The sequence below is a fragment of the Gossypium hirsutum genome, chromosome A08 (genome assembly GCF_007990345.1).
Source record: "Gossypium hirsutum isolate 1008001.06 chromosome A08, Gossypium_hirsutum_v2.1, whole genome shotgun sequence".
In the NCBI taxonomy this organism is placed as follows: Eukaryota; Viridiplantae; Streptophyta; class Magnoliopsida; order Malvales; family Malvaceae; genus Gossypium; species Gossypium hirsutum.
In genome coordinates this window covers 112,431,032-112,575,210 of record NC_053431.1, presented here as the reverse complement: position 1 = coordinate 112,575,210, position 144,179 = coordinate 112,431,032, and the positions used below count along the sequence as shown (strand labels likewise).

The 144,179-nt window shown below is 31.9% G+C and overlaps 10 protein-coding genes and 4 non-coding genes across 19 annotated transcripts; 8 read left to right on the top strand and 6 right to left on the bottom strand.

Annotated features, from left to right (window-relative positions):
- Window positions 1-2,727: 2,727 nt before the first annotated feature.
- Window positions 2,728-5,702, top strand: LOC121204615 (beta-amyrin 11-oxidase). Its single transcript, XM_041074813.1, has 8 exons — window positions 2,728-2,989; window positions 3,164-3,641; window positions 3,736-3,993; window positions 4,109-4,198; window positions 4,280-4,358; window positions 4,440-4,546; window positions 4,658-4,779; window positions 5,235-5,702. The coding sequence occupies exons 1-8, from the start codon at window positions 2,757-2,759 to the stop codon at window positions 5,326-5,328; spliced, it is 1,461 nt and encodes a 486-aa protein (XP_040930747.1). The 5' UTR covers window positions 2,728-2,756; the 3' UTR covers window positions 5,329-5,702.
- A 25,330-nt stretch (window positions 5,703-31,032) lies between these two features.
- On the top strand, window positions 31,033-35,834 carry LOC107919125 (beta-amyrin 11-oxidase). The gene is made up of 8 exons (XM_016848652.2): window positions 31,033-31,274; window positions 31,386-31,866; window positions 31,963-32,217; window positions 32,342-32,431; window positions 32,619-32,701; window positions 32,785-32,890; window positions 35,246-35,367; window positions 35,545-35,834. The coding sequence occupies exons 1-8, from the start codon at window positions 31,033-31,035 to the stop codon at window positions 35,636-35,638; spliced, it is 1,473 nt and encodes a 490-aa protein (XP_016704141.1). The 3' UTR covers window positions 35,639-35,834.
- An 8,465-nt stretch (window positions 35,835-44,299) lies between these two features.
- LOC121205470 (U6atac minor spliceosomal RNA) lies at window positions 44,300-44,426 on the bottom strand. Its single transcript, XR_005900547.1, has one exon. It is a non-coding gene; the product is annotated as a U6atac minor spliceosomal RNA (small nuclear RNA).
- LOC107920300 (protein ABCI7, chloroplastic) lies at window positions 44,302-48,912 on the bottom strand. Of its 2 annotated transcripts, none has more exons than XM_016849935.2 (3): window positions 47,852-48,912; window positions 46,222-46,481; window positions 44,302-45,136 (listed from the first exon to the last, which is right to left on the bottom strand). In XM_016849935.2, exons 1-3 carry the CDS (start codon window positions 48,740-48,742, stop codon window positions 44,818-44,820), a joined length of 1,470 nt encoding a protein of 489 aa, XP_016705424.1. In that variant the 5' UTR covers window positions 48,743-48,912; the 3' UTR covers window positions 44,302-44,817. The 2 variants fall into 2 exon arrangements, with proteins under 2 accessions (XP_016705424.1, XP_016705425.1); XM_016849936.2 differs by having other exon boundaries at window positions 46,230-46,481; window positions 47,852-48,878.
- A 10,496-nt stretch (window positions 48,913-59,408) lies between these two features.
- LOC107918504 (NAC domain-containing protein 71) lies at window positions 59,409-61,970 on the top strand. Of its 2 annotated transcripts, XM_016848077.2 has the most exons (5): window positions 59,409-60,226; window positions 60,519-60,790; window positions 60,871-61,194; window positions 61,283-61,502; window positions 61,594-61,970. In XM_016848077.2, the coding sequence occupies exons 1-5, from the start codon at window positions 60,070-60,072 to the stop codon at window positions 61,626-61,628; spliced, it is 1,008 nt and encodes a 335-aa protein (XP_016703566.1). In that variant the 5' UTR covers window positions 59,409-60,069; the 3' UTR covers window positions 61,629-61,970. The 2 variants fall into 2 exon arrangements, with proteins under 2 accessions (XP_016703566.1, XP_016703565.1); XM_016848076.2 differs by having other exon boundaries at window positions 59,420-60,226; window positions 61,283-61,970.
- Window positions 61,971-63,105: 1,135 nt separating this feature from the next.
- On the bottom strand, window positions 63,106-64,108 carry LOC107918976 (uncharacterized). Its single transcript, XR_005899782.1, has 2 exons — window positions 63,837-64,108; window positions 63,106-63,708 (listed from the first exon to the last, which is right to left on the bottom strand). It is a non-coding gene; the product is annotated as an uncharacterized protein (transcript).
- Window positions 64,109-64,716: 608 nt separating this feature from the next.
- Window positions 64,717-64,788, top strand: TRNAC-GCA (transfer RNA cysteine (anticodon GCA)). The gene has a single exon. It is a non-coding gene; the product is annotated as a tRNA-Cys (tRNA).
- Window positions 64,789-80,152: 15,364 nt separating this feature from the next.
- Window positions 80,153-83,224, bottom strand: LOC107918584 (aluminum-activated malate transporter 12). The gene is made up of 7 exons (XM_041074812.1): window positions 82,827-83,224; window positions 82,068-82,391; window positions 81,812-81,952; window positions 81,458-81,730; window positions 81,255-81,376; window positions 81,015-81,158; window positions 80,153-80,806 (listed from the first exon to the last, which is right to left on the bottom strand). Exons 2-7 carry the CDS (start codon window positions 82,387-82,389, stop codon window positions 80,177-80,179), a joined length of 1,632 nt encoding a protein of 543 aa, XP_040930746.1. The 5' UTR covers window positions 82,390-82,391; window positions 82,827-83,224; the 3' UTR covers window positions 80,153-80,176.
- Window positions 83,225-94,111: 10,887 nt separating this feature from the next.
- Window positions 94,112-96,795, top strand: LOC107920345 (plant intracellular Ras-group-related LRR protein 5). The gene is made up of 3 exons (XM_016850010.2): window positions 94,112-94,873; window positions 95,382-96,298; window positions 96,393-96,795. Exons 1-3 carry the CDS (start codon window positions 94,345-94,347, stop codon window positions 96,531-96,533), a joined length of 1,587 nt encoding a protein of 528 aa, XP_016705499.1. The 5' UTR covers window positions 94,112-94,344; the 3' UTR covers window positions 96,534-96,795.
- Window positions 96,796-104,876: 8,081 nt separating this feature from the next.
- Window positions 104,877-107,088, top strand: LOC107918760 (protein LOL1). Of its 4 annotated transcripts, none has more exons than XM_016848344.2 (6): window positions 104,877-105,329; window positions 105,630-105,779; window positions 106,172-106,285; window positions 106,391-106,504; window positions 106,588-106,697; window positions 106,787-107,088. In XM_016848344.2, the coding sequence occupies exons 2-6, from the start codon at window positions 105,719-105,721 to the stop codon at window positions 106,829-106,831; spliced, it is 444 nt and encodes a 147-aa protein (XP_016703833.1). In that variant the 5' UTR covers window positions 104,877-105,329; window positions 105,630-105,718; the 3' UTR covers window positions 106,832-107,088. The 4 variants fall into 4 exon arrangements, with proteins under 4 accessions (XP_016703833.1, XP_016703834.1, XP_016703831.1 ...); XM_016848345.2 differs by having other exon boundaries at window positions 105,035-105,329; window positions 105,588-105,779; XM_016848346.2 differs by lacking the exon at window positions 104,877-105,329 and adding an exon at window positions 105,345-105,435.
- A 2,561-nt stretch (window positions 107,089-109,649) lies between these two features.
- On the top strand, window positions 109,650-110,322 carry LOC107920446 (late embryogenesis abundant protein 6). The gene is made up of 2 exons (XM_016850175.2): window positions 109,650-109,825; window positions 109,918-110,322. The coding sequence occupies exons 1-2, from the start codon at window positions 109,736-109,738 to the stop codon at window positions 110,173-110,175; spliced, it is 348 nt and encodes a 115-aa protein (XP_016705664.1). The 5' UTR covers window positions 109,650-109,735; the 3' UTR covers window positions 110,176-110,322.
- Window positions 110,323-110,352: 30 nt separating this feature from the next.
- On the bottom strand, window positions 110,353-113,453 carry LOC107920443 (uncharacterized). The gene is made up of 2 exons (XM_016850173.2): window positions 112,925-113,453; window positions 110,353-110,844 (listed from the first exon to the last, which is right to left on the bottom strand). The coding sequence occupies exons 1-2, from the start codon at window positions 113,159-113,161 to the stop codon at window positions 110,605-110,607; spliced, it is 477 nt and encodes a 158-aa protein (XP_016705662.2). The 5' UTR covers window positions 113,162-113,453; the 3' UTR covers window positions 110,353-110,604.
- Window positions 113,454-135,152: 21,699 nt separating this feature from the next.
- On the top strand, window positions 135,153-138,571 carry LOC121204614 (photosystem I assembly protein Ycf3). Its single transcript, XM_041074811.1, has 3 exons — window positions 135,153-136,567; window positions 137,344-137,573; window positions 138,362-138,571. The coding sequence occupies exons 1-3, from the start codon at window positions 136,444-136,446 to the stop codon at window positions 138,512-138,514; spliced, it is 507 nt and encodes a 168-aa protein (XP_040930745.1). The 5' UTR covers window positions 135,153-136,443; the 3' UTR covers window positions 138,515-138,571.
- TRNAS-GGA (transfer RNA serine (anticodon GGA)) lies at window positions 136,071-136,157 on the bottom strand. The gene has a single exon. It is a non-coding gene; the product is annotated as a tRNA-Ser (tRNA).
- Window positions 138,572-144,179: the final 5,608 nt, after the last annotated feature.

Sequence of the window (144,179 nt, the reverse complement as noted above, 5' to 3'; positions counted from 1 at the left end):
AGTGTGAGAGAGTCCCATAAATATACTACCAACTCTATAAAGCATGATCCGATCACATCCCATCATAACTGAGTAAAGCTCTTCTTCACTTTACTACCAACCTTAAGCGATAGAACTACACCAAGTTCCTCTGTCCGAGTAAAGCTCGCAAGCTTTTTATATATTATATTAAGAAATAAAAAAATTTAAAATTAATCTTATTATAGGTTCCTATCATATATGCTCTTTGTTGATACAATGCCTAGTACTGCCCATAACCACCCCCCAATTAGGAGTGAACATTCAACCGAATCGAATGAAAAAATTTTGAGTTAATCGAGTTGATGACAAACACTATTTTATCATCTTAATTCTATTTGAAATTTTCTTGAATTGAGAGTGAGATGTAATTCGAATCAAATATAATTGTTCGAGTTAAATTAAAAAAATGACTTTGGTGTTGTTTCAAAATCAATTAGGGATGGAACATCTTAAAAGTCTTCAATTAATTTTTTTACGCACAATTCCAAAAATTATTCAAAACAGGATCCAAATCCAAAGTTGTTATTCCAACTTAAATAATATGCAAAAAGTAGGGACATTGATACTTATCAACAAACTGCAATAGCAAAAAAATTATATGGCTACCTTTCATTCTGAAAGTTGAATAAGACATCCACAAGACCAAGATTTCCTCGATTCAATGGTGGTCCTCGGATTTACATAAATTGACTGGCAAAAACAATAGACCGAACTAGTAAATTAAAAAATTACTAAACTTCTAGTCTTGATTCCCATAATAAAATATAAGAAAAAGGGGAAAAAAACACAAAATTATTGAAATGACCAAAGAAGTCAATCATTGCTCTTCGTCTTTGGGCTGAGCAAATTTATGGTTTGTTAGTTCGTGAGTGAAAGAGGTAATCAACAGAACCTATAACAATCCCACAAATCTTAAAAAAAAAGTGAAATGTTTCATAGGGTAAAGGAGATGTAGAAAAGTCGAGGTGAAGAGTGAAGACTGAAGAAAATGGAACGACCAAAAGGAACATCAATCTCGAAGATCCAAGGGCAATTTGTTTTCCAGAAGCAGCATCAACAACCTTTGCCACAACAATAGCTTTTACAGCAACAATACCAACAACACCTAGTACGCACAGCTGCGTTGAAGGACGGGAGATTGGAGACAAGTGAGGGACGACTGAGGGATTTGCCTAACCTCTGAAACTGATGAAGAAGAACCGAAGAAGGATGCTGAGTTTGATCTGTGGATAGGAAATAGGAATGAAAATTTGATTTAGGGGAAAATGGTAGGGCAGACGGGGGAAGTAAAAGGGTTTTGGTGGGAATGTAAAATTATTATTAATTAGATTAAATAATATATTTTTAAAATAATATAGTTTGGTATTTGGTTTGTTAAAATTATTGAAATTTAAAAATTTAACTTAACTCGAACTCAAAATTCATAAAAAATTGAATTGATTTGAACTTTGCTCACCCCTATCTTCAACCCATAAATAGGAGGATGATGCATTTCAACACATTTAAACCTATATCTTTATGCATTGACAACAATGCAGATACCAATCAAACTAAAACACATTCCACAAAAAATATATTTTTTTAAACATATATAATACAATAAGCTATCATATGGTAACTTAGAATACCCTTTTAACACAATTATTTTTACTATATAATCATTATAATATATAGTTTTTTTGAGGTTGTGCCAGGGAAGAATATGAAAGAGCTTTGGTGTGGAAAAGTTAATCGGGGCCAACTTTGGTCATTATACATGATTATTGTAATGGACTTGAGGTTTGAATGAAGTTACGCGTTTTGAGTATCATTATTTTATAATATATCTCTTTTACTCAAATCTCAAAAAAAAAGAAAAGAAAGTATAACATATAAAGATTTTTCAAACTCGTATAATCCCAAATTATTGTTATTTATTATTTAAATATAAAATAAGATATTATTTAAATATAAAATAATCTACTTATACCTGTGTAAAATTTAAATAATTTTATAATTTTTGTATGATTAATATTTTAAAAATTAAATTGCCATATTTCATGCTCCATTCACATAGATTATGGATGTCAAATTTGATATAAATTAAAATTTTATAACTATTTATTTTATGTAAAAAAACTTGCAACCGTTAAATATATATTAATACAGACAATATTTTAGATCGATATGATAGAAATATCTGATTGATTCAAAAATTTACATGCATAACGATTACAAATATCTTGATAAATTTAATGGTTAAATTATTAAAATATTAACCACGTAAAAAGTTATGAAAAAGATGTAAAATCACTTAAACTTTACACGGATGAAATTGAATCTCTCCCTTTTAATTTTTATCTAAAATTTTATAAATATAATAATTCTTTTATTCAATAATACAAAAAAATTCCAAGAAAAGTTACGATTTAATGACACAACATTAAAATTTATATAATACAGGTTTTTTTTATTTAAAAATATAAAACATATAAAAAATTTACATATAAATGAAAAAGCATAATAAGAGAATTACATGAATATGATCCTGAATTTTCAGAAATATTATTTTAATGTGATTTGCGTTGTTGAAGAAATTACTTCTATATTTCTTTATTTATTTTTTATTCAATTTTCCAAATTATCTGTGACGTTGACTTTGTCTAGAAAGCATTTGCTATGGCAATTTGCGTCTATAAAGCAAAGCGTATTGAGAGCCGAAAATGTGTACCGAGAGACCAACGAAAAGAAACAAAATGGTGTTAGAATCGTTATATTCAATTGTGGCAGTTGTGGCTGCAACATATGTAGTTCTATTTGGTTTCTTAAAGAAAATCAATGAATGGTATTATGTTACTAGGTTGGGGAAGAAACAAAACACCTTGCCTCCTGGTGATATGGGATGGCCTTTCATCGGAAACTTGTGGTCTTTCTTCAAAGCTTTCAATTCCCAGGACCCTGATACCTTCGTAGATAACTTGATTAAAAGGTTACTTGCTTTCTTAATCATCTTTTTCTTTTCTTCACTGTTAATATCATATTTGTTACCATATGCATGTGTTTGTCAAGACTTTAGCTCGAACATGTAGCTTTTGACCATGACACTTGAACTTGGCTTCATAAAGTCTCATATGTAATATGGCATTGGAATTGGTGGCTGCAGGTATGGGAAAACTGGCATTTACAGAACCCATTTGTTTGGGGGTCCAGGCATCATAGTTTGCAGTCCGGAGCTGTGCAGGAAGGCTTTGGCTGATGAACACGTTTTGTTTGGCTACCCATCATCGGCGAAACAAATAGCAGGGAAGAAATCATTGTATGGAATTTCGACTTCAGAGCACAGACGTTTGCGTAAGATAGCAACCAATCCCATCCATGGTGACGAAGCACTAACTTCGCACATCGAGGATATTGAACACATTGTGACCACTTCATTAGAGGAGCTTGCTACCATGAACCGACCGGTCAATTTCTTCTACGAGATGAAGAAGATTACTTTCAAGGTTATTGCAAAAATTGTATTGGGTTCCACTCAAGATTCGGTAATTTCGACAATGGTGAAATGTTACTCAGACTTGTTCCCTGGCATTGTTTCCGTACCCATTAATTTCCCTGGTTTTGTATTCTATCGAGCACTCAAGGTAAAGCTTGTTTATGTCATCAAATTGCTTATTTATGTTATCAGATTAACGCCAACTCTGACTATTTTAAAACATCGAATTATATATACTTTAGGCCAGGAAAACGCTGTTAAAGATATTTAAAGAGAAAGTAAAAGAAAGAAGAGCAAAAACTATGGAAGCACACAGGAAGAAAGAAATGATAGATTTTCTCATGGAAGCTGAATACGACAATGGTGAAAAATTGGACGATGAACATCTCTTTGATTTATTGCTGATATTCTTGTTTGCGGGACATGAAACCGCAGCACACACTGCAATGTGGGCGACCATCTACCTCCATCACCATCCAGAAATGCTGCAAAAAGCCAAGGTCAGATTATAATATTGGTTGCCGTTGGTTACCCGATTGAGTGTCCAGCAATAGTATCTAGGGAAATGTATTTTTCATGTAATTCGCCGACTGAATTTGGATTTCAACCTTTCAGGAAGAACAACAGGCGGTCTTAAAGAGAAGGCCATCTTCCCAAAAAGGCTTGACCCTTGCTGAAATCAAGCAAATGGAATATCTACCAAAGGTTTGTTATTTTATTCAACTTAGATTATCAAAAATATGTAGTAATATCTAACAAACCCTGTTGTTTTTGATTTATTTGAAGGTGATTGATGAGTCAATGCGAAGAGCCAATTTTGCTTTCACACTTTTTCGAAGGGTGGAAACTGATGTTAACCTTAACGGTTAGTTTCTAGACTTTGGTTCTTCATTTTACTCGAAAAAAAAAACAATTTTTCTTAAAAACTAAAGTTTTTATTTTTCAGGTTATACCATACCAAAAGGATGGAATGTTTTAGTTTGGAGTAGAGCTGTTCATATGGATCCAGATATTTATACAAACCCAAAAGAGTTCAGTCCTTCAAGATGGGAGGTCAGTAGAATCAACAATAATAATAATTTAAAAAAAAATACTAAACTGATAAAGGAATGAAAGGCACACAAATTATGTTAATTAAGTACTGTCGGTTTGACCTGAATGCAGAACCCTGGATTGAAAGGAAAGAATTTCATTCCCTTTGGAGGAGGAAGTAGAATCTGCCCTGGATCTGACCTAGGCAAACTTGAGGTCTCCATTTTCCTGCACCATTTTCTCCTCAATTATAAGTGAGTTTCTAATCTCTTTTCCTTTGATACCGATTGCAAGTTAATGGGCCACTACCATACATTTCAACCGCTCAATAGTCAAAACTTATAATTAATTTCTAAAAAGAAATTGTCAAACTTTTCCTACAATAAATGTTGAAAATGAAAAAAAAATTGTTACATGCATGCTGGGGCTAACGTAGGGGTGCTGCACCTAAAATGTAAAATTTTCTATTTTGATCTTTAATTTTTTTTAAATTTTAATTTAGTAAAGATAAAATTACACTATAATCTCCTTAAAATACTAAAATTTTGATTTAATCCTTTAAAAATTACATTTTTACTATAAAAAAATTACAATTTAATTTTAATTTTTTTTTAAAAAAATTCTAGTTTCTCCCCTGCACACATACATAGTTAACATCATCCCGGCGACCTTTGGGATTCTAACTTTAATTCCTTTACTTCTTCTGCAGGCTTGAAGAGCTGAATCCAAAGGCTCCAACCATTACCTTACCTTTGACACGCCCAGCAGACAACTGTCTAGCAAGAATCATTAAGCTCCCATGATCATATCACCACTTTCCCTGCTTCACCTTAGTTCTACCTAGAAACACACGGTTGTGTTGTGTTATAAAGATGCTCTCTCAGTGAAGAAGATTAATAAAAGAGAAAAAATGGAATATATGTAATATATGAGAGGCTTTCAATTAAGGTCTAATGTTGGTTCTTAGCCTTGGTTTAGTCGTTCCCTTTCAAAGCAGTCGGTAGGTTTTTCTATCGTGCTTAATTTATTGCATGGAGAAGAACTTGGATTAATATTTAGTGATATTGAATTATTGATAAAGAAGAGATATATGTTGTGTGGATGATCATGTATATCCATGTTATGTCAAACAATAAATTGTATCATCATACAGAATCCGATAGAAGATTTGTTTTCTTGATTTTTTTTTAATAATTAGATAACTTGGCCAATGAAACAAACTAGTAATGAAGTCAATTAAGTCACTGATATAATAATAAAAAATAAGCGTTGATTTCAGATTTTAATCTTAAACGGTTTCTTCCTCCACTCCTCGTTACAAATGGCAGAAGAAAAATAACACGGATGATGCAATTAAAAGATCAATCCATAGATTGGTTAATTTTAAATACAGAAAAGTGAAAACTCGTGATTATTTTATTTTATTTTATTCCAATGTCTGGGTTTCAACTCCTTTCACCTTCACTTCTTGCAATGTATTTTTAAATATTTTTGTATTAAAAGTAATTAATTACCTAAAACATCATGTTGCACCAAATCCAAAACACAATGAGCCACCTTCTGCTCCCCAGCTGTCAACAAGTTCGTTGTCTATTGCTTTCAGAGTAAGTTTTTGAAAACAAAACTACACAGATTTCTAACTTTCAAATAATTACGAATTTTAAATATAAATTATAAAATGCACATAAGAAAATATTAAAATATATTTTTAAAAACTCAAACGCAAACCAAATAATTTGTAACTTATTTTTATTTCACAAAAGGGGTGAAGTCAGAATATTTTTTTAAGAAGTCGAATGAAATTTTAATTTTTTATAGTCTATATTTTTATAATTTTTAAAGAATCAAATTGAATTTTTATAATTTTAGGGAGATCAAAATACAATTTTATCTTTACTACTTTAAAATTTTTTAAAAAAAATTAGAGAGTTTAAATGATAATTTTTTATTTTAGGGGGGCCGAGGCCTATGCCAACCCCCCATAATCGCCTCTGTTTGACAATACACTTTTAGAATGCACCTAATTAGATAGAAAAATAGAGGGGTGAGAGAAAAGACTGATACCTCCCAACTGCGAACCTTTAAATTGTTAATAAGTTTGTTGACTATTGGTTTTAAGCAATGTTAAATAAATAATATTTTGAAAATAAAATCACCTATGTTTGGATTTTAAAAATGATATTATTGGAAGGAATAAATACGAATTTTAAATATAGATCATAAAATAGACATGAAAAATATTAAAAATTATATATATATTTTTTAAACTCAAACGAAAAAGAAATAAGTTGTAACTTTTTTTTATTTGACAAAGCATTTTTAAAGTGTGCTTAGTTGGATGGAAAAATAAAAGGATGAGAGAAGAAAGTGAAAAAGTAGAAAAAAAATAAACATGCAGGAAGAAAAGTGAGAGAAAATAAAATAGAAGAGATTATCATTTTCTATCTTAATGCATAAAAATTAATTCTTCCAAATTGTAATGATTAGAATAGAGAAAATGTGAGAGGGATATATACAAGTTTAAAACTAGTTTACATCTCTACACGATGCACAGATCAATTGTACACTTAATTGTTTCTTACGAGTCTTTTTAATTTTTATAAATTACTAATAATTTGATTACAAAATTAAAACATAAATACATATAAGTTTAATTTTAAAATTAAAATCAAAAGCAAAATCATTTTTTAGAAAAATTATATTTATAAATAAAATAAACTTAAACTAATAAATAAAATTCACCCAAACTTACTTAAAACCTTAGTTATAGAGACTTACAAAAACAATTAACAGTTAATGGAATTTTTATCATGAAAAACATAAAACGATTTAATGCGAAAAATATATCTAAAAAAAAAGGTGGATCTAGTAAAAAAAATAAACAATTTTAAATATAGGGAGTATATAAACATTCTTTTTCTCTAGGGCTTAATTATGTCTTACTCTTTAAACCACCTATGACATTAAAGACAAAAAAAAAACCTCTAAATTCTCTCCGCTTCATTCCCCCAAAAAATGCCTAAACACTAACTTTTCCTACTCACTTTTCCAACAGACTTCGACAGTCACAATTTGCATGGTTATTAGTTGGCATGCATATTATATTAATGATCCATCTGATACCTTTAAAAATATATTTTTTTAATTTGTGAACTTAATTTTCTTGAGTGAACTAGGGGAAATGCATAATTGTATTTATGAATTTATTTTTTTATTGGAAAAAAAATTATTAAAACACTGATAAGTTATTAATCTAATCGAGTTAGCAATTATTAGTGCTAATTAAATATAAAAATATAATAAGGTTAAATTTTAAATTAACAAATGAAAATATCAAAGTAACTTTCTTTTTCTTTTTACTGGAAACAATGCGAGTGGATTGAGATGATGGCAGAATGATTCATGAATTACTAAGTTAATAAACTTATGATGACTATATTGTTTGTTACTTTTAGCTAGGAGTCTCCTCTCAGTCTCATCCTAGGCTGAAAGATACCACCCAAGTTGTCCTCTCGATCTCACATAGGCATATAGATCTCCTCTCAGTTTTACTATTCACAAATGTATCAAAGTCTTACACGATGAAGTCTCCTGTTGGTCTTGTCTATCTAGATCTTCCACTAGAGGCATCAATTTTAATGTAATATGCAATTTAATACACTTGAACAAACAACTAATCAAAGCATAGATAATAACTTAGTTAAGTAACCTACTCATCAATAAACCAATAAAACAATTCAACACATGATTAAACTTAAATTTCACACAAGCATTTTAACAAACATATTGTAGGCATAAAATATTAAAGATAAGGGTTGAGAAAATGCTCATTAATAGATAAAAATACGACGAAGTGTGAGAGTTTAATCCATCCCCATCCACAAGGTTCCAACAAAAATGAAGAAACAAAAATGCTACACCAAAAAGAAAAGAAAAGAAAAAGAAAGAGAAGAGAAAAATGAAAACCTATACTAAGAAAAGAAGAGTAAATATTATCTAATATCTAACTTAATTTTCTACGCTAGCCTAGCCACCCAAATAGTTTATATAAGGTAGTATTTATAGTAAAAAAAACATTCAACCTAACATTGACAATTATTCCCTTAAATCAAAAGTGACATAAGCTTGTTTGGACACAAAATTGCCGCTGCAATTTTTTCACCTATCAAGTTCGAAATCGCGACACCCAAGGTCAATTGGTTTTAAGGGTTGTTTGGGAGCTTCAATGTCGTTATCATGATCTTTTGGTGTTGCGACTTCGCATTCAAGCAACCTAGCTTCCTTACTTTGGTGTTTAGGCTCGAGATTGTGAATTTAGTGACTTAACATTGCAACCATGGAAGCAAGTGTTGCGACATCACTCCCTTGATGTCATGACTTCGAAGACAGGCTACTAGAATTGCACTTTCCTGAAATCAATCTCCTTGAGTGGTGATGGAGGGATTGATGTCTCGACCTTGGCCATAGTGAAGTTTTTTTTTTTTACATTTTCGCCTCAACCACATTCCTACACAAGCTAAATTCAACCATTAAACGTCTAATGGCATAAATTTGTCATTTTGCTTCTAAAAAGATGTAAAATATAAGAAAAACTATCGTTAACACTAAAACGTAAGAATCAGTAAAAAGCATTAAAAAGACTCGTAAAATACTTGGGGATATGCTCATTAAGTGTTGGAAAAAATCTTCAAAATGATTACTTGCAGAGTAGAAATATAAAAAATTTTTAAAACTAAGCCGGTTTGTTATATTTATATTATAAACTTTTTCTTGAAATAGTACTTGTATTTTGGGCTAGATGGATCCTAGATGTTCCCGGCTTTCAATAGAATGACCGGATTTGCTATTCTTATACCACGAACTGGTTTGAGTGTGGACTCAAACAATTTCAAGTCAAACACAAAACATAGAATAATTTTCTTACTTTTAGTTGGAAAGTAAATCACTCTCTCTTATAGAAATCGACAGAATTGTCATTCCCAAAAAATAAAATTTATACTTAAAAATAAATTCTCACTATTTCTAGGTAGAATAACAAATCTCAAAAGTTGTGTAACTTAGTAACACCCTTAACCCATCTTCATCACCAGATTAGGGCTAAAACATTTAATATTAAACAGGAACAATTATTCAAATATAATTGCAGCAATCAAAAACACATTTTATTTATAATAAAAATGCACTTACGAGCCTTGAACTGAGCCTACGGGATTATAAAAGTAGTTTGGAAACGTTCTAGGATTAGAAAACAAAATATCAAATTTTGGAAAATTTGAAAAAAAATGCAAATAAGGGTCTCAAGATTGTGTAGCCAGGCCGTGTGTCACAGGGACATTGCCGTGTGGTTAACTGTGTGACAAATCATGAAACTTTCGAAATATTCACACACGACCGTGTCACAGGCTGTGTGCCAAACTGTGGAAGACCTGCACTTAAAAACAATAAGACACACGACTGTGTGGATAAGTGATAAACCATAAAAATAACATTTTTTTAATCCCATTCTTGATGCGTTTTTGGATGATTTATGATGTTTAGTGAATTTGATGCTCCTAATCCTTTAAATTTGTGTTTCTGAGCATAGAAGTGAAAGGAGCTGCACTTTCCATTGTTCGTTATTCTTTTCAAGAAACTTAGCTTGAAGTTCACAATTTTGCAATGCAGCCTCAAGCTCTCCTATCTTTCTTTTCAACTCTTCGATCTTGCTTAAGCTTGCTCTCAACTCGATTGTGGAGTTGCGACTTCGATATTGATGAAGCGACTTTTCTAATTCTGCTACCAGAGCTCTTAATCCCACCTTCTCATTTCGGCTTTCTAACAAACTTCTTTCCAGAGCATCTTCTCGAGTTCGAGCATCTTAGAACTTCTTTTCCCAATGGTCGACTTTAATCTTTTCTTCTTTGATTTCTTGTCGCCATTGCTCCTATAACACCCCTAACTCGTATCCGTTGCCAAAACAGGGTTTCGGGGCATTAATAGGATTTACATATTATTTAACAAAAATTTCAATTAAATACTTATCGATTCAATGCATCATATAAATAAATATATTACCATTCAATCAATAGCTTGGCACTTATCTAAGTATCAAACAACAACATTGGTAATATACTTGTACATATTTCATATAATTTCAACATTGATATACCTATTTTCTTGACATATCACACTTGAGTTTAATAATAGTCTCAACTTACATAATTTCCTTGTATCAACATATCAAAGATAATCATATATGTACATGTCACGAAACATATTATTCTCTCACCATTTCTTCATAAGCATATATCATTCATTTCGTTATATCAATATTTCATGCACCATCATTTCCTCATTTCTTATGTATATTTATTTCAGTAATAATTCATATTAAATTCCATGTACCCATACTTATTTCATTTATCTATCTTCTTAATTATTTCATACAACTATTTTGTACATATATTTCCATATGACCAATTCCTGTAAACATTTCACACAACCATTTTGTATAACCAATTCATATAACCATTTGTCATCTGGTATATATTACCTGAATATTAGTTGTTCAACAGATGTCTTGGCGTCTCTCATCCACGGTCTTATTTATCTTCGACATGATGTCATAGTGTCTTTCAACTATGGTCTTACTCATTTTCTATCATGTTGCCATGGTATCTTTCAACCATGGTCTTACTCATTTCATGTCACGTTGCCATGGTATCTTTCAACCATGGTCTTACATATTTCATATCATGTTGCCATTGTATCTTTCAACCATGGTCTTACACATTTCATATCATGTTGCCATGGGATCTTTCAACCATGGTCTTATACATTTCATTTCAGAAAGCACACTCCCGCGAACCTCATCCTTATAGCGGGATTACCAGTCCAGGCTAAATCCCTTGTAATATAAACTCATAGAATATTGTCGGGATTACCAGTCCATCCTAAATCCCCTGCAATGACAATTACTCTAATGAGCTTGGATCTGAATTACCAGTCTAGGCTAAATTCAGACCTTAATTCGGATTACCCGGCCGGGCTAAATTCATTTTCCACATATTCTTTGGAAGGGCTATATCAGAATAGGATCACCCGTCCGGGATAGATCCTTTTTACTGTCAATTTCTTTTCAGAGATCCATCGAATTTTCCTTTCATTCAACCGGGATTTCTTCCCCTTTTTATCAAATATATCAATGTTTCATCAATTTTCATACAATGAACATTCAAATCGTATTCACATCAATAACATACATTTCAAGTATCTAAGAATATAATTCAAGTTACAAGAACTTACCTGGCGAAATTTTAAAAATATCAAGATTTAGGGGCATTTTGGTAAATTTTTCATTTTCCCCGATTTTCATCCAATCTTGATCCAAATTAATAATTTCATTCAATACATTAATTTAATCAATAAAACAACTCATTTCCTTCATTTTGGTTATTTTTGGCATTTTTACTAAATTGCCCATATAGTTCTTCTTTTATTCAATTTAGTCCCTGAGTCTTAAACATACAAATTATCCATTTTAAATGTAACCTATTAAGGGTGACAACAAACAGCAGTATGTATGTTACCCGGATGAAATACTTCTCTCAATTTTTCATCTTTTTTGCTTCTGTTCGTTTGGTTGCAACTTCCAAGTCCTTGAATCTCAAATTTACTTTATACTTCATCCAGAATTATTACTTTGTTGTTCTAGCTTCAACAAGAGCTTCATATTTCATCCGGAATTATTACTTTGTTGCTCTAGCTTCAACAAGAGCTTCATATTTCATCCGGATAACTTGGTTCTGTTTTTCTTCCTGTGTGAAAAACCCAACAAAACCCTTGCTAGCTGAAAATTCATATATTTATTTCCCTCATCCTCCTCTCCATTCTACATCCTTAATTTATATAACATGCTACAAGTAACATTATCAATAATTTTACTATTTACTTATATGTATATTCAAAACTGTCCATTTGCATCATAGTCACTAAATTATTTATATCTTGAGCTACAGAACTCAAAATTAAGATCCGCTAATTTTTCATGAAACTAGACTCACATATCTTCTTACCATAAAATTTTCAGAATTTTTTATTTATCCAATAAGTACAATTTATTCTTTAAAATTACCCCATATTCTATTGTCTAACAGTTCTGACCCTTCTTCATTAAAAGTTAATTATCTACTCATACAGAATTCAAATGATGTTCTCGTTTATTTCTCTTGAAAATAGACTCATTAAGAATTCTAATTATATAAATTTAAGCCCATAATTATTTTATCCAATTTTTTATGATTTTACAAAGTCAGAACAGGGGAACCCGAAATCATTCTGACCTTATCTAACTAAATTTGTTATATCTCACCATTTACAATTTCATTGCTTACACCGTTTCTTTTATGAAAACCTAGACTCAATAAAAGTTAATTTATATTTTATTCAACTTCTAATTCAATTTTCAAAATTTTTGGTGATTTTTCAAAGATAGACCACTGCTGCTGTCCAAAACTATTTTAGTGCAAGATATTAATTACCATGTTTGTAACACCCTTATTTTCTTTCTCTACACTATTTCTCATCACTTTTTCTTATTTTCTCTTCACTAGCATATCAAGAACATAGGACCATATGTAAGGAAACTCTACATTAACATCAATCCCATGCTTTTTCAATAATATCAAACTTAAAAATATATTGAAATCATGATGTTCTTACCTTGTTCTATTGATTTCAATCTTCATCTTGATTTTCTCTCTCCTTCAGCTTCCATTCAACTTGATATTCTAACTTCTCATAGTCTTCTTAACATTTTTCTGTCTTGGTAGCTATGGAAATTCTTTTGATTTTTGGGTGAAAATGGTGAATTTTTGGTAGAAGGACCAAAAATATTTACACTATTGTCTTTCAACTTTTTCACATTTACATTTTAACCCCTCAAATTTTGAGCATTTGCTCTCGTGCAACAAAATTTTTCTCACTTTTACAATTTAGTTCTTTCTTGAATTAATATATCATAATATACTCCCCAATATTGACATAACTCAAAATTTCCCTTTTTGTCACTTTATTTCCTTATTTTACTATATCAAGGATAGTATCTTACTGTAAAAATTTTTGGGGTATTACAGCTCCGATGTTTTACCCAAGCTGGCAGTTTTCATCGACAAGTGCAACCTCTTATAATCCATTTTTAGACTGTCCAAATCTTCTTTGGCCTTGTTCTTTCCCTTCCTCAATTTCTTGGCATCTAGCTTCTGGATGTCGACGTCTAATCCTAGGTGCATCTTTTCCTCCTCTAACTACTCTATCTTCTTTCCCAATTCCGAACTCCTTTTTTCAAAATCTTACTTGATGATCTTTAACTCAAATGGGATTACTTGTAGATGCTCTTCTATTGGTTGGATGTTTTCTTGACTTGGTATAGAGATGTTGTCGTTGACCCTTTTGCCCCACCACCAACTATATTCGGGGGTTGTCATCAAATTTGCGGCAAATATTTTCATTCTGCGGGTTTGGTTCCAAGCGTTCGATATTTCACGAACCTTCTTCTTGTAATTATCTCCCTTGTATGAAAACTCACACTGAGCCAACCCTTGCGTCGTTGGTATGAACTGCTTCGATCTGTACTATCTCGATACGAGCAAATGAGCATATCCAACGGCTCCCTGAATCCCAAGTAGAGGAACTCAGTCAAAGTCTCCACACCAGTACAGAATCTCATCAGTGATCATCTAAGGGGCTCTCCATTCGACGTCCTTGTCTTAGAGACTCTGGAGAATCGCCATCCACTTTTCTTCTCAAATATCGTATTGCCTCGGTGTAACCACTAATTCTTTCAAATGAGAGTAGTTCTTGGAGAATACCCGATAAGAACCTCTTTTTTATCTTCTAAAAATGTCTATGAAATCATGCTAACAAGAGTTGCGCATACCCAATGAACCTTCATTCACCCGCTCTTCGGCATGCACTCAAAGATCTAAGGTTTGGGCCAAGATTGCTGGGACGGGCATGACCCTTTTGTCAAGCCGATCGAATAAGTCTGAAACTGCCTCATCTATATGTCCTAGCGCTTTGGGGAAGACGACCAAACTGTAAATGCTTAAAGCAAAAATATCAACCCTTTCTTCATATCCGAATGTGTCAATATCAAATATTGCAAATTCCTCCAAGGTATGCATTTACTATCTCCTTTTTGCTTGATTCAGGTCGCGACCCATTGCTCACTTATCCCCGTGATACTCATTAGCTTCTTCAAGAACGTCGGGACATTAGCAACCTTCGAATAGGCTTTCTTGGCTTGAATCTCCGGGCAACGAAGTAAGGTTGTGTATTCTTCCACGGTGGGTACCAAATCAACTTTCCCAAAGGGGAAGCAGTAACACCCCTTACCCGTATTCATCGCCGAAATAGGGTACGAGGCATTACCGGAGTTTACCGAATTAATTTTTTTTTGTTCATACAAGTTAAATACTATTCATTTACTAAAACATGTCATGACGTCCTTTAGATGGGCCTCCAAAGCCCAAAACATACTTCAAGACCAAATCAGAATTAAATCGAAACCATAAGGAATTTTTCGCAAAATCCCAAAGTATTTTTTATTTTTTATTTATTTTTTGTTCAATATAACCCCTATATAAATATCTAACCTTCCCTGCAAATTTTAAAACCGAGACCAACCCAACCAACCAATTTATTTCAATCAATTTGATACCAAATTATACTTCTATTATAATCATACTATTTAACATATTCATCATTCTTTACTTTAATGTATATTCATTAAACAAGTCTTAGCATTTATATAATCATCAAACCTTATACATGCCATATAAATCAAAAAGGAAATTTACAAAAGCTACCGGAGATAATCTGGATACTGTGATCCTCTGTGTTGATCTGATCCTCCGTATACTTCCACGTCAATCTACAAGAGACATTGAATACACTCAAGTAAGCTTATAGAAGCTTAGTAAGTTCATAGGCATAAAACATAAATCTTACCAAATATTTATATACTTATACAATATACACAATTATTAAGTTCACCTGTCAACCACAGTCATTGGTGAGTTCCCTTGTATAAACTTACTACCACTTATCCATTTCCTTTAATTCTTTTGGGCCCATTTGTCACATATCATTCTTTAACCAAATTAGGGAACGGTTACGGAAAATTGAGTACTTCACTTTCACTTTGCCATAGTATAACTATGGTCTTGCGTATGATCACTTATCACTTTTTGAAGTCATAGTCCTGTCACGGTCTTACACTGATCACATTTATCACTTGTCACTGATCAGATAAGTGTAGCTAAAACTATCACTTATCACTTATCACTTGCCATTGATCAGATAAGTGTAGCTAAAGCTACCACTTATCATTTATCACTTGTCACTGATCAGATAAGTGTAGCTAAAACTACCACTTATCACTTATCACTTGTCATTGATCAGATAAGTGTAGCTAAAGCTACCACTTATCACCTGTCACTGATCAGAAGTACTCAAATCCGACGTTCCACTCAATTTGATCATTTATTCGATTTTCGGGTTGTTATTTTATTCTCTATTCATCAATAAATATATTTCATCGTACATTATATAATTCATAAAATTAACATATAATCATTAAACTTCAACCATATGAACTTACCTGGGTCGATTTGCAAAATTTGTGAAAGTTCAGGGACTAATCAGCTACTTTTTCTTTTCCTCGACTTGCTTCAGGTTCTCGATCTATCATTGTAAAATCATTCACTTATCAATATTGACTTCATCTTCAACCTGCTTATAAGTAATATTATCTATAATTTCATTATTTACTTATGTATATTCCAATGTTGTCCATCCGTGTCATAGTCACTAAATTATTTTTATATTTTGCTACAGAACTCAAAATTAAGATCCGCTAATTTTTCATGAAACTAGACTCACATATCTTCTTACCATAAAAATTTCATGATTTTTGGTTAGGCCAATTAATACAGTTTATTCATTAAAGTCTCCCCTGTTCTGCTATCTGACAGTTCCGACCCTTCTTCACTAAAAATTAATTATCTCCTTGTACATGATTCAAATGATTTTCTTGTTTGTTTCTCTTGAAAATATACTCATTCAGGATTCTAAACATATAAATTTAACCCCTAATTATTTTTATTCAATTTTTTATGATTTTTCAAAGTCAGAACAGGGGAACCCGAATTCATTCTAACATTGTCTTACAAAATATATTATATCTCATGATTTACAATTCCATTACTTACATCGTATCTTCTATAATAAACTAGATTTGATAAGCTTTAATTTCATATTTTATTCATTCTATAATTAGATTTATAAAATTTTTGGTGATTTTTAAAAGTTAGACTACTGCTGCTGTCCAAAACTGTTTTAGTGCAAATGTTGATTTCAATTTTTGCCCCAAATTTCACAGTTCATACAATTCAGTCCTTGATCAATTAACCCCTCAATGAAGCTAATTTTTCCCAATTAAGCTTTACCTAGACATTATAAGTTATTTCAAAATTATTTAAATTCAGAATTTCCACATAAAACCCTAACTTCAAACTTTTTCACCATTAAGTCCCAAACATTCACTTTCTATTCAATTCTTTCAATAAAATCAGCATATAAACAATTTAAAGCTCTAATTCCATGCTAAATCATCATACACTTCCAGCACATATTCATAGAAACTTCCAATTTCTTTCATAAAATCAAAAACTAATGAATTCAACAAGTGGACCTAGTTGTAAAAGTCATAAAAACACAAAAATTTCAAGAAATAATCAAGAATTGAACTTACTTGCAATAAAAATATGAAAAAACAGCTTAATAAAACCCTTCTATATTGTTTTTGCTGATGAGAATGCAGAAAAATAATGAGAAATCTAGATAATTCCACTTTAGTCCTAGCTTTATTAAGTAAATTTTGCAATATTCCAATTTTGCCCTTAATTCATCAATTTTCCTGCTGATTTCATGCCCTTGCCGTCCAGCCCAAATAGACCTTGGGTTTATTTGCCTTTTAAACCCTCTTTCTTTTATCATTTAAGCTATTTAATCATTTCCTATAATTTTACATTTGTTACAATTTAGTCCTTTTATTCAATTAACTATCGAAACTTTAAAATTTCTTAACGAAACTTTAATACTAACTTATTAACACTCCATAAATATTTATAAAAATATTTATGGCTTGTTTTAAAATTTTCAAGCTCTCGATATCTCGTTTCCGATTCTAATTTTTTTTAAATATTTATTTCTAGTACATTATTCGCTATTTCAAAAATTTTCCTAACTTCACATTTAACTTATATTCCCTAAATTATTAATATTTTCTACTCATTTGTCAGATTTAGTGATCTCGAATCACTGTTCCGACACCACTGAAAATTTAGCCTATTACAGAAGCAGTTGTATACAGGATTCCAATATTGGGCTAAAGCTCAAAAAAAGTGTAACCATTCTGACATCGAGTAGATAAGACAAATCACCATAGCTGCTTGGTTTCGTCATCCCATTGGTCCCGTACATCTTTCAACTCTTGGAGGTTATTCTGAGTCACCTATGCGAGTGAAATCCCATAATTCTGACACGTACTGCTCTGTCAGACTAATCACCCTTCTCTCGTTGCGGCTTCTCAGACTATATTCGGACAACCGCATTGTCTTCCACTTTATCAAAAAATCTCTTTTCCATGACAAGCTCTCTATTTAGCAACTAAACGTGAATTAACACCTCTTTTATATGATGAAAATGCAATGCAATCATAACCAAAACAAAGCAAAACATGTCAGTAAAAAAATAAATAACAAAATAGAGCACCTATTTAGATGACCACTAGGGGTTTGGTATGGTTCTACCTAGGGTAGGCTCTTAAGGCACATTATATGCAGTTTGGTTCTAAAGTAAGGGTACCTGAACCGACAGATTCCTTGATCCTCCCCCATTATATGCTCATATGGACTGAGTTCAGTTCAGGAGAATACATTTCCCTATGGCTACGCGGAGATGAAAATCTCACGAAGAAAAAGGTATGGATGTATCCCGAAAGTTATCCACTATCCTACACGGAGGTAAAGACCTCACGAAGGAATAGTTTCTCACTCTCACTTGAAAAGGTATAATCAAGCGGTCATGTAATGCAATATGTGAAAATATATCCAAGAGCTCGAACCAATAAAGCAAACATACCAAAATGATGGAAACCACAAAAAAAGAAATGCAGCCAAAAGGATCGTAGATTTAAACCAAATTATCAATTTTTGAAAAAAGGACAAAAAGTAATCAATTTGTAGCTTGACTTTCTTTTTTTAGTCCCCAGCGGAGTCGCCAAGCTGTCGAAACCAATTTTTTTTAAAAGATCGACTTTTTACTTAAAAACGAAAATGGGAGTCGCCACCAATCTTTTTTATTAGGTGTGATCGGATCACCTTGTAACTTAATCATTTTAATAAAAGTATAAATTTACTAAAACAATAATTTTTTGTCTATGAAATTAGGGAAACGGGTTTGGGAGTCAGTTATGTACGAGGAAGGATTAGCACCCTCGTAACGCCCAAAATTGGCACCTAGTTTATTAATTAATGTCTTAGTGTCGAAAGTTGAAAACTTAAAAAAAGTTTAAAATACGATCCCTCTTTGTGGTGATGTTATTTTACTTAAAAATCGTTTGAATAAATCGAAATGTTTGTTAAAGACCCTCTAATCTCGAGGTAACAAAATGTCACATCCAGTAAGTTAGGACACAACACCTCGAATCCTTGAGAATAGGCTTGCCTTTTATTTTTTATTTAAAACTTATGTATTTTAATTTTAAAAGGATATTCGGTTATTTAGGTTCAACGAGAAAAATTGAAACCCAGTGAGTTAGGGCACGACTTCTCGAATTTTCAAATACGAAATATTGCCTTTATTTTTAAAATTTTATTTTTATTATTTTTAAAATTTTATTTTTACTAATTTGGGTAAAAATTAATGAAATATTAAAAATGATATATGTGTAGTTTATTTGATTATGTTCAAAAAAATCGTTTAAAACATAAAAAGGGTCACACTTGGCGAAAAATGATAATGCAAGATACATTTGGAGTAACAATGACATAATATGCATAATAAAATATAACATATATAGCATTGATATTAATGAATCATAATGTTAATATGCATAAACAATAATAATAATGATGAAAATGATAATAATAATAATAATAATGGTGATAATAATAATAATAATAATAATAATAATAATAATAATGAATAATCTAAATTTTTGGAAGTACATAAAAAGTAATAAATAAATAAATAAATAATGGAAAAAAATAACAATAATAAGGATAAAAATAAAAAAAAAGCCAATTAAAAAAAGAAATAGTAAGTAAGTAAATAAATAAAAACTAATAAAAGCTTGATTAAAAATAAATAAAGAAACAAATAAAATATTAAATAAAACAGTTTTTTAAAAAAATAAAAATAAATAAATTAAACATACTAAGGACGAAATTGAAATCAAAATTAAATTCGGGGTACAAATTGTAAATAATAAAAATAGGTTAATAAGGATCAAAATAAAACGCGCTAAAACTAGCGAGGACTAAATGAGAAAATAACTCAATCCCTTGGACACGCGTCCCTTCTTTAGGAAATCAGCGAGCTAGGGACTGAATTGAAACGCGCAAAAAAAAGTGGTCAAATTTTAAAAATAAAAAATGAAAATAGGACTAAATTAAAACAGCCCAAAAATGAGGAAGGACCATGTAATAGCCCGATTTTAGGCTTAGTCGGAACAGTGGTTTCGGGACCACAAATCCGACGAAAAAAAAATGTAATGGCTTGAATTTTCAAAGGTGTCGGAACGGTGATTCGAGATCACTAAATTCGACAAATGGGTAGAAAATATTATTAATTTAGTAAGTATAAGTTAAATATGAAGTTAGGAAAATTTTTGAAATAGTGAATAGTGCACTAGAAATAAATATTAAAATAATTAGAATCGAAATGAGGTATCAAGACCTCGGGGATTTTAAATTGAGCCATAAATATTTTTATAAATATTTATGGAGTGTTAAAAAGTTAGTATTAAAGTTTCGTTAAGAAATTTTAAAGTTCCGATAATTAATTGAACAAAAAGGACTAAATTGTAACAAATGCAAAATTTTGGGAAATGATTAAATAGCTTAAATGATAAAAGGAAGAGGGCTTAAAAGGCAAATAGACCCAAGGTCTATTTGGGCTGGACGGCAGAGGCATGAAATCAGCAAGAAAGTAAGGAGAATTAAGGGCAAAATTGCAAAATTGCAAAATTTGCTTAATAAAGTTAGGACCCAAGTGGAATTATCTAGATTTCTCTTCATTTTTCTGAATTCTCATCAGCTAAAACACCATGGAAGGGCTTCTTCAAGCTGGTTCTTCATATTTTTATTACAAGTAAGTTCAATTCTTGACTATTTCTTGAAATTTTTGTATTTTTATGACTTTTACAACTAGGCCCACTTGTTAAATCCATTAGTTTTTGATTTTATGAAAGAAGTTGAAAGTTGATATGAATATGTGCTGGAAGTATATGATGATTTAGCATGAAATTAGAGCTTTAAATTGTTCATATGCTGATTTTATTGAAAGAATTGAATAGAAAGTGAATGTTTGGGACTTAATAGTAAAAGAGTTTGAAGATAGAGTTATATGTGGAAATTCTGAATTTCAATAGTTGTGTAACAACTTATAATGTCTAGTAAAGTACTAATTGAGAAAATTAGATTAATTGAGGGGTTAATTGAGAAAGGACCGAATTGTATAAACTGTGAAATTTGGGGCAAAATGGAAATCAACATTTTGCACTAAAGCAGTTTTGGACAGCAGCAGTAGTGTAACTTTGAAAAATCACCAAAAATTGTAGAGATTGAATTAGAGGATGAATAAAATATGAAACTAAAGCTTATTGAGTCTAGTTTCTTATAAAAGAAATGATGTAAGCAATGGAATTGTAAATCATGAGATATAATAGATTTTGTGAGACAAGGTCAGAATGAATTCGGGTTCCCCTGTTCTGACTTTGGAAAATCAATAAAAATTGCACAAAAATTATTATGAGTTATAGTTTATATGGTTAGAATCCTTAATGAGTCTATTTTTAGAAGAAACAAGCTAAAACATCATCCGAATTCTGTACAATGAGATAATTAATTTTTAGTGAAGAGTGGTCGGAACTGTCAGACAGCAAAACAGGGGAAACTTTAAAGAATAAACTGTACTATTTGGCTGAACCAAAAATTATGAAAATTTTATGGTATGAAGATATGTGAGTCTAGTTTCAGGGAAAATTAACAGATCTTAATTTGGAGCTCTTTAGCTCCGGATAAAAATAATTTAGTGACTCTGACTCGGATAAACAGCTTTGAATATACATGTTAGTGAATATTGAAATTATGGTTAATGTTGTTTAAGTGTGTTATACACATTAAGGATGTGGAATGGAGAGGAGGAGGAGGAAAATTGGGAAATATATGAATGATTCGTGTATAAATGGTCATATGTTTGATTATAACTCATAAACGATGAAATATGAATGATGCTTATTTTTGTGCATTATTGGTCATGGTTTAAGCTCATGTGTGAAAATAAAGTTTCATAGTATGTGTGTATGGTATATTCAATATATGATTTGGCATGAAATAATACCATGAATGGTTTATGAATTAACACATGTTGGTAAGCCTGATATATGAATAAATGATCAAATTGAGCGGAACGCCGGATTTGAGTACTTCTGATCAAGTGACAAAGTGATAAGTGGTAGCTTTAGCTACACTTATCTGATCAAGTGACAAGTGGAAAGTGATAAGTAATAGCTTCGGCTATACTTATCTGATCAAGTGACAAAGTGATAAGTGATAGCTTCGGCTACACTTATCTGATCAAGTGACAAGTGAAAAGTGATAAGTGATAGCTTCGGCTATACTTATCTGATCAAGAGACAAAGTGATAAGTGATAGCTTTAGCTACACTTATCTGATCAAGAGACAAAGTGATAAGTGGCTACACTTATCTGATCAAGAAACAAAGTGATAGATGGCTACACTTATCTGATCAGGGACAAGTGATAAGTGATCATACGTAAGACCATAGTTATACTATGGCAAAGTGAAAGTGAAGTACTCAATTTTCCGTGACCGTTCCGTAATTTGATTAAGGATGGTAAGTGACAAATGGGCCCAAAAGAATTAAAGTAAATGGATAAGTGGTAGTGTATTTATATCAGGACGATGTTGTTATTCAAACTAAAGTGATATTTTCATTGCTAAATTGAGAATTTCATAAATGTGTTATTGAATGGTATAATCAATAAACATTGAGTTAAATGGTAAATACGTATTAGTTTTGAATTTGATGTCATTGAATTGTACGTGAATTAAATAGAAATTGCTAGTGATATGATTTAAATTATGAGCATGAGAAATTGCGAATTGAATGAAATGGAAATGAAGCATTAAATTGCATGAGTATGTATCGGGTCTCGCAGGCCCTAATTATTATGATTATAATATTTTGAGGATATATTGTGAAAAGTTATAGAAACATGTTAATTATTTTGAAAGTTTTAATTTTGATGAAATTTTATAACTCGGTTAAATACGTTTACAAGTGTATGTGTTTTGGTAATGCCTCGTACCCTATTCCGGTGTTGGATACGGGTAAGGGGTGTTACATTTAGTGGTATCAGAGCTACGGTTTAGTCGATTCTCGGACCAAACGTAGCATATGTGAGCCTAGCTATACATGCCACGTTATTACTCTTGATGATGTGATATCTCCGGGCTCTAACGAAATTGCTTTGTTAAGACAGAGATGATTTTCAATCGAGCTATTTTCGATAATGCTAAAAATGATATTGAGATAAATGAAATATGCTCACGTTATGTTGGAATTTGGAAAGGTAAGTATAAAAATTTGTGATATGGATGTGTTCATGTATGAAAAGAGATGACTATAAGTTAAAAAAAAAGTTTATGTTGTGACAAGCTCATCCAAGTATGTTGGTGATTATATAATGCTATGTGCTCAACATATTTGATTAAGTGAATATGATAAGCAAATTTACTTAAATAGATGGAATGTGTGTATGTACATCTGCTTGAATAAGTGAAATTAGTATGTTCATATGATAGAATCTTATGTTTAATTGTTAAATTAAAGATAATAAGATATTTTGTTTTATGTCTAAACCATGAATATTATAATAGTATGAAAAATTGAATTCGAAGTCAAATTGAGTAGAACGCAGGAATGAGTACTTTCGTTCAGTGATATGTGATGAATTGACGGAAAAGACCATGGTTTGACCATGGCAACATGTGAACATGTGATTATGTGATTCCGTGTAAGACCATAGCTGGGCTATGGCATCGGTAAGTGATATGTGATTTCGTGTAAGACCATAGTTGGGCTATGGCATCGGTATGTGATTTGTGATTACGTGTAAGACCATAGTTGGACTATGGCATCGAGAAAACGAAGTACTCAATTCCGTAAGACATTCTCTAATTTGGCAAATGTCGGTAAGTAAAATAGAAGCCAAGTATTGGAATTTAATTAGATATTAACGTTGAGCTTGAGTAAGTAAATTCGTTGTGTGAAATTGTGAGTGACAGAAAACATTTGTAATAAATAGATGTGTTAATTTGCTTGGAATGAATTACGTGGTTATGATGGTATTACATTGATGATGAATACAAAATCATATATATATATATGTATCTATGAGAGCAAGTTGAAAGATTTATGACTTCACCATCACCCCCTTATCAGTATTGTTCTATGACGAAAATTATCTTGATGAGACAGATATGTTTTTCAACTGAGTTAATTCTAATAGTATAGAAATAAATACTAAAATGTTTGAGTGAAAATGTATTGATTATGAGTTGAAACTCATAAAGGTATGGATCAAAGAATAAAACATTTTTTTTATTGATGAATGTTATAATTATACAAGCATATGAGTTATGATATTTGGATTATGATGCTATATAGAAATTTTGATTGTGAATTAGTGATTTGAGTTAGAATTTTGTGTTGAGAACAAAAGTGATTAAAAGCAAATGTTTATTAAATGCTTTGAGAATGTGAACTTAGTAATGAATTGGCTATTTGTGATGGTATGTGTTATGCGCATTTATGTGTAAGATAAATTTGAGGCTTTACTACACTCACCCCCATATTAGTAAAATGTTACAATGAAATTTGTGAGATTTTGGTTGAATAAGCTTACGAGTGTAGTGTTACAGAAGTTCGTGTACGGGAGAATAATAATGTGGTCGGAAAAGTGAATGAATTAGAAAATGAGGACAATATAAAAAGAGAGAAATATTTGATAGTTCTGAAAACTACTCAGGTTATCAAAATGGATATCATTCTATATGGATTGTAATTTTTCGATACTTTGTGTAGCTTCAGATGCTGAAATATCGCTATCCTGATTTTCTTATGAATCTATGTGATTATCTGTAAAAGATATGAAAATCCAAAATCATGTGTGAATTTGAAATATACTGTGGAAGTAAATCATTAACCTACCATCTGGTAAGATTTTCGGGGACGAAAATCCCTAAAGGGGGGGAGAGTTGTAATAGCCCGATTTTAGGCTTAGTCGGAACAGTGGTTTCGGGACCACAAATCCGACGAAAAAAAAAATGTAATGGCTTGAATTTTCAAAGGTGTCGGAACGGTGATTCGAGATCACTAAATTCGACAAATGGGTAGAAAATATTATTAATTTAGTAAGTATAAGTTAAATATGAAGTTAGGAAAATTTTTGAAATAGTGAATAGTGCACTAGAAATAAATATTAAAATAATTAGAATCGAAATGAGGTATCAAGACCTCGGGGATTTTAAATTGAGCCATAAATATTTTTATAAATATTTATGGAGTGTTAAAAAGTTAGTATTAAAGTTTCGTTAAGAAATTTTAAAGTTCCGATAATTAATTGAACAAAAAGGACTAAATTGTAACAAATGCAAAATTTTGGGAAATGATTAAATAGCTTAAATGATAAAAGGAAGAGGGCTTAAAAGGCAAATAGACCCAAGGTCTATTTGGGCCGGACGGCAGAGGCATGAAATCAGCAAGAAAGTAAGGAGAATTAAGGGCAAAATTGCAAAATTGCAAAATTTGCTTAATAAAGTTAGGACCCAAGTGGAATTATCTAGATTTCTCTTCATTTTTCTGAATTCTCATCAGCTAAAACACCATGGAAGGGCTTCTTCAAGCTGGTTCTTCATATTTTTATTACAAGTAAGTTCAATTCTTGACTATTTCTTGAAATTTTTGTATTTTTATGACTTTTACAACTAGGCCCACTTGTTAAATCCATTAGTTTTTGATTTTATGAAAGAAGTTGAAAGTTGATATGAATATGTGCTGGAAGTATATGATGATTTAGCATGAAATTAGAGCTTTAAATTGTTCATATGCTGATTTTATTGAAAGAATTGAATAGAAAGTGAATGTTTGGGACTTAATAGTAAAAGAGTTTGAAGATAGAGTTATATGTGGAAATTCTGAATTTCAATAGTTGTGTAACAACTTATAATGTCTAGTAAAGTACTAATTGAGAAAATTAGATTAATTGAGGGGTTAATTGAGAAAGGACCGAATTGTATAAACTGTGAAATTTGGGGCAAAATGGAAATCAACATTTTGCACTAAAGCAGTTTTGGACAGCAGCAGTAGTGTAACTTTGAAAAATCACCAAAAATTGTAGAGATTGAATTAGAGGATGAATAAAATATGAAACTAAAGCTTATTGAGTCTAGTTTCTTATAAAAGAAATGATGTAAGCAATGGAATTGTAAATCATGAGATATAATAGATTTTGTGAGACAAGGTCAGAATGAATTCGGGTTCCCCTGTTCTGACTTTGGAAAATCAATAAAATTGCACAAAAATTATTATGAGTTATAGTTTATATGGTTAGAATCCTTAATGAGTCTATTTTTAGAAGAAACAAGCTAAAACATCATCCGAATTCTGTACAATGAGATAATTAATTTTTAGTGAAGATTGGTCGGAACTGTCAGACAGCGAAACAGGGGAAACTTTAAAGAATAAACTGTACTATTTGGCTGAACCAAAAATTATGAAAATTTTATGGTATGAAGATATGTGAGTCTAGTTTCAGGGAAAATTAACAGATCTTAATTTGGAGCTCTTTAGCTCCGGATAAAAATAATTTAGTGACTCTGACTCGGATAAACAGCTTTGAATATACATGTTAGTGAATATTGAAATTATGGTTAATGTTGTTTAAGTGTGTTATACACATTAAGGATGTGGAATGGAGAGGAGGAGGAGGAAAATTGGGAAATATATGAATGATTCGTGTATAAATGGTCATATGTTTGATTATAACTCATAAACGATGAAATATGAATGATGCTTATTTTTGTGCATTATTGGTCATGGTTTAAGCTCATGTGTGAAAATAAAGTTTCATAGTATGTGTGTATGGTATATTCAATATATGATTTGGCATGAAATAATACCATGAATGGTTTATGAATTAACACATGTTGGTAAGCCTGATATATGAATAAATGATCAAATTGAGCGGAACGCCGGATTTGAGTACTTCTGATCAAGTGACAAAGTGATAAGTGGTAGCTTTAGCTACACTTATCTGATCAAGTGACAAGTGGAAAGTGATAAGTAATAGCTTCGGCTATACTTATCTGATCAAGTGACAAAGTGATAAGTGATAGCTTCGGCTACACTTATCTGATCAAGTGACAAGTGAAAAGTGATAAGTGATAGCTTCGGCTATACTTATCTGATCAAGAGACAAAGTGATAAGTGATAGCTTTAGCTACACTTATCTGATCAAGAGACAAAGTGATAAGTGGCTACACTTATCTGATCAAGAAACAAAGTGATAGATGGCTACACTTATCTGATCAGGGACAAGTGATAAGTGATCATACGTAAGACCATAGTTATACTATGGCAAAGTGAAAGTGAAGTACTCAATTTTCCGTGACCGTTCCGTAATTTGATTAAGGATGGTAAGTGACAAATGGGCCCAAAAGAATTAAAGTAAATGGATAAGTGGTAGTGTATTTATATCAGGACGATGTTGTTATTCAAACTAAAGTGATATTTTCATTGCTAAATTGAGAATTTCATAAATGTGTTATTGAATGGTATAATCAATAAACATTGAGTTAAATGGTAAATACGTATTAGTTTTGAATTTGATGTCATTGAATTGTACGTGAATTAAATGGAAATTGCTAGTGATATGATTTAAATTATGAGCATGAGAAATTGCGAATTGAATGAAATGGAAATGAAGCATTAAATTGCATGAGTATGTATCGGGTCTCGCAGGCCCTAATTATTATGATTATAATATTTTGAGGATATATTGTGAAAAGTTATAGAAACATGTTAATTATTTTGAAAGTTTTAATTTTGATGAAATTTTATAACTCGGTTAAATACGTTTACAAGTGTATGTGTTTTGGTAATGCCTCGTACCCTATTCCGGTGTTGGATACGGGTAAGGGGTGTTACAGACCAGGGGCGTAAATAGCCCAAAAGATGAAAACACGCGGATCCCCCAGGAGCAAGTCGGGTCGTGCAAGGGTTGGCCTTAAACGGCGTCGTTTTGGCATCTGTGTCCCTAGCTCAAAACGGCGTCGTTTGTATCTTCATTTAAATCAATTTTTTTTTAAAACTCATTTTTACTCTTCTTTCTCAGAGAAAAAAAAACTCTCTCAACTCCTACTCCCTCCTTTCGATCTCCGGGCATTGTCCAACCATTAGGCCACCGTGGTGGCAGCCGGTCGCAGGTGACAATGTCGCCGTTCACAGTGATCGAAAAATTCAAAAAATAGCCATTTTTTGGCTTTTTGAATATCGATCCTGAAAATGTACCACCTTTCCTCGGAGATGGCAACCTCGGCCACCCATTGTGGCGCAACGCAAGAAAAGGTGAGCTTTTGGCACCTTTTTTTTTTCTCTTTATTTATCTCTTTTAATATGATAGCAAAAATAATGTGAAAAGAAAAAAAATAAAGATAAGAAGGCAACCTTTTTTCGTTCTTGAACTGATTCTGTTTCTTTTTTTTTTTTTTGGTTTCATAAAAGAGGAAAAAGAAGACATTGATGTTGTTGTGGCTCTTTTATAGCCGAAATTACAACTTTCAGTTTCTATTTTTTTTGTTTTTTTTCTATTTGTTTCTTCTGCTTTGTAGGTGGCGGTGGCAGGCGTGTCAGATCACACTGGAGAGGTGCTGACATTGGAGGAGCGGCGGCAACTCTAGCCCTACGTTTTTTTGTTTTGTTTTTCTATTTTGTTTAAAGTGTTGGGCCAATCGGGCTTTAGGGTTTTTTGTATTATTGGGCCATTTGTAATTTGTTATTTTTGGGCTTGTTATTTGGTTTTGTAATTTGGACTATACTGTTATTGGACTTCTATTTGTTTTATTGTGTTTGGGCCCAGGCAAATTTGAGCCTGTACATACACCACTTGTGTTGGAAAAAATTCGGTTCAAAAACAGTTTTCTTTCACAGTGAAAAATTAAAAATTTGAAAATTGAGTCGATTTGTAATATTTATAGCAATAAACCCTTTACTGAAATCTCACTTGTGTTTTCAGCTAAATAGAGCATTGTCATTTTCAACCTTTCAACTGAATGACCTTTTTTATTATTCTCATACCACAAACTGCTTCAAGTGTGGAACCATGTGTATAAAATGAAATTAGCTCTAACCAGTTGTCATTTGACTAATTAAATCATCCTACCAAAATAATAAATAATTTTATTAAACTACGAACTTAACATAAATGCCTAAACATTTGGGGTGACATATACTCCACAGGAGAGTCCGCCAAACCACCGAGCTCGCCAAAACACAAAATTCGCCAGTTGGCGCATTCATAGAATCTTATACTTAGCCAAAACTAATACTTTACTCACTCAAAATTTACTTTAAATATCATATCTCATAAATAGTAATCGGATACTAGGATTTCACCGGGCAGGCTGTTACAAACAGTGTCTCTAGATCTTTAGAGCAAACGCCACAACAACTAACTCTAAATCATGTGTCGGGTATTTACGTTCATGCGACTTCAACTGTCTGGACATATACGAAAATATTTTACCATCTTGCATCAGTACGCAGCCCAATCCACTCAGTAAAACATCACTGAATACTTAAAAATTTCTTAAAATTTATTTAGATCCAATTAAACTTAATTATAATTTCTCATCTCCAACCCTTAACAACAACACTAAAATCTTTTGATTTAGGCTTCTAAAGGAATTCAATTTAATTGGAAATGGTACACCATCTAATTTTTGTCATCTATGTCTCATAAACTCTTTCGGAAAGGGTAAAGGTTTCAGCTTTCCACCAACACCACCAAGCTTAGGAACATATGTCGGTGTTTCAGTAGTTTTAGCCAAATTAGTTTACTTTTTGTTAATGATAGTTTACCTTAATTTGATCCCTTTTGTTGTTTGTACATCAGCTCAAGATTTTTAAAACCCTTAAATCAAAAAGTTTTAGTCTCATTATTAAGAGGTGAAGTTAATAAATTATAATTAATTTTAAATAAATTTGTAAATATTTATTAGAAAGTCCATCAACTTTTCTTTTATATATTTTGTTCATTAATGATGTTACAATTTGTGGTACATTGATGGTGCATAGGACAATGACAATACATCAAATATAAACATTGTTTTATTGAATACTAATTTTGATAATTTTGAAATAATTTAACAAGAAAATATTCTATCAAAGATTTTTATTCAACAATAAGTTAATTTCTTAAATGTTAGTATTTGATACACTCGCAGTATATTTTTTTTATTTCACAAGTAACCTTGCAAAATTGGCACATCTCTTTTTTTAAAATATTTATTTATTTTAATATTTTACTATACCTTTATGGCATTTGTCAACCCCTAATCCTTCTTATAGAGTCTAAAAACTCTACTAGTAATGTACCAAACAAGTTCCTTTTATTAAATATTAATAAATTAACTTAAATTTTTTGTTTAGTGAAAAATACTTGAAATATTAAAAGTATCCATAAAAAGAAAAAAATAGTTTATTTCTTCATAAAATAACTGTTATTATTATTTTTAATATTGAACTAGATCATTTAGTATTAGTATTGTCAACTATTAAAATAAGAGAAAGGATTGTACGAAACAGTGACGCCACGTCATCGCCTTTTCAATAGTTTTATGCCACATCAGTATTCTTATTCTAAATTTCAAGATTTTATCCTGAATTCTAGTATTTTAATTTAGTATTTTCATTATATATTTGTCTCAAATTCTTTTAATAAAATTAAAATTTCATAGCAAAATTCAATAAAAACAAAACTTTAGTTCAGTCAGCGATTTAAGCTTTTGTTTTTGTTGGCTTAAAGAGCAATTTGCAGCTATAAAAAGGATCCCATTGAAAGGCAAAAATGTGTAAACATAGACCAAAAACAGAGAATGGGAATAGAATTGTTATGGTCATTTGTGGCAATTGTGGCAATTGTGGCTGCAACATACGTTATTCTATTTGGTTTCTTAAAGAAAATAAACGAGTGGTACTATGTTACTATGTCGGAGAAGAAGCAAAACCCTTTGCCACCCGGTCATATGGGATGGCCATTCATCGGAAACATGTGGTCCTTCTTCAAGGCGTCCAATTCACAAGATCCCGATTCCTTCATCGACAACTTGGTTAAAAGGTTACTTAGTTTCTTAAATTCTCTTTTTTTTTTTTTAATATACTTTTGTTCTCACTATTAAAATGCCGTGTCTCACATTTGTTACTATTCCAATGGAACTGGTGTTAACAGGTATGGGAGAGCAAGCATTTACAGAACCCATTTGTTTGGGAGTCCAAGCGTCATAGTTTGCAGTCAGGAACTTTGCAGGAAGGTGTTGACAGATGATGAACACTTTTCGTATGGCTACCCTTCATCAGCAATACAATTAGGAGGGAAAAAATCGCTGTATGGAATTTCAAATTCAGAGCACAGGCGTTTGCGTAGGCTAATAGCGGATCCCATCAATGGCCATCAAGCACTAGCTTTGTACATAGGGCATATTGAAGACATTGTGATCACTTCATTGGAAGAGCTTGCTACCATGAACCGACCAATCAAGTTTTTCAATGAAATGAAGACGATTGCCTTAAAGGGTATTGCAAAAGTTTCCCTGGGTTCCACTCAGGATTCCAGTCTTTGGTCGATGGTGAAATATTTCACAGAATTGTCTCCGGATATTCTTTCCATGCCCATTAATATCCCTGGTTTTGCATTCCATCGAGCACTCAAGGTAAATTTTGCTTAAGCATTTTAAACCAGTCGTCATTCGGTAAACGCGAACTCTAATTATGGAAAACTCGAAAATTGAAATAAATATATAAAATAGGCCAAAAAACAGCTGGTAAAATTGACTAAAGATGAACTAGATGAAAGAAGACGGAAAACAGTAGCAGAGAGGAAGAAAGGAATGATGGATTTACTTATGGAAGTAGAAAACGAGAACGGAGAAAAGTTGGAGGATGAGCATATCATTGACTTATTGCTGCTGATATTGTTCTCGGGTCGTGAAACCGTAGCGCACAATGCAATGTGGGTGACCATCTACCTCCATCACCATCCAGAAATATTGCAAAAGGCCAAGGTCAGATTAGAATTGGTTTTGGAGTACACAAGGATAAACGTATAGAGAATGTATTTATTTCCAATCATTTTCGGACCGTAGAGTGTCGATTTCAGCTGAACTTGGATTTCCATTTGCCTTTCAGGAAGAGCAACAGGCGATCATAAAGAGAAGACCATCCTCCCAGAAAAGTCTCACCCTCACTGAAATCAAAGAAATGGAATATCTACCCAAGGTTTGTTATCTTAACAATCATTTTTCCAGATGATTATATTAAGTCAAATCAAATCAAATGAACTTTTCAACGTGCAAAGAGAGGGTCTAATATATATATATTTGATTTCTATTTCACCTAAAAACACTCGGCTTGACCTGAACAACATGTAGCATCTAACAGGCTTTATTATCTTGATTACTTCAAGGTGATTGATGAGTCTTTGCGAAGAAACTATTTTGCATTCGCAATATTCCGGAAGGTGGTAGCTGATGTTAACATTAATGGTTAGTTTATGGACTTGTGTTCTTCTTTTTACTTGGAAAACATTCCTCTGTTCCTTTTTGTTTTTCTCAAAAAAGATTGTTTTCAAGTTATACCATACCAAAAGGATGGAAAGTTTTGGTGTGGTCCAGGGCTATTTACATGGATCCTAACATTTATTCTAACCCAAAAGAGTTCCTTCCTTCCAGATGGGAGGTCAGTAGAATCAATAATAAATTTTTCTGGTTTTATTATAAATTGATTCTTACACATGATCCTACAAGGCAAGCGTGAACTCTAAAAGCATTAGTAAGTATCTTTCTAAAATATTTTAGCATAATGGATTTAATCTTTATATTTTAATTTTATTAATTTTGTTTTTATAATTTTTAAATTTTAGTCTTAATCCAAACAATAATAGTTAAATCTGTTTGATTAAATTCAATTACTAATCATGTACTATGCATATAATTATAGATTTATTTAATATTCCCCAATTGGACCATTTTAAGTCATTATACTTTTTAAAATTTGAAATTTTAATCTTGACTTAAATGACAATCATTAATCCATTAATTGGATTTTTAGTGAGTAGTATATGAAAATACCAAACTGACATGGCATTACACATACGATAATATGTTTTGTTGCATCAGATTTTGAAAATAGCAAAACCTAATTTAATAAGTTTAACAGTTATCATTTGATGAGGACTAAAATTTTAAAATTAGAAAAGTTTAGGGACTAAAAATGACCAAATCAAAGTGAAATGAATAAATTCACAACTTTCATAAAGTACAAGGACTAATGGCTGAATTTAACCTATATGATATATAGGGAAGGGATTCACTTACATAGGTGTAAAACTTAAGTGATTTTACAATCTATTCATAACTTTTTTATATTATTAATATTTTAACAATCTAATCATTAAATTTATCAATATATTTATACTTGTTATGCATGTAATATCTATATTAATAAATAATTAATGGTTGAAAGGTTTTTATATTGAATAGTTAGAAAATTTTAATTTATACTAAACTTAACATGTATGACGAGCATGAAATACGACAATTGAATTGTTAAAATATTAATAGTATAAATTATTATAGATAAGTGTAAAGCCACTTAAGTTTTACATTGCAAGTGTACCAAATATTTTCCATATATATATATATACATAAAAAATATTATTTAAACCCTTGATTAAGCACAAGTCAACCTGACACCAACGCAATTGGAAAATTATTAAACTACCATTACATATTCAAAATAAGTTATATTCTTATAATGGTATATTTTTCTTTTTACATTCTAAAGATAAATAAAACCAATAAAAATTACATATAATAAAATTTGAATCCATGCCAATAACATGCATAAAACCTTACAACCAATGCTAAATTTTATTTTATTTTTTGTATATTTTAATATTATTATACAAAAGTTTTCACCCACATTGTTATTTAAATATCTGAATGAGTTGTTATTACGAGTCAATTATACACCAATTTGATTAAAAAAAATACTAAACTACCTTTACATATTTGAAATAAGTTATAATATTTTTGTCTTTTTTTACATTTTGAAGATAAATAAAACCAATAAAAAAGTACAAATAATGAGATTTGAACTCATACTATCTACATGTATAGAACTTCTACTTTACTACTACAACTAAAACTTATTTTTTTATTTATTATTTATTGGATGTTATTTTTAAATCAAATATATGTTTTAAATACATGATTTCTATGCGCATATATGTATTCGTGTGCTCAAATTACTAGCATATGTAAATTGTTTTAAAATATCCTTATAAAATATGTAATTATAATTATTTTTGCTTTTGTATTTTTTTAATTTTTAAAAGAATTCATTTTTCTCTATATCACAATATTCTAATTGTTACGATTTAACATTTTTTCCTTCTTCGTCTTATTAAAAATTAAATCCAAATAACTTTTGGTTTAACATGTAAATTATTTTGATTAGACTAAAAAGTATTGAATAATTACATACTTTGACCATCAAAAATATTTTAATTTCCGGATAAAATTATGTGTGAAATTATATGAGCGATGAAAATATGTATACCTTTTTGTTAAATATCATCAATTTTATACTATTTTTTTTTAAACATAAATTATTTTGTACACTGATAGTGTTGGAAAATTTTTATTCAACAGACAAGATTGAAAGCTAATTGAAAATACATATATTAATTAATAAATTTTTATTATAAAATATTATAATATTTATATTTTAAACCATTTATGTGCAAATGTATATAAATTAATTAAAATAAAAAGATAATATATTTATTTTTTTATTGATTTTAAGACTTCAATATTTTTTTTGTTATATTTATACCTATTTTGAATTTAAATTTATATTCTTATATTAATATAATATTACGAACATTATTTTAATTATATTTTTATGAAAATTATGAAATTAATTTACCATACTATAATTTGATAATATCAACATGTATATAAAGAATATTTTTCTTCAATATTCCTAAGAAGATGTTGACTTGCTACTCTCTGTTTCACCTAAATGCAGAAGCAAAGATTCAAAGGAGGATCATTCTTTCCCTTTGGATCAGGAAGTAAAACCTGCCCTGGAGCTGATTTAGCCAAACTTGAAATCTCAATTTTCCTTCACTATTTTCTTCTCAACTACAAGTGAGTTTTTAATCTCTTTTTGCTTCACTATTTATTTATTTCGAAAACAAGTTGCAAAAATTTTCCTCTAATAATTGTTGATAGAAAATGTATGGTTAACATTACCCTGAAAAATGGCTAATATAATATGCTCCAAAGACCTCGACATTCTGACATTAGTTTCTTCTTCTTTTGCAGGCTTAAAGAGCTAAATCCAAAAGCTCCAATCAAGCACCTACACTTGCCACGCCCAGCAGACGACTGTCTTGCAAGAATCATTAAGCTCCCATAATCATCTCATTTGGGATCGAATTCCTTTCTCTGCTTAACCTTAGTTCTACCAAGAAACATAGAGTTTAATAAGATGTTTTCTCATGTGAATCATCGAGTGGAATATGTAAGATGCTTTGTGTTAAGAATAAATGTTAGTTCTTGGTAGGTTTAGCCCTCTCTTGCTTAATAATTTAGCTAATCATAATTAATTAGTGTTTTAATTATAAGTATATAAGAAATTATAATCATTTAATTATAAGTATATAAGAAATTATAATCATACTTGGACCCGAGCCTTCAAAGTTCTAGAGGTCTCTCTCTTGCCATTAAGCGAAGCAAAATTGTACGAGATCTTGTTGAAAATTTGATTCCTTGATTTGAATTTATACAACTTGGCATAGGAAACAAAGCTCCTCGTAATTAAAGGTGTAAGTGTTGAAATTACAGAGTTAGTTGTTTCATTAAGTTGAGACTTACTATAATAATTTAAAACTGAAAAAAAAAAGTAAAAAAAAAATGAATATGAGAAATTGTTTATGCAATTCAAACTTAATTGTATGTCTGTACAACCTCAATCAATGACTAAATTACTATAATCTTTATAGTATAAAAGATGATTTAAGCTTAATCTCACTCGCAATTATAATTATAACTAAAAAATCTTCCAACTAAAACTTTCCCCACATAGTACAAACTGCTAAAATAGTTTAATTACAAACACATTGCACTCACAAACGTTCCTCTTAATGTGCAGATTCATGCTGTCTTAACTCCACACTTAAGTAAAACATGTCTTCAATATATAGGCATTGTAGTCCAAATAAATCCAGGTAGTGTTGTCAAATTGAATTACTAGAGTTTTGTCTCATCTAGACCACTTATTATATTAGAGATATTTATCTATAACTTCCTTTGATAACATATCTTTTATATATGGGAAGATCACCACACCATCATATTCGAGTTTGATTCTTATTTGTTGAGGTAAATGTTTAAAGTGGTTGTCTAAATATCAACTGTAGTGGCCATTATTGCTAACACTGCAACATACTTGTAACTTGCTATATTTGAAGCTGTCAAATTTTGAAACTTTTTTTTTTTGGAGTTTTAAATGATGTTGATATTGTGGAAGTAAGCAAGCCCTGTTGGAATCGTTCTGGGTCGTGGGTTATTCCAACTTTTGCTGCCCTCAACCCCATGGTGTATGTAGATAGTGGGATGGTGGTTTTTGATGGGGAACCACCATTATAAATATCCCAAGCTTAAGGTCTCTGTAACACTCATAACCCGATTCTATCATTGGATTTAAGGTTATAGCGTATTATTGTACTTTACAAAACAATCGAAAACAAATAGCATCAAGTTGTCAAATTAATTAACAGAATTTTATCATAATTCAAATTGGAGTAATACATACATTTACCAGCATTAAATCAAGCCTATGGGACCTTAAAATTAATTTAGAAACAATCAGGGACTAGTTTGAAACAAATTAAAAAGTTTGGGGAAAATTGAAATTTTTCAAAACAGGGGTCACATGTTCGTGTGACACAGCCCAGGCTATGTGGTGCAGGAACATGGCCATGTGGCCAACCGTGTGACAAACCGTGTACCTTTTGAAATAAATCCACATGGTCATGTCGGAAGTTGTGTGCTAGCCTGTGTAGTATTCGAAATACCCTCACACGACCGTGTCACAAACTGTGTGTCAACTCGTGTGAAAACTGCACCTAACACGTTCAGGGCACACGCCTGTGTAGTTTACCTGTGTGAAATACACGACCATGTGTACCCAAAAATAACCTAAAACATACTTAATTCACATCTAAATGCTTAGGTACCTAAACCAATTCTTAACACATAATTATAAGACTTTAAATGTATTTCAATGACACCCAAAACATGCCAAAACAATCATCCTATGGTCTAACCAATGTATCATCAATGACATCACATTTCAAGTACTTACTCAATTCATTTTCTTAACTCGGTATAAAAGCTACAAGTACATTCAAATAACTTATTCTCCATCCCAATTTGCTATACCAAAATTCAAGCCAAACTTACCATCTCATGTCCAACCTCTTATGCTTTACCATAGAATCAAATATGCACATCTCACTTAATTACTTATATCACATCATCATATGCACATTAACAACAACACCAACAAATACTTATAAACATTTACAAATATAATCAATTTCTCCTATTACATGCCATACAAGCCAAATAAAATTTAAAATCTAGCAAAAGACTATCGGATAGTGTGATTTTTCAAGTTGATCTGACCGCTCGATTATCCATAAGACTTATCTACAAGCAAGCAAGACAAAACAAGAGCCATGTTATGGTAGCAGTCTTTACATTTGGTTGTTTGACTTTCTCATTTGGTGTTTCACCCCCAAGTAGTAAACATTGCACCAAGATCCGAAATCTGGAGAATGTGTTCGAGAAAAACCAATGTGCTTGGGGGTTTACTTTGAAGATAGATGAGTTGGTAGAAATAGAAAATATTTCAAGAAGAAATGATTAATGTTAGATAAAATGGAAGAGCTCAAAGGTTTTCTTTATAATTACTGTAAGTGTCGTAAACCTGCATAACTGTTGGGTTTTTCACACACACAAAAAAAATAGAACTAATTTACCCGAATAAAATATGAAGCTCTTGATAAGGCTAGAGCAACAAAGCAATAATTCCGGGTAAAATATGTGTTAAGTTTCAACCAAATGATCAATGAAAACAAAGCAAACAAATTTTGTGTTTGAAAGCTCAAAAACAGAAGCAGAACTCAGAGGTTGAAGGAGAAAAAACTTAAGTTAACTTCTTCTCATTCATCAAATGTTTTAAGATAAAATGTACATATATTAAACTATTACATTGAAAGAGCAATAAATTTTCTGAAAAGTAACTTGCACAAAAAAAGTTCAATAGTAACCTGCTGATAGTCTAAAGCTGCTTAGTCATTGACTCACTTTAAACAGACAAAACAAAAAAAGTTGTCAGAACAAATGTAGGTCAACTGGTACAAAAATATATTTCATCCGGATAACATATGTTGTTTTGCATGTTGCTGTACTTCATCCACGTAACTTACATATGTTGTTTGTTGCCACCTTTTAACACTCCTCCTTAGCTACAAAACAACAAACTCCAATTTCCTTCCTTAAACACTCAAACCTTGTAGCAACCAATGGCTTGGTCAAAATATCAACAAGCTGATCCCTCGAACAACAATGGACCAAGCTGATTTCCTTAGTCAATTCTGCTTCCCTCACAAAGTAATATCTGATCTTGAAATGCTTCGTTTTGCCATGGAACACTGGGTTCTTAGTTATTGCAACAGCTGACTGATTGCCTACCATAATCTCTGTTGCTTCTACTTGACTAACATTCAAATCATCCAACAGCTTTCCAAGCCAAATTGCTTGATTAACAGCAGTAGCAGCTGCAATATACTCAACTTCTACAGTGGATTGAGCTACTGTCTGTTGTTTCTTTGAACTCCAGCTAAAAACTCCTGAACCTAGAGTGAAGAAGTATCCTGATGTACTTTTCATATCATCAACTGAGCCAGCCCAATCACTGTCTGAATAACCAACCAGCTTCAATTCTTCAACTCTCTCAAGCATCACACCATAGCCTAAGGTTCCTTTGACATACCTTAAGACTCTTTTAGCAGCCTTGTAGTGAGCTGTGTTGCAGCAATGCATGAACCTCGAGAGAAGGCTAATAGCATACATAATATCTGGCCTTGTTGCTGTTAAGTAGAGTAGGCAACCAACCAAACTCCTGTACCCCTTTTCATCCACTCGATCATGCTCACTGGTGCTTGACAGTTTCTCTCCTAGTACAACTAGAGTGCTAGCAGACTTGCACTTTGACATGCTGAATTTGCTTAGAACTTTCAGTACAAATGCTTGCTGGCTTATGAAAATACCATCCTCATTCTGATTCACTTCCATACCAAGGAAGTAGGTCATCAAACCAAGATCAGAACACATCTTGCATCTGCTTCTTAAAATCCTCAATTAACTCACTTCTGCAGTCAGTAACTAATAAGTCATCCACATAAAGTGAGACTATCAACAAAGTTTCTTTCTCAGCCTTCTTCATATAAAGTGTAGGCTCACTGATGCTCTTCTCGAATCCCAGCCTTGGTAGGTATGCATCAATCCTGTCATACCAGGCCCTTGGAGCCTACTTTAGGCCATACAAAGCTTTCTTGAGCTTGTATACTTTATGTTCTTCACCAGCAACCTTAAATCCATCAGATTGTTCTATGAAGATTTCTTCCTTGAGAAATCCATTCAGAAATGCTGATTTGACATCTAATTGATGGACTTTCCATTTCTTCTGAGCAGCCAAGGCAAATAATAGCCTTATAGTATCTAACCTTGCAACAGGTGCAAAGGTTTCAAAGAAATCAACCCCTTGTTGCTGACTGTAGCCCTTCACAACTAGTCTGGCCTTGTGCTTGTTCAGTGACCCATCTACATTGTTTTTGGTCCTGAACACTCATTTGACACCAATAACTTTTCTATTTGCTGGCCTATCAACCAACTCCTAAGTATCATTCTTATGGATCATCTTCAGTTCAGCTTCCATAGCTTCTTGCCAGTAGCTCTCCCTTGCTGCTTCATCATAGCAAGAAGGCTCAACCATGGTTACAGTACACCTTTAATAGATGTCTGCTAGTGTCCTAGTCTCTCTGACAGGTACATCATCATAATCACCTTCAACTTCAGCTTCAATCTCAGCATGCTGCAAGTCAAGATCATTTTGGTCCTTCTCAAGCAAACTTGCATTAGTTCCATCCCATTTCCAGTAGCTTACTTCATTAAACTTCACATCCCTGCTCACTACAATCTTTTTGGTTAATGGATCAAAGATCCTATAACCCTTCTTCACACTGCTGTAGCCTACAAACACCCCTGGCATGGACCTTTTTTCAAGCTTAGTCCTTTTTTCTATTGGAACCAGTGCATAGCACAAACAACCAATACCTTCAAGTGTGACACTGTTGGTTTTTGTCCAAACCAGGCTTCAAAGGGTGTTTTACCCCTCACTGCATTAGTTGGCAGTTTGTTCAGCAAGTAAACAAATGTGTTTACTGCCTTAGCCCAAAAATTGTTAGGCATTTTAGCCTCAAACAAAAGGCACCTGGCCATATCAAGAATTGTCCTGTTCTTCCTCTTACAAACATCATTTTGTTGTGGTGTGTAGATGGTTGTTAGTTGGTGTTAAATTCCAGCATCATCACATATTTTTTGGAACCTTTGAGACACATACTCAGTTCCATTATCTAACCTTAAGCTTTTCAGCTTACAACTGGCTTGGTTCTCAACCAGTGCTTTGAACTTGCAAAAGAAGTCAACAACATCTGACTTTTGCTTTAGAAAGCCTACCAAACAGAATCTGGTGCAACCATCAATGAATAGTGTAAAATACCTGTTGCCATTCAGGGAGGTGGTTTTCATAGGTCTACAGATGTCTGTATGGACCAGTTGGAGCCTCTCTTGAGCTCTCCATGCTTTGTTGACTGGAAAGGGCAGTCTGGTCTACTTGCCAAGTTGACACACTTCACACACATCCTTCTTTGGTTCAATACATGATATGTCTTTTACCAGACTCATTTTATGCAACAGGCCAAGTGGCTTGTAGTTCACATGGCCTAGCCTTCTATGCCACAAACTTGATTCATCAGCCTAAGCTACACATATCTTTGGTTCTAGCTGATTCACATCTAAAGTGAAGCTTCGATCATTCATGGCTACTATTACTAACACCTGGTCAGCAGCATCTTTAATCACACAAACCTTGCCTTCAAAAATGAGAGAATACCCCTTCTCTAATAGTTGACCAACACTCAGCAAATTTTGGTCAATGTCAGGTATATAAAGAACCTCAGAGATGGTTTTGTTACCTGACTTTGTGCCAATCACAGCCTTGCCCTTGCCTTTGGCCTCTATGAGTTCACCATTGCCGATTCTGACTTTGGACATAAAACTGGTGTCTAGCTCCCTGAACATACTTTTGTCTGAAGCCATATGATGAGTACATCCACTGTCAATCAACCAATTTTTGTTGACCTTACTTGAGCTTGCAAAACAAGAAGTTGTGAAGACATGCTCTTCTAGTGCTTCAACATCCTCAACAGCCTGAGCTTGGTTCTGGTGCTGTGGCTGTGCTTTTGGCTTGTTTTTGCACACTTTTTCAATGTGTCTAAGCTGTTTGCAACCTCTACACTGAATGTCTGGTCTGTAGCAGCAGTATTTTTCAAGGTGAGTAGTCTTCTTGCAATGAGCACAAGGTGGAAACTTCTTTTTGGCAGCATCTTTCTTCTCTTTCTCTTTCTTTTCTAGCCAAGGCTTCTTGCCTTTGTAACTTGAGCTTGAGCTTGAGCTTTTTCTACACCTAGCCTGAAAAACTCCTTCAGAGTGCTCTTCCATTTTGTTTGTTCTTCTTTGCTCTTGTACATAGAGAGCATTTATCAACTCTGTCAAGGGAATGGTTGATAGGTCCCTCGAGTCTTCCAAAGAAGAGATTTTTTATTCATACTTCTCTGGTAAGGTTGTTATGACTTTCTCAACCACCCTTTGGTCACTAAACTCATCTCCAAGCAGTCTTATGTTGTTGACTGTGGCCATAATCCTGTCAGCATACTGCTTGATAGTCTATGAGTCCTTCATTCTCAGATTCTCAAAGTCCCTCCTCAAGTTGATCAGTTGTTGCTGTCTAGTCTTATCTGACCCTTGAAACTCCTCCTTGAGTTTGTCCCAAGCCTGCTTTGGTGAGTCACAGGCCATTATCCTTGTGAAGATGACATCTGAAACTCCACTCTGAAGACACGACATGGCATTGTACTTCTTGGCAGTGTCCTCACTATGCTGCCTGATTTGAGCTATGGTTGGATTAGCTCTCAAGGGAGGTAGCTCTGTGTCATTTAGAGCAACATTCCACGGGTCATGTGGCTGCAGATATGTCTTCATTTTTACAGCCCAAATGTTGTAGTTTTCACTAACAAAAACAGATGGTGGTGGTGGTGGTGAAAAACTCATCTTTGCAGCAAACAACAAGCCAACAAAAAACAGCTCCTACTTCTTTTCTTTCAAACACTTGTCACTCACAAACAAAACACAACCAAGGCCCTCAAAGATAACAAGCTCTTGATACCATTTGTTGGGTTTTTCACACACAAAAAAAATAGAACTAATTTGCCCGAATAAAATATGAAGCTCTTGATGAAGCTAGAGCAAAAAGCAATAATTTCGGGTAAAATATGTGTTAAGTTTCAACCAAATGATCAATGAAAACAAAGCAAACAAATTTTGTGTTTGAAAGCTCAAAAACAGAAGCAGAACTCAGAGGTTGAAGTAGAAAAAACTCAAGTTAACTTTTCTCATTCATCAAATGTTTTAAGATAAAATGTACATATATTAAATTATTACATTGAAAGAGCAATAAATTTTCTGAAAAGTAACTTGCACAAAAAAGGTTCAATAGTAACCTGCTGACAGTCTAAAGCTACTTAGTCATTGACTCACTTTAAACAGACAAACAAAAAAAAATTGTCAGAATAAATGTAGGTCAACTGGTACAAAAATATACTTCATCCGGATAACATATGTTGTTTTGCATGTTGCTGTACTTCATCCAGGTAACTTACATATACTGTTTGTTGCCACCTTTTAACAATAACACCATACAACTGATGTGGACAAAAATATTTCAGCGAGTTATGATGATTTTTGCACTATGTTTATATTTTTCATATTACGTCTTGATTTATATAATATTTTAAATTTTTTTATCATATTAACTTAACGTAATTATTTTTTTTATATTATAATGGTCTACTGTCTCAATTCATCTAACACTTTAATTAATTCAGTTGTCACATCCAAACAATAATATAAATAACTTTAATTCAATTTTCAATACATAATTTTCTAGTATATGTAAGAGATAAACAGGAACAAGTACTAAAAATAGAATGTAATGGGAAGAAACAACCTGCAAAGTTTGCTCTCTTTTTTTTTTTTTTAACTCAATTCAAGCTAAGATCAGTGATGGTCAGTGATGCTAAATTGCTAACGGTAGCCACTGAAACCCTCATGCTTCACCCATTCATTCACGTGAATTGGCATACTTCAATCCGTCCAAAACTGCAAAATTCAAGTTGGGAAATAATCCAGAAATTGCGTTTCTTTTCCTCCTTACAATAATGTTATCTTTGAATTGAAACCCGTCTACATGAAGAGAGGGTCAGGTGAGGTGAGTCTATTCTCGTAGGCGTATCCAGTACTACTTGGGAAAGTTTCAGTTTCAAGCTTGCAGCCGAGACGCTTCCCATGTTAGGACTTTGAAAAAGGAAAAAAAAGACCAAACCTTGGAGCCCTGGTCAAATTATATATATTGCTTTTCTGCAAATTAACAAGAGAGAAAATTCATTCATACCTAAATGAAAACGCAAAAGACCGCAGAGGAAACATGAAAAGATGATGATGGAAACTACTGTCAAAATCTTGGGCCCTGCTCATGCAACCAAAATTCTTCCAGGCTTAAGCTTATATACCGATCTCGACCGATATGTGCATCCCGTTGCATTGAGCTGAATGGTAAATGAGATTAAAGCCCTAAAGCCAAATTACAGGGTCGTTTTGTAGGAAAAGGGGGAAAAAAACTGGGTTAGAGATCCACCAGCTGGTGGGAAGCCTTAACCGGATGTGTTAACAGGAAAGCCCGAAGGCTGTTCCCGTCCCTGTCAGGGGAGATGCCAACCATCTCTCCTTTCTACGAACACAGCCGAAGTGCAACGGAAGGAGCTTTATATATACCTTGAATTTATTATTCTTAATCAATGTGGGATTTCTCACCTACAGAAATGGAAACAAGAGGACAATTTTCTCGAAAGGAAAACGGTTCAAGTTTTCTGTTCTTTCTTAACACCGTAAGTAAAGAAGCAGCAAGAGGTTTTATTTTATAGTACATCCATTTTTATTCAATGAAGAAAGATCACAACCCTTGGACAACGGGAAAATGTGATGATATGAAACAACTAAACATCAAATCGATAGTATAGCAATTTTGATTTCTATTCCAAAAAAGAACAAAATTTATTTGAGCAGAGGGATGATTATTTGAAAAATACATAATTATCATAATTAGGTACACAAGCCATGACTTATGGATGATTATGAAGAGCCCTTCCTTCTGGATTTCAGCAAGGCTTTAACATGATCTTTTACTTGCTTTTGGACAAAAGAATAGGGCAGCTTATCAATAACCTCAGCCCCGAACGAAAAGACAAGAGCCTCTCTAGCAGTCTCCAAATCAATCCCTCGTGCTTGAAAGTAGAAGAGTTGGCCGTCTTCTAGGTCACTTATTGCAGCTCCATGAGAGCACTTTACATCATCAGCAATAATTTGGAGATTGGGTTTAACATTTACAGTTGCTCGAGGTTCAAGAAGAAGGCTCCTTGTTAGCTGCCCTGCATCCGTTTGTTGTGCATATCTGCAAGAGAAAACAAGTATATGAGACCAAATAAACATAGACATCCATGTTCTTCGAGTTAATAGCAACACTGTTGTTTAGGTACCATCCACAGGAAAACAACAAAGGGAAAGCAATTTTCCAGGATACTAGGAAGAAAAGAATGAGAAATTAATGGGGGGAACAGTTTGGGGATTGGGGATAAAGAAATATATAAGCCCTTAAAACTTCAATTCTCAGCAGCTCATTTTCTGATAATCCTAACATGTTATGTCCCGAAATTATCTTTCCCCATTCAGATCAAATTCCCAAGCTTTGTCATGCTCACATATTCCCTCCCATTCCATGCGTTGCCACTAGCTCTCCACCAACTCAACTAATGCTGCAGTAAGTTCATTACTTCCCTTTTATGTTTACTTTTACACTGGCGATCCACTTCTTGCCAGCATTTAAAAGGCCAGTGCAATAAAGTATCTTTACAATAGCTACTCCGATAAGAGAGTAACTTAACCCACCCTAAACTCACATTGTTTTCTATTCAACTGTGGAAAAAGACTCAATTCTGGCAACCACTTCTAGAAGTCACATGAGGCGCCAAGACTTCTCCCCAATTTGGTTAATTTACACACAGCAATGAGCAATGATTGACACTTCAGAAAATAAAAATAACTGCAGGAGAATCACTGCTAAAGAGAGTAAATAACTGCGCCAAGAATCACCTCAATTTGGATAATTTACACACAGCAATGAACGATGATTGTCACTTCAGAAAATAACAATAACTGCAGGAGAATCACCTCTAAAGAGAGTAAATTAAAATCCAAAACGGAATGAAAACAACCAACAAAGTTAACCCTAGTAGCGAGTGGCAACAGCTATCAAAAGTAGATTAACTTTTTAGGCTTTTTCTTCTGCATAAATTTAACTTCCTGATCACCATATTCATTAGCATGACTATAATAAGTACACTCTTATAATAAAACTCATTCTACGGAGAACTGGAGACCATTACAGGAGAATGCTTTGCAGTATTTTCATGTACAATAGGCTACAATGTAAGCATAAAAATATTTAATAAATAAATAAATAACACACAACAGCCTTACTTGTTCACCTTCACATTCCCATCAAAAACTGCCTGCCCAGATGAATGAGCCACGATACATTTGTGAAGTTGCTGAGAATAACCTCGTGGATGGTCCAAAACTATTCTACTGTGTAGGTCTTGAGTTTGATCACCAACACTCAAATGAAATGTTGTCAACTCAGTTACTGTATCAGAGCCCAATTGTTGAACATGGACATTATGCCTGCTCAATTTTCCACCTGTGCTTACCTCCACAAGCTCATAGGTACTAGTTTTTTCCTACACATAGCCAGTAAGATTATTAGAATACCACTGAGTAAATCGTAGGCATATATTTAGATTCAATCCACATAATATTTGGGTGGCAGACTTCTTGAACCTGAATACAAGGCTAAAGCCATTCCAAAAGGGATTAAATTGTGAACATTAACTGAGATGAGATAAGAGGGGTGGAAGTATGTGCTATGAGGTAATAACTAGGAGTAAACGATCCAAATTTACATTTCCAAGGATTTGATCAGTGTTGTCAAGGCGCTAGGTGTGCTTCTCTGTAAGGCAATAGGGCATTAAAAAAAGCCTGCCTGACTGAATTTCTCTTTAATTTCTTTTATTTTTCATTGTTTTCATTTTATATACCTTTACTAGTAAGAAAGAGAAAAAAATATCAAACTCTATAATTCTCGATATTTAAGCATTCAACAATGACCATATGGAAATCATGCATATTGACCAATAAACAAAATTGCATGCTTTGTAGATAAATTAGACCTCACTTTAGAGTTTACTATATATCCTAAGATTTATTTATATTAGATATACACACACACCTGCAAAAACTCACACACACACAGATATATTGTGCTTTACTTCACTCAGGCAAGTGTGTTTTTTTCCTTGCGCCTGCAGCAATATAAGGATTCTAGTGCCCAAAATGACCCTTGACAACACTGGATTTGATCAGTTTGCTCTCATTCTACTCTATCTATTTCCACATTTAACATGGCGTTCATTTCCTCTCCTATCTCCCTCTTCATTTATACCTTAAGCATTTGTTTCACAACAAATATGGGAAGTTTGTCCATCTTAATATGCAATAAAATTTTTTTTTTCGTTATTAGAAGGATGAATTGCATCATTTTTTGGTTCAAGCTAGTTTCATCTGATGCAATATAACATTTCAGACTATATGATCCGCATTTATGGTGGGTTGAATAGGTGAGTAGTGTGCACCATGACTAGAAATTTAATCTCTACCGAAGCATCAATCCCCCCATCCTAGCCAAGTCCACAGTTCCCAAGACACCAATTTCCTGATATTAATTCTGAATAGGTAAAGGAAAACAAAAGTATGGTCTTGATGATGCCGCTAAATTGAGAAAAGGAAATTTACTAATGATGGATCATCTTTCAAGAGATATCTATGGAAGCCATTTGGACTTGAATTTCATATTTGTTTCTGCTGCATCGCAACCTTTCTGTTGTCATCGTAAATAAAATTTCATTCATTTGCCTAAAAAGTACTTCCTCCATGAAGAACTATAGACCACTATACAAGCATAAATGAAGCTACTCACTGAACTAGCAAGTTATACGCTAGCTTCACAAAAAAACAATAAAATTAATTCAAGAAGCAATAACATCAAATTTACCTGCCGGACTGAAGTCCACTTGATATGAGCAGCACTCAAAGATTGCTTTTGCACATAAGAGTGGCTAACTTTTCCACCTTCTCCGACCACCACCTCCAAGACTGAATTAGTCCAATAACACTCACTCCCTACTTTACCAACGAACTCCTCAACAATCCCGACTTCCCCTCCTTTCTCAACTAAGACAAACACTCTCGGATTCGAAAGCGGCATCTTTTTAGACCCCTTATCAGCTCCATCAACTGCAATATACTTTAAATAAATAGGATTCCCAACTCTACACCCTTCAGGCACATAAACAACCATCAAATCAGGTGCCCCCAATCCATTAACAGACCAAAATAAATCACCCCATTCAAAATCACCTAAAAGTTCACATACCCTTTTGAGAATTCCCTCTGAAGATAACTTTGACAAGCTACCTACATATACCCCATCAGGCAAATTTGATGAACTAAAAGAAGAATCCACAAGAAACCCATCAACAAAGTTGAAACTTTCAAACTGGGTATCTCTCGAAACCTCCAACAAATCAAGGGAATTTGGTGGGTGAGAAATTGGGTTTATATCTGAATTCTTGATAAAAGACGTATCTGTGAAGCGAAAAGACTCGTCTTTCCGAGAGGGCCATTGAGTTGAAAGAAGGGTTTCAGAGGAGTTGTCTCTAAGCTTTTGAAGTGGCAAAGAAGAAGAAGAAGAAGGGAGAGAGTCTTCTAATGAGTCAGCTAATTGGAGAACAAATTGATCAGTAAAAGAAGCTTGTGGAGACTCTCTAATTGTTTGGATAGAGAGTTTGGTTTTGGTTCTTTTGGGTTTAAGGTATGGCTTTGAGGTCGTGAGTTTCGGAGTAAAGTGAAGAAGATTTTGGTGAGTGAAAGTTAGGGCAGCCATTGGCGAGCGGCTGAGACCTGTGGCATTTTGGACCAGGAAAAGTTTGTATATTTGTAGTTAAACGGACAGAAAACAGGAAAATTAGATTTCCACCCCCCTTTCCTATTAAAATTGCTCAATGTCCACCCCCAACTATCCTCCGCAGTCGGCATTCAAATACTTGAAATCTTAACTAAAAAACTTCATGTGCAGCATTTAAATTAATTATTGTTCGGTGAAAATTGAAATTTTAAAAATTAAAAAATATAATTATTAAAAATAATTAAATTAAAGTACATGTATTAAATCTGTAACTATCACAAAGTACAGGAATTAATAGCATAACTTAACCTCAAAAATTCAATTAAACCCCTAATTGAAGGCCACAATCAATTGAGTTTTTAATTAAAAGTTACAATCAATTAAGCCCCTAACTTGGAGAAAACTCCAAAAAACTGATGCTTGAAAAATTCAATACGAATAGTGATAAGCTAAATGAGATTCTTGCTACTGTTAGGTGAAATCCAAGAAAAAGTGAACTTAACTATGAGTAGAAGAAAGGGAAATCACTAATGAAAATTTCAACGGTGCTTGTGAAGGCCACAAATTGTACTGGTAGAAGTGAATGCTCCAAGAAGCCTATGTCGATTCAACATGTGGAGAAGGTAAACTCTAACCATAGAGTTATTTGTCATTACTACACCAGAAAGGGATTTTGTTGGATCACAAGAACATGAAAATCAAGTTATTACTAAAGTGTTTGGATTGAAAGGAATGGATGAGTGCAACATTAATCTTCATAACGAGTACGAAGAGAAGAACTAGATGAAATGAAAGCAACAATAGCAAAGATACAGGCCAAAAGAAAGTAAGACAGGCGAAGGTTCGAGGAAGTACAATCCCAAAATGTGCAACTTCAATATTTTGTTAATCATATACGTTAGCTTGTTTGTGTTACCGATTAAATGTTAAAAACATTTTTGGTTATCTATTATTTTCACATGAATTTCAAACCTTTTCAATTGTAATTAATTTAATAGTTTTTATTTGGTATTTGAAAACCATTATCTTATTGTGCTTTAAATATTTGTAAATGTGTATTAAAAAAATCCCATGAATTGAAAAAAATACAATACAAAAATGTCACTGAAAGTGTATTCTAGGGCGTTAGTATATAAAATGCTAAATATACAACATTTTAAAAAACGCCTCTAAACGTATTATTCGCGGCACTATTGAAATGCTACTAAAAGTATATAAAACGCTGCAAATTTGTTCAATGAATTTACTGGCGACACTTTTTGCGGCGTTTAGAAACGTGGTATATCCCTATTTTGCCGTAGTGATGTATGCTGCGGAGCTCTCTCCATAATCAAGGGGCTGATTGATTGTATACCATTTCACCAAGGCCGCTTTGTGTTTATTATCCAAAACCCTTCAAATGAAGTTCCTTACCAATCATTCAATCTTCTTTGCAAATTTCATTTTTATTCTATAAATTCTGAGCTTTTTATTTGATGTTAATCCATATCAATACAAACCATCATCAGTATCACTTAACATAAGCCTAATAGTTTATCCATCGCCAATAACCCAAATTTCCCTTCCCTACCCTTCTCCCATTTTTTTCATTTGAGCGCCACTTCATGTCCAGGATCTTCATCAATCTTTCATAGTTTTTTTTTTTTGTCAAAAATTTTCATGTATTCACTCTTTGCTTTTTATTTTTTATTCTCATAGTTGTTGATACATTTGGTTAAATTCTTTCAGAGCAAGGAATCAGAAACAAAGAGGAAAATGAAACCTCCCTTTAACACATCTGTTGACTTTTATTAAACCGGATTAGACCTCAGGTCGAATTCCAAGTCGTATTATAATTATATAACAATAATCATCATCAATGTTAACAAGCAAAACATTATCATCAACTACACTCCGAGCACCTATCTCATTTCTTCTTTTTTATCAATTTTATTTTAATTTTTCTTTGGGTAAGTTATTGGGTTGGGTTGGGTTGGATTGGATAAAGTTATGCCCAAAGTAAATTGGGCCAAATGTATGAAAATTAGAACAATAACAAAAAAAAAATTATTAAACTCAATTCAAGCTAGGGTTCTGATATATTTAAAGTTAAAAACATTTTTCCATATTTAACCAAAAAAGTTACCTTTGTGTACAATGTCATTTGTTGACTAAGACCAAAAAATTCTTAAAGCAAATATTGTTCTTAAATCCAAACTCCTAATAGTTTATTTAATGTTACTCACCCACATCATATAATTCTTCTTTTTTAAACATATGTACACAACCTTTCAACTATATAACCCACAAAACCTTACTTCTCTATTATAGTTAGAAATGTGATTTTAGAAAAATGTTGTTAATAACTATTATAAAAAAAGTGTGATTTATTAATTTTGAGTGTTTAATATTGTTGTAATAAATTATGGTGAAATTTTTTTTAACCATTACATTGGAAAGTAAAAAAATTAATTAATTTAAATTATATTTAAATAATTTAATATAAGGGTATATGAAATATAAATTTTAAATAATTTTTAAGTAATTAATTTAAATTATTTTTAAAACTAATGATACATAAAATATTTAAAATTCAAATATGATGATAAATTATATTTAAATAATTTAATGTAATGATATTTGTAAGTAACATTTAAATAATTTAATATAATAAAACATAAAATATTTTAATAATTTTAATATAAATGATATATAATTAAATTTTTAAATATTTTTTAAATAATTAATATAAATAAAAGTATTTAAATATTTTCACCTCAAAATATAAAACTCAAAAATAACTAGCTAATTTTTAACTTTTTTATATTTTGGGTGAAAAAATCACTTTCTAACTCCAAAAAAAATTAAGTGTATTAGCTTTTAAGGTTGAAAAATGCATTTAAAACCTCAAAGTAACCAAAAAAAAAACAGGGGCCAAAAAAGAATACAAGGATAGAATTCTTAGAGAGTAGACATTTCAATGGAAGAGACAATATCACCTTTTTTATACAATTATTTTAAGAAATTAAACAGGTAAAACAGGTGATTTTACTTCTTTGATATGTTTAATCTTCATTTTCTAATTTCACCAAAAGAGTTACTTTTGTCTACCATGTCATTAGTTGACTAAGAAAACCAAATATTATTCTTACATTCAAACTCCTAATTGTTGAATATTTGAAAATGGATTGTTTAGGTTTTTGTTTAGTAGTGTGAAAAGTAAAATACAACTCTGAAGGGATAGAAAAATAAAAAATATTTTTTTATAGGTTGTTTAGTAGTAAAGATGGAAGTTGATAGAGTTGAAAAATGAAAAGAAAAAAAAATGAAATATTTGAAGAATGTATAATTTTAAATTAACATACATATCTAGATCTATTATGGGTCAAGTCACCTCGTCTAGGTCTAGAGACCCACCTGAAAAGTAGAAGAGTTTGAGAAGAAATATAAGCCCGCCAAATGGGTTTGAATAAAAAATAATGTTTGTTTTCTAAACAGGTTAAGTCTCTAGTAAAATTTTTTGGTCTGACCTAAATTTGCCTAAAAAATATTTTCTACTACTGTTTGCTATTGTTTTGTTGTTGTTTTGCTGTCATTTTACTATTATATTGCTACTATCTTATTATTATAGTTTGAATATTATATGACTCTTGATTTTATTGTTAATTTTGCTACTATTTTAGAGCCATTTTGCTTACTAAGTTGCAACTATATTAGTATTATTTAAGTATAAAGATTTTTTAATGCATTTTCAATTGTTGAGAAACATTTTTTTAATATTTTGTAGTGTATTTAAGATATTATATTTTTTAAATTTATTTTTATATAAAAAATAATATAACAAAATTAAATACTGGAGGACCGAGACGAGCTTGGGCAAAACTTCATGCTCATTTTTCGAGCCTAGCTGAGCCTAAAAGATGAATATAAATTTTAGCATCGATCCGTCTCAAATTTAACCCAATTCATAATCAGATCTATACATATCTATTTTATTTTCTCTAATTTTATTTACATTAAAATGGAAAATAATTTTCTCGTATTGGTATATTCAAATTTTGATTTTTTTCAATTCCTTCCTTTCATCTCACAATTATTTTCGCGATTTGACTGTCAATTATATTATTGCTTTCATGTTGCAACATGTGGGGTACATGATGAATCCTTAGCCTGTGATATATTTTTTTCACAGTTCATATTCATAGATACCCATAACAGAACAATGATGATTATATTGTGCTTTAATTTGGAAGAGGGCTCAAAAGTAACCTTGTTTGTCTTATTTGCCTAAATAAGGAAATAGTGTTTGGAGGCTCCTAATTTACTTTCCAAATAACCTAATTATTGAGGACTCCATAACTATTATGTATGTGTATACTTCCATAGATGCAGCCAAACACATGATTTTACATCACTTTTGCTTGGCCTCAGTCGATGAGTCCATCGTAGGTTTGGTGCAGTGTCAAGTTTTTGAAACTTTGGTTTAATTTGTTTTACGTGACTCAGATTTCCCACAATCTCATCTATGGGAAAGAAAATGACTGGCTGATGTCTTGATGAACTATTGTTCATGAATCTCTTAACCCCTAAATCACCCGATTTAATTAGGAAGACATAATTAAACCAAAAATATTAGCGATTTGATAGTTTTTAATCAAGTAAGTAAATACTCAAACCTCATATTCAATGGCGGAGCGTAATAGAGATTCTGGGGCCATTAGTCCTTCTAAAATGATAAATTTTTAAATTAGTAATAGTAAAATTGTACTTTGACATCAAAAAATAATAAAAATTTAATTAACCCTTTAAAAATTATAAAGATATAAACTATTAAAATAATAAAATCATATTTTTACTATTAAAAAATATACAATTTAATTTCAACCTTCAAAATCTTCTTCCTGATTCTATTATTGCGCGTATCATAATCTCGATTACAAGCATATAATATGCACTTATCATTTCATGTTGAATGATATTGAGTCGTCTAATCATATTCAATACCAACCATTTTCAGCAATTACAAAAAACTAGGGAAATCCTTTATATGTCTAAAGGAACATTTATTGGCAGCACACATTAATAGGTGAGATAGCTGTTGATTGTTGAAGGAAGAAGCTAGCATAGCAAATTGTGCAAGGGGAGGGCCGAAAGCAGTAAGAGAGAGGATAACATTTCATACTTCAATTTTACAAGTATATATATATATATATTTAAACCTCAATTTAAATTTGTGATGTTTATTAAATTACTTTAAATTGGATGTAAAAATTAAAGTTTATTAACTTTAACAATGTAACATACACATGGATTACTACATGAATGTCATGTTAGTAATTAAGTAATTTATTTTAATTTTAAAAAATCAAAAATTATTATTTTTCATTAATTTTATCATTATACCACAGAATATTGAAATTTAAATAATTAAATAATATATATAAACAATGGTTTTGTCACGAATATTAGGAGTCCTGTCTTGGGTTTAGTGTGTGCTGCAAAAATCCTTCAATCAATACTTTTCCATCAATCTCTTAGGTATACTTTTTTTTTTCTTTTTTGGAATAAAAAACATATGGATTACGTTCAACAAAGGAATTAGAAACTTGCATTTTCAGTTTATATCAGAATGATCAATAAAAGAGGAGCACATGGAGACACAAATATGAAACAGCAAATCAGAGACGAAAGTAAGATGTCCATGAATCTCTGGAGTCTCCATTGCAACCAATTGATCTCTGCATTCCAATCTTGTGAGATATTATAGTGATCTAATCACAGCTAATTAAGGTGTCGATGGCTATTTCCATTAAGGAACCATTAAGGTCTAGAGCAAACCCTAATCTTTAGAGCAAGGTTGGAAATGGATACTCATACATAAAACTAATCCTAATCAACAAACCACTATAGTCGAGGGATCTCTCCACCCCAATCAACGCAAAAGGGGGGGCTCGAAAGATTAGGAACCTAGAAAACAACATAAATAATATGGAGAAGGTTGCACAATAATTCTTCTAATTAAATAAAAGTATATGATCAAGTTGTTGAAATATGATAACTCTAATAATTAAAATAGGGTAATGAAGGTTAAGGTATGGCCTAGGTCCCTCTATTAAGATAGTATGTGTCGTCTCCAATGATACAACAAACTTAATCACATATTATACACTTTGTTAAAATGTACAAGTTAAAAAGTAAAAACTTCACCAAAATGACACTTTTTCACACAATATAATTAACAATCTTAAAAAAAAATAAAATAATCTTTAATAAAAATAACAAGTAATCAATTAAATTAACTTTTCCTTTTAGAATTGAATACCCTAAATCATAGGCGATTTTAGGGGGGCTGGCATGGGCCTGGCCCCCCCTAAAATGAAAAATTGTCATTTAAGCTCCCTAATTTTTTTAAAATTTTAAATTAGTAAAGGTCAAATTACACTTTGACCCCTCTTAAAATTTTTATTTAATCCTTTAAATTTTATAAAGATATAGACTATAAAAAATTAAAATTTTATTCGCCCCTAAAAATTGTTCTGGCTTCACCCCTGCCCTAAATGAAAATAATGAATTCTATTTATAGGGTAAAATAAATAAAATTTATATAAACTACTTGTTATCAAACTTAAAGAAAATGCTTTAAAGGCAAATGTAAGTTTATAAAACTTATTACATTGATAAATGATTTTTAAAATTAAGGAAAACATTTTCATATATTTTTTATTAATCCCTCACGTATTTTAATAAAGATATATGTACTAACTTTTTAGATGTAGATAGAAAATTATGCATAATGCAGGTATTAAGGATATCTAAACCAGATTGGGAATCGACAAAGTGATCAATCCAAACACTAGCAAAAAATTGATTAGATCAGGAATTAGGAGAAATCGCGGTTGAAACATGAACCAAAAAAGTGGTCGAACCGATTTTAAAAAAAATGGGCTTCTCTAAGTCGGACCAAGCCAGACACATGTGACCCAAACATGTTGCCTGCTTCACCTCACTTGCCTGCTGCCTCAACCCTCAGTCTTCTGTCTCGTTCCTCTCTCTCTCACTCTTTAGTCTCCCTCGGACTCTTTCCAGCTCTCCCTCAGCCTCCAGTCGCTGTCGAACTGCCAATCCCTTCAGCTTTGGTCTACCATCTTTACTCCAGTCTCTGGCCATCCTAAATTTGAGATCAAATCTAGTTCAACCTCCTCCCTTAGCCTTTAGTCTTTTGCTTTAGCTTTTCATCGGCAGTAGCTGAGGTGATCCCAAATGAAGATGCATCTTGTTGGCAAAATGGATGATGTTGGGCAATGCAAGAAAGTTCCTTCAGATGTGTGATATCAGATGCAAGAAAACTTAGTTGAAGATCATAAAAGAGTGAGTGAAATAGTGAGAGGAGTATCGAACCCATCCGGGCGTAGTGTGCATCAATTTGAAGGCGACGTGTTAGAAGAGCAAGATGTTAGAATCCTTGGTGAAGGCAATAGCATAACAAGCAAGAAAAAAAGGCATGCCACTATCAAGATTGCATTATAAAGCAAAGAAAAGTGGAATCAAGCGAGATGGCGGTGGCTCGATTTTTTTATGATTCTTGTATCTCGATGAACGCTTCACAACCATATTATTATCAGCCAATGGTTGATGCCATTGGATTATCATGCATTGCAAACCAATCTATTAGAAGACTCAAAAAAGGAATTAGATGCACCATAACGGGAGATCATTAATTAAATTTCTAGTGTATTGTCTCAAAGGATTATACTTTATCAACTCCATTTATGACATGATTTCATATACCAAAACTCTTTGTAACTTATTTTCAAAGGTTGTGAAAATTGTTGGTCCAAGCAATGCGATGCAATTAACAATTCATTCAAACACAACAGTTGAAAGAGCCAAAATGTTAGAGATTTCAAAGGTATAAACCTTTGACAACCACTAGAAATAATACCCAAAAACTCCGGTCAAAGAAATCTTACAGTTTAGATTTCTAAGCACGGGTGAGGTCAGGAAATTCTTTTTAAGGGGCTAGAATTAAATTTTAATTTTTATAATAGTAAAAATACAATTTCACCATTTTAATAATATCTTTATAATATTAAAATGATTAAATCAAATTTTTATTATTTTTTAGAGATTAAAGTGAGATTTTACCTTTATTAATTAAAATTTTTAAAAATTTTAAAAGGCTTAAATAAAAAAAATAGCCCTGCCAACTCTCTAACTATACTTTGCTTCTAACAATTCATTCAAAGGAGTAAATGATTAGATATAGTCCATATTGTTTCTTTGGTAGCTTTAAGAAATCCCTCAAATCTATATAAATGTATAACTTCTATCCATGGAAAGAACTAATAACACGATTAAAGAATTTCATTAAAAAAAAAATTCTCCACCTTTGAATTTTAAGTTGATAAGAAGAGAGAGAAATGCGCAAAGATTAATTAAAAAAAAAACTTAAAGAAAAGTTTAAAATACGTTAATAGAATTAGATAGATTCGAATAAAATCTAAGTTATACATAAACAACTCAAGACAACGGAAAAAATCAATCATACCTAATCAGTGACATCATGAGGATAGAATCTTTGAATTAATATAGGATGATTAGTTAATATTCTTAAATTACAATTTTGGTTTGTTTTTCGTCAAAATTGCAAGTAATAAAAGTTAAACCTTTTCCATTGCTTGAAACCAAGGTCTAAAGTAAAAGGCTTAACTCAATTATTTCTCTGTCTTTTCCTTCCAAATACGCAGTTAGATACTTCCCTTTTGAGGCAGAGAAATTAAAAAACTAAAATAGTTTAAATATTACATAATTTTTCTTTTCCTTAAAAAAAAAGAATAAAAAAGTAATGTGTCATCATCTACATTTGTACATGACATAAGCAAGCACATTAAAAGAAAGAAAAAGTGTTTTTGTCCTACTCAAGATGACATGGAAGGAGAGTAGACCAAAAAACCTATCAATGCCTTTTCTTTTCTTTACTGTAACATACATCTTTCACTTTAATATCAATATTTTATATTCTATTTTGTTTTTTCATTATATTTAAATTCAAGATTTTTTTTAATAATTGGAGAAGTAGTAAAATTGCTTGAGATCTTGCACCTATAACATAATATTTTTGTCATTTTATCAAGAAGTTGTTGACTAGATTAATTTGACATAATTTAATTTTCTAATTTTATAACCTCCTTACTTAATATAAATAATTAGTATTGTTAACTATTTGCTTAAAATATTAATATAGCTTTTTTCTCAAAACACTTCTTTCAACAAAGAAAATAGGTAAATTACCTACTTGATCATCTAATTTTTAAGGTGTTTTTATTTTAGTCACTCAAAATGAAATCTTTACAATTTTGTCACCCAACTTTTAGGGTGATTTTATTTTAGTCACCCAAATATTAAATCTTTAACTACGGTTAACTATACATCCCACATCATGTTTACATTTTTATCTTGGTCACCCAAAGATTATCTTTTTTTAAGTATTGATTGAGGGTAAAAAAAATGAAAGATTAAAGTGAAAAAGCAATAAAACTTAAACTAACACGTAAAATTAGTCAAATTGTATTTGTTTATCTCATCGACGAAAATTCTAAATTTCTTTTTTGAATATTAGAATTTTAAATTTCAAAACATTAAAATAAATTAAATAAATGGTTAAAAAATTTTATCCCCTGATAATGTGAATCAATTTGTTACTATAATATTGAAATTAATTAATTTAATCTCCTTAATTTTAAAATTTTTATTTTATGTTTCCAAATTATCTTTAATGAAATCAACTCAAATAACTATTATTTAATAATTGCCAATGAAACTTAGATTTCTTTTAATTATATTAATTAATTGTTCTTCGTTTGGGTAAAGAAGTGATAAAAAAAATGATGAGTGTGGTTTAGCATGGAAGATAAAATTAATTAATTTAATTGCAAGACTTTTTCTTTGCTTTTAGCTTAACATGAAATGTTCAAGATCATATAAGCAAAAGAAATTTGTGTTTTCTAGACAAATTATCAAAGATGAGTTATTTGAATTGATTTTAATTTGAAAAAATAAAATAAAATTTAAAATTTTAAAAAGAGATTAAATTAATTAATTTCACTATTACGGTAACAAAATAAATCAACTGACACTATCAAGGGATAAACTTTTTTAATAATCTATTTAATTGACTTTGATGTTTTGAAATTTAAAACTTTAAAATTTTTTAAAAAAAATTGGCAAGTATTAAACTAATACAACTTCAATTTTTATAATGTATTGTTTTAGTTTATGCCATTTTTCACTTTAATACTATTAGTTTTTTTTACCCCGATCAATATTTATTTTAAAAACAGTACAATTTTAACTTCATAAATTTAACGGTTGTTATTTGGTGATTACTAAAATTTTAAAATTTTAAAAATATAAGAACAAATTAAAGTAAATCCACAACTTTCGGACAAATAGCATAATTTAAGCTTTATAAAAACTGTTTGGGGGTTACAAATAATTTGGATTGAAAAAGGAATACATAAGGCGGCCTAATAAAATGCAACGGTCATAAATTAAATTGGCGGGAAGGTAGGGGAGAGGCCATAGGTGTGAACGAGATCAAGTAGGTGTGGGCCATGGATGTGGGATTTCGTTGTAAGCTTCAGATAAGCAATCTCTTGTTCACTTTCGGTGTATTCTTTTAGGACTGACTGGTCACTCACTGCTGTCTTCTCTTCTCTATATATTACACATCCTCCCCCCCTCCCCCATTCCTCCATTTTTACTCTTACTCAATTTCTCTTCTTCCTCCCTTCCCTTCTCTACCTTTTGCTTTCTAGTTACTACCATACTACACCATCTCTCTCTCTCCTTTTTTTTTTTTTTTGCTTTTAGCAGTTGCCATTCAAAAATTCCAAGTTGATACTGAATTAACAATACAATTGCAAAGTTGAATCTGTTCTAGGTGCAGTTTATAATCAAAGCTATAGTTCAATCTAATTTTAGTTTGGGATAAATTTCTTTTAAGGGGGTGAGTGGGGTATACTACTTTTAGTGGAAGAACATCTTTACATTTCAAAGACAATGATTGTGTTATTCACCGGGTGCATTCTGTGGAGATTGTACTCGATTCTTGACAAAAAATCTAGTGTTTATAAAAGCTTCTACTTTTGGATTTTCCAGATTTTTAATAGATTCAGCCTTGGCACTTAGCGCCACACTTGTTAACTTTCTTGGCTCTGCTTCTAAATCTCTTCTGTTCTGATCTAAATCTAATTTTGTATTTAGCTTGTTCTGTTTCCCTTTTTGCCTATCAAGTCTTTCGTTTCCTCTTAAGTTACTAAGCAATAATGGAAGGGGGATCATTGCCACCAGGTTTTAGGTTCCATCCGACCGATGAGGAATTGGTTGGATATTACCTGAAAAGAAAAACTCAAGGACTTGAAATTGAGCTTGAAGTGATCCCTGTCATCGATTTGTACAAGTTTGATCCTTGGGAGCTGCCTGGTACTTTCCTGCACATTTTTTTCCTCTTAAACCTTGAGAACTCAATAGATTTTACTGTAAAAGTTGCTCTGTTCAAGATTTTAGGAGATAAATAATCACCCAATTGGATGTAGTTTCAAATATGATTTCACGTTAATGATGAACGTGGATTTCTTTTGATGTTGGGAAAAGCACTTTTTTGTTTGTTTTGTGTTCTTTTATTCCCAAGGGACCTGCAACTTTTTCTTTTTCAAAGAAAAAAATGCAAATAAAAGTACTAAAACAACTGTTGAATCGTCTAATTATTTTGCAGAGAAATCATTCCTTCCGAAGCGAGATTTGGAATGGTTCTTTTTCTGTCCCAGGGATCGAAAATACCCGAATGGTTCAAGAACAAACCGAGCTACCAAAGCTGGCTATTGGAAAGCTACCGGAAAAGATAGGAAAGTGGTTTGCCAATCTGCTTCCGGCTACCGTAAGACCCTAGTTTTCTACCGGGGACGTGCTCCTTTAGGAGACCGAATGGATTGGGTTATGCATGAGTATCGGCTCTCTGATGAACCTTCTCAGGGATCAAACAATCAGGTGAAAACATATATAATTCTGTGTTAGCATTTTGATTCATTAGAGCAATTATATAATAAGATTAGTTTTATACTCTTCAGGGTGCTTTTGCTCTGTGTCGTGTGGTGAAAAGGAATGAACCGAGGGCGACTGATGCGCATGGAAAACCAAAAGCCATGAGGGTGGGGAACAGGTCGAGCAACGTGGAACTTACGTCACCAATTGTCAGCAATGAGCCATTGAGCAATTCTGGTGATATTTCCTGTCAAACAAGTTACCCTAACAATGAGAGTCGTTATTCAAGCCCCATCACTTCCCCTTATCCTTATGAAGTCACACAAGTGCCAACTTTTGAGCCTGTTTCTGTGGCTACTGATCCCACCAGCATTTGGGTATCACCTGAACTAATTCTTGATTCTTCAAAGGTACAGGAGAATGAAAATGGAGCTTGAAGATACAGTTGTTAGGATTTCTTTAGGTTTATGTGACAAACATTCCGTTGGTTTATTGCAGGATTATCCACAAATATGTAAAACAGCAGCCCAGTACCTTCCACAGTATGAGTTTCCAAGCACACTGACGCGGTGGCAGCAATATGAACAGAGGGACTTCTCCCCTAGTTCATCACACTCAAATTTTGGGGAAATCGAACATGTTGACGGTCTCAGTCACATTGGCTGCAGGCCACCGTACTCAGAACATGCAAATTACATGGACTTCTATGGAAATGAAGGCAATGACCAGACTGGTTCATTTAACTGTCCGAACCCTTTCTGAAAAAGGAAGGAAAAAAGCTCATGGTGGTTCTTCTTTTTCCAATGTAGGGTACGGAACTTCAAGCCAAGCTCCATTTTGCTAGTGGAGGTGGGAAATTGAGAGTATGTGATGATGATCTATGGTTGCAAGAAGACAATTAGGTGATTGTGATGTAAGGACTAAGGAGGGTCCTCACCAGTATGATCAATGAATGATAGCTCCTAGTTTGTCATATCTAAGAAGGGGTCTCTAAGACGACGCCTTTTAATGTTGATTCTTGGAGTAATAAATATAAGAACAACCCTTTCACTGCTATCAGGGTCCATTAAGATTGCTGTGTCTTTGCTATATTCTGTACTGGGGCTGCAATGAAAGCAGCTTAGTTTCTGTTTTATGTTTTTCAATACAAAAATGACCCCCTGGGGGTTAAAATAAGTTTCTTTCATGGAAGCTATGCATTGTGTATTATTCCATTTCCAAGTGCTGAAATTTCATAGCTTTAGGTAACATTTATATGAATATCCAAAATAAGGAATCTTCAACAAATGCTAAATATACACTTGTGAAAAGAAAAAAAATCAGGTGCAAGGCAAAGTAATTTGGCAATGGTAAATGTTTACTTCCTAGTTCTTATTTCAACTTTGATCATCAAGCAGAGTTGTCAACTTCAGTATTGCTGTCAAATTGCCTGAAACTTTTGAAAAAATTGCAATATTCGCCCAAGATTTAAAGCTAAGAACCAACTTTAATCATATGTCGCACGCCATTTCTATAAAGAAGTTGACTTTAGATAAACACTTTCAAGTTTTGGTAGGCATCGTATCAATTCGGTGGGGTACTTGATCTGGACTTAGTTTGCTAACAGTTCAATGGTGTCATTCACGTTTTGGAGGCTTGGGTTCATGATACCTCTTTATCCTGTGAACTTCACCAAAAATACCACCACGATAAGAAGGGTGACCCTATTTGTCATTTTCTCCATTTTGTTCTTGGCTTGGCAGATTGTGGGAGAAAGTCAAAAAAGTCATCATCAACTACATATACTATGAATGATAGCAATTACGCAGTTAAAACAATTGCCAAAAGAAGCAAGTAGTCTCTACTGGTCACGAAGGGCCATTGTATTGGAGCTAAATGACTAGCATTAGCAACGCTTTCCGTGCTTAAGTTGCAGCCTTGTTCGTATCAAAAGAAGATGGGAGTAATGAAGCCAAGCCAAACTCTTTTAAGTACAACCAAAAGCTGTCATCCATTAAGTTCTTAATAATTTGCTCCTTCTCCCTCTTTACTTTGCTAAGACTATTGGTGAAAGGAACAACAACCACATAACTTTGAGAAATACATTGTTAAAGTGCTTATATCCCTAAGTTATTTTCATGCAACATAAAGTAAATATTCTCTGAAACCAGACTCTCCCATCCCAAATTGCTTCTTCAGTTGCCCCTTGACCCTAATTTCCAAAAAAGAACACCACTGAGTTAAGTGGCCATGAACTTTAAGAAAGTTGACAATGTTGGCATTCTTTTCCCCTTTTGGAAGGTTTCCACAAATTGAGATTTAGTAGTACAGTATATGAAGAATAAATAAAAATGCTAATAGGGTTCTTTCCATTGCAAATGATATTATGTTCTATTATTAGAATTTACAAGTTCCATTACTCATCTTAGTATAAGCTAGCAATTTGAGGACTGCAAAAAACTTGCACTTCCTCAAGAGTAACCTTGGAGTCATCCCCAAAGAGGGACTCCTTACCATCCTTCCTCTTAGCATATGATAATCCCAATCTAGACTTGGCTTGCCTCAAGTCCCCAATGCCTGAATTAGTGTCAGGCCCTGCAAACCCGCCCATGACCGGCGCCAGGGAGGTCCAATGAGTAACCCATCTGCCCCAAACTGGGGACCCCCTCGAGCATAATCAAATAGCGCTGCACCACTACCCCCTATTTTGGGCAGTATGATAGGATCAGTTTCCCCATTGTCAATCCAGTAAAAGAGGAATGCATCAAATGTATCATAGTAGTCATCTGTGCTTCTATACCCTTCAGGGTTAAATGCTCCGAACTTGAAGGATTTGTTTGTATACCCAATTATCACGCACGGTCCCTTGAAATCACAGCATTCATGAAAATTCGTTGCGCTAAATCCATCAACAGTAGCCTTATAGCAGCATTTTAATTCCCTGCCTGCTCATAAACATATGACAGTTCATATCAATTGCATTTTACTAATTCAGAATCTGAAATCACAAGTAATATCTTAATAATAGCATTGTTTTGAATCTAGAAAATGATGCATGTGAATGAGAGAATACCTCTTAAGAAAGTTTTCTCTACCAGAGAAAGAGAGAAAGGAAGATCAGTATCATGGTAGTTAGGCAGTGGCTTAAGATCAGATGTTTTCTTCTTGCCTATGTTCCAACCAAATAAGCTATAAGTGCTTCTCCTCCAGCAACACTGCTGGAACACAACAGACTTAGAGATGCAACATGCCATTTTAGTGTTTCATTCACAGACAATCTCACAAATTCCACAAACAGGAAGGTTTCTTATCTAATATCTTATCTTAAATGATCTGTCCTTTCACTTTCCGACTAAATTTGAAGTATACACCTATTTTAAATAATAGTTAGGGTTTTAAGTTTTTTTTTTATATTTATATAAATAAAAGAGTGGTTAAATAAAGAATGAATTAAAAAATATTTATTAATTATTAATTAGAATTTAAAAAAACATAAAATAAAAAATACAAATGTGAGTAAGAAAGAAATTGAACTTAAAATACAAAATGAAAAAAAATCACTAATATTTAGTTATCTTATCAAAGAAGTTAACATATCAAATAAATAAATAAAAACACATTTTATAGGAGACATTTTTTATTTCTCTTCAAAATCAGCCTAATTTTTTTAAATATAAAAAAATATATAAAATCTTAAATATTATTTAAAATCTGCATATACTCTAAATTTATCCGTCTCTTTCCCCTGTTTGTTTACTGGGACAGGACAATGATATTGAAATTTAATTTTACATATTTCTCCTATATTAAGATGCATAAATATCTCTTATCCAAAAAAAAAATGCACAAGTATCATTTAGGAAATGCATAGGAAAACTTTCATAAAAGGAGGAAAAATAAAAGATGCACAAATACACAATAATAAAAACCAATTTGCCACTGCACTAACATCGGGGTCTATAGCTCAGTGGTAGAGCAATTGACTGCAGATCAATAGGTCACCGGTTCGAACCCGGTTGGGCCCTAATCAGGTTTTGCTTTTTCCATTCCAGTGTGCCACCTCAAATTTTGCTAAGCCTTATTTGGAATAATATCTTTTTAAGTCCCCAGTTTCCTATTATATTGGGTTTCTTTGTTGCAGTTATAATAAATTACTCGAAGAGGAAAAAAGATCAATGGTTATAACCAGATCAGTTCATGAAACGGATCGAAAGAGTTTTGATAATATTCGAAAAATAAGTTTTGATAAAATATTAAATTTAATTTTTTTAATAGGACTTCGAGCAAAAAATGTTTAACTCGAACTTAGCTCGGCTAACTATATAATATTTATTAATTATATTTTTAAAAAAGATTTAAGTTTATAAAACTTCAGCCCAAACCTAATTTCCTTCTAATCCACCCAGTCCAAAACCAAATTAAAAATACCTAAAATACATTTATGTAATTTGATACTGTCATAACTCAAAAGGCATTATATCATCTATTTCCATTCTTACCATTATTTATATAACTTGATGTCGTTGAAAATTCAAAATTCAAAATTCATTTATATAATATTCTAAGAAAACCATTTATATAATGCTTTCTGTTTGCATCCAAAAGATATTTATTTGTTTAATTTAATCTATAAAAATTATTTAATAAATTAATTTTGTTGGGTATGCCTAAATTTCGATCGAGCTTTGATAAAATATCAAGTTCATATTTCCAGTCAAATTAAATGTAAGTAAAGAGAGTGCTTAAAGATACTCTATCTAGATTTGACCTGGACCCGACCCACCCACGAATAGGTCTAGCTACTGCTTGTGTCAAGTCGTCTATCTAAAACTATAAAGGGTAAACTATAAGAATACTCGCCCAATTATGCCTTTGGTTAATACTCACCCAATTATGTCTTTGGTTTTATTTTAGTCAATATACCTTTAGTTCTATTTTGGTCACTCAATTATTTTTTTTCGATTTAATCACTCAATTTTTTGAATAAATATGATAAAATATTATTACTATTTAACAAATAACTATAATTATTTTATTAATAATATTTATTAAAACAACGGGTATTTTACCAATAAAGGCCCATTTCCAACTTTTTTTACGAAAATGGGCTGATTTTTTAATTATTTATCGGAATAGGCCGAAAACGAGGAAATTGCGTCCACGTCAGTGCGAAGTCAGGGTATTTGCCAGCAAAGCGCGTCCCTGAGGAAGCGTTTTGTCCACATTAGCAGAAAACGCTTCCTTGAGGACGCGATTTGTGCTGATGTGGACAAACCGCTTCCTCGGGGACGCGCTTTGCCCGTGTTTTTCATCTGTTGGGATTAGGGTTTTTAGGGTTAGGGTTAGGGTGGGTTAGGGTTTTTATGGTTTTTGTAAGGGTTTAATTAATTAAATTGGGGTGTAAGATTAATTAATTAAATTGGGGTGTAAGATTAATTAATTAAATTAAATATTAATTAAAAAATTAATTAAATTTTAGTTTAGGGTTAAGTAATTAAATTTGTATTTAGGGTTTTGGAAAAAAAATATATGCAATATAAATTGTAACACCCCTAACCCGTATCCGCTGCCAGAACAGGGTTTCGGAGCATTACTACCATTTATAGATCACTAAAAAAATTAAATACTTACCGATTCAATGCATCATATAAATAAATATATTACCATTCAATCAACAGTTTGACACTTGTATAAGCATCAAACAGCAACATTGTTAGTATACTTGCACATATCTCATATAAATTCAACATTGATATATCTATTTTCTCGACATATCGCACTTGAGTTTAATAATAGTCTCAACTTACATAATTTCCTTGTATCAACATATCAAAGATAATCATATATGTACATGTCATGAAACATATCATGCTCTTACCGTTTCTTCATAAGCATATATCATTCATTTCATTATATCAATATTTCATGCTCCATCATTTTCATATATTTTATGTATATTTATTCCGGTAATAGCTTATATCAAACTTAACATAAATTATATTCCATGTACTTATACTTATTTAGTTTATCTATCTTCATAATTATTTCATATAACCAATCGTCATCTGATACATATTACCTGAATATCAATTGTTCAACAGATGTTAGAGCGTCTCCCATCCACGGTCTTATTTATCTTTGACATGATGCCATAGTGTCTTTCAACTATGGTCTTACTCATTTTCTATCATGTTGCCATGGTATCTTTCAACCATGGTCTTACACATTTCATATCAGGTTGCCATGGTATCTTTCTACCATGGTCTTACACATTTCATATCAGGCTGCCATGGTATCTTTCAACCATGGTCTTACACATTTCATATCAGAGAGCACACTCCCGCGAACCTCATCCTTACAGTGGGATTACCAGTCCAGGCTAAATCCCCTGTAATATAAACTCATAGAGTATTGTCGGGATTACCAGTCTAAGCTAAATCCCCTGCAACGACAATTACTCTAATGAGCTTGGATCTGAATTACCAGTCCAGGCTAAATTCAGACCCTAATTCGGATTACCCATCCGGGCTAAATCCATTTTACACGTATTCTTCGGGAGGGCTATATCAGAATAGGATCACCCGTCCGGGCTAGATTCTTTTTACCGTCAATTCCTTTTCAGAGATCCATCGAATTTTCCTTTCATTCAACTGGGATTTATTTTCAATTTATATCGAGTATTATCAATATTTCATCAAATATCATGAATTGAACATTCAAATCATATTTTCATCACATAACCACATATTTCAAGTATTTAAAATACAATTCAAGTTACACAAACTTACTTCATTGCTTGTTTGTGTTTATAATTTCATTAATCCGATATCTTTTCTTTTCCACGATCAAGTCTCATATTTGAGTCGTCCGGATCTTTATAAATAAATTTGATCATCATTTTCATTCATTTCATCTTCTAATGCATTTAATTAATGCTCTAGGAAAAATTACCATTTTGCCCCTAAACTTTTAATTAATGATGATTTCGTCCTTAGGGTCAGGAAAATAAAATTCTTGCAATTTAATCCTTATTTCCAGCTATTATTCTCATATATATTGACAACAGTCCATGAATTCTATAAAATATCAGAATTTTCCATAATTTCAACACTTTTCAATTTAATCCCTAAAACATGTTTTCCCCCGATCTTGAACTAAATTAATAATTTCATTCAAATTTGTAATTTAAGTAATAAAATAATCCATTTCATGCAATTTGGTCATTTCTGACATTTTTACAAAATTGCCCATAAAGTTTTACTTTTATTCAATTTAGTCCCTAAGCCTAAAATATGCAAATTAGCCATGCTTAATGAATATTCATATATGTTTTCCTCCTCCTCCTCTCCATTCCACATCCTTGATGTATATAGCACACTTGTAAGTAACATTATCTATAATCTTTATTATTTACTTTTATGAATATTTAAGCTGTCCATCTGTGTCATAGTAACTAAATTATTTATATCTGGATCTATAGGACTCCAAATTAAGATCCGCTATTTTTTCCTGAAACTAGACTCATATATATTCTTACCATAAAATTTTCAGAAGTTTTGGTTTAGTCAATAAGTACATTTTATTCTTTAAAGTTACCCCTATTCTGCTGTCTCACAGTTGTGACCCTTCTTCACTAAAATTTAATTATCTCCTTGTACATAATTCGAATGATGTTCATATTTGTTTCTATTGAAAATAGGATCATTCAGGATTCTAAAAATATAAATTTAAGCCCATAATTATTTTTATCCATTTTTTTTATGATTTTACAAATTCAGAACAGGGGAACCCGAAATCATTCTGACCTTGTCTCACAAAATTCATCATATCTCATGATTTAGAATTCCATTTCTTATATAATTTCTTCTATAAGAAACTAGACTTAATAAGATTTAATTTCATATTTTATTCATCCTATAATTAGATTTCTACAATTTTTTATGATTTTTCAAAGTTAGACTACTGCTGCTGTCCAAAACTGTTTTAGTACAAGATATTAATTACCATGTTATAACATCCTTATTTTCTTTTTCTACACCATTTCTCATCACTTTCTCTTATTTTTTCTTCACTAACATATCAAGAACATAGGACCTTATGTAAGAAAACTCTACTATAACATTATTTCCATGCTTTATCAATAATAACAAACTTAAAAACATATTGAAATCTTGATGTACTTACCTTTTCTTATTGACTTAAATCTTTAACTTGATTTTTCTCTCTCCTCCAGCTTCGATTTCTTGAATCCAACTTGATATTCTTGCTCCCCATCATCTCCTTGCTATCTTTCTCTCTTGATGGCTATGGAAATTCTTTCAATTTTCAGGTGAAAATAATGAATTTTTGGTGGAAGGACTAAATTGTAAAGAAAGCAAACTTCTTTTCTTTTTCTTATCTTACGTTAGTTTGCATGGGAAAGGAAATGTGTTGATAATTCTTCATCTTTCCTTCCTTTTATACTAAATAAATAATAATATAATAATAAATACCTCATAAAATATTAATAAAATAATATTTATCTAATTAATTAATTTAAAATATCATCAACATAATCATTACATTCTAGAATTCTCTCTCTTACTAATTGACCATTTTGCCCTTCATGATCTTTTAGAATTCCATCCTTGAGTCATCATTTAATTTGGTAAAATTGTGATTTAGTCCCTCATAATTTTTTACCTATTCAATTTGTTCCTAATTCATCAATTTTTCTTGGTTTCTAGATCATTCCACCCTTAAAATATTTGCACCATTAGTCCTTGAACTTTTTTATATTTACACTTTAACCCCTTAAATTTTGAGTATTTACTCTTGTGCAACAAGACTTTTCTCATCTTTGCAATTTAGTCCTTTCTTGAATTAATATATCATAATATACTTCTCAATATTGACATCACTCAAAAATTCCCTTTTTGTCACTTTATTTCCTTATTTTACTATATCAGGGATAATATTTTACTGTAAAAATTTTCGGGTATTACATAAATTATGTATTAGTGTATTTAAAATAAATATTTGGTTTTTTTTCTTCAGTAGTATCTGGAAAAAAATTTTAAGAAGAAGTTTCTGAAGAAATAGTATCCAAAACGCTTCAAGCAGGATGCACTGCCAGCAAAATTACTGAAAATTGCTCCCATGTGGACGCTTTTTTTCTACAGTGGTATCTGAGAAAATAATTTTGAGAAGAAGTTTCTGAAAAAATAGTGTAAAAAATGCTTTAAGTAGGATGCACTGTCAACAAAAGTACTGAAACAAGCTCTCACGTGGACACTCTTTTGATACAGTGGTATCTGAAAAAATAATTGTGAGATGACCTTTCTGAACAAATAGTGTCAAAAACGCTTTATGCAGTATGCACTTTCAGCAAAATTACTGAGAAAAACTCTCACGTGGACACTCTTTTTCTACAGTAGTTCCTATTTGGCCTTAGACTATAAATGAGTCAAATTTCATTCTCAGGCTACCTAAGTTACAGCAAGAGAAACTGAGGTTAAAATAGAATAAAAACTGAAGATGAGTGAATGTATTAGTGCTGTTATTTACTATGATGGTGAGGTCCATGACACCGAGAACGGTGTTATTTTTTTATCGGAGAACACAACGCGACTGGTTTTTAACTAGAACATAGATTTGTTAGAACTTCGAAAAAGAATTAGGCCTAAAATCTTCGGAATGACTCCAATAAAAATTTTGTCTATTAAGTATCGATTTTGTGCTTCGATTGATCCTGTGAGATATGACTCATTCGACATCAAAGGTCCTCGTAGCTTGGAGGCAATAGTGGAGACTCATCTTGCTAGTGGATCATCCTATCTCGAGTTATATGTACAATTTGCATCACCAAATAATGTATTTGCGACTTCAACATCTACTGCTGTTCAAGAGGAATACACGACCTCTGCCCGAGACTCTGCTAGTAGGTGGCAAAACACGGAAGCGCCCGTGTTTTGTAACAATATGGAATACACAAACCCTGGATGAGACTCTGTTAGTGCATGGGACATGCACCTCAGTGGGTCGACGTTTGATACTGGAAATGCATACTAGGGAACGATATCAACTACTAGTGGTTGGCAATCAACATCTGATTGGGGACGTTATGAAACTTCCACAAGGGACTATTTACTCCCAACGACGTCCACCGGTGAGGGAACCTCGTTCGTTACAAATGATGGTGGATTGGATGATGAGTCCGATGTGGATCCACCTCGAGAGCCCGGGCCCGATGGTGTAGAAGTTGTATTATTTTCTGAACTGGAGCCTACTCCAACTATACCTGAAGATGTTGAAGGTGATTCAGATGAAGAAGAAGAAGATCCACGATTCAGGACATACTCGCCTCCAACCCACATGCATAATGTCGATCTATCTCAAGATGATGCATTGGAGTTTCCAGATGTATCACACAGAAGGTGTGACCGTACAAGTTCATCATTGGATTAAGGTGAACTGGAAGTTGGTAAGGTGTTTTCCAATAAAGATAGTTTTCTTAGTGCATTGAAACAACATAGCATCATGGACGGGGTTAACTACAATGTGGTTAAATCCAAAACCGATAAGTTTGAGGCCAAGTGTGCAGTGAAAGACAACACATGTTCATGGAAAATTATGGCCTCGTTGAGGAAAAAGACAGGCTTGTGGGAGATTAAAAAGTACAAAGGTCCACATATATATGTTGGCGGTACAGTTTCACTAAACTTCTAGGGTTTCTGAATAATATTGTTATTACGTAATGCTGCATTGTTTAACGTAATTTGTTTACAGGTGTTTCACAAGATCATCCAAAGATGGATTCAGATATTGTAACACCCCTAACCCGTATCCACTGTCAGAACAGGGTTTCAGAGCATTACTACCATTTGCAGATCACTAAAAAAAATTTTAAATACTTACCGATTCAATGCATCATATAAATAAATATATTACCATTCAATCAACAGTTTGACACTTGTATAAGCATCAAACAGCAACATTGTTAGTATACTTGCATATATCTCATATAAATTCAACATTGATATATCTATTTTCTTGACATATCGCACTTGAGTTTAATAATAGTCTCAACTTACATAATTTCTTTGTATCAGCATATCAAAGATAATCATATATGTACATGTCATGAAACATATCATGCTCTTACCGTTTCTTCATAAGCATATATCATTCATTTCATTATATCAATATTTCATGCTCCATTATTTCCATATCTTTTATGTATATTTATTCCGGTAATAGCTTATATCTTAACATAAATTATATTCCATGTACTTATACTTATTTCGTTTATCTATCTTCATAATTATTTCATATAACTATTTTGTACATTTATTTCCATATGACCAGTTCTTGTAAACATTTTACATAACCATTTCATATAATCATTCGTCATCTGATACATATTACCTGAATATCAATTGTTCAACAGATGTCATAGCGTATCTCATCCACGGCCTTATTTATCTTTGACATGATGCCATAGTGTCTTTCAACTATGGTCTTACTCATTTTCTGTCATGTTGTCATGGTATCTTTCAACCATGGTCTTGTTCATTTCATATCACGTTGCCATGGTATCTTTCAACCATGGTCTTACACATTTCATATCAGGTTGCCATGGTATCTTTCAACCATGGTCTTACACATTTCATATCAGGTTGCCATGGTATCTTCCAACCATGGTCTTACACATTTCATATCAGGTTGCCATGGTATCTTTCAACCATGGTCTTACACATTTCATATTAGAGAGCACACTCCCGCGAACCTCATCCTTACAGTGGGATTACCAGTCCAGGCTAAATCCCCTGCAACGACAATTACTCTAATGAGCTTGGATCTGAATTACCAGTCCAAGCTAAATTCAGACCCTAATTCGGATTACTCGTCCGGGCTAAATCCATTTTACACATATTCTTCGGGAGGGCTATATCAAGATAGGATCACCCGTTCGGGCTAGATCCTTTTTACCGTCAATTTCTTTTCAGAGATCCATCGAAATTTCCTTTCATTCAACCGGGGTTTCTTCCCTTTTTTTATCAAATATATCAATGTTTCTTTAATTTTCATACAATGAACATTCAAATCATATTCGCATCAATAACATACAATCTCAAGCATTTAAGAATATAATTCAAGTTACACGAACTTACCTCATTGCTTGTTTGTGTTTATAATTTCATTAATCCGACATCTTTTCTTTTCCATGATCAAGTCTCATATTTGAGTCATCCGGATCTTTATAAATAAATTTGATCATCATTTTCATTCATTTCATATTCTAATGCATTTAATTAATGCTCTAGGCAAAATTACCATTTTGTCCCTAAACTTTTAATTAATGACGATTTCATCCTTAGGGTCAGGAAAATAAAATTCTTGCAATTTAATCCTTATTTCCAGCTATTATTCTCATATATATTGATAACAGTCCATGAATTCTATAAAATATCAGAATTTTCCATAATTTCAACACTTTTCAATTTAATCCCTAAAACATGTTTTCCCCCGATCTTGAACTAAATTAATAATTTCATTTAAATTTTGTAATTTAAATTATAAAATAATCCATTTCATGCAATTTGGTCATTTCTGACATTTTTACAAAATTGCCCATAAAGTTTTACTTTTATTCAATTTAGTCCCTGAGGCTAAAATATACAAATTAGCCATGCTAGATGAATATTCATACATATTTTTCCTCCTCCTCCTCTCCATTCCACATCCTTAATGTAGATAACACACTTGTAAGTAACATTATCCATAATTTTTATTATTTACTTTTATGAATATTCAAGCTGTCTATCTGCATCATAGCCACTAAATTGTTTATATCTGGAGCTATAGAATTCAAAATTAAGATCCAAAAATTTTCCCTGAAACTAGACTCATATATATTCTTACCATAAAATTTTCAAAATTTTTGGTTTAGCGAATAAATACAGTTTATTCTTTAAATTCACCCCCATTCTGCTGTCTGACAGTTCTGACCCTTCTTCACTAAAAATTAATTATCTCACATTACAGAGCTCAGATAATATTCCCTTTCATTTATCCTGAAAATATACTCATTGGGGATTCTAAACATATAACTTTAAGCTCTAATTATTTTTATCCAATTTTTGGTGATTTTCCAAAGTCAGAACAGGGGAACCCGAATTCATTCTGACCTTGTCTCACAAAATTCATTATATCTCATAATTTACAATTCAATTGCTTACACCTTTTCTTCTATAAGAAACTAGACTCAATAAGATTTAATTAAATATTTTATTAATCCTACAATTCAATTTCTACAATTTTTGGTGATTTTTCAAACTTAAACTACTGCTGCTGTCCAAAATAGTCTTAGTGCAAAATGTTGATTTTCTACTTTTAATTTCAATTTAATCCTAACTAAATTCGCTTACTTTTCTATCTTAATTCATACTTTATTTCTACTCAATTTTTAACAAAACTTAGACATAATTATCTATTTTTCATCATAAAACCATAATTTTAAAATTCTTTCAATTCAGTCCTTAAAGCATAAAACTTATGAATCTCTTTACAATTCAATCCTTATTTCATTTTTAACTTGAATTTCTATCAATTTAGCCCTTAATTCATCTTTTTGTTCAACTTAATCAACATATAAAAATTCATTAACTTCCTAACTTTTAATATAATTCATGTAGTACTCTTCTCTAGAGTTTCATAAACATCAAAATTGCAAGAAAAGGGGTCAACTTGACTTACCTAGTAAAGCTTAAGGCTTCAAAAACCCCAATTTTCTTTTTATTTTTCTTTCCTTCTTTTCTTTCCCCTGTTTCGTCTCATTCTCTGTTTCTTTTTCTTTTGTTTTACTTTATATATATAAAATATATAATAACAATAATAATAATAATGACTTTATTAAATATCTACTTAATATCAAATATTTATTTTACACTTGGGCACACATATATTATTACATTTGTATTTCATCCTCACCATACACTTGTCATTTTACATTTATTATCATATAAATATATTATAATATAATTATTTATTTAATAAATATCTTTCACTAAATAATAAATATCCATTTAATATCAAATACATATATTACAAATGTATGTATTTTTTATTAATATATTTGTACCAAATCATTACCATACACTTGTCTTTATTTAATCTATTCATCATATAGTATCAATTTAATAATAATAAATACATTAATTATTTGCTTAAATAATAAGTAAATATATACATGTATTACAAATGTATGTATAATACTTATTACACATGTATTTTATTTTTGCCATACACTTAGCACTCCTTTGGCTTATTTATTTATTTAGTCCTTTCAATTTCTTTATCCTATAATTAAACTTTCACACTTCATTCAATTTAATTCTTTTATCTAATTATCCTTTATTTAAGCTAATTTGCTTCATTAAACTTTAATTAATCACTCTCTTAACTTCGTAAAAATACGAATCTATTTTTCAGAAACGGAGACCCGAAAATGCACTTTTTCGATAACTGTAAAAATTTTCAGGGTATTACAAATATGTTAGCTGACTTAATACTACTGACGGTGAAGGCAGATCCCAAGACTTCAGCGCTGGTCTTAATTGTCAATATTCGTAGCCAATTAAGATACACACCCTCTTACCGCAATGCTTGGATAGCTAAGCAAAAGGCATTGGAAAAGATGCATGGTGGGTGGGATGCTTCATATAATGAAGTGTGGCAGTAGTGTCAGGTGCTGGAGAGATATGTCCCAGGTTGCATAACAGACCTTGAAACAACACCTGCGTACTACAACGACCGATTGCTCTGTGGATGCCAAGTGTTCAAGCGTCTGTTCTAGTGCTTTAAGGAATGCCAAGATGCATTTCTATACTGCAAGCCGTTGGTACAAATTGACGGTATATTTATATATGGTAGATATACCCATTGACTACTGCTAGCTGTGGCACAAGATGGCAATGGGGGAATCCTTCCAATTGCGTTTGCAATAACACTGGGAGAGTCAGCTGATGACTGGGAATTCTTTCTTTCTAGGCTAAGAAGGCATGTCTGCCCCCAACCTGATATCTGCGTTATATCGGATCGGGGCACTAGAATACTAGCCTCAATTGAGCGTCAGGGTAGCCTATGGCATCGCACACACCATCGGTATTGCCTAAGGCACGTTGCGTCAAACTATTACGGGTAATTTCGATCTACAAGTGAACGACGACAAATGACCAACATGGGCATTTAATCTTTACTAATATAATTTTTTTTGTAATATTCAATTTATTCTGAATGGAAAAGTGGTATGTAATTTTTGCTATCATCTTATATTCGCAGGGTATGAAATAAATAAGGACCGTTTTCATGAGATGTTGGCAGTTTTGCGTTTAGTTAATGAAGAAGGCCATGACTACCTTTGTAACATACCTTTCGAACAGTGGACACAAGCATACGACGGCGGCCTACGATATGGTCAAATGACCTCGAACTTGGCTGAAGGCATAAATTTTGTTCTAAAAAGAACGCGTCATTTACCGATAACATCGGTTGTGCGAGAGACGTATTTTCGTTTAGCAGCACTATTTTTGAAGCGAGCAGCGAGGTATAAAGGCGAAATGTAGGGAGGCCATGTATGGTGCACGAAGGTATTGCAAGAAATTAACAAGGCGAAGGCACGGGCCAACACCATGCACATAGTGTGTCACGATCGTGACAACCTATGGTTTTGTGTGACGGAGTTTGACAGACCGAACCAAGGTATTGTTGGCGGGCAATATCGTGTACACTTGACAAATAGGACCTGCGACTGTGGGAGGTTTGATGCACTTCGTTATCCATGCGCTCATGTAATTGCAACTTGTCAGAATCTCCGTTTGGATCCCATGAGCTATGTCGATGAAGTGTACAAAATAGAATATATGTACAAAGTGTGGAGACACGTATTCCCACCGGTCTCAGATGAACGTATGGCCGTCTGTATCATTTGCTCTGTTTAAGTTGTTACCGGATAGAGATTTGCATTGTAAACCAAAGGGCCGACCTTGTTCGACTAGAATACGTAACAATATGGATATTCTAGAAACAACCAACCAACACAAGTTGTGCGGATGGTGTAGGAAACCCAGGCCATACAACTCGATCATGTCCAAATAAGAATAGCTAATAGTTGTTGTAATAAAATTATGTGCATTATTTACATTTTATTAAAATGATGGAAAACATTAAAAATATTTCCTTATCAAAACAACTTTTATTTTATTACAAATATAAAAGAGCAAATTATAATTAAAATACTAAAAACAACTTTTATTTTATTACAAATATAAAAGAGTAAATTATAATTAAAATACTAAAAATAACTTTTATTTTATTACAAATATAAAAGAGTAAATTATAATTAAAATATTAAAAAAAACTTTTATTTTATTAAATGAAAGAATATAAAAAAGTTTATACAAGTATATTAAAAAAATCAATGTTGGTGCCGGTCGGAATCAGTGCCACATGGGGGTCGTCGACGGTTAGGCGCTGAATTCCTCCTTGGTTCAGGTTCCAGAGAGGGTTCTGGTTGCTCTGGCGGGGATTGTGGTTCATCCGGCTGGAGATCTAGTTGTGAGTGTTGGGAGGATGAGCCACCTTGATAGAATAATGACTGCGGAGGTGTTTGCATCACCCATGGCAGAGGTCTTTGAATCCCACAAGGCGATGGAGATTGGTAAAAAGAAGACCTCCCCGACGGCTCCTCGTGCGACGACGGCCTATAGATCGGTGGCTGATTCGAAGTAATTGGGAACGGAGATGAACCGGGCCATGCATTTCAACCTTCCATAGAACTGGAAAAAGGAAACATTTAAGGGTTAGGATATATATAAGGGCTAGGATACACACCTGGCATAATCTGAATAGGCTGTGATATGGGTGTCATCGGTTGAAGTGTTAGGCCCGGTGATTGTGTGGGCGCTATTGATGGGCCAGCTGATTGTATGGGCATTGTTAATGGGCTCGGGTCGTTATCCCTTCTTCTTGGATTTAAAGGGCCTCGTCATTTCCTTTGAACACGAATTTGCCGTCGCTTTTCTTCTTCGGACAGTAAATATGGCTTCCCATGGATCCTAAACCATGGCATGTATTCCGGCACGCACGCTAACTAAGGAAGATGGTCGGTTCCCCAGTAGGTATATAATTATACCGATTCTCCCACATTTCGATATATGCTGAGTGGAATCTCGGCCAATCCGTATGCAATTGTCGTAAGTTCATTTTGTGCTCATCATCAAGCACCTCAGGTACCACGGGAATCGGTTGTCGGAAGCCAAATTGCTGCAATACTCGATCTGACTGGTGCATCTCCACTATAGCATAGTTGACCAATGGGACCTTTACGTGCCAAACGTTCAGATTTTGAAATAATTCATCCGGAATTACTGCCCGAATTGCCGGATCCTCGTATGGTGTCCATTGAAACTATATGAATATAATAAAAATATTAGTTGTATACATAATACTAAATACTAAATATTAAATACCAAATACGAAACGATTATTTTATTATCTATATATATTTTATTTAAAACTTACTTGTGCTTCCGACCGTGGTCTAATAGAAGTCGTATATCTTCAAGAGATGTAGGTATTCTAACATAACTCGCCGAATGGTTCCACCTAATTAAATAAATTTTTAGCATACAATTATATTTTAAATCTACGTAATAATTGTAAAATCTAATTTAAAATTTACCTTGTTATAAGTGGGAATGTATATGGCTGGTCCACTCAAAGACGTAAAAATGGAAAGCGAAACCGTGCCCATGATTGCAGTAGTGATAGGCAGCCTCCTATTTTGGCTTTGTTCGGTCGCGTCGCCCCGCACATCTCCTGGTCCAATGTTGCTAACATGGCAGACCCCTAACTAAGTTCACCAGATGCTCTAAAATCAACGAGTTTCAGCAGCCATCTCAGATGCACGCGGTTTCGTGACAATTCTGACATTAAATAACCTCCGATCATCTCAAGAATGTATGCCCGAACATATAGTATTCTTTCTAGTTCAGTCGAATCATTATCCGACTCCGAAAATGTGTCTCGTAACTAGCCCATCTCGATCCGACCTCCGTTAATATTGTCCGGAATAGCACCCAAAAGCTTGTAACATATGGCGCCCTAATCAGCAGAACAAGCAGACCCAGTGATCGCGTACCCATCCACTGGCAATCCCAATTGCAACTCCACGTCTTCCAAAGTGATAGTATACTCTCTGCATGGAAGATGGAAAGTGTGCGTCTCGGGTCTCCACCTCTCTATCAACGCACTGATTAGTTTCGGGTCCAACTTGCACCCCCGGCCTATCGTGACCACGTGCCAAAAACCCGCGTCCCGCAAGTAACCCTCTATCAACGGTGATGGAGGACCAGACATATTACGAATATAGCATTACAACACCCGATCTACAGACTGTTATAAAAAATTATAAAATTAAAATTAAAATTGCATAAATGAAAAAAAATATTAAATTGTATTGAAAAATTAATTAAAATTGCATAAATTAAAAAAATATTAAATATTATTGAAATATTAAAATTATCACTTACCATTGTCATTTGATCGACGGAGATGTGTTTATTATCGAGACGAATTAATTCCCTTTCCATTGCAAAAATTTAATTTAAAATACAACTAATTCAAAAAAATTTAAATAGAGCTTTTTTGCAAAAATTAAAGAGAGCTTTGAGAAAATTTGAGAGAATATGAGAGAATTTTTGGAAGAATTTGAGAGAATTTGAGAGAATTTGGATAAGAGGACTTTTTTGTGTAAAAAATCAAGGGGATGGGGGGTTTTATAGTTTTTTTTTTTACCATTAGGGCCCCAACAATCAAATTTTTGACCGTTTGAAAAACACGGGCAAAGCGCTTCCTCAGGGACGCGCTTTGCTGGCAAATACCCTGACTTCGTGCTGACGTGGACGCGATTTCCCCGTTTTCGGCCTATTCCGGTAAATAATTAAAAAATCGGCCTATTTCCGTAAAAAAAGTTGAAAATGGGCCTTTATTGGTAAAATACCCTAAAACAACATATTGAAAATTATTTTAGATACAAAAATATTACTCACAACTGACATGATATAGATTTTTTTTTTTTAGAACTTAAACTATAATAATATATTTACATTAATTTTCCAGAGATTAAAACAATAAATAAGGAAGAGTATAAAGTATAGAGCTGCAATATATTCAACTTTTTTATATTATACAAATAAAATTTTTAATATTTTATTTATCTTTTAGTAATGATTACTTACCTTAATTTATATAAAGTCTTTTATTAAAAATAAAAATAATTAAATAAATATATATTTTCATGTGATGAAAAAGAAAAAAAGTGGCGAACCCTTGTCAAGAAAACTAATATCTTAAAAACGGTTTTTGTCTCTCTTAGAATGCATGGGATGGCAGCTGATTCTTAGTAACATCCACTGGTGGTCTTTTACATGTCACACTAATATCATCATCATCAGGATTGAACTCCTTGTAGCAAGCTATCCTCCCCAATTCTTCAACTTCTTCAATCACATGATCAAGCCTTGCCACTATCTCCACTAGCAAAGATGCAAAAGCAGCAAAAGGAAGTGCTTCCGAGAATTCTAGACTTGTTATTGCAATTTTGCTCAGCTGTGGTCTCAAAGCCTTTCGTTCATTCTCTTTAGCTTCTTCCCTGCCCACCCTTTTTCTTTTCCATTCCAAAAACGCAGATGATTCTGTTTTCACACTTGCTAATGACACGCCATGATCCTTTTCTTGTTTATACCGAGCGACGTGTGCAGCTGCCAACGCTAGCATGTTGGAGGTCGTCTGGCTCTTTTTTGAGCCTAGGAAGAGCCTTGGTTGGGATTTTATTGCGGTGTCGAGGTCTTGCAAGGCTTCATGAAGATGATCGGAGAGTATTTCAGGGGAGCAATGACGACGTCTTCTGATGCTGTTGGCGAGTTCCATTAGTGCTTTCGTTACTTCTCCGGCAAGTCGAATGCAGGGGTCTTTGAAGCGGGCACGGACTGATCGCGGGGTCTAAATAAAAATAGAAAACAACGAAAATGAACTGTATGGCACTTGGCATGTTGTTATTTAGCATCATATAAGAAATTATCGGTGATCATATCTTAATGAATATCACATGGAACAGTGATAAAAGCATAGCCAAAACATGTAACCATGTTCTTGCTTTCTTTTTTTTTTTTTTTTATTATGACAAAGACAAGTTGTGTTTGAAGAGTACCTGAATTTCAGTTTGCAAGCATCCATGCAGAGCTACAACAGTATATCCAAATTGGCGAAGAACAGCTCCCACTTTCACATATTGCTGCCAAGGAAATCTGTAACAGTGCCTCGAATGCCTTGGTTCCCAACTTGCATACAGTGCCTGCACAAAACCAAATATTTCTTTATATTAGCCACAAACTATATCAAAGGGCTTTAGATAGTACATTAATGAAATTGAAACATGTAAAGAACTAACCAGAGTTTCATCGATAGATTTGGAATCCAGAACTGCTTTATAACCTTTATAGATGGGACCTTCTGATGATTTGTCTTGGTTTTCTTTTATCTCAGGATCATTAAAGTACTCATTAACACAAGCTGTGCATCATTTTTCAGGTAAAGTAACATTAGCGTTTATTTACACACACAAAAAATGGATAAGTTCTCAAATTTCATTACCTTCTATAGATTTAGCTAGCCTTTCGAGCTTGCCTACAGTGGAGTTATGGAGGTCTTCACCTGACCAGATTGGAAACACCAGAAGACTCATGAAAAGACAAATGGCACAGCCAATGGAAATGGCGTAGAAGCGATCATGCACAATCTTTAATACGTTTTCGACTCGGTAGCTTGACACAGTGATCAAATTGAAGGTCAAGAGGAATATCACAACACCATAATCGTAGTTTTTCTTTATATAGGGAAAGAACCTCATGTATGTAGCTGCAGTTCCTGTTGAACAAGATACAAGCCTTGAGAGGTTAGAGTTGAAAAGGAAAATTTCCCAATTCCCATTGAAGTCAAGCTACTTACCTATCAGGAAAACAGCAGCTCCTATGAAAACGGCTCGAACGACGCTCTCGGATCTCGTTGCAATATAGTTGATGAGGAAAGCCAATGATCCTGCTAAAACTGTTCCTAATCCTCTATTCAGTCCTTTGCATAATGTTGCTCCTGTTAAAACACGAACAATATTGAATGTATTGCTTGATCATCAGGAAAACTAATGCATAGTAACTAATTCAATAAGTGGGATTAAGCCAACTGGAATTTAACAAGAAAACAGCACCTGCAGTGAATTCTAAAACAACAACCACTGTCATGACAGCCCAAATGGCACTTGTTCCAAAACTTTTGAACAATGGCTCTATCAAATACAACAGGGAGACTAGTGTCAAACATAAACCAACTTTGAAAGCATGAATTATCCTCCTAGGGTCTTCTCGACCAGCCTTCCAAATGGTTCGCCACAAACAACCAGTAAATCTTTTCATTTTCCCTGAAAAATCAAGCAGGCGTTTCTTCCAGCTGTTCTTAACCATTTCAGGCACACCATTTCGTCCATTTCCATTCATTTCAGTCTCCATTTCCACATGAACTTTGGTAGCCATTTCTTGAGAGGAAATAAACAAGCTTTGATAAATGGAAGGAGGAGTAATTGACCAACACAATGTATATAGTAATTGAGACTACACAGACCAGAAAAAAGAGCTGATATTTTTGTGGGTGGCTGGTGGGGGAGTTTTTGGAGTTTAATTTGTGAGAACCCCGACGTGTGGACAGGGATGGAGAGAGGTGATATTGCTTCTACAGTCACAAGCTTTCCATTATAAAGTGAAAAAAGAAAATGACTTGAAAGCTGGTCATTTTCAACAGGGCTAAAGTCAGCGACAAGATCATTGTTTTCCTTATTTATGTCTTACAGATGACGGTTAGAGTGGTTTTAATGATCATTTGAATGCATGGATAATACTAATCTTGCCTAATAATAGGCACGCAAGAGCAAGTACACAACAGATTGATTAATAGCAGATTATACAGCGATTACCAGAGTCACTGCCAAACACGGTGAAAGTTCAGCTGTAGTGCACCAAGAAAAACATAAAGAAAGATTCACCGTCATTTAGGGCAGGTGTCGTTTTCAGAACTCCACTCAAGCTGCATTTTTCCTTTTCGTGCGGTCAGTAACCATCGTAGACACAAAATTTGTGGTTCAATCAACAGTGCACTGCCTTCCGGTTGACCAACCCAATAAAGTACTGCAATCACAAGAGATTATTGATAGGAGTAGCAAGTGTAAAGGGAATTAGCTTTGTTTTGATATAAAAATGATAATGTCAAAGCTAGAAGGCAGAAAGAGTTCTGGGGTCACAGGCCTAAGCAAAAATAATGGCATTGAAGCTAACTTGGTCGAAAAGGTAGAGTTAGGGTGTTCAGATTTCCTTTTTTTATTATGCTTGAAAATCATGTATTTATAATACAAGTTTACATCTAAAAATAACATCCAACAAATAACGATATGTATGATATAAAACTAATAATAATAACATAAATGTAATCTAATATAGGTTTAAATCCGACCATTTGTATAATTTTCTTGAATTTAATTTCTTTAATAAAATCATATAAATGTGTGAAAATAGAAAAATACCCTATAACAATATTTATTAGTTGTTTAAATGTTGATTCTTTTAGTTATTTCTCTAATCGAATAGTATCGAGTTAACCCATTACATCAACTTAATTACACACTTAAATAATACTATAGATATTACCTATTTAATACAACATAATTTTGATCATATTATATATTTTTTATACAATATCGGATAAAAATAAAGGTCCTGCGATTTGAATGCGTATCAAATAATTATCGGATAAGAATTTTAAACATAGCTGTACATAAGTTAAGACATATATAAAATTGTTTTAATCATTTTAAAATGTTTAAATATAATATTATGGTTTTGTTACGGAATTTTGGGAGGATGAATAAGAATTTAGAAGTCAAATATGCTGTAAAATTTAATTAAACAAAAGGCAAGTGAATTAAATGAAATTAATGAGGTTGGATTAATTAATTCAGATTCAATTAAAAATTGATTAATTTAATTAATAAAAGTTCAGTTCATTTATTAACCCAACCAACTGTTCGGCAAAATCTAAAAATGCTCAACATCACATGAAGTCACCTGTTGGTGTTCCTAACCAAACAGCTGTGCTTGATTTTTAACAAAGCCCACACTTCTCGTGCATTCTCAACTCTTTACATTTACAACTCAGATTTTTGCCATCTGCTTCCTTTCTTCTGCTAACATTTGGCCCATCCACTAGAGCTTTGAGGGTTATTATTATTATTATTATTATTATTATTATCACATTTTGTTAATGACAAATAAATAATAAATGATGTAGTATGTGAGTGAAGAAATAAAATATATTAAAATTTTGAAAAATAGTGATAATTAATAAACGTTATAAAAATTTTAAAAAATGCAAATATTAGGAAAATTGTTGAGAAATTGAATTTGTGGAAGTTAGTGTTTTATTTGATGTTAGTAAAATTTTTTCTTCAATTATGTTTAAGTTTCTTTTAAAGAAAGGATGGAGAAGTTGTTAGAAAATATTTAAAAATTATTAAAATTTTAAATTATTATTATTTTAATTAAATTTATGTTCGATTAATTAGTCGTATCATCATAATAGACTATTTAAATAATAGTATAAAAAATGTATCCCATAATTTTAGTGTAAAGTATTTAATTCCTATACTTTAAAGAATATATTTGACTTTTATCATAAAAAAAAATATGACACTCTTAATCTCTCTCTATCATCAGATTAAGGTTACATGCATTACTATCACTTCAAACAATTAATCAATCATTATTACACATATGCATACTAGCCATTAACAATATAATATATAGGGGTAGGTCACAAACAATCAAATTATATCATACTAGAACATTATACAATCGAAAATGATGATTCATGCTATGTAATGTTAAACTTGGTCTTCCACTGTCTACACTCTTATCACTATTTATCTGTTCTTGAATGTTAGAATTCGGATACATACAAGACTATTCCAATTATTAGCATCATAATATTGGTCCATACTCCATCCACGATTATTTTTTTAATTTATCTTTGATGATGTTAGTGGAATGCACTTAATTTAGGTTTATTAACCCACCCCAATTCAAAGTGAAAGTTACTCTTACAGCCCCTATTAAGAGTCTACAGGACCCTAAAAGTAGTTAAAAATAGGCAGGGACTAATTTGAAACAATTTTGAAAGTTTAGGAATTAATTACAAAAGTTTTGATTTCAAGGGTCATACACCCATATGGCTAGCACATGGCTGAAACACATGCCCATGTCTTAGCCGTGTAACTCTCTGACTTGGGTCACACGCCCATGTGTGTTTCCCGTGTGTGACACACGCCCCTGTGGTCAGACCGTGTGCACCCAAAAATACTTTAAAACTCAAGTTTATCATTTTCTACTTACTTGGGCACTAAGCAGCTCAATTACCAATCGTTTAACCTATTCAAAACACGATTGAACATGCCCAAAATACACCAAATTCATCATGTAATATGCCTAACCAATGTACCCTCATTGGTACCACATTTTATATGTTCAAATACATCAACAACACACCAAACATTCAAGACTTTTATTCATATCACATTTACCATATTTGAACTAACTTTCAACTTTTAAAGTTACCAAATATGAAGCCAAGCACATACCAAGCATTATGCTAAGCTCCCAAACTTTAAACTATTACATACCAAAATATAAACTAGGCTAAAATACCAACATAGCCTCAACCACAACCATATACGCATTTAATCATCATTTCACTAGCAACTAAGTTAACCACACCTTATAAATAATATCAACCAAAGACTTCCTAAGTACATGCCATTACAAAATAAATATCACCACACTTGAGCTTGGGATTTGTGATTTGATGCTGAGTCGGGATAAATTGAATAGTACCTAACTTACGCACGGAAAACAAAATTGCACGCTGAGTAAAACTCAGTGGTATTTCTATAATTCGAATAACATAAACTTGATTTAAGTATTTAAAATGCAACAAGTAAGCTATGTTCATATGTTTCAATTCAATAGTATAATTTTTGCTCATTCCTTATTCACATCTACTAAATTTTTCACGTGTTCAAATATTTAAGTATATATCAATGGCATTTCATTTAACATTTGCATACATCATCTCATGCAATGGCATGATTCTTATCTTTGATCAATACTTGAATTCATTCAAGTTTCACATCTCAATTCATCATTTCATATATCATATCTCATTTCTCATAATTTCATATCTCATTTCTCTTCTCATAATCATTTCTCATATTTTCCATTTCAATATTTTCTCATCTCACATTCTTTTCTCATCTTTTCCATTTTAATATCAATTACATAAATTATTATTTTACTTTCCCCTATTAACACGACATAGACCCGGACGGATACACAGATCCAACCAACACACTAGTTTGGCACCCAGTGTCTCATCGGAATAATCCGAAGTAATAACTGCGCTCCGTGCTATATAAATTAACACCCAGTGTCTCATCGGTTGAATTGAAGCAAATTGGCACCCAATGCCTCATCGACTCGAGGTCGAAGTAATCCCTCAAATTTTCCTATCCTATGGCATGCCAACTATATCTGACTTAGTCTGATACAATTAATAGGGATTCATTTTACTTTTCAATACAACCAATGTCTCAATTTCATGAATATATATCATCACATATAAGCATATATTCAATTTGATAATAATCACATTTTTCTCAATACACATATATTCATAATCAATATATTTCACAATATACAAAATCATTCCATTTCATTTCAATTATGAATTTAATTCAATTCCTAAGTACTAAAGTACTCACCTCAAATGCTTATCATATGCAGACAATTAATTTTCGAGCTATTCAATTTCAATTTTATCCTTCCCCTTTTTACTAAAGGATTTCGGTACGACGTTAGCTACGGAATAAAACAATTAAATCACATTAATATTAAACATTTCAATTTCACATTAATTTTAAATTTTCACACTATATTTTGCTTATTCTTCAATTTAGTCCCTAAAACGAGACTAATTTTAACCTTAACATTTAACTTCATATATGTATACTAATTTCACTCTAGACCACATTTAGCTTCCGCTTTTCCAATTCGACCCCTTAATTTTGAATTTTCACAATTTAGTCCCTATTGTTCAAAATCAACAATTAATTCTACAATTTAATCATTTTTCATTTCTAACCTAAAAATCTATCTATTTAATTCATAATACTTAAACTATTCAACAATGTCAACATCTAAAATCTTAAACAATACTAAAAATTACAATATAGGTTGAGTAGTCCTAAATACCGAGATTCCAAAAATGTAAAAATTGCAAAAAAAATGGGACAAAATTAACTAACCAATTAAAATTTGAAAGTTTGGAGCACTTGGTGCCGTCGGCCACTTTCTTTCTTTCTTTCTTGTCTTTTCTTTAATTTGCATGCAATTGTTTCATCTTTCTTTCACTTTCTTTCTATTTCTTTATTATGTTTTCATTTTATTATCTTTATTATTATTATCATTATTATTAAAGTTACAACATCCCTGACTATCAGGTCATTACAAAAAATATAACTTCAATTAAAACTAGGTATTTTTTTAGTGAAAAATTAAGTATTTTAAATGTATATTTAATTTAGTTATATATCGATCTTGTGATAAATTTATTAAATTAAATTATATAAAATTAATTAGTTATAGAAAGTTTTAACAAAAATGAAATTAATTAACATATAATAGAAAAAAGATAAAAATAAAAAGAAAGAAACAAAATGAGTTTATCTTAAATTTAATAGCATTGGCTTAATGTGAAAGTTAAGAGCCCGTAAAATTTAAGATTCAATATCTCAGTTTAATTCTATGTAAAATTATATGTGAGTTATCTATATATATGTACTCTATATTAGTTTAGGTTTGAAGGTTTTATGATATCAATACAACATGATTAATTTTTATTATAGTTATTTGAATGTATTTTTTGTAATTACATCGTAACTGTAATTTCAACTTAATAAATATACATATATTAATTAAAAATTAAAATATTACTATATTAAAACATAATGCAACTTATAATTTTATTTAATAATAGCTAAAACATGTTTATAACCAATTAGATTTTTTATTAATTTTAATTAAAAATTATTGAATATAAAGATAAAAAGACAAGAGAAACAAATAGAATAATAAATAATGTCAATTTTTAAAAAATTAAAATTCCAATATTTCACCAAACCCCACTGAATGAATAAATATTTTTAAATTGTAAAAGTCAATGAATGAAAATTTTACCCAACCTCAGCTGAGTACTTTCACAGATAAAAAGCACTGTCTAACGGGATGCCTAAGTTATCGTGTCAATAACTTTGTGAAGGGGAATAAGATACTCTTACATTATACATATGTCCAGAAAGAACAGAAAAAAGATATAAAATGTAATAAATTAAATATAGAATTTTTTTTTTACAATTTTATTATAAGTTTTATTCTTTTTTTATACACAATACTTAGAATTATCTATAATCTCCTAAGCCATGAATAGAAAAGGATAATATACTTTAATGTCCTTAAATTTACATCGTCCTGCATTGGAATAATGTTATGGCTAATGTTGAGAAATCTATACATGAGCTTAAATGCAGAAAATCCCTGGTTTTTAAGTGCTTTACACCAATTCACGTATTCAACTGCAGTCATGATATTTTCTAAAAGCACCAACCTGTTGAGAGGAGATTGGTTTTTGTCTACATACAAACTCACCATTTTAAAGGCACCAGTAGGATGTTTGTTTAAAGCTAGTATACGTAAAACTCAGCAGTCTCAGTCTCTTGATTGCTAGGATAACAAAATTAGGGGCGGGAATGTTTGGTTGGATTAATTTCATATTTTTGGGATGATATAAGTATTCTTATATCTCTAGGGTAGAATTTAAGTTGAGGAATAATCTAACATTCTCAGATTGAAGTAAGATTTTGAGAATAATATTTTTCATTTGGGTTTAGTTCAATTCAAAATAAACTGAAAACTGAATAGCCCTAGATATTTATTACTCGTCCCCAATTTTAGTTTATTCATTGCAGAAATGAGATATGAAACTAAATTACTAGATAAATGCGTTCAGTATTTAACAATAAAATAATTGCATAATGACAGATCTAGCCTTCATATTTACATAATTCTTTTTTTAAAAATTAAATTTGGTTATTAATTTTTCAATAAAAGTCAAATCACTTTTTTTAACTTAAATGTTGACTAAAACATTATTTTTCTAACGATGTTGGCATGACAACCCGCATGTCAACCTATGTATATTTGATATTGACATGGCATTATATGTCTTATAAATCACGTCAACAAATATTTAAAAATTATAAAATACTCAAAACAATTAAAAAATAGATAAATAAAAAAATTAGTACGAAGTACACTAGAATTACCACGTGGTCTACTATTTTTAAAAGCTTAACACTTTATTCAGTATTTCTGTTAAAAAAAACCTATTCGACTTTGTTTGAAATGTTGATGATGAAATTTAACTCTTTTTAAAAGGTTGAGAGTCAAATTTAGTTTTTTTTTTAAATATAAACCAAAATGATAAAAAAATAAATATTAAAGACTAAATTTATCATTATACCTAAAATAAAATACTACAAACTCCAATCTTCAATGTAGTAAGGATTAAAAAAAAAAACAAATTCTATGAGAAGGATTTAAAAGAATGTGCTTTTAATTTCCTGTCAACTAAATAAAAAAATTTTAAATTTCAATCAAATAAATCAAACATGATAAATTAATTCAATTAAATTTCATGTATGCTTTTTTTTTTTGCCTTGGATGTATACAATACTATTTTATTAGTGAATTTAATACTTATATTCTTTTCGACAAGGCAATATATTTTCTTAAATTTCACTAAAATTATAAAATAAAATAAAATTTTTTACATTACTTTAGAAATAGGTAATATTAAGACTACCTCATATACTACTAAATGTAAACACTATTGACAATGCAAGATTATGAAGAACGTAATTTCAAAATTTGAGATTATCACTAGGAATATAAGTTTTTTGAATGAAATATTCCTAAAATCTAATTTTGTATTATTGTTGTAGTTGAAAAATAATTTGGAAAAGTTTGATTCATAAAAAAACAATTTTAGGAATGATTAAGTGTTCAATACTGTTTTCAAATAGTGCTATACAAATATTTTGTTTTAGACATAATATTTGAAAATAAAAAATTAATTAATTTAAATGATATTTAAATAAATTAATAATATATGAAATATGAAAAAATTAAATACTTTTTGAACAATTGATATAAATTATATGTAATATATTACCAAGCATACCGATTCCACCATAGCAATGTCCATTTCTGAAAATCAGAAGCGAATGTGAAGAGAGACTAAAATTCTAGATTAAAATTTTAAACTTTGTTTTGTTTAGGTATTGAGGAATTGAGCATAGAGATCTATTTAAGTGCTTTTGGGTTCCCGCAAGATGAAAAATAATTATGTGGGTTGAAGATTTGTTGATGGCTTTTTTGGGTCACTTCTTTTGTGGAGGTTATGTTTCAAATTTATAAGGTATGGTTCTCTAATGTAACATATTAGGGATAATTAGATATCATGCATAACAACACATTACTCCCCTTAGGCTCAACATATTTCCTTAGAATTATCATAGTGCGGTGAGCGTGGACTGAACCCACCAAACTTATACTTCAAGACACTTTTTAATGTTCAAATCAATGAGAGAGTAAGAAAAAAAAGGTTAAAGATAATAAAAATGAAACAACATGAGAAAGATAAACTCTTGTAAGGGATAATATCTCTGGTCCTAGTGCTTGGTTCGAGCTTGATTCTTACTGGTTGTTGATTTAAAAGTGTTTTCACGTTACACTAAATTGGATTTATCATAGTGTTTGACAATTAGTATATTTATTCTTATTTACATCATGATATAATCATACTTATCTGGGTTTTTTTTTAATATTTATATTTTCTCAATTAACTCTTAAAAATTATGTTATCAATGTACTTTTAATTAAAATAAGTTAAAAAAAACACGTGTAAATACATCAAATGCCAACTTGTTGAGAGGAGTTAGGTAAGACATAAGGTTTTGGTTGATGTTTTGATTTCGCAAACGTATTTTCTATAATTAATTTCTAACTATATTGACATATATTCTATGAGCTTATAAATTGTATTTACACCAACTATTTATCAAAGTATTCCCTCGAATGAGAGACAAAACCTTTAAATGAAATAATACCCTTTTGTTGAGGTTGAAGACCTAACTTCCTTCAACACATAGTGTTTTATTATTCAAAAGGGAATTGCATTAACAAGATTGTGATTTTCTTTAATGGGTGTGTGGCAATGGAAATTAGGCAAATGTGTGTTGGGTTAAGGTTAGGGCGAAAACTTTTTGTGGGATTTGTGGGGTAGTCATTAGGAATTGGTAGATTATAATTCAAACTTTTTTCCTTAATAAATAATTTTAATTTCATAAAATGTATAATCAATTCGATTGAATTAATTAACTTATAACAAATATATTATTTTTAATATTTAAAAATACTTCAATATATAATATATTCGAATTTTGAATCAATTTCTGAGTTGGAAAATTCACTTATTTATCAATCAATATATTAAAAAAAAACCAATTAAATGGATTTTGAATTTTTGGGTTGTCGGCTTTGAATGCATAAATAACAACGTAGGAGGTGGAATGGCCACATTTTTCATCATTGATGAAATTGACAAAATAAGGATCCTATGACGGTTTTAAAATGATCAAATAGTTGTATTTTCTAAAATATGAAATTAGTTTATACAAAACAAATTTAATTGATGAATTCGAGGGTGAAGTCAATCAACTCTTTAATCAAACTATAATGAAAGCTGTTCAAGTCGTTAATTATTTCACATCAAAAGCTGTTCCAAGTTGTTAATTATTTCAATACGCATACACTTTTTTCCCCTCCAATATTATCAAAAATTATCATTTTAGTTTTTAAATTTATTTTTTTTCAAAACACTTTAAATTAAATGAAAAAAATTTAATATTGGTTAATTTTACTGATACGGTATGCACATAGATTATTACATGAATGACATGTTAATATTTAATTAATTTTTTAAAATTTAAAACTTATTAAAAATATTTTTTTATAACTTTTATACTTTTTAATTAATTTTAATTTTAAAAATATTTCTATAAATTTTTAAATTTTTAGATTTTAAAAATTAATTAAATGTTAATGTATCATTCACGTGATAATTTATATATACGTCATATTAACAAAATTAAAAAGTACTAATTTTTCTATCAATTTTTGAGTGATTTAACAAAAAATGTAATTTTAAAAAGTAATTTTTTTTATAAAATTAGAAATTCCTATTTAATAACCTTAATTTTGGTATTTGATTTCGAGGGGCCAAAAACATTCACCAAATCCGTAATCTTTTTACTACTTGCAAAGAAATCTATATAAAATTTTCTTTTACTACTTCCAGCAAATATCTATAACTATGTAACTATATATTAAAGTAGTGACCAAACCATGCCTTTATTAACACTTTGTGAGATTTTAAAATAGTGGTATAATTTCAGTTTTAGTCCTTAAAATATGCTAAAATTTTAAATATATATTTGTATATACCTCTGATATGTGGCACACCCATCATGCCTCTTTTCTTCCTTTTTTTTTCATTTTATAAAATGGTTTATTTTCAATTTTGATCCTTCTAATATGCTTTAAATTAAGATTCAATCATTATACTTTAATTTTTAAATATGAATTTTTATATTTTTATAATATAATTAATTAATTCAAATAATTAATATAGTTAACTTTTCAATTAGAATGTTACATGATTATATATAATTTGAAAGTAGATTTTTAAATTTAAAACATAAAGGGATTAAATTCTTGAAAATAGAAGTAGGATGACAAAATTTCAAATGTACAAAGTATAGAGACTTAGAGTCATGATTGTTTGAATAGGCTCGATTGACCAGAGTATCGGTCCAGAGAGAGATTAGATCAATTAAGTCGTAAACTAGTACAAACCGATTAAATTAAGCTAAAAATGAATTGAGCTATATTTTATATTTATAATTTTTAATGATTTATTTAATTGAATTGTACAACCAATTTTACCATAATTTAAAAACTTTATTTTAATTTTCAAATTTTAATTTTATAATTTTACATAATTAAATAACCAACCCAGTAAACCATACTGGTCGTTAACCAAGTGTAAGGTGAAATAACATTTTAATATTATCAGTTAAAGTCTAGAAGGATAAAATTTAGAAAAAAAGTAAATTTCACATGATTTACAGGTTAAGTGAAATGATTACTTATGCAGTTTCTTTTTTTAAATTTATCATTCATAAAATCAAGCTATAATTTAAAGATTAAATTTGAAATTAGTGTGAAGTGAACTGTTGAATGAATTTTGATTTGAAATTTTTTTATTAAAAGAAAAAAACATAATGGTTAATTTGATTTTTAAATTATATCTATTTTTCATTTTAATATTTAATTTTTTAGATTAGTATTTAAATTATCATTCCGTTACTTGTTTCAATTCATTTTTTGTAATGGTATTAAAAAACCGTTTGTCACGTAATGTCAATAAGAATATGTTACGTGGCATCTTTCAACAAATTACAATTGTCATGTGACACTTAAATTTATTTAAAATAAAAACATTGACCCACTATTGACCGAACATTGACTGACGTTGACAGATGTTGTTTTTATATTATATATGATTTATTTATATTATTAAAAAATATATTATATATAATATTAAAAAATAAAAAAGAAGAGTGTCGTGATGCTTTCTAATAGCATCACGTGGACAGTTAATAGTCGATCAACAACCGATCAATGGTGGATTAATGTTTTTATTTTAAATAAACTTAAGTGTATGTGACAAATTGTACTTGGCTGAAAGGTGCCACATGACATATTATTATTGGAGTCACGTGGCAACCTATTTTTTTAACACTTTTAAAAAAAAGGGCTGAACTGGTTAATTAAGTACTAATCTGGCATAAAAAAAAAGTTCAGGTCACGAAGTGAGAAAATAAATATAATTGAAGGGTCAAATTCAGGAATAAGCTAAAAAAAATGAAATAGTGGAGTAAAGGCGGAAGTAGACTAGTAGACAGAGGAGAGGCGTATTAGCCCATTGTTTAAGAACGTCCAGGGAACTTTATAATTAGGAAAATAATATGCATTATGATGAAAATATAATTGTATAGAAAATACAGAAATGGCAGCCAACTATTATTAATAATTAGTCTAATCCATATAGTATTTGATTATGAAGATCAAAGACCCTTCGCCAACACTCAAGATAAACTTTCTAAAACAATCTCTTTTCCTCGTCTAAAACCAAAAACCACCATAGCCATGGCGGTGATGTCAAAGCAAGATCCATCACCAGCTTTTGTAGAAACGGTACAAGAAATCATGAGACTTTACAGATCACTTCCACCAAGGCCTTCAATTGAAGACGTTGCAGCAGCCAAATCCGTTCTCAAAACTGTAGAAAATGAAGAAAAAATAAAGCTTGAGGAGATCTCAATGGAACAACCACCTGAAGATGTCCCTGAGGAACTCTTCTCCGTTCTGCAACAGGTGAGGAAGACCATGGTGTTGTTTCAGAGCCACCAACAAAAAAAAGAGGCCCTTTACTTGGTTGAAGCTGACAAGATGTTTGAGACGTTTGATGGGTTGATTCAAAGGGCGTCTTTGCTGGTTTCTGGGGATACCCAAGATGAAAAGGTGACTACTTTTAGGGAACAAGTAAGGAAATTTGATAGAGAAGCTGTTATCAGTGATGACAGTTTGGTGAAGAGAAAGGAAGATGGTGATTTGGATAAAGATGATGTAAAGGGTTTGGTTAGAAGTTCTTCTTCAAAGGCTTCTTTCTTTTCAGGTAAACCATGAAATTTCTTATTATTTTGTTGGGAATATTTGTTTCTTGTGAAATTTTGTGCCTTATATATTCAATTTTGAGAATATAGTTTAAACAGGTTCATGTGTTTTTCACAGTTCAACTTATTGTTGCATGTTTTAATATGATGAAATGAAAGGAGCTATTATGGTCATTTCAACTTATTGTTTTTCTTCCTATGCTGCTATTAAGAGTCTGAAAATGAAATCTGTATATATAGAAGAAACTAGAATTCTGATGACGATTCATTTTCAAGTAATATTTTGTCTTGGTTGAATTGAGAAGCTGGGATTTGGCTCTTTAGAAGGAAAGTTTCTGGATTTCATCAATTTAGCTGATCATATTATAATTCCAGCTCTAGTGCTTTTCCTGTGTCATTCTATATATATGTCTTATATGGATTAAAATTCATGAGTCTGCAAGATAGGTAGATATAATTGATAGGCCATGAAAATGTATTCTTAAAGTAAGGCTTTTGGTGTATTTGCAGGTGAAAATAGCAGTGAAAAACTAAACCTAATGAAGACAGCAGCGCTTATAGAAAATACTGCTAAAACAGGAGGGATAGTTCTTGATCTTAGAGGCAAGTTGATGGACCAGATAGAGTGGCTCCCTGTATCAATTGGGAAATTAAAGGATGTGAGCGAATTGGACTTATCCGAAAACCGTATCATGGCGCTACCACCCTCCATTGGTGGCCTTCAAGCCTTGACAAAGCTTGATCTTCACTCGAACCAACTTATAAACCTTCCTGATTCGGTTGGGGAACTTGTGAATCTAATAGAGCTTGATCTCCGTGCGAACAGGTTAAAGTCGCTGCCTGCTACTTTTGGGAACTTGACAAACCTCATGAATCTAGATTTGAGTTCAAATGAGTTCACCCATTTGCCTGAGACAATTGGAAATTTAACGTCTTTGAGGAGACTAATTGTTGAAACAAATGAGCTTGAAGAACTTCCATACACAATAGGAAATTGCTCCTTACTTTCGGAGCTAAGATTAGATTTTAATCAGATAAAGGCTCTTCCTGAGGCTGTTGGGAAGCTTGAACGCTTGGAGATTCTCACTGCACATTATAACAGGCTCAAAGGGTTGCCGACAACAATGGGCAACCTCTCCAATCTAAAGGAGCTCGACGTAAGCTTCAACGAGATTGAGTTCATTCCTGAGAACCTCTGTTTTGCAGTAAGTCTCAGAAAATTGAATGTTGGGAAGAACTTTGCAGATTTAAGAGCCTTACCAAGATCAATTGGAAACCTTGAGATGCTTGAAGAGTTGGACATAAGTGACAACCAGATCAGAGTTTTACCCGATTCTTTCAGATTATTGTCGAAATTGAGAGTTTTCCGAGCTGATGAGACTCCCTTGGAAGTTCCACCAAGAGAAGTAATCAAATTGGGTGCTCAGGTAATGCTAATCTGGCTACAAATTTAACTTGCTGGGACCTTTCCTGTTTGATTTCTTATGAGCTACTAACTCATTCAACTTCTTTCTACATTAGGCTGTTGTTGAGTTCATGGCTGATCTTGTTGCCAAGAGGGATACCAAGGCAGCACCACCAAAGAAGGAGAAGGGTTTTTGGTTCAGGATTTGCTCGATTTGTTGGCCGTTCCGGACCGCAAATACAGACGACAACATGTAACCAATGAATTACTACTACAGTTTTTTCTTTTTAGCCCCTTGTAAATATCTCAAAAATGTTTTGGTTTCTTGTCAAGATGTGTGTGTGTGTGTGTTTTTATGCCAGTTCCATTACTTTGTAAATTATTCGTGAGATTGGTGAGCTTTTCTGCAAAGTCCAAAATCCTGATTGCTTGCAAGTGTTTTCAGATTCAAGTGAAGTGAAAAACTTACAATTGTAAATCTTTTGGCATCTATTCTACAGCATCCAAATTCTACTTTTAGTATAAATTTTGCTTCTAAATGCATCTGTCCTATGTCTGTTGTACAAAGGAACTGAGTGAGGCATGAAAAAACATGTGAACAGTTGGAATAGAATTTAGCCACCAAGAACAAATATACATATAAAAAAGGGAATATTTATTTTTAAATAATTTGTTTAGTTGTTCCATGTGGTTTCTTCTATTCTTAAATAAAAGAACTTTTTTTATTTTAACTACCGAAAAAGGTTACATCTTTTTGGTCTCCAAGGTAGTTTAAGCACTCGTCAAAACGCAATTTTTCCTTTCCTAAACCCTTCAAAAAATCCTCATTAAAACACAATTTTTACTTTCCTAAACCCTTAAAATCTGATTAAAAATCCCAGGACAACTATTTTTATTTTTTTTGTGCATAAACTTTGAGAAAAATGTCAATATTATCAAAAGTTGACTAATTAATGAGCTTTCCTAAAACAGGAAAAGTTTCAAAACGTAAAAAAAGAAAATAAAAAACAGTGGGTGTCAGCTGCAACTTGGCTGGTTTTCTAAAAGTTGTAAACTTGTTTGCGAAGAATTTTCTGGAAAAAGCCATTTCTTTCTTCTTCCTTCCATTAATTGTCTTGTTACTCAAGGTAGAAACCATAGGGTAGGGAGCCAGCTTTTAGAACATCGCAAGTGTGGAACAGGTTGATTTGCATGCAAAAGAATCCATGATATTGGGAGCAGTTAATTGCTTGTATTTGTTGTAAAAAGGAAATGAAGGAGCCCCCAAAGCGTTTCAATGGGATACCTTCTTGGAATAACATAATGTTACCGTATGTGACTCTTCCATGATGTAAATGTTTATTTAAGAACAATGAATGATAATGTCAAAATATGAGAAAAAAAAACTGATATCACCACTGAAAGCAGCCATGAGCCATCGCCCCAAAATCATAGAACATTCAAGGACAACAAATATAAGAAAATTTGTTCTGGCTAGAATGATGGGTTCTTTTTTTATGGAACTGTTGTTAAAATACATTAATTGATACAAAAATCTTAGTAGAAATTATTTTGCTTGGTTGAGTTTCATAAATTGGTATTATCTTACGGAGAATAGATGCCAAATCCTTTGTTCATTTTATTTCTTCTTACCAATTTAAAAAGAATAATCTAGAAGGATATTCCTCTGCTTCTGGACCTTTCCTTTCATGCAGTGGCGAATCTACGGGGCTGGCAGGGCCCGGCCCCTCTAAAATGTAAAATTATTATTTAGGCTTTTGAGATTTTTTTAAATATTTTAAATTAGTAAAGGTAAAATTACACTTTGACTCCTCTAAAATTATAAAAAATTAATTTAATCATTTAAAAATTATAAAGATATAGGATATAAAAAATTAAAATTTCATCCGACCTCCCTAAAAAATTATTTTGGCTTTGCCCCTACTTTCATATTGTTTTTAGTAAAGTTAATTATAGGGATAATGTATTATTTATCTTTTAATTGCGCTCAATTATTACTTTTTGTATCAATTTAATATCTAAAGTTACCGATCATGTATCATTTATCCTGGCTATTAACAATTTCTTGATTACTATTTTTTGTCAAATAAATTAAAAAACAGAAAGTAGGTGAAAAATAAAAAAAAAATACAGTAAATTTTTTCAAAGAATCTCAAAAATTATTAAAAATCAGAAAAATATATAAAATTCCCAAAAATAAAATACAAAATAAAAAGAAAATCTCAAGAAAAAATAGAAAAAAAGCACAAAATAATAAAGATATATAAATACATATTAATATAAACACTAAATTTATCTTTATTCCTTATAAAAATATGAATTATTTATATGTTAATTTATCTTATATATCATTTACTATTATTTTATTTATAATATTTTAATTGTATACTATAAATTATTAGTATTTTAATCGTATACTATAAATTCTTCATTACTATATTTATCTCTATGCTATTAATTAGTTACGAAATATTAATTATACATCATATATTATTAGGTTATATTTACACGAGAGTTGGTTGATTTTTGCTAGGTAAATACACATAGATATATAGTAAGTTAGTACCGGGATCAAGTGATTATTACAGGTAAAAAACAGAGATGAATATCAAGAATTTGTTTACGCAATTTAAAATTTGTGTACGTTTGTGAGTTTTACTCGAGAGTTGATTCACTATACTTCAATTAATACAAGTTGTGATTTAAGTCTCATTTATCAAGTAACTGTTGGGAAATGTATTCATATTGTAGTAAACATGTAATTATTTTCTATGTATTTGAACGATGAATAAATAAATAAATAAAATTAATTTCACATTTTACTATTATATCTTTTGTGTTTCTATCTATTATGTTTTGTATACATAGCGAAATTATAACAAGTAAATATTAGCTCATTGATTGTCTAAGTTCAAACTAATGATAAGTGAAACTATAAGAAAGTTTATATTGCGAGAAAGATAACTTATTTCAATAGGTAATCTAAATAAGTCTGTAATCCCGTAAAAGAATCAAAGTGAGCATTTGATTCAAATACTCGAAAGGATTATTATGTCCTCTAAAATTCCAATTATAGAGATGACTAGTCTTAGATACCAAAGCAGTTGACTTCACGGATAGAGACATAAATGTACTACTCATTAGAAGGATGATACGTTAAACTGGATCAAATTTGAATTAATTTTGATTCCACTTGTGACGTTCATAGTGTAACTTACATAAATCCTGAGTTAGTCGCTGATCATGCATATGTGACTCATTTGCTTTGATATAAGTGATGTTTATGCTCTAAAAATGATTGAACCGATAGTCGGTATGTTGAGTACATGACTTGTGTATGACATAACTTTACTAGTAACAATAGAACTCATAACTCTATTAAAGAGTTAATGATATCCTCTTAATGCCATTGTGTGGATTGGTAAATATGGAATATGGTCATGGGTTGCTTGTTCTTGAATGAGTAATTTATCACAGGTATTAGTTGACAGTGATCATATTAATCATTAAGAAGACGCAATGGTGACAATAAGATAAAACGAGATTGTATTAAGTGAACGGATTTAACTCAAAGGAATTAAGGATATTATATGAGGTTAACACACACATGGTAATGTCATTAAACAAAATAGTTATGGATAAATTGCTTTCGTATAGAGTATACAATAAGGAGTTTTCAATCATGGTACTTCTTTTAGACTAACTCCATGATTAAGTAAATTGCGAATTATTAGAACAATGCTTCTGAATATAGTTGCAATTAATCAAACATAATTATATATGTCCGATTGGTCCATCCACTAGCTCAACAAAAGCTTGACCGGACTGCATTTGAATTAGAAAAAATTCTCTAACTTTGGAAATAATTTAATTGAGGTTGATTTATTCGCTATGGAATTAAATTAGATGGTCGTGAGAATTAGTTCAACTAAAGAATTTAATTAAAGAATTTTCTTGAAAAAATAATTTGAAAAATCTCAGTGATTTTTTAGAAAGTTAATTTTGATCAAATAAAATTAAATTAATTAAAATAAATATGATATTTTTGAAAATTAATTTTCAAGTTAAACAATTGGTCCAATGGGTAATTGAACTTGAAAATTGGACCTGAAATTGAAAATTAAAACTGAGAATAAAAACTCAAGACTGCAACCCAAAAACTGGTTGAACCGGGTCCTGTGTATGAAATTGGGTCAACAATCTAACTAATGGCTGGACCGGATTGCTTGGGTCGTCACTGGCCAAAATCGAACTAGTCAATCCCATTCGGGCAAATCAACGAAGTTCGAGATGCTGGGGGAGTCACGCCGGTGATTGCAATGGAAAAATTAGTCTCCTAGTGGGACTTCACCAAGTAACTTGATTTCAAATTAACTTTTACAAAGGTAATATTTTTTTAATGAATTTAATATTAAATTTAGCTTAATATTTATTTAGGTACTAATATGATATATTGAATTTAATTTAATATTTATCTAGATAATATTTTATTAATTTAATATTAATATAAAATATTGAATTTAATTTAATATTTATCTATATAGTATTTTATTAATTTACTATTAATATGAAATATTAAATTAAATTAAATATGAGATATTTAATATAAACTCTCTCTATATAAAAAGAACACGAGTCATTATTCTCATACACTTGAATTTAAGAAAAATTGTAGAGAGAAAATTCTCTAAAGAAATTATTTCAAAAATTTTTTAAAGATATTTTTGTTATTTACAACTTGACTCAAGAAGTTTAGTGAAATTACAAATTGCTCCACTGGTAATTTTGTAAAAATCTTTTTGATTTGAAATGAGTCTGACACTCGGCAGGCATGAACTTGAAGATGGTAGAGAAGACTACTTAGTCGAAGTATTCATCCTAAATGAATCATAAAGATACGATTTTAATAAAGTGTTTATTATTTTATATAGCACAATCGAGTTCTTGTTTTTAGAAAAAATTAAAACTATAATTTTCCCTTAAATCTACATTTTGTTGTTTTTTGAACTTGATTTTTCAATAGTAACACCCTCGCTCGTATACTCTAAACATGTTCACTCTCTTGAAAGACTTTCCCTTCGGAAGCTTAGATGCAAACTAAGTGACTCACTTAAGCTTACTTTACAACTTTTGCACTCAAATTGATTGTTCCTTAATCAACAAATGAAGTGCTCCCTCTGTATATTCTTACTTAATATAAGTTGTGCATATATACAAGTCATATAGCTTGATAAGTTACAATTAATTAAATCTCATTCTCACGTAGACATCCATATTCAATTATTTTTATAATGGTTGAGATATTAATCACTCACCATGGTCTAATCTTTTAAATAAATAAATTTGGATTGCATTAAAAGAATTTGATTTTGATCATTGTTTGAATTGATATTAGCAATCATAGCATCACAACAAGCCATAAGCATTCACCAAAGTCTACAAAATTAAAAGGGTTAAATCATTATTTGAGGTTTGAACTTTATAATTTTTTTATATTGGGGTTTGAACTTTTTTTTTTGTTTAAGTTAGGTCATAAACTTGACAATTGTTTCCATATTAGGACCTGGACTTGGCAACTTTTCCCATATTAGGGCTTAAACCATTTTTTTGTCCAAATTAGGCCTTGAACATGACAAATGTTCCCATATTGGGACCTATAGCAATTGTTTTCACATTTAGGCCTGAACTTTAGGGTTTTTAAGGACTAACTTGGATAAAAAAAATTGAAGTCCCAATGTGAAAACATTTGCCAAGTTCAAGACCTAATTTAGAAAAAAAAATTTCAAACCCCAATGTGAGAATAATTGTCAAGTTCAGAACCTAACTTAGACAAAAAAATTTCAGGCCTTAATATAAAAAAAATTATCAAATTCAAATCTCAAATGTGATTCAACCCAAACTAAAGCCCATAAAATTTTGGATAAAAAATATGCATATTCAAATAAGACAAGTTTTATCCAATTTTCAGCTATGCTCCAAGTTACAACTAACGTAGTAGTTGAAAGACAAAACTAACACTAACAATCTCCTCATTTAAACAAAACTTTTAATCTTCACAAAGAAAGGATTAGTCATCGAATCACTCCTCGTTAATCCTTTGATTAATTATGATTATACTCAAGTCTTCAACTATTAATAAAGCAAACATTGAATAGCATTGATAATTTAAAAAACAAAGTAAGATAATATCTTTAAAATAATTTTAATTAATAAACATCGAATTTGATTTGATCAATAATGAGTCGAGCTCAAGTCCAGCTTAAATTTCCAAACTCACAAGTTCAAATATCTTAATACTAGATTTGAATAGCTTGCGTTTAATAAACATTTTACTTATAATATATTTTTAATTATTAAATTATTATTTTATCTATTATACATATAGATTTAAAACTTAAATCTTATTTTGTTTCACGTTGGTTGAAGTTAGAATTTTTTATTAAAAGGTGAAATAAAATTAAAAATCCTTTAAGTTCAAAGCATGGATCTTATATTTTAAAGAAAACTTAAATTTGAATTGTGAATTTTTTTTAGAATGATTGAGAAAATATTTGAAGCAAAGAGAACTAAAGTCACTTGCTATCCCTTCAATTTGCGTCTATTTACCACACTACTTCCTCTCAAAAATTAGACATTCACTTTTACCCTCAAAACCAAATCTCCAAAATCATATCTTGAAGTAGGTGAACTATTTTGCTAAATCACTAAGTCATATGCATCTCTACTTGTCATATGTGGGGTTTGCCTCGCATTTTTTGATAAATCAGAGAAGAAGTAGAATCGATGTCACAACGAGGAAGAACACAACATCGCAACGAACGACGTCCCAACGAGGCAATATGCCACGTCACAACATGGTGATGTATATTCAACTTGATTAGTCTAAGAATATTTTAATCATATTAGGACTTTAGTATTAATCTATTTAAAAGGGTCTTTGTAACATTGTTTAGAGGTTGACAGAATATCTCTAATGTAAAATTTGATGAAGAGTTTTGGAAGTATTTTTGAGAGAGCTTTGTATTCAAGTTTTGGTTTTTGCCCATTTAGGTTATTTTATCATCTTGTACTCTTCGTTTATTTTCTTATTAAGTGAAGCCTTCTTTGCCCGTAATTTTTTTTATTCTTTTTAAATGAGTTTTTTCATATAAATATTTGTATTTGTTCTTCTTTACTTTTACTATCTCATTGTTTATATAGATCAATCCTCAACACCACCATTAATAAGGGGTGGATGGGTGTGATACCAATTATAGTTTACTCTTCTTGTTACTAATTTTCCTTTTAACTTTGTATTTCTCCTGCTGCTAATAGGTTTTTAAGTATTAAATTTGAGTTGGAATAACTCAATTATAATTTAAGTGAAACTCAAGTTTAAAAATTATTATTCAAATACACTAGAGTTAAGTATTGAGTCATGAATTTTGAATTAAACTTAATCTTACCGCTATTCGTACTAAACTCGATTAAACCTTTATTGGCTTGTTTCAAAACTTAAATTATTGATGGTTAGAATATCCAATTTAAATGCAGAGAAAAGTCAAGAAAAGTACAACAGAGCGGTCCCCTTGTGTCTTAGCATGCTTATCTATGGACCTGTTATGGTTCTCTGGAGAGAGACTTCCAGTTCTTGTAAGAACTCTTGCCCATACTTTCATGGACAACTCTTGTTCAGACAATAAAGTCTTTTGTCTTTCCCTCTCTTTTCATTTTTTCTTATTTGTATAGTCCAATATCATTTTCCACTTTTCACTTCTTTTTTATTTCTCAATACACAGGTTGTTCTTTGTTCATGCATTTGCTGCTCTTCATTCCTACAAATCAGTTTAGTCTACAAGAACAAAAAAAAAAAAAAAAGTTAGTCCTGATTTGCTAAAGAATAATGAACTTTCTATTTCAATACACAACTAAAATGTTGTGTGATGAAAGGGACATGACTTGGCCATCTTTTTCTTCTTTTCTCCCTTTTTTTTTCATTTAGGTGTTATGATAGTGATTTAACTTAGGATATCTAACTATATTGAAGCAAACAGAGAGAGACGGGAATTAAGCTTTTCATTGGCCCTAAAACCAGCCAGTATTAATTACATGTAGCTGAAAATGAAAATAATAGCAGATACACACAACAAAGTCACAAGGTTCAGTCACATTCACTCCCCCAAAGCTCAACTATAATAATGCAAGGGGAAACAGGACCACCAGCAAAAATAAAATAAAAAGTTATGGTTCTGCAAATAATTATAAAAGAAGAGCCCAAGAATGATCATTTTGACAAATGGAAATGGTTCTTCATTAACTTGCTATTTTCCCATGAGAAAGGGGCGTGTGGCTGAGTGCAACACTCACGCGCATGCTATGTTTTACACTAAAAAGCAAAGCTACATTGAGAGAGAGGGGGGTTTGGGGTGTGGGGTTCAGAGTTTCTGGCTTTCTGCCCCAAACTTGATCTTGATGTACCACCAATAGAAAAGGAAGTTTACCCATCACCAGTTACGATGCAAGTTAAATCTTTTATGGGATTAAATGAGTAAGCAAAGGTGAAAGTGAAAGATAGTTTTCATTGCCTTATATTCAGTCATTCAGTTGGCTGAGTATTTATTAACATTCTATCAATCACTATATCATTTAGTGGATGATATGTAAATATAACTTTTAACTTTCTATAAAGTCGATGGCATGCGATAACCCTGAGATAATTTTCTCACCAAATTTTTCAGGACCAAAAGAAAAGTAATTTTCACCGATCCGAACTGTTAAAGCAAAGAATAGAAATCTCCTTTGACACCAATTTCTTAATTTCACCAAAAGGAGAGAAAGTCACTAAGTCAGTTTCTTTTCTTTAATCTGTTGATAAGGAGAAACTGAAAGGATTCAGTTGACAATTACCCCCTAAGATGAACCGATAAGGAAAATAGTTGAAAAAGGAAACGTATTTTAACAACTTCTACTTTCTCTTATCTTTGTCCATTCTAAACTTAATCTTCTCTCTCTCTCTCTCTTTCTCTCTCTCTCTCTCTCTCTCTCTCTCTCCATTTCATATGCAAATTGATTAGGTATGTGTTTGCCTCACTTCGTAAGGCTTCAAATAAATTTCTTTGGTTATCAAGTGCTCTCAAGCTTTCTATTTTTGTTTGCATACATCCATTTTATCATCATCTTGTATGGTTCTCTAAGAAAGTTTCCAAATTGGGAACCAAGTATTTTGTTGTTATACATACACTCCTTTCTCATCATTTCCCTTTCTGTTTCATTGTTAACTGTTATAATCTTCATTATAGTCCATTCTGATTCCACTTTCTGAGTTTTTGCAGTTACTAAATTTCTTGTTTCTTACTTTTTCTGGACATGGTAAGAATGGGAGAAGGATTGGTGCTATCTGTTTTGAAGGCAGTGAACTATTAGGATCCTCCAAAAGAGAGTTTACCCTCTGCCTGATTTTACAATGCCAGTTCCTCTTGCTCCATATCCAACACCTTCAGGGTCATATACTCCTCCTGCGAATGGTATCTTGTTCTTCCCTGCAACAGATTTATCTTGAAACAATGTGAATTCTATTATTGTTTAGTTGCTGTGATGAAAGAATGACCTTCTTAAGAAACTTTGATTAGCTGCAACAGCTAAAGCCATAGGAATAGCAAATCTAAATAGATTTATTGATATCTGAACTATGGAAGAATAGGTTGCTGCTTTCCCTTTTCTGATGTGCATGTTGCCAGGATATGAATAGTGCATTAGGGTATAAATGAATGGTTCAAGTTTAGTTTTCAAACACTAGTTTGCTTTCCGACAGGCTTGGTCTCATCATAATATGAACCTATCTTTCTAAATCAACAAAAAGTTACTATGTTTCTTTATCCATTATCAACTGATATTGTAGCCAAATCTATGTGAGCAGGGGCTCAAAGCCAGCTTGTATGTTCTGGATGCCGAAATCTATTAATGTATCCAGCTGGAGCAACCTCTGTGTGTTGTGCTGTTTGCAATGCAATAACAGCTGTGCCACCTCCTGGTACATCATCTGCTATTCACTTCATACCCTGAATCTTTCTTCTGTTTTAAGTTATTCTTATATCTGTCAAACGAAAAAATGTTAATCGAAAGTTAGAAATTACAGGAACAGAAATGGCCCAGTTAGTTTGTGGAGGCTGCCATACCTTATTGATGTACATTCGTGGAGCCACAAGTGTTCAATGTTCATGCTGTCACACTGTCAATTTGGCCTTGGAAGGTATGCCTAACAAGTTATGATGTTCCCTAAATTCAACAATGTGGGTTCGTAAACCTGGTCGATTAAGCTTCCAGTTTTTACAGCAAATCAGGTGGCACATGTAAATTGTGGGAACTGCAGGATGCTACTAATGTACCAGTATGGAGCAAGATCTGTAAAATGTGCAGTTTGCAATTTTGTCACATCAGTTGGGGTCAGTTAACTGTTTAACAACCATACAAAGGGATTACACAGTTTGTTCATCTTGCGTCTGTTTGAAATTTGTTTCATTGAATGATGCAGGGATCAGCAAGTGGTGCAGCAGAACAGAAGTTCAACAACACCTAAATTTAACTTCACAGTTGAGATTAAAATTCTAGTTTACAACTTTGGTTTTGCATATTACAAATATCCTCTTCTATTGCACCCCTCAGCAACATAGAGGAAATCAAATCCTTGCATTGTATAGAGTTGTTCTTTCTTTTCCTTTTTTGCTTGCGTGGCCAATTACTGAATAAGCAGTTTGACTTTTTGTTTTTTGTTTTTAGAGTTGTTTTTAGAGTTGAACAATCATTTATCATATGATAAGATAAACTTCATTTTCATTTACTGTGCTATGTATGAGTGGCATTAAATACACGGCATTGAAGTTTATCTCTAGTACTTTTTTTTCCTTTTTTCCGACTTAATTGTCAATGCTCTAAACGTTCTTTCAATGTCATTCAGGTTTTATCAGATACATTGAATTTTGGGGACCATATAGAATTTTCGTTTAAAATTTAAGTTATTTTTTTAAAAAAAATTGTATTGGAATTAAAGGGATTGTAGCTTTAAAATTTTTATGGCACCTACTAATCTATGGCAAGGTATAATTTTTTTGTTCAACATAAGATTATGTTCTAAGGTAGTTTCTGCTATACTGGTAAATGTTTAGTTTTTTTTGGTATTATGTGTTTTGATGTACGGTTTAACTTTATTTATATTTTAAATATTTTTAATATATATTATAATTTAAATTATGGGACATGAAAAATTGAATTACGTAAAAAAATATATTTATAAAAAATTGGTATAAATAATGAGACCTTCATTGATGGAAAGTATAAATATTAAATTTTATAAAGGTTATGGTTCAAATATTATTATGTATGCATATTTTTTTTATTTCTCTATATAAAAGATATAAAATAACAATAATAACCTTAAAATAATGTAATTTATTTTATAAAGTAAAAGGATTTTCATTATTATTCAACTAAGTTGGTTCCAGTTGACTCGTAATACCGACTTAGTTAAGTACTTAATATATACTAAATTATGGCATACCCACAATGTGAGAAAAAAATTATTATGTAACAAATCTATAAAAAAAATTTAATATAAAAGCCAAATGTGACTTCTATTGAAATGATAAAGTTGAAGTAATGAAGATTTTAAGCTCTTCGTTTTAAATCTCATCATTTGAAAGTATTTTTTTAAATTATATGTAAAAAGATAAAAATACTCTCAATCACAGCTGAGTTAGGATCTAGTTGAGGGTGACACTTAGGGATAACAATTGAGCAGGGCAAGGGAGGATGTTACTAAATCCACCACCACTCCATACTTGGCATGCTCTACTTAACCATTCATCCTACTCCATTACAAATATATCATATTGAAAGCCACTACCATTTCCATAGATGTTAGATGTATCCATCGCTATCCGCTCTATTTTAATTTAATTTTTGCTACTTATCTTTAATTTTTGCTACATAAAATATATGAGTTCTTTCTACAACACATTATTACACTTTTACCCTTTTAATAGTTATATATATAAGGGTAAAATGATAATTTTATATAGTACTAGGAGGAGAGAGTTAAGTAATTATCATAATCACTCCATACCCACTATTAAAAAAAAATATCTACTTTATCCTGTCCCGCATCCACTTTTCAAAAATAAATTTATTCCATTTGAAGTGAATCAGATTCATCAATCAGTTTGATTTTTAACATCCTTAATTATACCAACTCAATCAAAATTTTAAATAATAAAATATATATATGCTCAAATACGTACATTAACATATTTATATGAACTTATTAATTTTAAAATTATTTATTATGTTCAATAGATTATATTTTATTTTTAAAATTAATTATAAAAGATAATAACAATGAGATAAAAATATTTTTAATAATTAGTTTTATATTAATCAATATGAATTAATATGCATCGGTATAGACGAAAACACACCAATATAATTAGTAACAACCAAAATGCAAAATTTGCATTGAAGTGAAAATTAAAATTAATTGACATAACCTTCAAACTTTACAAAAAACTTATTTTAGCTTTTTTTTTCTTTTTTTTCTTTTCTTTTTTTTTTCCTTCTTTTAACTTTTAAATTTACATTCTTTTGTCAAATCAACTCAAAATAGATGAAAAAGTTAATGTTAGTTAACTTTGTTGACGTGAAATACATGTAGATTGTCATGTAGATGACACATAAGTATTTAATTATTTTTAAAAAAATTAAATGATATTAAAAAATTATAATTTTATAATTTATTTACTAATTTTAATGATTTTAATTTTTAAAAATAATTTTTATAAATTTTTTTGAATTTTTAAATTTGAAAAAATTAATTAAATATTAATGTATCATCCACATACTAATCCATGTCTATGCAATATCACTTAATTTAAAAGATATTAATTTTTTTATTTATTTTAAGATAATTTAACAAAAATGTAAATTTAAAACTAAAAAAAATTAAATGAAAGACTAATTTTTTTTTTAAATTTAACAGCTAAAAAAGTTATTTTGCCTGGTTTATTACCAAAACAGGTTCCGACCGTGTTGTTACGAGATTCCTTGTTACTTTTCCCCATAAAGATTAAATACTCGTGATGCTAAATTATCAGCCCAACTGCTCGAAATTATCCTGGATTCTTTCAACTATACTCTGACTGCTCTCTCTAGGTTGATGTTTATCTTATATATTAAGTTTTATTTTTATCAACAACTCGCTCGAAATATATAGATAGGTAGCTGGCTCAATAGGTCCAACGTGGCAAAACTCCACGGCACTGCATGCAGGACGCGTGGCTAAAACTTCAACGTGGCAACTTGAACGTTTTTGTTCATAAAGATGGCTGCTGGTTATAATTTCGTGATGATTACTATATTAAAGGAGAAAAACCGAAGGAAAGTGCATCAGATTTCAATCGTTACCGTTTACGGCTAAGTTTGATCGAGAAAAATGATGCACACAATGAAGGAGAAGATTAGCAACATGGCCAGTAGCGCCAAGGAGCATGTCAACATCGGCAAAGCTCAACTTGAAGAAAAGGTACGCAGCTTCCTCTTTCCTTATTTTTCACCATAAAAGAAATAAAGAATGAAGGTCGTGTGTTTTATGGTATTTAATTAATTGGAGTGCAGTTGGAGAAAGCACCGGCTTCTACAGAAGAAGAGAAGGAGTTGGCTCATGAGCGTAAAAAAGCCAAGGAAGCTCGAGCAAAGATGGAGTTGCATCAGGATAAGGTCAAGCACATACAGGAGAAAATGAGGGCTAAACAACCCCAATATCTCCATGGCTATGGCTATGACCTGGATCATGACCCAACACTTGAAAGGGATGAAACCACCGCTCCTCCCTATCATCATACAGCGCATCCCCCAACTCACGGCCATCACTAGTATTAATAAGGTTGACCACTCATGGCCATGGCAACACTATCTGTGTTTTAGCCTCTTGTTCCATTTGCAGTTCCTCTTATGACGTTTATCTGTAATAACAATGTTCACTGAAATAGTAATTCAACCACTCATCCATCTTTTCTTTTCTTTTTTTTTCCTATAATAGTCTCAATAAAGTAATTAAATGAGAATATATATATATTAGATCATTCAACAAACCACTTATACAAAATGCCTTCATCTAGTGTTTCTAGCCAATATCCTCTTTAGAAACCACTTTACGTACATGATACTGATACAGTGAAATGAAGCTTATTACCATTAGTACAGAAGTTAAGAACCAAAGGGAAAAAAATATAATCAAAAGAAGTTGATTGGTACTACGCACGCATTTGATGCAAGACTTCACAAAGAAAAACAAACCAACAATCATATCCATTGTAATCTTCCTTGGTACTCTACACACTGCTGGATTTTACCATCATGTGACATGACTTGGGTCTTCACATTGGCTACTCTCGTATTATACTTCACTTGGAACTTGGGGAATGCCTTCTCATTTTCTGCATTAGCTGACCCTGATGTTTGTGGCAAAACTTCATCCAAGAACTCATCCGCTACGTCTCCAGCTTCATCTATCCTAAGACGCTTTGCATACCATTTCAGACCCTGCATCCAAAAAATCAATACAGGCTTCATGAATAACATAATGTATATAGTGTAGAATGTAGAGGGCAAAAAGGAGGGGGTGCTTAAACTTGTCACATATTAACCTCTCAGCTCACAATAAGGGATACGCTTAACATGTTCACTTCAGAAAACAAACGAGCATGGGCATGCCTGCCTAAACTAGATTCATTCTTTTGGGCCTAACACAGCATACATTACTCCTTTTATTCCTTGCTGAAACTGGATACGAACTATCTGTTTACTTCAGATATGATTGATCTTAGCAACTCAATTTACATGTCAGCGTGTATAAATACACAACACCTCTATTATTGTCATATTAAGCAAATCATGGGTCAAACAGACAATCGCTCAAGTCTTCCAAGGTAGTAATGTTAGTTTTCTCTCAAGTACTGCTTATGACACATCTAGCTTTCATCAAAATAGAGGAGCCTCTGTCGTCTTAAGAAGACAATAGAGACAGAGAGAACAAATTAGTTGGTATGTGCTTGCACTGTTAAAGACATGCCGATACATGGCACCATATCTACTCAATAGGATTAAAAACACCTGTGGAGATCAGCCTTCATCCCCAAACACAGAAGATCTTGGTACAAATTGATACGTAAGTTCTTCAAAAAGCAAGACAACACACAAGTTTTCAGTAAGATTGGAGGAAGCATTCCCATTTATTTAGTTGGTCAATTGTAACAGGATTCACAGGAATCTGAGGGGAAGAAATGAAAGTCAATCCCAAGTTCAAAGAGAAAAGGGAAAGAATAATCCACTGTTAAAAAATAAGGGAAAGAACATAAATTTAAAGAAAATAAAAAAGATGAAAAGGATTGATAGTAAAAATGCAAGTCAAAGAGGAGGAATGTATTACATGCATTACGATAATTAAACTTAAATATAACATGAACTAGAATGCATCTTCCTGCAATGAGCATCAAACCATCAACTATATCTGGATCTTAGGCCTATCCTTTAAATCTGGATCTTATTGCCTGCTTTATATACACAGTTAACACTCAACTCCATAAGTTCATTAACTTCAACAGCAATCATACAGGTCAATTAATTTCATTGACACTAAACTACATCAACGTTGATTGGAAATGCATGCGGCAGAATTCAGATAACACATCATACACTCAACGGAATGCAAACAAAAAAGAGAATCCATTATCCTTCCATTATACTTGACTAATGGATTCTACCAAGTTAAAAAGTCACAAAAAAAAACCGTTAACAAAATTCTGGAATCTTCATTTGGAAATAGCTTCAAACAAGAACAATATCAACATAACACCAGAAATGGATAAAAATTTAAAATAGAAAATTATAAGGTAGCTTGATAACCATAAGACACATGCAATATCAGCAGTGGACAATTTTAACAATAGAAGCAGAAGTCAGCGACATAAATGAAATCCAGAACAGACCCTTAGAAGAAAGGGGGATTGCACGATTTAACTACAATGTGATCTAGGTTTGCAACTAAATCCAAGATTGGGAATCTAACTGTGGTAGCGTACATGATCAGAAAGGAAACAGCAGCAATAAAACATTTTTGTAGCCCACTTTGCATTCAATTTCAGCACATTATCATATGTGTTCATACGGGAAGAAGATAATGTTGCCTGAAAAATGCCCTCTAGCACATAGTTCCTGTAGTCAATGACATCAAATATTCTGTATATCCAACATACCAAGGGAAAAGGTTATAGTAAATCTTCAAATGCCAGCTAGCCTCAAGCTATTTAGAACCAAATTACACAACTCAAAGATACTTTCTCTCTCTCTATGTTCAGTGATTTGTTCTATCTGGTCTTAATCCCAAACTACTAATAATTACTTTGAACATTGCGTTCCTTTTTTAACCACGCTAAATAGGACAAGCAATAATTAATATCTTAAGCATAAAATCACCTTAATGCTTTCTAATTTTATTACCTAGAAGTCATCTCATAACAAAAAGTAACTACATTTAACATTATAACAATCAACGATACATGAAGAACCCATATCACAAAATTCGTTAAAAAACTTAAAGGGAAAGAGAGAAATTGAGAAGGACCTGGACGCCGCCGTCAGAGGAAGTGCAGGGGAGGAGGAGAGGACCAGGATGGGGACGAGCGGCAGCGACCTGAACAGGGACGCTAAAGCCCCTTCTAGGAAGCCCAGTTTCTTGGAAAACTGGAGGGTTGTTGGGTGTTTGGGAATTGTTTTGAGGGTCATTTTCTTGGTCTTTCACTTCCTGGCCATCGTCTCTGGCAAGGCCCAGCAGCCCCGCTATTCTTCTAAAGAATCGCATAATTAAAGATCAATTGATCACCGATTAGATGAGCTCAGCGGAGCAAATCGAGATTAAAAAAAAAAGAAAAAGAAAAAGGAGAGAGGATGAAATCAAAATTGGATGTGTAGGGTTTGGAAAGAGGGGAAAGAGGGCAAGAGAGAAAGGTAAGGTAGGGGTCCGGTTCGTAGTGGACAGCAAGCTCCAGCACAGGAGACGATGCGCAGAAACGTGATTTATAAACACATCCAGAAGAATTCGTAAGGTCAAACTATCATTATGTATTTAGTTATCAGTAAGGATAATTAAAGAAAATATAAAAATTTTGTTATGAATATTTTATTAAGTATATCTGCATCATGATGAAAATAAAATTTTAATCTACTTTAAATTCTCATAATTATTATAATTAGATCTCTATTTCTTTTATAGTTCTTATATCTATAAATAGAGACTCTGATGAAGCATTGTAATCACCCCTTTTGATCAATAAAGTATATTGTATGTTGCTTTCATATTTTCTTTGTTTTTTATTCTTCCCATCACTTTTATTTTATAACACGTTATCAGCACGATCTTGCTCAAAGTGATAGTTTATTTTATCGACGATTAAATTTATCCTTCATGAATTTCAAAATCTTTGACGGTAAGATGTAAAGTTTTTACAGGAAGTTTTTTTTATTTAATGTTTTATATATGATTATTATTTTTTATTTTTCTTTTATTTTATGTTATCATTATTTTGATTAACTTATTTTACTTTTTGTTCTTAAGGATGGTGAAAGATTTGATATTGTTATCCATATTATCTTATATCTTCTAGTGATGACGATGATATTAAAGATCTTCAGGTATATTTTATTATGTTTTATTTATTGTTTATTATAATTGGAGACTAATCATGACAACATGCATAGATAGATTTTGATTTAAAATCTCATGCATGTTTGCAATGGTGATTATGAAATAAAAAATCTATTGGGATGTTTATAAGTTCGTCCTACAAGATTTGTTGCATTCGCCGAAGTAAATGTAAACATAAAGAAAATAAAAGATATATTCATAGACCACTAAAAGTGGGAACAAAGTAAGAGAACAATGAAAGTTCTCAAGATAACTTTTCAAAGGGTAAAGATAACTTATGTTATCAATGTGATATGAAAGATTATTGGCCACGTATGTGGCGTAAGCTCAAATATTTTGTTTCTGATAATATTCTTTGAGGAATGATATGAAAATATAGTAATGAATTCTATCATTACAGATAGAAAATATTTATCTTATTTGGTATTAAAACAAACAAATATTATCCTAATATTTGATAGTATAAAATTAGTTGAAAGCTCCAGAAGAGCTAATATATCACTATCTAAAAAGTACAAAATTTGTGATGGTTAATGCATTACTTTTAAAAGTTATTTGAAATAGATATCATATTGAGATTGTGAATGAGGAAAATATTATATTTCATATGAATAAAAAGGGGATTGAGTTATTAATTTATAATCTTTATGATATTCTTTTGTCATCATCTTGAAAGCAAAATATTTGATTGTGAAAGATATACTCATAAGTAATAGAATATGTAACGACCCATATTTCACGGGCACCGGAAAAGTGAATTTAGGGCCTCCGTCTTAGGAAAACAAATCCGCAAATATTTATTAAAAATATTTACGAAGTTAGTTATGGGTTGAATTAGATTTTAATTAGGTGAATTTATTTTTAATTAGAAGTAATTAGTAGAAAGGACTAAATTGAGTAGAGCATAAAAGCTTAATCATAGAATAGAGGAAGGGACAAGGGACTAAATTAGTATTTAAACCAAATTAGTGACATGTGTAAGATAGAGAATAAATAGATGTGTATTTAAATTATTAGTACAAATATATGTTATATATATATATATTTACTTATATATTAAGTAAAAGATATTTATTTATTTATTTATTTATTATTATTATAATATTTTATCAAATAATTGAGATAATGACAAATGTGTGGTGATGAATATTTACATGTGTACATGTGTGTATGGATACACATATAGTATTTTTATTTGTTATTATATAGACATTTTATAATTAAATATTAATTAAGTAAATAAAATGAAATAAAGAATAAATAAAATAAAGAAACAAAAGAAAAAGGGAAATAGTTACAGAGAATCAAACGAAATAGAAAGAAAGAAAGAAGAAAAGAAAAGAAAAAGGAGAAATTCAGGTTTTAATGTTTGAAGTTTTAATTGGTAAGTTTAATTAAGCCCTTTTCTTGTGATTTTGATGTTTTTGAAGTCCTAGAGTTGAATACTTTTGAGTTTATGTGGAAATATTGAAAATTAATAGATTTTTGAAAAGGGTTTATGTTGAGCAAATGATGAAATTATGGATTAAATTGATAGAATCATTGATTAGAATTGATTAGATAACTAAATTGTAAATTAGGCTATAAGTTTTGAGTTTATGGGGTAAATTGAAAGAAGTTTGAAATTATGGTAAAATAATGAAAATTTTAAGGTTATATTGAAGTTTTGATGGAAATTGAATAAGAAAATGATGTGAATTGTAAAAAAGGAAGAAGATGAAAATGGTTAGGACAAATTTGAGATTTAGGTAAAAGTTGTATGAAAAGTTATTATTTTATATAAAATATGTGTGTTATTAATTAATTGTACTTATGCTAATTTTCGTAGCAAACAAGAAAACCGAGACGTCGAATACGAAGGGAAAGGAAAAGTGATCGAGGAATAGCTCGAGAAAAATATCGGTTTGTATTATCATAATTCAAGTTATTTCTTATTAAATGTTTAATTTTAATATATGTGTATGGAATTTGAATGTGAGGTAAATATTGATATTTAAGTTGAATGTGAATTAGATTTATTTGATGAATAAATACATGTATGTGAAATTGAATTGTATGATTTAAATTGAATAATGTTGGTATGTATATGAATTTGAAATTGAGATTGAACTATTAATATGATTGAATGGAATTTGAATGATTGTGATCAATTGAAAGTAGAAATGAAGAGAAAATATTTGATTATGTGAATTTGAAATAAATTATGATTGAATTAAGAAATATGTGAGAAAATGTGGTCAAAGTGCAATTGATGTGAATTGACTGAAATAGAGGAAGTAATTCGATACCCTATTAATTAGCCGGGCTTAGCGGATATAGTTGGCATGCCATAGGATTGGAAAAGGCTCAGGGATACTTCGACTTCGAGTCGATGAGACACTTGGTGTGTCATTATTGCTTCGGATAGATTTGATGAGGCGTTGGTCGCCACTTTGCTTCGGCTTAGCCGATAAGACATTGATCGTCACTTATTTGCTTCGAACTATCCGATGAGGCGTTGGTCGCCATTCTGGTCTGTTTGGTTGGATCCGTGTATCCGCCAAAGTTCAAGTCATGTTAATAGTGGAAAATAAGTGAAATTGTAACACCCCTATCCCGTAACCGTCGCCGGAATAGGTAAGGGGCATTACCGGACTTGTAACTCATGTCAGAACAGTAAAATTTTAAACTTTTTCTTGAAATAAAGATCATTCATTTAAATAAGTACTAAGCACAGCCAGAGATAAAATTTAAACTTCACTAAGTAAACATTCAAAAGATGCCATTTTCGCATGGCTTATATACATTAACCAAAAATATTCTTCCGCCACTAGTCTATTCTATACATGCCATAAAATAGTTCTAAACATAACAGTAACAAGCAGTGGATAGTGATAGTGTGACTAGTTGCTGACGATCCCCGAGCCTGTAGCTTCGCAATGAGATCTATAAAACAGAGGAAACAGAGTAAACGGAGTAAGCATTACAATGCTTAGTAAGTTTTAAGCAGTGTCAACAGATAACAATCAAATTATAACATAGTTGTTCGTATTTTTATTTCACTCTTCCTTCGGGCATACCATCCCTTTAGGGAATATGCACATCTCATCATATACAATAGGCAGATAAACTTTCACATAAAAGTGAGCTCATGTGACATAGATATATCGTATGATTTCACATAACCTCTCACACTGATCCGACGTCACATAATCATAGGAATAGTCTCATAGATTGCTCTCGTATGCATCACATAACTACCTTATGATTTAGTGCAAATCAAGCTCACATATAAACTTGGAGTACATACCTGTTTAACCTTTCGCATTGAATATATTTATAAGCAATTCTTATTACGAAGTCTTATAGCTTTAACCTCTACTCGGATTATCGGTGAGACCTTTAGCTCAGACGAAATCTCCACACGAAGTTATCGGGTCTTACCCGGACAAAATCTCCACACGTAGTCATCGGGTCTTACCCGGACATAATCTCCACACGTAGTCATCGGGTCTTACCCGGACATAATCTCCACACGTAGTCATCGGGTCTTTAGAGCTCAGATATAGTACGAGCACGAAGCTTACGGACATTAATCAGTGATAATATTCTCGCATAAAGCCTGCGGGGTTTTAACCCGGATATAGTACTGACACAAATGCCCTTCGGGACTTATCACATTTATACACTTTCACATCCATCATGTTGGCCACTCGGCCCTGTCACATATATACACTTTCACATTCATCACATCGGCCATTAGGCCTTATCACATATATACACTTTCACATTCATCACATCGGCCATTAGGCCTTATCACATATATACACCTTCACATTCATCACATCGGCCATTAGGCCTTATCACATATATACACCTTCACATTCATCACATCGGCCATTAGGCCTTATCACATATATACACTTTCACATTCATCACATCGGCCATTAGGCCTTATCACATATATATACACTTTCACATTCATCACATCGGCCATTAGGCCTTATCACATATATACACTTTCACATTCATCACATCGGCCATTAGGCCTTATCACATATATATACACTTTCACATTCATCACATCGGTCATTAGGCCTTATCACATATATACACTTTCACATTCATCACATCGGCCATTAGGCCTTATCACATATATATACACTTTCTTGGCTGAATCTACATCTATCATTTTCCAATATCACAATTTAGAATTCACTTATGGGTTTAATCAATAGCTTATGAGCAACTAAAACAAGTTTATCAAGGTTTACAACACAATCTCAAATTCAGCACAAGCTGTTTTTCCTGAGCAATAGTCACTAAATTATTTATAACTGGAGCTACAAAACTCCAAATCACTTTCCGTTAATTTTTCCTGAATATAGACTCGTATATCTTCCATTCATAAAATTTCCAGAATTTTAGGTTTGGCCAATCAATACCAGATTTTTCTTAAAGTTTCCCCTGTTTCACTGTTTGACTAATCTGACCACTCTTCACTACGAATCAAATTTCTCATTTTACAGAATTCAAAATGTGTTTTATTTGATTTCATTTGAAACTAGACTCATTAAGGAGTCTAAGCATATAAATTTTATCTTATAACCATTTTTGTACAATTTATAATGATTTTCTAAAAACAGAACAGAGGATTACAGTGTCATTCTGCACTGTCTCACACAACTTTAAGTATCTCATTATCGGAAATTCCTTTGCTTACACGGTTTCTTTTATAAGAAACTAGACTCATTAAGCTTTAATTTCATGTCTCATCCAGCCTCTAATTCAAATCCATAAATTTATGGTGATTTTCTAAAGTCACGTTACTGCTGCTGTCCTAAGCAGACTATTTCAAATTACCCTTAATTTCCCAAGCTCAAACACTTAAGAACTTACCATTTGAGCTTAGAACATATCATGACCACATCATATCTTATTAAATCAACTCATCATGTCCTATTATAATTGAATTTACTCAACGTTTAATCACTTAAAACTTACCTCGGATGTTGTCGAACGATTTCGGCGGCTATTCGATCACTTTTTTCTTTCCTTTATCCAACTTTGGTCCTCTAAGCTCTTGAGCTAATTCAAACAAATTTACTTCCCAATCAAACATAGTCATACGGCATCCATATACATTTTAAAACCAATTCATTTGAATCAATTGACCACTTAAGTCTATTATCATTCGTTTTCAAATTTGTGTACTTGATAAGTCACATTAAACAATTGTATATGTAACTTTAACACATTTTTATATTCGAATGTCTCACTGACACAAGGCGTATACATAAGGTATCAACATACATATAAATATATTTTAGTCGATTACTCAAGTTATGCACAACATGTATGTATATACACTCTCATATTCATTATTATAAATGTTGCCGAATACTCATTTAATAATCAACTCATATATTCATACATGGACGATTTGAAGTTTCCTTTAACCAATTATATAATCGGCAATGGCTACAATAACTTATCAAGCCTTAGAAACTTCTTTAACCCTTTTAACTTCATCTTATTACCCTAAAGTCCGAATGCACACATAACAAAATATAATGCCAAAACGCCATTAACTAATAAAATCACACATACACAATTTATATACAAATTTCATCCTCACAATGTATATAATTCATTCGGCCATTCATCACTCACCTAACAAAACTTCATATCAAGTTCCTATGACCGATCACACCTATACTTACATTCCAATATTCGTAATATTCAAAATCACATTCTAAATACAATAGTCATGAACAATGCCGAATCCTTAAGTGTTCAAACATAAATTCTTTTACTTAATTCAAAACATATAAACAACATTTGTTCAAGACATCAAACCTCTTTAATTTTGGCTATTACTAATATAAACATTCACAAATCATATTCTTAGGAAGACCGATTTCTTTCCATAACACATTCATCATCAATACTTAGATGAAACAACCAAAATCCCTTCCTTTATACCCTAGCCGAATGCTCCAATCATCCATCAAAATTACAAATTTTAGCATGGGCTAAGTAAGAACCATGATTATTTACCTAAAACAAGTTAAAATTTCACAATTTAACATAATATACTAACCTTTTTAATGACTCAAGTGACCAAAAATTCTTCTCCTCCTTTGTTTCTTCTATTCGGCCAAGTTGAACAACAAAGAAAGAACTTTGTTTTTCTCCTCTTTCACTAGTCACGGCAATGGGGAGTAAGGGGGAGACAACTTTGGTTTCTCCTCCCACTCACCTCATGTTTTATCATTCTTAATTCATTCTTTTATTTTCTAAACTCATAGTGCTAATAAAAGAATTCATATTATCATCAATGACCCATCCATGGCCGGCCACTACACATTAATAATGGATATTTGACATGCAAACCCTTTATTCATATGACATGCACTAATTGATCCTTATAGATTAACTATCACATTTTAAAAGTGTCATACATAAGTCCTTATTAACTAAATTCACATGCAATTAACTAAATCGAAGCTTAAAACTTTCACACATTCATATTCACATATTTTAGACAATAAATATCATATTCAAATAATTTGGTGACTCGGTTTAGCGGTCCCGAAATCGCTTTCCGACTAGGGTCAATTTAGGGGTGTCACAGAAATAATAAAATCAAATGAATTTGATTAATCGAGCTATCGAATAAAATGAGAAAGTGATATTGTAAGATGGAATGTGAAATGAAATTTGTAAAGAGATTGAAGGCATGAACCAAAGGTTCATGAAGTGTTCATATTTGAAATGTGAATTGAATAATTATATGTGGTTGAGAGATGAACCAAAGGTTCATGAGTTAATTGAAATCTTATAGATGATTTATTGGATCTAACATTGGAAATGATATAATGGAAATATGATAGTTTGGTATGAATTTATATGTATGATTTGTATGTATGATTTGCTAATTATCTATGTATGTTATGATATTTTATTGTTGTTATAATTTGAATTATGATAATACCACTGAGTATTTTCAATACTCAGCGTACGGTTGTTTTCCGTGCACAGGTTAGGTAAAGTTGAAGTTCAATCAAGCATCCGAGTCAATCCCGACCTCAGCTTAATTTTGGTGATGCATCTATCTTTTAGAAATGTGGCATGTACTAGGTTTGGTGTTTGTCTCTTGTAAATGTTTTATATTTTGAATGTAAATGTGGTGCATAATCTTTAAAAGGTATTGAAATGAATGAATGAATATTTGCTAAGTTTGAAAGGTTTGATGAATGTTATTTGATCAACATTTATAAGTAAATGTTTTGGGCATGAATTAGGTGTGTTTAGTATGTGAAAATAGCTTTAAAATGGTCAAAAATCATGTTTTCACACGGCCAAGTTACATGGGCGTGTGCCCAGGCCATGTGGAAAGGTCAGAATTGGCCACAGGTTAGTCCCACGGCCATGTCCCAGGGCACACGACCATGTTTTAGGCCACACGGGCATGTGCCCCTATTTTGAAGGAAAAGTTTCCAAAGTTCCCGGTTTAATCCCAAAACACTTCCTAAGTATATTGTGGGCCCCGTAGGCCCATATTAAGGACTTTAAGATGAAATTTGATAAGAATTGATCTGGAATGTAAAGTTTATGACTCGATTTTGTATAAATGTTAGTGTATAAGTTCGGTAATGCCTCGTAGCCCTATTTCAGTGACAGCTTAGGGTTAGGGGGTGTTACAGAATATGATAATTCTATCTAAAGCTTATTATGGTTGGATGTATCTAAAGTTGTAAGTATTTTTTAAAAACTGTGAGTATAACTCTACAGTATTCAGAATAAGTTTTCAATTAAAATTACGTGGTAAAATATTACTGATGAGAACATGCTAGAGAGAAAACTTATGTATGAAAAGTCATTGGTTATGTACTTGTTATACACATGGAAAATAAGATTCACTCTCAAAGTTTGTTATTAATAGATTTTTGGGCATTTGAAGATTTTGTCATATTCCCTGAATATTGCGTACAATTATTTGGAAATTATATTTATTGACTTGGTGGCATTATAGACTTCACATTGATTTAGACATTTCCAGTAGTAAATGTCACAATAGTACTTATATGTGGATACAAATTAAAAGGAATGATAATAGAATTATCAATTTGTTACAATTTAGTACATTTAAAACACATGTTAAAGTAAACCAGAAGTTTACTAATACAAATGCGTTTACTACTTGGCGTGACCAGTTAGACTATCTTGGGTTATATATGATGCGAAAATTAATTGAGAATTCATATGGACATTCAATTAAAGAACCAGAAGATTCTTTAATTTAAAGAATTCTCATTTGTTGTTTGTTCTCAATGAAAATTGATTATTAGAAACTCACTAGCTAAAGTTAAGATTTAATGTTTTGCATTTCTAAAATGAATATGGGCCCATTCATCCACCATGTGGATGCTTTTGATATTATATGATTTTTGTAGATGGATTTACAAAATAATCACATGCATTATCAACTCACAACCTGTCGTTTGCAAGATTGCTTGTTTAAATGATTAACTTCAGATTATGCAATTAAAACAATTATCTTGCTAATGTTGGTGAGTTTACATCCCAAGTTTTTAATGATTATTGCATGTCAATTGGGATAAAAGTTGAACAATCTATAGCTCATGTTCACAGACAAAATGATTTAGCTGAATTGTTTATCAAATGCCTCCAACTAATAGCTAAACCATTACTTATGAGAACTAAACTTTCTATTTCAACATGAGATTATGTTGATTTACGTGTTGTACACATCAAGCCAATAAGTTATAAATACTCCCCATTACAATTGGTTTTTGATCAATACCTAAATATTTCTCATCTTTGAATTTTTGTATGTGCGTATATGTTCCAATTGCTCCACCTCAATGAACAAAAATGAGTGAATCCTGAAAGAAAGTTGGGAATATATATTAATTACAAGTTTATTTGTGATTACAATTTTGATTCAATAATTTTCCCCACATTAGGGGGAGAGAAATAATAACTTGTAATGAGTTAGGGGGAGAATAATTTGAACCAGAAGTTCAATAAGGATAACTCATTACAAGTTAACTGTTAGATGTATTTACAATCTTAATTAGAATAACCAAGTGTTATATACCATCTAATATTTTAATTTGAATCAAAGTCTCAGTAGGATAATCAGTTAGAATAAATAATAGATTGATCGGTTCCAAAGATGAAAATTATTCTAGATGGTCATATAATAGAGGCGGGTGCTCCAGAAGAGACCCAAGACATAACTAATAAGTAAAACTTCAGAAGAGATTTAGGTCCCTGAAATTGAATTTTAAAATAATGAAAATAAGAGATCTCGATAAGTTATGTCAATTCGAGAAAATGTGGAACCGAATAATAAAAGTAGTCGACAATGATTTTGCATGCAATATTATTATACTGAAATAAAAGGAAGATCCTGAATAAATCTATTGAGAAATATAGATATAGAATAAATTGATCAAAATAGAAAGATGCAACTCAAATATAATTAAATTTGTGGAGTTTTTGGACCTGTAGTCCAAATATCTAAATGTATAAAGCCAGTAAAGGTGCAATTAAAGTAGTTTTGCAAAAACAGAATAAAAATATGAATTTTTTCGCTAAGTCCTGGCATTGATTATGAAAAATATAACATTCTTTTGTGATGGATGCAATAACCTTTAGATATATTATTAAATTGACAATTCATAAACGATTTAACTTGTGTCTAATGGATATTGTTATAGCCTTTTATAAATCATTATATAGTAAAGTTTATATTAAAATCCTTGAAGGATTTAAAATGCTAGAAGCATATTGAAATTCTAGGGAAATTTTTCATTTATATGAATTGAAATAATTGAACATATGTGGTAAATTTGACTTAGTCAATAGTAGATGAAAGCGGATTATAAAATGATCCAAAATACCTATTTGTATTTTTTATATAAGAATCATGATTAAAGTTTGTTATGATTATTGTTGAATCTCCTGAAGAGATCAAAATATATTTCCCCAAATTTCCTTCACTCTTGACTTTTAAAAGAATGGTAATATAAATGCTTATCAAATACATTCAAATGGTCATTTGAAAAACTAGTATTCAAGGTTGAATACGTAGAATATGAGAAAACATGTGTTGTTTTCATGAGGGGGAGGAAATACACATTGCACTCTTTTTCCCTTAACCGAGGTTTTGTCCCATTGGGTTTTCCTGGTAAGATTTTTAATGAGGTGGCATATTATGCGTATTATAGCTCGTGTACTCTTTTTCCTTCATTAGGTTTTTATCTCACAGGGTTTTTCCTAATAAGGTTTTAAGATGCACATTATCTACCAATGAACATCCAAGGGGGGTGTTATGAATATTTTATTGAGTGGATGTCCATCATGATCAAGATAAAGTTCTAATGTACTTTAAATTCTAATACTTATTACAATTAGATCTCTACTTCTTTTATACTTCTTATACCTATAAATAGAGACTCTGATAAGGCATTGTAATCACCCCTTTTGATCAATAAAGTACATTGTCTGTTACTTTCATATTTTCTTTGTTCTTTATCCTCCCAATCTCTTTTTATTTTATACCAAATTTAACTTTTTTTAACTTTTTTAATGCGTGGATTGTTACTTGAATCAGCATATAATTAATTTTTTAAAAAATTCTAAAATCTTTATAAAATTTCTAAAAGAATATTAAATAAATTAAGTATTTTTTAAAAAATATTTCAAAAGTATAAAATATATATTTAATATTTTTTATAAATTTTAAAAAATTAATTAAAGGTCGACATGTCATCCACGTATCAATTTGCTTGTATACAATATCAACAAAGTTAACAAACTAATTTTTTCTATCTATCTTGGGTGATTTGACAAAAATTGCAAATTCAAGAGTTAAAAGAGGTGAAAAATTAGTTGGAAAACTAAAATGATTTTTTAAAAAAAATTGGAGGGCCTAATAAGTCATGATGCAAAAAACTAATTATATGTTTTATCTATGCCACTATTATTGTTTAAATTCAATTAAAAATTATTTACAACTTTTCTTTTTCTTTTTACATATTAATAAAAATAACTCTTTATTAGTAGTAAAATTTTATCTACTTTTATATTTTCTATGTTTATAAATATAAACTTTAGAGAAGCATCATAAATATCCTATTGATTAATAAAATATTCATTTCTCTTTGTTCACATATCGGCGGTAGAGTGAGGATTCATAGATGGGACCTTTGATATCCCAATGCCTCTTACTGCTCAGCTACTCCAAGACTTTCACATCTTCAGACTGATTTTGCTAGAAATTTTAATTTTAATTCATGGTTAATTATGATTGATTTGATTAACTTATTTTATTTCTATCTTTTTTAAGATGGCTAAAGATTTGATTTCAACATTAATTATGGTTATTGATCTTGAATTTATCGAGCAAAATTTAGATTTATGTTTATATTAATTTAAATTTTAATTCATGATTAATTATGATTTATTTGGTTAACTTTTTTTATTTTTATCTTTCCGAGGATGGTGAAAGATTTGATCTCAACGATTAATTTTGGTTTTTGATCTTGGTGAAAGATTTTATGCCTAGTAGTTTGCTAATTCACTTTCATTTAACCTGTTCCATGAGCAGTTGGGAATTTGATAGTCAAGTTGAATGTTGCCAAAATCAACTTAGCTTTTTCATTAAAGGCATTCCAAATATGGCATTGAATGCAAATGGTTGGTTTACTACTAAGACCCAACTTTGACTATTATTATGCAATCTCCTTCCTTAGAGTGACCGGGAGGGTAATAGATCTTTTCACTTCGAAGGGTTGGTTTGCAAAACCATATATGAGGCTTGCTTTTCCTAAATATGACTCCGAGAGGTTTATCTTCTGAAAAGTTTTCCAGAGCAATACTTCTACTGCACACCCATTGTCAATCAATATTCATTTAACATCATAGTTCCCAATCTGAGTTGTTACCACTAGAGGGTCATTAGTTGTATCATTTAGGACTGTAGCTAAATCCATATCTTCAAAAGTTATCTTTCAATCATTGGTAGGGTGAACTCTTTTTGTTGTTGTGCTCATGGAGTAAACATTCCTGGGATTAACTTTTCATTTGAGGGAGAAGGTTACCTTGTCTACTACCCCCACTATCATATGGATCACTCCCCTTACGAGTTATTTTCCCTTTGCCTTAAAGTGCTTTTGCCTAGCGCTTTTATGATGTAACCTACGTTGGTCTTTCCCATCCACAAATTAGGTTAATTGGCCTCTTTGTATTGCACTTTCGACTAAATATTTGAGGGAGACATATTTTTGGGTCTTAATCATCAATAAATGACATTTCAAGAAATCCTTTTTTCCAATCAATAGAATGATTCAATATGTAATCATTCAAAGTTCACTTATCATACTAATCAAAAACCATTTCAAAAGCATTAATTCAAGTAACAAGGATATCTCAATTGAAGGCACCAACTTCGATTAACTTACTTGAGAAAAGAAATCCACCATACAAATTGTAACTAGCAATTTCACCACTTATGCCTTTGCCGATGTCAAATTCTTCACGAAGATTTAGAGAAATCTAGATACTAGAATTACCACATTACTATGATCAAACCAGAAGCATAGTCACACTTAACATGATTATCACAACTGAAGAACACACTGTAGATATGAGCCGTGATTGATAAATTCCAGAATATAGATAACAAGAAAACCAAGATTAAGAAGTCTAAGATAGAGAAATCCAAGATACAATATCATAATGAAAGACTCAGAACAAAGCTCATAAGAAAATATGGAAGATTTCGATAATTTCCTAGAGGAAAGAATTCCAGAAGAATACATCATTCAAGCCCACTGGAATTAAATGCAACAAGGATAATGTAGCTTCCCCTATATATATATATCGAATAGAATATCAATTAGAAGAAACAGAATCATGGCATCATGTGCATTTTCTCATAAAATCCCAACAGACAGAATGTAATAGAATGCTAGAGGGAAAATAGAGTAATACAGATTATATACCAGTCAAACTATCAATACTTTCGACTTATTCCAAAATTAGAAAACATTCTCGCACGATAACAATTTATTTGAAAATAAATAGCCCCACTAATACTTCCAAGAGTAAATGAACTCATAAAGTACCTCAAGAGAGACAGTCATAATCAGCTTACTATAATTACTACATTCAAATATCTTACATTTCAATATTTATTCCTCCAACTATTTCTGTCATTACAAATCCCACATTATGATTTTCATTAAAGAAGATCGGTTCTGAAGAAATTCCAGTTAATACATTTATCGATATCGCACTCTACTAGCTTTATCTTTACTTATCAATCTAATTAATGTCTTATCATAGTTATAATCATTCTACAGCTGAACTCTTTGGTCTCATACTTGTGAGCTTATTCAACACTGATCTTATAAAATCCTTTACAAAACACCGCTCTGGTAAGGGGGTGGGGTCGTAAGGTCCCTAACTTGTCTCTTATACACATATACATATAACACTATTTCATCATCATAGCAACATTTTCATAAACATATCATCCACTTCTAGCAAATTATTATTCATACCTGTATGGCACGAACCTTCCAATTATCTTATTTAAACCAGTGTATTTATGCATGCATTCTATGGATTCTGAATAACTTTACTTATCCCATTCATTCAATCAAACAAGTCATGCACATAACATCTTATGAAGGCCAAACAAACATGGATAAGTATGTCACAATCAAAACTTTTATCTTGCACATCATCCTATACATATCATTACTATCATATAACTCAATTCAATCAATTTTAGCACATTTACTAAACTATACGAGTTTGCCCATTATAATTATCCAAACAAGTATATACGAACATTTGTTCCATCAATAAGATTGGTGAGTTACCCAAATACATATATTTGCTAGAGCAAATCGATCATATATATTATAGAACTATCAACTGAACATAGATAAGCTTATCATAATGTATTCCTTTATATCATTTAAAGATATCATTGCAATCCATCAACATTCAATGTTCAATCGGGACAATGACATTTTATCCATATCATGTTATTATGAACCTTTTAGTCATACCTTCATGAATTTTTATTTGTCACATTCACTTAATCAAGTAAATCAAGTGCACAACATCATATGAATATCAAACAAGCATAGGTACTCATCACAACATGAACTTTCATTTCACATGTTATCAGGTACATATCATGAACTTTTATTCATACTTTTCTGAGTTTAGGCTCATCATAACTGTAATTTACTCAAATACCTTTGCATCACATTTAATACGGTCGGTGTAGCTCGGTTGGAGAGTACCTCTGTCTAAACAAGATAGTTCTCATTCGAGATTATCACACTATCAGGAATTAGTGGCATGTATAGCTAGACTCTCATTCATGCTAGGTTAGTCCTAGAACCGACTAAACCATAGCTCTGATACCACTAGATGTAACACTCCTTACCTGTGTCTAACGCCGGGACAGGATATAAGGCATTAACGGACTTAAACGCAAACAATCATGCAAATTGGGCCATAAAATTTCATTCATATTTTAAAACATTCAATCACATGCACATAGTCCCTTATTTGGGTTTACGACGCCCAAAACATACTTTAGAAAGGGTTCAGGACTAAACCGAGAACTTTGGAAAGCTATGGAAAAAAAATTTTAAAATTTTTCTCATGAAACGCCCGTGTCCTCAAGCTGTGTAACTCTCTGTTTATGATGTCAGCAAATAAATTGAACCACAAGGCCAGGCCACACGCCCGTGTCACCAGACCGTGTCCCTCACACGGTTGAGACATACCGCCGTGTCTCGTCCTGCGTAGTTAACTCTTTCGCTATTTTCCAAGCCTTTTTGTTACCCTTACATGCACACACATATACATGGATCCAATGACATTCAACATCCTCAATTATGATACAAACATATCATTTACCTATCAACATGCATGTGTTACACATTCCCATATTAAGCCAAGACTAGTCATACCATAGTTATCTTTGTGCCAATTTATTTCAACTTATCATAAAACGTCCATGTTCAAAGCATTATTATTTATCTCCATATTACACATTTAATTCATGGTCATAAACCATGCATTCAACACACATAATGTAATGGCCTAAATTCAAGGTTATCGGAACAGTGGTTTCGTAACCACAAATCTGATTTAAAGAAAAATTTATTTTAATATTTTTGCATATATATTTATATAATAGGAAAATCGTATGAAACTATCGATAAATTTTTTTTACCCATTTAGTGGTTAGTTAGAAAAAAAGGAATTATTGAAGGAATTATTGAAGGAATTAGGTAAAAACAAAGTATCGAGACCTTGATCTCATAAAAATGAGTAGGAAATATTTTTATAAATATTTATAAAATGTTAGTGATGTGGTATTAAAATTTCGTTAGAAAATTTTAATGTTTGGGTAGGTAATTAAATGAAAAGGACTAAATTAGAAAAGGTCTAAAAGTTGCTAGAATGATTAAATAGCTTAAGTGTCTAATGAGAAAGGATTTAAAAGGCAATTAGTCCCAAAATTTATTTGGGCTGGACGGCAAGGGAAAGAAATCAGCAGGAAAATTGATGATTTAAGGGAAAAATTGGAATATTGCATAATTAACTAAATAAAGATAGGACAAAATAGGAAATATCTAGATTTCTCTTCATTTTTCTTCATTCTCATCAGCCAAAACGCCATAGGAGGGGTTTTTTAAGCTGGTATTCCATAATTTTTGCACAGGTGAGTTAATCTTTGCCTTTTTCTTATTTTTTTGTGTTTTTAAGACTTTTACAACTAGGTCCTACTATTAAATTTATTAGTTTTTGAATTCATGGATGAAATTGAAAGTCACCATGGTTGAGTGCTGTAAGTTTATGATGAAATAAATGAAATTGAAGCTTTAATTTGTTTATGAGATGATTTATTAGGTAATTTCAATAGAAATTGATTTTTAGGACCTAATTGTGAAAATGTTTGGAATTAAAGTCTAGTGCTGAAATTATGATTTCCAAAGGTTGTAAATTAGTTTAAGGTGATATAATAACATGTTAATTGAGAAAAATCAGCTCAATTGAGAGGCTAATTGAGTAGGGACGAAATTATTATTAAAAGCCTAGGGGAAAAATAGTAATAAACAGCTTGCACTAAAACAGTTTTGGACAGCAGCAGTAGACTAACTTTGAAAAATTACCATAATTTGTATAAATATAATTAGAAGATGAAAAAAAATGGAAATAAAGATTATTGACTCTAGTTTCTCATTGAAGAAACGTGTAAGCAATGGATTTGTAAATCTTGAGATATAATGAATTTTGTGAGACAAGGTCAGAATGAATTCGAGTTCCCCTGTTCTAAATTTGAAAAATCATAAAAAATTGAATAAAAATAATTATGGGCTTAAATTTATTTTTTTAGAATCTTGAATACGTCTATTTTTAAGAGAAATAAACAAGAACATCATTCAAATCCTGTATGAAGAGATAATTATTTTTTAGTGAAGAGAGGTCAGAACTGTTGGACAGCAGAACGGGGGTGACTTTAAAGAATAAAATGTATTTATTGGCTAAACTAAAAATTCTGAAAATTTTATGGTAGGAATATATGTGAGTTTAGTTTTTGGAAAAATTAGCGGATCTTAATTTGGAATTTTGTAGCTCAAGATAAAAATAATTTAGTGACTATGACTCAAGTAGACAACTTTGAATGAACTATAAATAATAGTTGAATTATAGAGAATGTTGCATATGAACATGAAATGTATTAAATTGATAATTAAATTTATTTATTTAGATCCATAGAATTCAAATACGAAGCTAGATCGAGGAAAAGAAAAAGTTCGGGATCAGTAGATTTGTGTATACGAACAAGTATCGAGGTAAGTTCGTGTAACTTGAATTATATTCTTAAATGCTTGAAATGTATGTTATTGATGTGAAAATAATTTGAATGTTCATTGTATGAAAATTGATGAAACATTGATATATTTGATAAAAAAGGGAAGAAATCCCGATTGAATGAAAGAAAAATTCGATGGATCTCTGAAAAGGAATTGACGGTAAAAAGGATCTAGCCTGGATAGGTGATCTTATCTTGATATAGCCCTCCCAAAGAATATGTGTAAAATGGATTTAGCCAGGACGGGTAATCCAAATTAGGGTCTGAATTTATCCTGGACTGGTAATTCAGATCCAAGCTCATTAGAGTAATTGTCGTTGCAGGAGATTTAGCCTGCACTGGTAATCCCAACAATACTCTATGAGTTTATATTACAGGGGATTTAGCCTGGACTGGTAATCCCACTATAAGAATGAGGTTCGCGGGAGTGTGCTCTCTGAAATGGAAATGTGCGCACATGAATATGAATTGACGGGCCCGAAAACGTACACTAAAAGTGTACATCTGAAAATCCATCCAAAATTCCAAGAAATTCAACGGGATAAATATGAAAAAAAAATATAAGGGAATGGAAATCATGGTATTGATGAGTTCATCAATCATGGTATATATATTATTGACACATGGAAATTATTGTACTAACTTGAATGTTGAGTTTGTGCATATTAGGGTAGTAATGCATTGAATGGATATTTGAATGTTTATTGCATTGTATTGAAAATATTAGGCAAGTATAATTCTTGTTACATGAGCTTACTAAGCACAAAGTGCTTACCCTATTTCCTTTTTCCCTGTTTTGTAGTGTTAAGAGCTCGGAGGTCAGATTTGGTCGGAGACACATCACACTATCAACTTCAAGATTTTAGTATATCAAGAAACTTTATTTTGGAAATCAATGGTATGTATAAGCTAATAAAGTAAATGTTAACGTGAAATGAATGTAAAGTTAGTCATTGGTATGGTTAACAAACCTGGTTTTGGTATGTGATAATGTCATCTTATAAATATGCGTGAATCTAAATGCGTTAATCTATCTTGAAAATATGTTGAATTGGATTGGTTGATGTGGATTGGTCTCGATTTAATATTGCAGGGAAGGTTAGATATCTATAAAGGGGTTATATTGAGTTAAAAAAAAATTAATTCGTAAACTCCGGTAATACCTTGTACCCTATTCTGGTAATGAATACGGGTAGGGGGTATTACATTTATTGGTATCAGAGCTACGATTTAGCTGGTTCTAGGACCGATGTAGCAAATACGGGATTAGCTATACATGCCATTTAAATTATTATTGATAGTGTGATATCTCCTGACCATTTAAAATGTGTTTTTCTTATAGTAATGTCATCCGACCGAGCTCAATCTGAGGAAGCTGGGAGTCATGCTCCGGCTTTAGTACAAAGAGAAGAAACTAGCAGTAGAAGGCCCGAGACAGAAGGTTGAGGGGAGGAGGCAAAAACGGCCTTCTTTCAAATGATGAATGAATGGTTTAATCAATACTTAAGAACTAACCCTGTAGTGCAGCAAGTTCAAGCTCCCCCTCTTGCTCCTCCACTGGTTCCCGAGATCCCACAGGGTACAGGTTCTGAATCTGTCAGAAAAGAAAAGGCTTCAATAGATAAAATTCAAAAATATAGGACCGAAAAATTCCGAGCAGTAGTTGATGATGATTTCGAACGAGCTGAATTCTGGTTAGAGAATACTACTCGGGTTTTGAAGGAACTATCTTGCACACCAGAAGAATGTCTAAAATGTGCCGTCTCACTGCTAAAAGACACAACTTATCATTAGTAGAATACTAAAGCTTCAGTTGTTCCAAAAGAAGAAATTACATGGAGTTCTTTCAGAATGAATTTAAAAAGAAATATATCAGCCAGAGGTTCCTTAACCAGAAAAGAAAAGAATTTCTTGAGCTGAAATAGGGCAATAGATCGGTATCTGAGTATGAAAGAGAATTTGTTCGATTGAGTAAATATACTCGAGAATGGGTACAGTCAGAAGCTGAAATGTGCAAACGATTCAAAGAATGGTTGAATGAAGACAATAAGCTATTGAACGAAATTCTTGAAATTCGAGAGTTTGATACATTGGCAGAGAGAGCTTATAAAGTAGAAGAATTGAGCAAAGAAAAGAAACAGGCTGAGAGGGAAGCTCAAATTTTTAGTAAAAGACCGATGGGAAAATCCCAGTTTTCCGCTTCAAAAAAATTGAAGAAGTACCAGGATCTTTCTACCTCAACCACTGGTATTCGGGTAGAGAGCGAAGTTCTCAACGCACTAATCCAAGACCTTCCACTCCATCAGTGACCAGTATTGGCAGTGTTGGCACTCCTAAGCCGAGATGTCAGTACTGTAATAAAGCTCATTTTGGTGAATGTCGATTAAAGAGCGGGACTTGTTACCGATGTGGTTCTTTTGACCATTTCCTCAGAGATTGTCCAGAAAGGGGTGAAAAAGAAGCTAAACAGATATCGAAGTCGAGTAATCCAGTTTCGAGAGGTAGACCACCTCGACCATCTGGTAATGTCAGTGGTAGCCGATGAGCTACAAAAGATACTGCAGGCAGTCCTGAGGCACGAGCACCTGCTAGGACATATGCCATTCGTGCCAGAGAAGATGCCTTAGTACCTGATGTTATTATTGGTACATTTTTTTTTACTTAACACTAATATTATTGCATTAATTGATCCCGTTTCTACGCATTCATATATATGTATAAAGCTTGCATGTGTTAAAGATTTATCTATTGAACCTATTGAATTTGTGGTTAAAATCTCGAACCCCCTGGGTCAATTTGTTTTGGTAGATAAAATTTGTAAAAATTGTCCATTGATGGTAAAATGTTATTGTTTCTCGACTGATTTGATGTTACTGTCATTTGATGAATTTGACGTGATATTAGGCATGGATTGGTTAACCCAGCATGATGCAGTAGTAAATTGTAGACAGAAATATATTGTGCTAAAATGTCAGAATGGTGAGTTGCTCTGGGTTAAATCTGATCAGATAAAGGGGTTATCTGATGTGATTTCAGTAATGGCAGGACAGAGGTTTGTCAAAAAAAAGTATGATGCTTACTTGGCTTATGTACTCGACACCAAGGTATCTGAGTCAAAGATACAGGCAGTGCCAGTGGTATGCAAATTTTTCGATGTGTTTCCAGAGGAATACCAGGGTTGCCACCAGAAAAAGAAGTGGAATTTTCTATAGATTTGATTCAGGGAACTACTACGATTTCTATAGCTCCGTACCGGATAGAATTAAAGGAGTTAAAGACACAGTTGCAAGAACTTGTTGACAAGGGTTTTGTCTGACCGAGTCATTCACCTTGGGGTGCTCCGGTTCTATTTTTCAAAAAGAAAGACGGGTCTTTGAGACTATGTATCGACTACCGGTAGCTTAATAAAGTAACCATAAAGAATAAGTACCCATTACCCCAGATTGATGATTTATTTGATCATCTGAAAGGTGCTACAGTGTTTTCAAAGATTGATCTTCGATCATGTTATTATCAGTTCCGGGTAAAGGAGTCAGATGTGCCAAAAACAGCCTTCAGAACCAGGTACAGGCATTATGAGTTTTTGGTTATGCCATTTGCGCTAACTAATGCACCTGCAGTATTCATGGATTTGATGAACCGAATATTCAGATGTACTTAGACAGACTGGTGGTAGTATTCATTGATGATATTTTGGTTTATTCTCAGGATGAAGAAGAACATGCAAAACATTTGAGAATTGTGTTGCAAATTCTGCGAGAGAAGTAGTTATATGCTAAATTCAGTAAATGTGAATTTTGGCTTCGAGAAGTGGGATTTCTTGGACACATTATATCCGCCGAAGGCATTAGGGTAGATCTAAGTAAAATCTCAGCTATTGTCAAATGGAATCCACCGAAAAATGTATCTAAAGTTAGAAGTTAGAAGTTAATGTATCTGAAGTTAGAAGTTTCTTGGGTTTAGCTGGATATTATCGGAGATTTGTACAGGGATTCTCTATGATAGCTTCTCCGATGACTCGATTATTGCAGAAAGATGTAAAGTTCGAGTGGACTGATGAATGTTAGCAGAGTTTCAATCGATTGAAAGATCTACTAACGAAAGCACCTGTATTAGTGCAGCTTGAACCGGGTAAGGAATTTGTTATTTACAGTGATGCCTCATTAAATGGTTTAGGTTGTGTCTTGATGCAAGAAGGTAAAGTAATAGCCTATGCGAAATTTCAATAAAATTCAAATTAATAAGGAGTCCTTATGTCACGTTACCGAGGGCCTCGTTTCAAAAAAATACGCCGTCTGGGGGCTTTACCGGGACTAACTACTAAAAGGCCTAGAGCCGGAAGCGATCTTAGAAACCAATCGCGCCCCGGTAAAAAATCTCAATACCGTATTCGTTTAGAAGAAAAACAAAAATTGTGTTTTCATTATGGCCTTACAGAACGACAATTACTTAAATACGTTCGTATTGCCAGAAAAGCCAAAGGGTCAACAGGTCAGGTTTTACTACAATTACTTGAAATGCGGTTGGATAACATCCTTTTTCGATTGGGTATGGCTTCGACTATTCCTCGAGCCCGTCAATTAGTTAACCATAGACATATTTTAGTTAATGGGCGTACAGTAGATATACCAAGTTATCGCTGCAAACCCCGAGATATTATTTCAGCGAGGGATGAACAAAAATCTAGAACTCTGATTCAAAATTATCTTGATTCATCCACCAATGAGGAATTACCAAAACATTTGAGCTTTCACACATTACAATATAAAGGGTTAGTCAATCAAATAATAGATAGGAAATGGGTTGGTTTGAAAATAAATGAATTGCTTGTCGTAGAATATTATTCTCGTCAGACTTAAACCTAACTAAAATAACAAAACAAGGGTTCTGCCCCCTTTTCACCTGAGTTAAGGTTAAGTAAAGGAAGACAGGGGAATGGGTTTGATTCGGAGATTTTTCTCCTATTCATGTATGATAGATACGTAAGGAGATTTTCATCCCCTGTATGCTATTTTACGTATTCCATATTAAAAAGGAATTGGGAATAGAGAATCTATACTAAAGAAGGGTCTAATTCTTTAGTATATGTTCTTATTTGATACATTGTAGTCAGTTACATTGGCGAATTAGGTGAAGGTGCGGAAAGAGAGGGATTCGAACCCTCGGTAAACAAGAGTCTACATAGCAGTTCCAATGCTACGCCTTGAACCACTCGGCCATCTCTCCTACATAATTATTATGGCCGATACCCCGAGCGAATAGCGAGTTACTCATATTAGATTGTTCGATGGGTACGAACAATATCAATTCTAACTAGGAAACTTGCTATAAAAATAGAAAACTTTTCATCACTTTTTTTTATCACTTTTTCTTTAGCCTCCTCGAAGAATTTTTAAAAAATGGAATGGGTCTACTTTTATGTTATTTCGTACTGTACACTTCCTTTGTTTGTGAGATCATTTTATTTTCTCACGAGGGGTAATGAAAAGAGTTATAGAATGGATTGCTACCTATGCCTAGATCGCAGATAAATGGAAATTTTATTGATAAGACCTTTTCAATTGTAGCCAATATCTTATTACGAATAATTCCGACAACTTCAGGAGAAAAAGAGGCATTTACTTATTACAGAGATGGTGCGATTTGATTATTATTATATATATATATTACTTTATTCTCTTTATTCTTTATTTATTATTTACTTTTTTATTTACTTTACCACTCTCAGTCTTAGGAAAAAGACACATTATTCAGAATAGAAAAAAGGCTATTGAAAACAAAAAAGAAATCTACGCTTGTTGAAGGTGAAGTTTATAAATAAAGCAATTCCTTCTGTCGTGTATCCCCGATTAATGCAACCTCAGATGCTTCAATTGTTGATTCGAGTATTGAGCGAAAGGTTACACCTATGGGTCTGTATTGTGGGTCAACCCTACTACACTAGTACCAATAGGCGGCATAGAGGAAGAAGCACTACGCCTAGGAATCAACAACACGAAAACTTTGTTATTAATGATTCCCTTTCTTTATCGGGATCGGAACTAAGAGAAATGGTTGGGACAACAAACATCCATCTTGTTTGTACTTTGGATACCCATATAACCATCGAAGATTGTTGAAGTGACTAATTCCTGGAAATTAAGGAGCGTTGAGAACAAAGAAATTGTTGGAGTTTACTTTTTTATCTAGTACGAACACGCTTGATGGTAAGAAAAGATCTTTTGCAAGAGGGTTGGCTAGAGATTTCTTGTAAAAACATTAGCCCCGCTCAGTTCATAATGACAATATTTCGACCTTTTTTTAATTCCATGGATTATTCTCATTATGCACATAAAGGAGGAGCCGTATGAGGTGAAAATCTCATGTACGGTTTTGGAACGGAGAATTCTTTGAATCGAATGACGACCGTAACGGATGTCGGCTCAATCCAAAGGAAATTATGTGGAGGCCTTACAGAATTATTATGAAGCTATGCGACTAGAAATTGATCCCTATGATCGAAGTTATATACTATATAACATAGGCCTTATCCACACAAGTAATGGAGAGCATACAAAAGCTTTAGAATATTATTTTCGAGCACTAGAACGAAACCCGTTCTTACCACAAGCTTTTAATAATATGGCTGTGATCTGTCATTACGTGCGACTATCTCCACTATAGAAATAAAAAAAGGAAAGAAAGAGCAAATACGCTAGTAAATAAATACGCTAGTAAATAAACACGCTAGTAAATAAAATACTAGAAAAAAAATAGGCTTTCTACATATTGCATCGTCCAAAAAATGATTTTTATCAGCTGTAACAAAAAAAGAAACTTCATAGAAGTCGAAATATGAAGAAATATATATGCCTAGATACTTTATTCTATGGATAAAGATCTAATTGATAGAGGAAGCACCGTAAAGATCAATTAGCGAGGTTTTGAGCCGATACAATAAATAAGAACTGCTTATTTATGTCATGATATGAGATAAAAATTAGGAATCGACTTATGTAATAGAGCCGATCCCCTAAGTTATTGAGCAGCGGTGTAGCATCAGATCCCAAAGACAGTAAGTCTTTTTTATGAGGAAGAAGTCTTTTTCAAGGATTCTATATAAATTTCTATATGATATGAAACCGAGATAGTTACCTTTCAGAAAAATCTAACGGACGACAGCCCCGAAATGCCTATGCTTTATTTTTCTGAAGGTGGGAGAAAAGATAAAACTTATTATTAATTTAATCCAAATTAGAGTTTGAAACTCATGTAATTAACCCCTTTTGGTTAACCCGAGACAAATCAATAGATCTATGAGAAATCTCATTCAATTGGATATATGGTAGGGTAAAAAAATGGGATACCAAAAGAATTGACTGCCGAGCCGTATGAGGTAGGAAACTCTCAAGTACGGTTCTAAGGGAAGGAATTGAACCGCCTATTTCGACCGGGGAGAACAGGCCATTCGACAGGGGGATTCTGAAATAGCGGAGGCTTGGTTCGATCAAGCCGCTGAGTATTGGAAACAGGCTATAGCGCTTACTCCTGGTAATTATATTGAAGCGCAGAATTGGTTAAAGATCACGCGGCGTTTCGAATAAGAACAAGAGCTCTCTGTTTATTTATTATTATTTTAGTTTTAGGATTCGAAATTCGAATTAGATATTAGAGAATTCTATTTAATTCTATTTCTATTTAATTTCTATTAAATCCATTTATTTAATATTAATATTTAATTTAATTAAATAAATTACGGTACTATTTAAATTATTAAATTCGATTTTCTAGTCAATTTGAATATTTAAATTAAATAGTAAAAAATATTAATTTAATTGGAATTGTTAATTGTGTAATGGTTTGGTTTTGTTGGACCCATGGGTCAAATAAAACGGAGCATTTCTCTCTTTGGGAAAAACCAATCAAAGAATTTCATTATATCCTTTCTCAAATCGTTCAAGACAACTTAAACCACATGAAAGAAATTACCCAGTACATGATCTTGAATTAGCTGCTATTGTATTTGCGCGGAAGATATGGCGGCATTACTTGTACAGTGAGAAATGTTATATTTATACTGATCATAAAAGCTTAAAATATTTAATGACTTAGAAAGATTTGAATTTGAGACAGCGTAGGTGGCTTGAACTGATAAAGGACTATGATTTGATTATTAATTACCATCCGGGTAAGGCTAATGTTGTAACTGATGCTTTGAGCCAGAAATCTCTGTTTGCTTTACAAGCTATGAATACCCAGTTATCGTTGACTGATGATGGTTCAATCCTAGCTGAATTGAGAGCTAAACCGACATTTCTACAACAAATATGTGAAGCTCAGAAGAATGATGAGAAGTTACAGGTTAAACAGCACAGTGTGAGTCAGGAAATGATTCTGAATTTCAGATTGGTTCTGATGATTGTTTATTATTTAGAGGTAGGGTATGTGTACCTTAGAATTCAGAGCTCATACAGAAGATACTAGCGAGGCTCACAGAGGTACTAACGCGAGGCTCACAGCGGTACTATGTCTGTACATCCGGGAAGTAATAAAATGTATAATGATCTAAAAAAGATGTACTGGTGGTCGGGAATGAAACGTGATATCTCTGAGTTTGTATCAAGGTGTTTAATATGTTAGCAAGTTAAAGCTGAACATCAGGTACCTTCGGGGTTACTTCAGCCAATTACTATACCGGAATGGAAATGGGAAAGAATCATTATGGGTTTTGTATCGGGGTTACCGTTTTCTCCGAGGAAAAAAAGATGCTATTTGGGTGATTGTTGACCGATTGATAAAGTCAGCGCACTTTATTCCCATACGGATAGATTATTCTTTAGATAAACTAGCTGAACTATACATATCAGAGATTGCCAGGCTACATGGAGTGCCTATCTCCATTATATCAAATAGAGATCCCCGATTTACGTCTCGTTTCTGGGACAAATTGCAAGAAGCCTTGGGTACTCAGTTGTATTTCAGCACTGCATTTCATCCTCGGACAGATGGTCAATCTGAGCGTGTAATTCAAGTATTGGAAGATATGCTCCGATGTTGTATACTAGAGTTTGAAGGTAATTGGGAGAGGTATCTACCTTTGATTGAATTTGCTTACAATTAGAGGTGTTCAATCGGTTAACTGACCTGTTAACCGACCAAAATAACATTAATCGAATTAACCGACCTTTCAAAATTTTTAACCGTTAACCGAACCAAAATTTTTTCAAAAAAATTAACCAAACCGAAAATTATATGTTTTTTAATTTTTGGTTAAAATAAGTATAAAATTAACCGAATTACCCGAATTACCCGAATTAACCGAATTATTTGTATAAAATTATATGCTTTTTTTTAGTTTTAGTTTTAGATTTTTATTTTTATTTATTAAATTATTTGTAATTTTTATGATTGGGTTAGGTGATTGGGTGGTTAACCGACCGATTAACCGAATCCGGTCAGTTAACCAAATTTTTTCGGTTTTACCCAAATTTTGCACACCGTACTTACAATAACAGTTATTAGTCCAGTATTAAACTGGATCCGTATGAAGCTTTGTTTGGTAGAAAATGTAGAACACCATTATATTGAACAGAGCTCAGTGAAAGAAAGATACATGGGGTTGATTTGATCCGGGAAACAGAAGAAAAAGTAAAGGTTATTCAGGATAGTCTAAAAGTAGCTTCCGATCGTCAAAAATCATATGCCGACCTTAAACGAAAAGAGATTGAATTTCAAGTCGGTGACAAGGTATTCATGAAAGTGTCTCCTTGGAAGAAAGTTCTCCGATTCGGTCGAAAGGGTAAATTGAGTCTAAGATTTATCGGGCCATATGAAATCATAGAAAGAATTGGATCGATCGCTTATCGATTGGCATTACCACCGGAACTTGATAGAATCCATAATGTTTTTATGTATCTATGTTACGACGATATCGATCAGATCCTTCACATGTTATTTCTCCGACAGAAGTGGAGATTCAACCGGATATGACTTATAGTGAAGAACCGATCAAGATATTGACACAGGAGATGAAGAACCGATCAAGATATTGACACAGGAGACAAAGGAGCTTAGAAATAAAAAGATAAATTTGGTGAAAGTATTGTGGCAAAAGCACGAGATTGAGGAAGAGACATGGGAACTGGAGGAGGCAATGAGGAAACAATACCCAAACCTCTTTACTGGTAAGATTTTCGAGGATGAAAATCCTTAAAGGGGGGGAGAGTTGTAATAGCCTGAATTCAAGGTTATCAGAACAGTGGTTTCGTAACCACAAATCCGATTTAAAGAGAAATTTATTTCAATATTTTTCATGAATATTTATATAATAGGAAAATCGTATGAAAATATCGATAAAATTTTTTTACCGATTTAGTGGTTAGTTAGAAAAAGGGAATTATTGAAGGAATTGGGTAAAAACAAAGTATCGAGGCCTTGATCTCGTAAAAATGAGTAGGAAATATTTTTATAAATATTTATAAAATGTTAGTGATGTGGTATTAAAATTTTGTTAGAAAATTGTAACGTTTGGGTAGGTAATTAAATGAAAATGACTAAATTGGAAAAGGTGTAAAAGTTGCTAGAATGATTAAATAGCTTGTCTTATGAGAAAGGATTTAAAAGGAAATTAGACCCAAAATTTATTTGAGCTGGACAGCAAGGAAAAGAAATCAGCAGGAAAATTGATGATTTAAGGACCAAATTGTGAAAATATTTGATTTAAGGAAAAGAAATTGATTTTTAGGACCAAATTGTGAAAATATTTGGAATTAAAGTCTAGTGCTGAAATTATGATTTCCAAAGGTTTTAAACTAGTTTAAGGTGATAGAATAAAGTGTTAATTGAGAAAAATCAGCTCAATTGAGAGGCTAATTGAGTAGGGACGGAATTATTATTTATTAAAAGCCTAGGGGAAAAATGGTAATAAACAGCTTGCACTAAAACAATTTTGGGCAGCAGCAGTAAACTAACTTTGAAAAATCACCATAATTTGTATAAATAGAATTAGAAGATGAAAAAAAAATGAAATTAAAGCTTATTAAGTCTAATTTCTCATAGTAGAAACATGTAAACAATGGATTTGTCAATCTTAAGATATAATGAATTTTGTGAGACAATGTCAGAATGAATTCGAGTTCCCCTGTTCTGACTTTGAAAAATCATAAAAATTGAATAAAAATAATTAGGGGCTTAAATTTATTTTTCTAGAATCCTGAATAAGTCTATTTTTAAGAGAAATAAATGAGAACATCATTCGAATCCTGTATGAAGAGATAATTAATTTTTAGTGAAGAGAGGTCAGAACTGGTGGACAGCAGAATGAGGGTGACTTTAAAGAATAAAATGTACTTATTGGCTAAACTAAAAATTCTTAAAATTTTATGGTAGGAATATATGTGAGTCAAGTTTAGGAAAAATTATCGGATCTTAATTTGGAGTTCTGTATCTCAAGATAAAAATAATTTAGTGACTATGACTTAAGTAGACAACTTTGAATGAACTATAAATAATAGTTGAATTATAGAGAATGTTGCATATGAACATGAAATGTATTAAATTGATAATTAAATTTATTTATTTAGATCTAGAAAATTCAAGTACGAAGCTAGATCGAGGAAAAGAAAAAGTTCGGGATCAGTTGATTTGTGTATACGAACAAGTATCGAGGTAAGTTCGTGTAACTTGAATTATATTCTTAAATGCTTGAAATGTATGTTATTGATGTGAAAATAATTTGAATTTTCATTGTATGAAAATTGATGAAACATTGATATATTTGATAAAATTGGGAAGAAATCTCGGTTGAATAAAAGGAAAATTCGATGGATCTCTGAAAAGGAATTGACAGTAAAAAGGATCTAGCCTGGACGGGTGATCCTATCTTGATATAGCCCTCTCGAAGAATATGTGTAAAATAGATTTAGCCCGGACGAGTAATCCAAATTAGGGTCTGAATTTAGCTTGGACTGGTAATTCAGATCCAAGCTCATTAGAGTAATTGTCGTTGCAGGGGATTTAGCCTGGACTGGTAATCCTGACAATACTCTATGAGTTTATATTACAGGGGATTTAGCCTGGACTGGTAATCCTGCTGTAAGGATAAGGTTCGCGGGAGTGTGCTCTCTGAAATGGAAATGTGCGCACATGAATATGAATTGACGGGCCCGAAAATGTACGCTAAAAGTGTACCTCTGAAAATCCATCGAAAATTCCAAGAAATTCAACGGGATAAATATGAAAAAAAATATAAGGGAATGGAAATCATGGTATTGATGAGTTCATCAATCATGGTATATATATTATTGACACATGGAAATTATTGTACTAACTTGAAAGTTGAGTTTGTGCATGTTAGGGTAATAATGCATTGAAAAGATATTTGAATGTTTATTGCATTGTATTGAAAATATTAGGTAAGTATAATTCTTGTTACATGAGCTTACCAAGCACAAAGTGCTTACCCTATTCCCCTTTTCCCTGTTTTGTAGTGTTAAGAGCTCGGAGGTCAGATTTGGTCGGAGACACATCACACTATCAACTTCAAGATTTCGGTATATTAAGAAACTTTATTTTGGAAATCAATGGCATGTATAAGCCAATAAAGTAAATGTTAACGTGTAATGAATGTAAAGTTAGTCATTGGTATGGTTAACAAACCTGATTTTGGTATGTGATGATGTTATCTTATAAATATGCGTGAATCTTTATGCGTTAATCTATCTTGAAAATATGTTGAATTGGATTGGTTGATGTGGATTGGTCTCGGTTTAATATTGTAGGGAAGGTTAGATATCTATAAAGGGGTTATATTGAGTTAAAAAAATTAATTTTTAAACTCCGGTAATACCTCGTACCCTATTCCGGCAATAAATAAGGGTTTGGGGTATTACACATGGCATATAGCCAACCATGCATGACAAACAAACATAATCACATTTTCACATCATAAGCAATAAATCATAACTTGACTAGCTATACTTACAAGCCATAATCAATATGAGCCACATCTCATAGCCATATACAATAGCTCAAAATAGGCAAATACATTTGACCAAATCATAATAACACATGTCATAGAACTAGGTCCCTATACATGCCACTCACTTGATAATTCTAACATATGTAACAATATTCCAAAGGTATTGGCTTGATAATGTGATGCTACCTCCTACGATCTCCAGCCCTGAGCTGACCTGACAACACTAAAAGAAATGAAACGGAGGGAGTAAGCTTAAAGCTTAGTAATTCCATATGAAAATAATAAGCAAA

What these genes read in the sequence shown, in the direction of transcription:
- LOC107920300 (XM_016849935.2), bottom strand. Translation starts at nt 48,742, where the DNA reads ATGGCTGCCCTAACTTTCACTCACCAAAATCTTCTTCACTTTACTCCG. An exon ending in AGTGGACTTCAGTCCGGCAG is followed by an intron (nt 46,482 to 47,851) that starts GTAAATTTGATG and finishes GGCTATGTGTAG; the next exon opens with GAAAAAACTAGTACCTATGA. An exon ending in GGGAATGTGAAGGTGAACAA is followed by an intron (nt 45,137 to 46,221) that starts GTAAGGCTGTTG and finishes TTTCTCTTGCAG; the next exon opens with ATATGCACAACAAACGGATG.
- LOC107919125 (XM_016848652.2), top strand. Translation starts at nt 31,033, where the DNA reads ATGGGAATAGAATTGTTATGGTCATTTGTGGCAATTGTGGCAATTGTG. An exon ending in CATTCCATCGAGCACTCAAG is followed by an intron (nt 31,867 to 31,962) that starts GTAAATTTTGCT and finishes TATATAAAATAG; the next exon opens with GCCAAAAAACAGCTGGTAAA. An exon ending in GATGTTAACATTAATGGTTA is followed by an intron (nt 32,702 to 32,784) that starts GTTTATGGACTT and finishes ATTGTTTTCAAG; the next exon opens with TTATACCATACCAAAAGGAT.
- LOC107918504 (XM_016848076.2), top strand. Translation starts at nt 60,070, where the DNA reads ATGGAAGGGGGATCATTGCCACCAGGTTTTAGGTTCCATCCGACCGAT. An exon ending in TGATCCTTGGGAGCTGCCTG is followed by an intron (nt 60,227 to 60,518) that starts GTACTTTCCTGC and finishes ATTATTTTGCAG; the next exon opens with AGAAATCATTCCTTCCGAAG. An exon ending in TAATTCTTGATTCTTCAAAG is followed by an intron (nt 61,195 to 61,282) that starts GTACAGGAGAAT and finishes GGTTTATTGCAG; the next exon opens with GATTATCCACAAATATGTAA.
- LOC107920446 (XM_016850175.2), top strand. Translation starts at nt 109,736, where the DNA reads ATGATGCACACAATGAAGGAGAAGATTAGCAACATGGCCAGTAGCGCC. An exon ending in AAGCTCAACTTGAAGAAAAG is followed by an intron (nt 109,826 to 109,917) that starts GTACGCAGCTTC and finishes ATTGGAGTGCAG; the next exon opens with TTGGAGAAAGCACCGGCTTC.
- LOC107918584 (XM_041074812.1), bottom strand. Translation starts at nt 82,389, where the DNA reads ATGGCTACCAAAGTTCATGTGGAAATGGAGACTGAAATGAATGGAAAT. An exon ending in TGTTTTAGAATTCACTGCAG is followed by an intron (nt 81,953 to 82,067) that starts GTGCTGTTTTCT and finishes GTGTTTTAACAG; the next exon opens with GAGCAACATTATGCAAAGGA. An exon ending in AGCTGCTGTTTTCCTGATAG is followed by an intron (nt 81,731 to 81,811) that starts GTAAGTAGCTTG and finishes CTTGTTCAACAG; the next exon opens with GAACTGCAGCTACATACATG.
- LOC107918760 (XM_016848344.2), top strand. Translation starts at nt 105,719, where the DNA reads ATGCCAGTTCCTCTTGCTCCATATCCAACACCTTCAGGGTCATATACT. An exon ending in ATATACTCCTCCTGCGAATG is followed by an intron (nt 105,780 to 106,171) that starts GTATCTTGTTCT and finishes CTATGTGAGCAG; the next exon opens with GGGCTCAAAGCCAGCTTGTA. An exon ending in AACAGCTGTGCCACCTCCTG is followed by an intron (nt 106,286 to 106,390) that starts GTACATCATCTG and finishes TAGAAATTACAG; the next exon opens with GAACAGAAATGGCCCAGTTA.
- LOC107920345 (XM_016850010.2), top strand. Translation starts at nt 94,345, where the DNA reads ATGGCGGTGATGTCAAAGCAAGATCCATCACCAGCTTTTGTAGAAACG. An exon ending in AAAGGCTTCTTTCTTTTCAG is followed by an intron (nt 94,874 to 95,381) that starts GTAAACCATGAA and finishes GTGTATTTGCAG; the next exon opens with GTGAAAATAGCAGTGAAAAA. An exon ending in TAATCAAATTGGGTGCTCAG is followed by an intron (nt 96,299 to 96,392) that starts GTAATGCTAATC and finishes TTTCTACATTAG; the next exon opens with GCTGTTGTTGAGTTCATGGC.
- LOC107920443 (XM_016850173.2), bottom strand. Translation starts at nt 113,161, where the DNA reads ATGCGATTCTTTAGAAGAATAGCGGGGCTGCTGGGCCTTGCCAGAGAC. An exon ending in CCTCTGACGGCGGCGTCCAG is followed by an intron (nt 110,845 to 112,924) that starts GTCCTTCTCAAT and finishes TTTTGGATGCAG; the next exon opens with GGTCTGAAATGGTATGCAAA.
- LOC121204614 (XM_041074811.1), top strand. Translation starts at nt 136,444, where the DNA reads ATGCCTAGATCGCAGATAAATGGAAATTTTATTGATAAGACCTTTTCA. An exon ending in ATTTACTTATTACAGAGATG is followed by an intron (nt 136,568 to 137,343) that starts GTGCGATTTGAT and finishes GACGACCGTAAC; the next exon opens with GGATGTCGGCTCAATCCAAA. An exon ending in TGGCTGTGATCTGTCATTAC is followed by an intron (nt 137,574 to 138,361) that starts GTGCGACTATCT and finishes GCCTATTTCGAC; the next exon opens with CGGGGAGAACAGGCCATTCG.
- LOC121204615 (XM_041074813.1), top strand. Translation starts at nt 2,757, where the DNA reads ATGGTGTTAGAATCGTTATATTCAATTGTGGCAGTTGTGGCTGCAACA. An exon ending in AAATGCTGCAAAAAGCCAAG is followed by an intron (nt 3,994 to 4,108) that starts GTCAGATTATAA and finishes TCAACCTTTCAG; the next exon opens with GAAGAACAACAGGCGGTCTT. An exon ending in TCAGTCCTTCAAGATGGGAG is followed by an intron (nt 4,547 to 4,657) that starts GTCAGTAGAATC and finishes ACCTGAATGCAG; the next exon opens with AACCCTGGATTGAAAGGAAA.